Here is a 144179-nt window from a genome sequence, read left to right as displayed (position 1 = left end):
GGCGCAGGCCTGGTCGAGTGTGCAGCCATGAGATTCATGGTGAGGACCGGCGGGATTGTGCCTCGTGCCAGGAATAGTATTCCAGCTGCAATAAGTAGTGAAATATAAAGCTGTGATTAAACTTGTAACTTTTTGTTTGATTGTGGAAGGGTTTCGGGAGATGTGGATGAGAATTATGCTTCGTGCTTGTGGCATTAGATCTGGGAAGTTGGAATCGTGCATGTTTGTCACATGATGACATACAGCTTTCTGCAAGCGAGCAACCGACTTTCAGAAGCCGGCACTGCCTGCCCGCAGAGCTGGTCAAATTGATGGTCATCTGACCATCTCATTGGCCACAGGACACTTGACCAGACATCTCATTTTGGATTTACCATTTCATTTTCTAGTACTTTTTTTTTTTTTGCAGTGTCAAATATCTTCAACACAAAGATGCATTTTCATCATTATTTTTTTACTACATTTATTTTTGTGTCTCATTGATTTTCTTCATCAGACAATGGGACCAGTTTAATGTTTTCATTTGAATTATGTTTCTCATAGAACTCTGGGATTGTTACAAATGTCTTCTTGTAGAAGTTCAGACATTGGACAGTGGACACTTGCTTTATCAGATGGGGACCAGAATTGTTTCCATAATGCATGTTTGGTGGAGTTACTGACTTCTTGCTCTCAACAGGTAGCTAAGTTGAACATTGATCACATTATTTATGGATGTCATCAGTGCAAAAATGTAAGATGTCAGTAATCCTCTATTGTGGCACATTCCCACATTATCATCATCTTGTGTGTCCATTGTTGAGGTGCATGTGTGTATTTTCATGTAATGTCGTTAAAGTGCAAGTCAGGTGTATGGAAGGTAATTCATGAGTTGGAGCCAGTAGCTTCAACTGTGTACTGCAGCTCATCTTTAGACAGCGCTGGACATTCAAAAGGTGTGTGTCAAACTTTTTAGCCCGTTGAAGACTAGTCCCGAGTAAACTCGAGCAGGTGTTTCGGGGAAACATGCATTACAGCAAAATCAGCTCGCCCTCAACAGGTTTATGCCCAACTACGGAGCCCTTGTCATAGTGAGAACGTACAGTAATTAGTCCCATTTGATTTTTGTCGCCTGAAATGTTTTTCAAATGTGTTCTCTGAACGCGAAGGTGCTTGATGCTTCATTTATCGGGGTATCTGCATCTCATTAAACCTTTCTCTGCCGATGAGTGCAATGCACACAGATTTTACGTGTAAACCTATGGACAGGTACATGTAATTGATGGGGCATGCAAAGGTCATTTGTCATTGAATAGCTAGTAATGCTCCCTGATGTCCTGTTCAACAGGCTGATAACAACTTGCAAGCAAAACAGCATACAGACGGAGAAATGACTACGATTAGCAAGTGGATGATTTTAAAGCATTTTATGCTCAAAAGACACCCAGTCTGTGTCAGATGGCAGTGTAGATTCCAATATTAGGATATTTGTCAAGCATAAAATCATTTGAAAGTAGGTACGCTGTAGAACCAGAAATGTTTGCTTGCATTTTAATTTCACAAGTTTCGTGAGAGCAAAGATTCTCCAAATTCAAGTGCACGTGAAAGTTCTTGTTTACACTGTATGAATTAAATACAAGTGGCAATTCGGAAAAATGTCATGCCTCAAAAAAGGCCGTTGGCTCCAATTTGTGAATATTTCATGCTGCGAATGTTTCTGGTTTTACAGTAACACTGCAAGTAAAAGTTGCACAGGCTCTAGTTCATAAGATGGATCAGAATCTTGAATTCCACAGACCTGCCAACTCTCTGATTCAACAGGAGGGTCCCTTTGAAAAAAAAAGAAGAAACAAAAACAAAACAAAAATTTATCACATCTTGACATAACGATATTAACCCTAATGAGTTGAATGTGCACAAATTTTACACACAAACCTAAAGTCAGGAAATAAATATGGCATGCAGAGGGTTAAGGGGCCTTCCTGTGTTGAAAACAATCTCTGGTCATTGAGACGCGTGCAACACAAAGTTGGCAGATTGCCCTGTGGAATTTCCCCGATATTGTCATGTGAATGTTGGCAGCCTGAAGCAGGCGTTAAAATGCCAGTGTTAAAGACCTGGTAGCGTGGCGGAGAGAGAGAAAGTTTGTCAGATGGAGTAGGTCTTCGTTCTCTGCCCACTGGGTTACCATGACTAGTGCAGGCCTGCTAGAATGGAATTGCCCATCAGGGAATATGTGCACCAAAGCGCACGCTCATCAGTAACCTTCGACTCCATTTGAGATTCTTTGACTCTGTGTGTGTGTGCTTTGTATAAAGCTGTGCACAATTTGTAACGGGGATTTCCAAATTTATCCAAGTCGGACAAGCTTTCCCATTGCATGCTATCCTTATGCTAGCAGGTCTTAAAGTTGGCTCTGAGGAGTGGGGAGTATAAATTTATTTCAGTGTTTTATACTCACATGTTGTTTGATTACTTAGAAGTGTGAAAGCTCTGAATTGGAAAAGAGGAATGTCTGTGATATAAGGTTAAATTATTTCTGGGTCTGATGCTAAAGATGGTCCATCACATTTGCTATTAAAGGTCAACAACCATATGGAATGAACGTGCTTGCATTAAATCTGTACGGGACAAAATGTGTGATGAATTTAGAACCAAACTGGGCATGAATGCATTGTAAAATGTAAAGGATTTATGACTTTGTTCTCAGTGGGCAGTAACCACCTTTTTGAATCACATATCATGTCACTGATGCAATCATCAACATTGGTTTGTTGCAGTGGAATAAAAGATCTTAGGAGATGAATGATGATAAAAGACTGGTTATGAGTAATGATATAAGGACAAGTTCAGATAAATGTAAGTTGATGTTCGTTACTTGTGGACTTGCGTCTCCTGTAACTCTCTCCCTACTTGCCATGAACAGCTTTGGCGGTTTCAGCTTGACTGAAACCAGGAAGAGTAATTAGGGTTGAGGGGAGAAAGAGACCTGAACGACCTGGAGTGACTAGAAGGAGGGAAAGATTGTTTCTGATGTTAAATATAAACAAAAAAGATTCTATCAAACTTTAAAAATATTAGTCTTGGTTACAGTGTAAAGTCTCGTGTGATACCAATACAGAACTTATATTCATATTCATAATTTCATGTGATTTAACACAAGAGTTTGCTTGATATGTATGTTGTTTTTATAACACTCACTGCTATCGTCCCTAATCCAATGACAAGAAATTGTATCTTGAGGAATCTTGAAGATTAATATGTTCAAATCTTCTAGATAAAATATATGGATCAATCTCACCTCCATTCTCCTTGATTGTAAGGTGATGTGAGCTTCAGAAAAACTTGGTCTGTCCTTCTTCTAGGATTTATTGACCCAAAAAATGAAATTAACAGTAAAAGCAAATTCATTGCAACTGATTGACAAATTGCCCTACATCGACGTAAATAAGCACTGAATTAATCGGTGTTGTAATGGCTACTACTAAAACGCTGATCAATTCAGTGCTTATTTACATCGATGTAGGGCAATTTGTCAATCAGTTGCAATGAAAACATCTCGACGGAAGAATTTCATGAATTTGAAAGGCAAATTCCTTGTCACTTTCCTCATGACACTCCTAATTCAAGAAATGATATCACCCCAGAATTTGCATCAGAATATATATACAGTCAAACCTGCCTTAGCGGCCACCTGTCTATAGCGGCCACCTGTCTACAGCGGCCACTGAAAAATCCCCCCGAGAGAAAAGCCCTGTTAAAGACCCTGTGTATAGCGGCCACCTGTCTAACGCGGCCAGCGGCCACAAATTTTGTTTCCCGCGGTAGATTTTAACCTGTCTATAGCGGCCACAGAGCCGGTAATTCAGCATGTTTTTCTGATTTGTGGCCGTGCCAGACATTCATGGGCAACGTTCAGTGATCGCCACCGCTGCATTCATCACTTATTCAGTCATAATAATGCATTAGTGTAAAGCTTTCTTCACGACTGTACACATGCTACTGTGCAACAATTTTATAAACACCGGCATTGTTCAATGCATGAAATACACGCGTGTATACTTACGCATGGTACATTATGTACATTAAATTCTTATCGACGTATCCAACGATGATATATGTACATGTATAGGCAATGCACATTAAGTTGGGTAACCTGTCTATAGCAGCCACCTGTCTATAACGGCCACTTTTTTCGTTTCCCTTGGGTGGCCGCTATAGACAGGTTTGACTGTATATATATATATATATATATATATATATATATGTATGTGTGTGTGTGTGTGTGTGTGTATTTTTTTAAATACAAAACATTGAATATGGATAAACTTTGTAGAACTGTAGAAGGCATGCAATTTGAGACACTTCCTGGAAGAAATTGGCATATTCTGGCCCAAAAAACTTGGGGATATTAGTCTCTCACCCATGCTCTGAGAGTTACTATTTTGATAGTCACTCGTGGCTGTGCATTACAGAATTATCATTCCATTCCATAGTCCCATGTCTATTATTACCAGTGTGTAGATTTACTGCATTCAGTGACATCTTCGATTTCATTTCTTTGTTCTGTCATTGATGAAAACAGTACATTTCAATGTTATTTCAAGATGCTTATTCATGTGTTATCAAAACTTTTTTTTTTACACAATATGTTACATTGTATCGTCAAGTTACTTACTTCAAATAAAGCAAACTTATGAGTTTCAATTGAGTGAAGAGCTTGGAGATTACTTTGCGTGTGCATTGCTTATTTATCAGCCAGAAAATACCGCAATGAAATGATTTGTGTATGAGGGATAATGCATTTGTTTCATGTTGTGAGTTTAAGGGAGAATGCAACCCTGATATTTATGTGGATTTAATGAATGCAGCAAAATCAGTAGAACACATCAGTGAAAGTTTAAGGCAAATCAGACAATCCATTCAAAATTTATTACTTTTTATATCAAGTTTTGGTGTCGCAGTCGCTGTATGAGAAGACTACCATATTTTGTGACATCACATACGGACAGTGATACAAACAATTCAACATATTTTCACTTGTCTAGCATTACAAAAGAGCACTTACAGTACTTGCCTCTTTCAAAAAGCAGGGGGAATAATATAACCCATACCATTATGTCAGTAACAAGTCAAAGGAATGTGTACTTTTCATAAGAAATGCAACTTTGTGGAATTCTCTGTATATTTTCTTCATATCATTTTCTATACATTATGTCACGAACTGTAGTAGCCTTCTCGTCTCTTGATAGCTGCACTGAAACTTAAAAAAGCATAACTTTTGTCCTGATTTTACAATTTCGTCAAACTTTCACTTATGTTTTCTACTAATATTACTATACGTTGACTTAATGCACATGTTTACCTTGGTTTCATTTCCCTTTAACTTAGAAGCGCAGTTACAGATTTTGGACAGGAAATACAATGTCTGTAATTTTTTTTTTTTCTTTAGCACACAAATATCATGTATACTCCTTTACACAAGCATTTGAAAATATCGTACTACATACACCAAATATCTAAAATTCTTATCGCAGCCTAAGGGTTTTTGTCATTGGTATGGGTATGAGGGAAACCCTTGGTGTCTAACAATTTCTCTTTTTTTTTTGGGGGGGGGGGATTTATATTTCATTAGACTACTATATGATAAGTTCATGAAGAATCATATCAGTTTTCCATTGTGCAATGGTTTTGCCTGATATTTGATATATCCACGCACAAGTTTTTATCCTGTGTATGTTTGATTTACGAAAATGAAATTTTGCAATAGTTTTTCATTGGGTTAGCAAAGCTAAACACAGGCCTTGACAAAATTTTAAAAGAAAAATCATGTTTAAGTAGTGGTTCGTTTGGAAGTTTCCACAGAGGGTGAAATAGATTATCATGAATGAGAAAGTGTGCTTGCAGATGACTCAAAATTTTAATGTACTTTCATACGCACTGAAATTTTGAGCATATGCACGTGTTTATGTGTTTGTGTGTTTGTATGTGTATGTTTGTTGAAAGTGATACATGATGAAATGCATATGCATGTATCATTATGCCTATGTTCTGAAGGATGCTGCCTTTATGTTTTGTGGTTGTCCGTCCCGTACGGAAGGTTTTATGTGCCACCGAGAACACAAGATTATTCTCGACCTTTTCGGGTCCGAGAAGGCGAGGTCGGCGATCTCGTCTTCTCAACCTCTCGGGTTCGAGAAGACAAGATCTCACATCATGTCTTCCCGCCATCTGGGACCCCAAGAAGTCGAGAAGGGGAAATCTCGGATCTCGCCCTATCGGACACATAAAAGTCGAGAAGGAGTAAGAGCAAGAGACGTAGTATCGGGGAAAACAGTTTCTGGCACGGGACTTGGGACAAAACCCGGAAGGAGACAGGTGAGTCTAAAGGCATGCAATTAACATGAGCGGATCCAGGAATTCCGTAAAGAAGGGGGCGCAAAGCGAGGGAGCGTAACGACCGAGCCCGAGCGAACGGAGCTAGTGAGGGGGGTTGTTAGAGGGGGTGGTCCCCCCCCCCCCCCCCCCATTGTAAGGAGAAGTTTTTATACAATGTATTTTTGTTGGTCATCGTGTGATTCCATGCATACTTTTGGTACGAAAAATAATTAAAATAAAGGGGGAGGGCGCCCCGGTGCGTCCCCCACCCCCCCCCCCCCCCCCGATCCGCCACTGATTAAGAATTGGCACTGCACGCCACTGTTTTAACGGAATCCAGTTATGCGGTTGTCTTGCTGAAACAAGATGGCACAACTGAATTAATGAGAGAAAACAGTGCCTTTGACAAATCTCGGACAATTCTGTTGAGGTGATGTCCATGCCTTTGTCATAGGCAGCATACTATGGCTTAAATTTACTCGCCGTCGGAACAGTTTCGGGCCGTTTCGCGAGCTTGGGTGCATCTCATTCGAGATGACAAGTCGATGCTAATGTGGGATTCTCATTGGCTTGTGGACTAGGTGGCGACTTTGTTGAAACTCGAGTCTCGCTGTTCGTGGAGACATCTCCGCGACGTCTCCGCGACGTCTCCTGAAGACTAGCGTGGTCTCCGGGGAGTCGCGAGAGAATCGAACATGTTTGTGTGGTTTGTTTGTTTGTTTTTTGTTTTTTGTTTTTTCCGGAGACTTTTCCCAGCCTCCAGTTGCATGGTCTCCACTGGCGTAGCCAGGGGGGGGGGGGGGGGGGGGGGGGGCGATGGGGGCGGTCGCCCCCCTAAGATTTGGACCGGGGATTTGGGAGGCGGAAAAAAAAATGCGTGTATACTGTATGCATGCACATGAAGCGGGTCTCCTTTGCAACCTTTCATCAAATAAGATATTTTTTTGAATATTTCACTCAAATTGTGCACCAGATCGTTGAATTTCAATTCAAAATATGCAAAATCTCTCGTGCTTGGGAGGGGGAAACCCCCTCCCAAACCCTCCCCCTCTGTGCCTCTTTCCCTAGCTTAGTACACTTTTTAGATTTGCACAAAAATTATGAATAATTCTGAGTGCACAAGACTTATCACTTATATTCCGAAAACTCAAGGTTCCCTCATGTATAAGGGGAGTTTCCCCTTTTAATCGACCCTTTCCTCCCTCAGTCCCCCCCTCCCCATCAGTTGGTTTTTTTTTTTTTTGTGATTTCCCAAATGTTGATTCCATCAAATATGCGTATACGAGATATCTCAATTTCAACCTCAAAAAGGCAAAAGCTCCATCGGAAGGGAAGGGTGGAGATAACACTCGCCCACGCCTTCTCCCTGCTCGCCCGCCCCTCCCCCCCCCCCCCCTTCCGCCATGCATAGAAGTAGACTGTGGCTATACCCAGATCGCTTTATTTCAATTCTAAAAACGCAAAAGCTCCGCGAGCGGGAGGGGAAATCCCCCTTCCCCTAAGCTCTACCTCACTAGACTTTATACATACACACAGATGGTGCACATTCGGAATAAGAGCTAAATTCCGTGATTTTAACACTTCGATGAAAAAGTATTGCACCAAAAATTTGCACCAGATCGCTGAATTTCAGGTCTGAAAACGCAAAATCACGTTCGTGTGGGAGGGGATATGCCCCTATCATCTACACCCTCGTGTGCATGCTTTTTCTGTTTGATTGCTGAACAGACAGCGTTCATGATATTCAGTGTAAGAATTAATACAAGAAGATTATTTAAATGATACCATTTTATAGGCATATTGTTCAATAATAATCTACACTAAAATATACTGCAACCTTAAACAAGTGGGACTGTTTCAACTCGTTAAAACACGCAAAAACATGCATCAAATTGCACCACTTGCAACACCAAAATGCAAAAAGTTCTCCCACACCTTCCCCTCCCCCCTCGCTCGCTCCGCTCGTTCGGGTTCAGTCGCGTTCATGATATTCAGAGAAAAAAATTAATACAAGAAGTGTATTTAAATCATTCCATATTACAGGCTAATTGTTCAATGATAATCTACATCAAGATATACTGCAACCTTAAACAAGTGGGACTGTTTCAACTCGTTAAAACACGCAAAAACATGCATCAAATTGCACCATTTGCAACATCAAAATGCAAAAAGTTCTTACCGTGGGAGGGGGGACACCCCCTCTCACATCCTCCCCTCCCCCTTCGTTCGCTCCGCTCGCTCGGGTTCAGTCGCGTTCATGATATTCAGTGAAAAGAATTGATACTAGAAGTGTATTTAAATGATACCATTTTATAGGCAAATTGTTCAATAATAATCTACACTAAAATATACTGCTACCTTAAACAAGTGGGACTGTTTCACGTCGATAAAACGCGCAAAAACAAGCATCAAATTGCACTATGTGCAACATCAAAATGCAAAAAGTTCTCACCGTGGGAGGGGGGACACCCCCCTCCCACACCCTCCCCTCCCCCTCACTCGCTCCGTTCGCTCGGGTTCAGTCGCGTTCATGATTCAGTGAAAAGAATTGATACAAGAAGTGTATTTAAATTATACAATTTTACAGGCAAATTGTTCAATAATAATCGACATCAAAATAAACTGCTACCTTAAACAAGTGGGACTGTTTCATGTCGATAAAACGCGCAAAAACATGCATCAAATTGCACCATTTACAACATCAAAATGCAAAAAGTTCTTACCGTGGGAGGGGGGACACCCCCCTCCCACACCCTCCCCTCCCCCTCGCTCGCTCCGCTCGCTCGGGTTCAGTCGCGTTCATGATATTCATGAAAAAATTAATACAAGAAGTGTATTTAAATCATTCCATATTACAGGCAAATTGTTCAATGATAATCTACATCAAGATATACTGCAACCTTAAACAAGTGGGACTGTTTCAACTCGTTAAAACATGCAAAAACATGCATCAAATTGAACCATTTACAACATCAAAATGCAAAAAGTTCTTACCGTGGGAGGGGGACACCCCCTCCCACACTCTCCCCTCCCCCTTCGCTCGCTCCGTTCGCTCGCGTTCAGTCGCGTTCATGATATTCAGTGAAAAGAATTGATACTAGAAGTGTATTTAAATGATACCATTTTATAGGCAAATTGTTCAATAATAATCTACACTAAAATATACTGCTACCTTAAACAAGTGGGACTGTTTCACGTCGATAAAACGCGCAAAAACAAGCATCAAATTGCACTATTTGCAACATCAAAATGCAAAAAGTTCTCACCGTGGGAGGGGGGACACCCCCCTCCCACACCCTCCCCTCCCCCTCGCTCGCTCCGCTCGCTCGGGTTCAGTCGCGTTCATGATTCAGTGAAAAGAATTGATACAAGAAGTGTATTCAAATTATACAATTTTACAGGCAAATTGTTCAATAATAATCGACATCAAAATAAACTGCTACCTTAAACAAGTGGGACTGTTTCATGTCGATAAAACGCGCAAAAACATGCGTCAAATTGCACCATTTAGTACAACATCAAAATGCAAAAAGTTCTTACCAAGGGAGGGGGGACACCCCCCTCCCACACCCTCCCCCCCTCGCTCGCTCCGCTCGCTCGGGCTCGGTCGCTTCGCTCCCTCGCAGACTAACCGCCCCCCCTAAGATGAAATCCTGGCTACGCCGTTGATGGTCTCGGACGTCTCCGCGACTTGGACTTCACGGACACTTATTTTGTCCGTGAGCTCTCCGCAGACGTATCCGCTACCTTTGTGGAGACCCACTGGCAACTAATAGGAGACGTCTTGGAGACGTCGAGGCGACATCTCCGCGACTTCTCGGTGAATAAGTTATCACCTTGTTTAGAGACGTCTCGGGATACAACTTGTAGTCGCCTTCTTGGTGAGAGCGCAAGTCGCATAAGTCGCGGCAGTCGCGGTGAAGACTCCTGCAGTGAAAGGCCCGTATAATTTTCAAGCACAGTCTGAAATCCATGCTTGTTGAGACGTACCTAGCTTTGAGATCGGTGAAAAAATAAAAACACATTAAAAAGTTCAGTATTCATTACACACGTATTAAATAAACGCAACCTTTAATAAGATACACGCTGGACAAGAGGTGGTTTTAGCGCGCGTTTCACTTTGTATTTTGTTGTTGTTGTTGTTGTTGACACGTCTGGTCGTCAAAATGGAAATACCTTTCTCCATCACAAAATGTTGATTTCCGAAACAGGTGAATAGAAGGAAAATAGAGGTGTTCAATGATTTCATGCAAAAATTATAGTGCACGAGAAATTAGTCGGTTTTTAAGGGTACCGGCGCTCATGTTCATAAATCCACCTGTACCCACCTACTCACCCCCAAACCGGAAACGATCACGCTATTCAGTTCTATGTTACTTATACTGTACAATATTACATAATCGGAATCCGGATTGCATGCATTAGTCGTTGTTATGTTAGGCAAGAATAGGGGGAGAGTTTAACGATTGTCAAGAACATTCTTTGTGCGTGAAATTTGAATAGTTTTGTAAACAGGTCCTTTGGAAGGTGTGGAATGTCTCTGGAGTCCACGATACAATATTAGTGATAGTTTGACTGTTGAAAAGGTGTTGCCGTGGAACGTTCGTCACATATTGGCCTCCTCCATGGTTCTTCGCGACTATAGGAAATGCAGCTAGATCCAGTGTTGTCAAGCGTGCCGTCTGAGCACACATGATTTCTGACGTGGTCCTCTCCAAGAAGTTTACAGAATCCTGCTTTTTAGGTATGTTATATTACGGGGTATGCGCTGATTTTACCAGTTTCTCGTCTTCCAGTTTGCGTCTTCGTCGTCTTCCAAAACATTCTCTGCTGTCAGGCTTCACTAAATTTCATATGTAGTGGGATATTTCGTTCTGCGATACCAAAGATATTCTACTTGGGAGGAGCATAGTGAAGAGGAAGTGTTTAGTGTTTGTAAGTTTAGCCCCCGTTCCACTATGCCGTTCTCGCTACGATTTGACAATTTTCTCAGGTCGGGAAGGATCGGGTAAAACCTGAGCCGATCTGGACACAGTACGATGTTAGAACGCTCTAAGTACGCTGCAGTTACGACTACCAAGTGCTTGCTACGCTCTTACTACGATGATCGGGAATTAGACATTGCGATCTATGCCGCTGCCGGTACGCTTTAGAACGATGTAGCTACGCTGTTAGTACGATGTTGCCGATGTTATCCGATCAATGCACGCTGTATCTACGCTCTGAACGATCTATACGACCTTATCACGCTCTTTCCCCGTTCAGAGAGCTGAAAAGTGCCCGATGTGCCCCGATGTACCCCGATTCGACTGTGGGTCAGCAGTCAGTCAACTTATTAGCATGCAGAACCGAAGAAATATACTGTGGACCTCGAAGATTCATTCTTCTTTTTTTACTTTTGATTTTCAAAGTTGTTGTTGCTTCGTTATTCTCACTACTCTTTCTTCATCAGCGAGCCCGTGCTTCTGTGCCTCCAGTGCCCTGGTTATGACCCACCATTTCCCTCTCCTCTCCCCTCCCCCCTCCCCCCCCCCCCCTTGTCCACCTCGGACTTACTACCTTCTTCACTACTATATCTTTCTATCCTCTCATCAATTTTTTCCTTACAAGAGAGCCGCCATGTGTTTGTTAATGTGCGTCCGTATGTGTGCATGTATGTGTGTATTACTCTGTCTGTCTTTTTTTTTTTTGCTACCACTTAGGGAAATTTGTTGTTGTTGTTTTTTGCAATTATATATTTTTCTCTATGAGGGGACTGCATTCTGATACTACAAGCTCTGCTTTCTAGCAGTCCCCTCCATTTCCAGCAATATTGTGTATGCATTTACCACAGTGACGTAACTGTTATTTGTATCTCTGTTGATGATTTGCCTGTATCTCTTTTACAATGTTATTCTGTTCATCGCATTGTGGTACTGATTTCATGACGTCTGTGTATATGAGTGTTTCTTTGTATTTTTTATTATTTGTTTGTTGGAAGACGTGAAGTGAAATAAATCAACTTGAACTTGAACTTGAAGAGCCTCCTCAACTCACGGTTCTTTTGCAGCAATGCATTGTATAAACAAAGACGTGCTGATTTTTCGAAGGATTTTTCTTGATGTCCTTGCTTTTATAGTCCGTCTTCCTCCAGTTGTAGATAATTTCATATTCTTCAAAATTCTGCTATGTCCTCTTCCTCCTCTTTCAGCATCACGTGCAGTCTCTCTTTCTTCGCCTTTTGGGTAGCTGCTTCGCTGCTTTCTTCTCTTCTTTTTCTTCATCTCTTCTTCTTCTTCGAAAATTACAGCTAAAATTGCTTCCCGTTCTTGTGCCGATGTTACTACGCTCAGAAAGACCTTGTTACGCTCTTCCCGCTGCGTTTACGTCGTCATTACGCTCTCCCCGCTGCGTTTACGCTGTCACTACGCTCTCCCCGCTTGCCGTACGATTAAAAATATGTCAATTTTGATCGGGGAGATCGGGAAGAAATTTTGAACCGGTTCAAAATTTCTTCCCGATCTGAAAAACTGCCCGCTCCAACCCCGACCTCCACACGCTGCTGCTACGATGCTTCCGATCCCCGTACGCTTTTGCCGCTCTCTCCCGATCTGCTAGATCGGGACAGATCGGGGTCCAAATCGTGATAGTGGAACGGGGGCTTTAGTGCGTTTGGGGATGTTAAAAAAAGCATAATGAATAAAATGTGTTTCATGCGTGTTCCTTTTTAATTGCTTGATATCTAATTATCCTTAGAGCATGTAGACCTTACTCAGCATAAAAGCTCAGGCGAACAGAAAATTTAATTAAACTGATTGTTGAATATGAATTTGTTTATGTTAGGAAACTACAAAATCGATTGTCGACCAAGCTATGATGATAATAATAATTAAAGCACCTTGCCTGAAGGGAGCACACCACCGAGGGACTAGGATCGAGGACCTTCAGGATTGATATACCTTTGTCTGAACTACTGAGCCACATTAACTCCTCAAATTGTGTAATATCATATTTTTAAAAAAAAAGTTATATTACATTTCTTTATTTTTTCTTAGCATGTAATTAGATGATTATATTACATAGTTTGTTGAAGTTATGAAGCCTTTATTCAATACAAAGAGTGAACAGTAATGTCTGCTAAAGACTACATGTATACAAGATGAAGATGAAGATGAAAACTATTTTATGAACCAATAACATTCAAACATTCCTTCCCGTGTTTTAATGAAACATGGCCGAGAGAGAAAAAAGGGGGAACGACAAAATCCTGCTGGCCTTTCCCGTCCAGTGATGGACAGGCTGGACAAGCCTCTGGTCGTGCTTGGTTGCACACTGTTCGGTGGTCTGGACATCATCTCGGCCATCGGACTCATCACGGTGGGAGTCTACGCGACACTGGAAGAAGAGATCGTCTTCTCAATCAAGACGCCACTATGGATTGGAGGAGCGGTAAGTTTCATATTTACTCTGACATGCATCGTATAGACTAGACTAGATGATACCAAATGTATTGCCAAAATTGGAATGATTATAATCTATATCACTTAACCAAACAAAAAATTACAAGAACATAACGAAACGAAAGATGATGATGGTGATGATGGTGGTGCCGACGGTGATGGTGGCGATGATGGTGGTAATAATTGTGATGATGATGATGGTGATGATGATGATGATGATGGTGATGGTGATGATGATGATGATGGTGATGGTGATGATGATGATGATGGTGATGGTGATGATGATGGTGATGGTGATGATGATGATGGTGATGATGGTGGTGTTGATGATGATGATGGTTTCGTGTATGTATCGCCAGTATCCGCCATTGAAGGACTCTCATGATGCTTGATCTAGAATGTCTCAACTTTAACTGTTCAGTCAATATAATGTTCGGATATTCAATTTAAGGAAATAAAAACATAGATTTTCAAGTATATACGTAGGTGATTACATTTTAATCCAGTATCTAAATAACGTTATGCTACAGCAGACAAAACTACTCATAAAATCCTTTCAAACATAAAAGTATACCGTGCAACTTCTGAATTTAAGTACGTTGTACTATGGGTTTAAATCATTTTATTCGGCCTTTTAATATTCTGTAATAGAACTTGATTTTGCGGGGAAAAATATTGGAAATAATGTGCCAATGCATTTTGCGATTCTACCGTCACATGTTATGCAAGGCTTTAGTTTTAGAACTTGATTTTACTGATGCAAACTTGATTTAAGGTTAATCAAGGAGTCCTTTCAAACTCTTAAGAGTATGTGTATTAATTCATTTAAGTTATTTCATTAGATTACATATTTGGAAATCATCCGACAAACATGACGACATCTCGCATAATCAAAATATAATATACCGAACAAGTCAGTATTTCAAAATGGAGAAATTTGAAACTGTGAAACGTAATGGGGGATACGGGACATGTTTTCTTTTATTACACCTCTGTGTGTGAAATTTGAAATTTCTGTGCAGCTCAGTGTCAATTTTACTAAAGGGTGATTATGGAACTAGCCTGGCAGTGTTTGAAGTTTGAAGTTTGATTTATTACTCAACGACCCTCATGGGGTATGGGAGTACAATGTCAATTGAAAATACACAAAATAGAAAAATTCAAATAAGAATTAACATATATACATGTATAATACAAATATATACAAGATATCAACATACTTTTCAAATATAATTTGCATAAAAGTATGTTATAAATAATATACTATACAAATGTAAATCTATCACATGAATTACGAACGATGCAGGCACTGCCTGATGCAAATAATCATGCAAAGGGTATATAAAATAAACTAAATCAAACGAAATAATAAAGTGCAGTAACTATCTAAAAGAGGACATTATTACCTTACAAAACCTCGAAATGTTTGACAAAGTCTTTTTCTTAGTGGAATTGAACAATTGATCATATTTAAATGTGTTAGGATACTTCCTATAATATTTTTCGAGAAATCTTTTACGTTCTGTCGTAAAGAAGGGACATACAAACAAATAATGAAATTCATCACCAATATCATTTTGAGAACAATAGGTACACAAACGTTCAATTCTTGGAATGTCTTTGTAACGCCCAGACACTATTGGAAGCTTATGATTAAGGCAACGAAAACGTGTTAAAGATTTCCTATCATTTTCATTAAGACGAATCAGATACTTTTCAAAGCATAATTGCTGCTTAAAAATTCTATAAACAGTGCATTGATTGTTTAACTCAACATCACTGTGCCACTCCTGTTGACTCATATCTTTATTTTTTGTATTTATCATTCTTTTGAATGAAGATAAAGATAGATTACTTGCTTGACTCTTCCACACGTCAGAAAGGCCTAAGCTATCAAGAGTATTCTTTACTTTGAAAATCCAACCCATCTGATTTTTCCCCTTCAAAAAGGAGAAAAATTCAAAGCTATAAATGATGCTTGATAATTTAGCTGATTTCCCGTTTACAAGACGGTACCAGAACATTAGCATTCGACTAGTGACAATTTTTTCCAATTTGTAGTGCCCAAGTTCACCGTAAGTCATGCTATTGGGAGTTCTCTTGTTCAGACCAAGCAATTCTTTACAGAACTTCAAATAAAACGTTTCAATTTGAATTACATTTTCAAAACCCCAAACCTCACATCCATATAGCAGAATTGGTAATATCAATTGATTAATTAGCTCAAGTTGAATATCAACAGGTAGACAAAGAGATGCAATTTTGCTCTTCATGGAGTACATATCTCTTTGTGCTTGAGTTACTTGTTTATTTATAGCTTTTTTGAAGCTATTGTTATAGTTGAAAATTGTTCCTAAATACACATACTCATCAATTACACTTAAAAGTTCATTGGCAAAATAAAACTTTGGAATATTTCTAACTTTTCCTCTAGAAAAAATAACAACCTTCGTCTTTGTGGTATTAACAGTAAGATGCCACAATTGGCAATAATCAGAAAGAGCGTTAAGAGCATCTTGTAAATCATTCGCACTTTCAGCAAGTACAATAGTGTGTGTGTGTGTGTCTGTGTGTGTGTTGCGCGCAAGTTGCGTGATTATGATTGTTGTGGCGTGTGTGTGTGTGTGTGTTGTGCGCGCGCGCGCGCGCGCGAGCTGTGTGATGGAGGCACCGCTGGGTACCATGGTTGAGGGGTTTCGCAGTGCCATGCCAAGTCTGTTCATGGCGCCGCTGCCAAAAAATATATAATAAAATCTATATATAAAAGATGATTTCAGAGTTGGTGGTTTCCCCAGCCAGCCCCCATCTTAATTATGACTCTAGAGTAGAAAGTGACCCAGAGCGCATTCACTTTCAGATATTAAAATGACTGTCAAAGTGAGAGAGAGAGAGGGAGAGAGGGGGGGGGGGGGCAGACAGACAGACAGACAGACAGAGTGTTAAACCATCTAATCCCAAAAGCCACACTTTTTTGCAGCTTGGTGTTGTTTCTTTCTTTCTTTCTTTTTTTTTTTTTTTGTCAAAGTAAGTGCTTTAGAAGGCGCAGAAAATTGTTTCTTTCTGAACCCTGTGTCGTTTGTATAATGTTTTGCGGTTGCAAAATCTTAAGATGCTCTTTATTGGTAAATCATAAATGAGTCTTAAACAGGTCACAGATAACGAAGACTAAACTCTGTTTGTGTTTCAAATAAACTTTATAGGTGGTACTGATTGATAGCGTTTGTGACTGATTTTTTTTTTAACTTGTCCACTTTGTCATTAGATTTTCGTTGGTGGCGCACTCATCGTTGGCATAGCACTGTGTGGGACCCATTCGTACAAGAAGGTAAATGACCCAAACAATAATTGATGTTGGGACTATAAATGAAATATAATGAGGTGTAGATTGGACAGAATCATTGTTCATATCATGCCCTAGAAAGACTGTAACATTCATTGATTACAATTATTGTGACGCATTTCTCTATCAGGCCATATCAATCTGCGCCCTATAAGACCGGCCGTAGAATCTAACGCGAAACCATTGCGTTTTGCGCTAATATACATAAATATATTTAGAGTAGGCCTATAATTTCAATAATACACAGAAATATTCGCCACACACTTTGCTATATAAACGTATATCTCTATGTTTGATTTGTTGCTAATGAAACGAAATCACATTTGACTTTTGTTAAACACACGTATACTTCATCTAATCTGTAACATCCTAGATTACTGGGTTTTGTTTGTTTGTGAATTGCTAGTAATAACTGTAAGACTTGTACATTGCTGCTCTGAAAATCCCTTGACATTTCATAATATTTTGCCGGAATTTAGACAAGACTACACTGCAAAAACATTAGTGTTAGATTTAACACCATGGGTGTTAAATCTAGCACCGATCAAGTGTCAATAGAGGACCATACCCACAGGTGTAGAAAGTATGTTGTGGTAGTGTTGAAAAATGTTCACCTGGCACTTCGTGGTGTTAATTTGACACTATAGCTGGTGATATTTTTGACACTGCGCCGGTGCTAATTCAACAGTGGCACCGCATGGTGTTGATTTGATATTGCTGGTGTTAATGTCAATGGTATAACACCCGCCCAGCTTCAATAGGAGACCACACCAACTGGTGTATATGGTGTAAATGTGTTCACACCTTTTTTTTCAAAAATCAAGTACTTTATCAGAAAATTCTTGATCGTCTTGTTGAAGTTCAAAATCAACAAGAAGAATAGCAACTCAGAAACTATTCAAAAAACAATTTTATATTTTTAAATGACACCTGGAGGTGTTAATCTAACACCATAAATGAGCACGGTGTTTCATATTCAACACCATATTTTTTGCAGTGTAGCATCTCATAACGAAATAACGGAAAGTGGAAGTGGTATGTTTCAGTCTCTCGTTGTGAGATAATCAACCTGGAAGCCTTGTCAGAAGGCGTGTCAAAAAAAAAAAAGAGTAATGTGGTGGTGGTGGTGGGGGGGGGGGGTGAATAACCATGAAGAGAGAGTAGAACCCCCACCATTGTACTATTAATGCTTGTCTGCTGCATAAAAATTCTTCTTACCGACAGAACTTGACGATGCTGGTCGTGAGTGGTGCTGTTTCCGTTCTCTGTAGTTCTGGCGTGTTGATGCTCGAATTCGCCGAGAAAGCCGTGATCTTTGAGTCCTCCGGTCCGAGTCTGATCGGAGACCGAGACTTTGAAGCAAAGGAGATTGTTTGGCCTTCCTTTTATATCAGTGAGTCAATGTCCTTTGGTATTTTGATATCAGCCTTGCCGACATTATAAGTGAATCTTGTAAAACAAAGTGCATTTTACCGTGTAAGGTTTTAAAGAGAAATTCAAGACCAATTACAGTTGGTCTGACAAGGGAAAGTATTGTACATATATATATATATATATATATATATATATATATATATATATATATATATTCACAACAGTAGGTCAATATAAACTCCGTTGGAGACGTAAATTTGACGAATTTTCGCCCATAGGGCGAAAATTCGTCAAATTTACGTCTCCAACGGAGTTTATATTGACCTACTGTTGTGAATCTATACTTTCTTAGGACTCCGAGCAGAAACTATTTATTGCTGTTATTTATATATATATATATATATATATATATATTGTGAGCGCAACGGTGAAAATTTTATCAAAGTGGGATATAAATCAAGGAAGTCATAAAACAGTGAACGTTTGCTAATTTTCACAAAGCAGTTCTTGATCAGTCAACATGAATATACAAACGAGTGCTTGATTATGTCATTGCCTCGCAGCTTTTGCCATATAGTTCGTCGAAATTCTGGAAATTTTTAGTCTTTTTTGTTTGTTAGTGTTTTTCAAGCGCAATTTTGATCCACTCTCATATCCTAATTACACCTGACTGCTATTATGTTGAAATCATTCCCCACCGTAAAAAAAAAAAAAAGTTTTACAGCAGTTTTTGTAAACGATCAGTGGTCAAACAATGAGGCGATGACATCAGCACACTCATTAGCATTTTCGCATGATCTGTTCGAAAATTGTCTTGCAAAATTAAGCGAAACTTCACGATTTATGACTTCCTGAAGTTATGTCGAATTTTGATTAAATTTGCAGTTTGCAGTTTCTTTTCAGAGCAACTCTTAACTGGTCCATAATTTCCTTATTATAGGGTTCATGATATATTTCCAAATACATGTGTGACTAATTTTTCTCTCACAGCTTATCATAATGTGAGTGATCTTAAACATGAATGGACGTTTCACTTCTTGGTCTCGTTTCATAAAAGGTGTTATATGATAGGAGAGCAGTTCTTGTTAGAATGGCAACCTCTTGCAGCAACAGCAGCCAATAGGGAAGCAGGATTCTTGTCAATACCATCATATGCTATCATTTCAGCAAGAGTTGATAATCAAAGCTACTATCTATGAAATTGAAGCCAGATGCGTGGGCCCGCGCGCGTCAGAAATTTCTTCACTTTCTGCAATGACCATTTTCACTCATCTCGATTTCACGTCTCTAGTTTATCTCGTGTGTTTGGTGTCTAACGTCATCGGTCTCGTGTCATCGGTTCTCGGCTTCCTCTACATCTACTGCCTCCTGGTGGCGCCCTTCAGACGTCAGGAATGGAAAGCCTACCAACTCCCTGACAAAGACGACGAGCTCGCCAAGCCAGCAAAAACCAGGTATTCCTTTAAGGTAAGTGTAAAAAGCCTATCTGCTTTATAACAAAGCAGTTTATATATGTGATAGTCTGCGGGCCCGATCTGTTACAGATCGTTATTCCGAAGGTTCGTTATGCCGGATGTTTGTAATTCGATCCGAAAGTGAAATAAGAATCGGTAATTCCGAAAGTGAAATAAGAATCGTTAATCCGAAAATGAAAATTTCCAAAGATTCCTTTATTCGGAAAAAAAAATATTCTGAAGGTTCGTGAATGCGAGAACTTAACATTTTTTGTAATTCTGAAAATTTTATTCATTATAGTGCACCTGTTTGTTTGCTTTCTTTTTTTTTTTGTTTGCTTTCTTTTTTTTTTGTTTGCTTTCTTTTTTTGTTTGCTTTCTTTTTTTGTTTGCTTTCTTTATTTGTTTGCTTATTTTGTTGTTTGTTGTTGTTGTTGTTGTTGTTGTTGTTGTTGTTGTTAATTGTTGCTGCGTCGTCGCTGCGTCCTCGACGTCGTTGTTGTTGCCTTTCAATTTCGGATTAAAATGTCTTGCGGTGATTACTAGCATATCGCAACAGTACATGTATATCATTATCTCCGCCGAGAAACGCAATTACGGTGTATGTTCTTGTCGGCATTTGTTTTATTGTCTGTCAGCAGTGTAACTCATAATTGGGAGTTGACGGATTTTTTTTTCTTTTTTGCTTTTTGCCTTTTATTGGAGGGGATGACATGATTACTTACAATATTTTTCAGCTAGAGTCAGTTGCATTATTTTGATTGCAAGGCAGACGCGCTACCGCATGAGCCTCGTCACCACCCTTAGAATGATAGAATAACGAATCTTATGTATTATGATGATAGTGGTTCTATTTCATCACATAAAAATCTGAAGTTATCGGACAAAGCATTAGACGGAAGATTCTGAGCAATCACATCTAGAGTGCGCTTATGGTCATGATTTACATTTCACTTCATCTGAGTGCGCAAATATTTGTACGAGATGCATTCGATGTGAGCTATATCACCGTAAAAGAAAAAAGAAGTAAATTAAAACACAATGAGAAATGGAAGACTTACTTTTGGATTCTAAGTGCTCTCTGTTCATTACCTCAGAAAAGTCTCCGTCTCAACGTCTGTTTGTAAATGCACTCAGCTTATTATAATACGCAGAAAAGTCGTGGGTAATTTGTGCCTAGTGACACCATGTATTGCGAAATTAGTGTAGATAGAAAGGGAGAAATTCAAAGGGGAAAAGGTTAAAACCCCGTTGTTAAAGGAACGCAAAGAGAAAGAACGTGTAAGCATAATACATCGAACCCACATGAGGAAAGAAAGAAAGGAGGAAGAGGAGAAAGATATGACGACGAAGAAGGAAGATTATGAAGAGGAGAATAACGAAGGTAGCACAAGAGTAATTAATGCAGATGAAAACTATATCACGCTGGTATGATTACCTCCATTTTCCAGCATTCGAAATCGCTGCAGAAGGACGGCAGGGAGATGCGCTGTGTCGAAGAAGAGAGCGAGATTCCCCAGACGAGTTGGATCTACGATACGGACGTCACCGAACCCCCGCCCAGACCACCTCTAGTGAGACAGAAAACACAGCTTGATAAGGTGTGTGATTTGATGATGATTAAGATGATAGTACAACAACTGTATTTTTATCTAGATCATATTTGCCCAGAGTATATAGCTTCTTCAGCGTTGGAATACCATTCGTTAAAACGGCCTCATCATTACATTACTCAAGATTATTGCCAAGTAGGCCCTACCAATTTCATTCACTATGGTCTTCATCTCTTCCCCAATAGAGAAAAAAAAGGGTAGGGATAAATATTTCTCATGAGTAGACGAAGACGCTCCTACGTCCGCGAGACTGCAACGACTCTCCCGCCCGCTTTGAGGCCACTTTATTCTCCATGATCTCCCGTTTTCCCGATTGAGTTTGAACGTTCTCCCGCTCTAGCCGTGTGTTTCTCGCTTAACATGTATTTTGTCTCCCTTGTAAGTTTTAGCCTTCTCCCTTCCACCATTATTCTGCCAGTAATGTTAAAAAGAAGGCTAAGATAACTCTACAGAGAGCATATAACCCTAGAGATTAGAACATTGGATCCCGGCCACAAGAGACGTCGCGCATCGCTCTCATGATGTGCGCTACACGATCAGATTCTCCAGTTTTCTAGGGGCTCCAGGCAGGATGATCTCCAGTTTGATGTTTGGGGTTGAAGATTCAGCTACGTTGTTTGCATTGTCAGCGTGTGTTATGTCAGTGAATGTCTAATCATACATTTTTTTTTTACACTTACAACATTGTTTCACAGGCCGTTGTGGAAGAACTCCAGCATCACAGCACGTTTGTAGAACATCAGCACCAAACCCATGCACTATCAACTCCGCCTCCACCTGCCACTCCGCCCGCGCCTCCACCGCCGCCGCTCCTGCGGTCCAGTCTCACCTCACACGACGGATCCGGCAATGACCTGGAGAGGAACAACCAACGGCGGTCGACCGCTCGAAGTCTGGAACGCTACCCCATACCTCGGAAGTACAGCGGGAGGAGACAGGGGAATCTCCGGCGCTCACTGAGCGGCAGAGCTTCGAAGAATGGTCATCACGTGGACCCTGGACAGTATCACCACCCTACCCTTACCACTGAGACCGATGGACAACACCCCCAGTACATCGCGGCTACCACTGAAAACCGAATGGACTCTGCTCATCGCGGTGACCACGGTAACGTTGATGCCAGCAGCCAACCCATGAGTCGCGTCCATCACCGTCGCAGCGGTAGAGACCAGTCCACTTTCTACTGCCATCCCATGCAACATAGTCCTAGCATCCACGGCGCTAGTGATACACGCTCACATGCTGTTTCAGTTTCCCATTCCAAGGATGACGAAGGAGTCGACATCGAGACGCCGACATCGTCATCGAGAGAGCACTTTGAAAAGAGATGCGCGACGTATCCCGCACGGCCAGCGGAGCTGACTCAGTGCCACACCACTCCAGCCACCAAATCACAATCGTTCCCCAACACAGCACCGCAGCATCAAATCGGATCTGACAGCCATGACGGACCAAGGTTTTCACATCAACACACCCCTCAGGCCAGCGTCAAATGTGGTGATCATCATCCTCCGACACCGACGCAGCGAAAGTACACCGGCAAGGAGCCAGCTGTTCCCAAGCCCCTGCGCCACCCTCCCCCTGATGGTGAACTGGTTCCACAGCACACACCCGAGTCCAGTAAACGGAATCACGGTATCGTAAGAATGTTTTCGGCAACTCCTGTTACTCACGGAGGAAACGGAAGAAGCGTAGTTGGTGGAGAGGGAGGTCAGTGCCATCACCATCGTGACCGTGGCAGTTCGGAGGATCGCTGCCGGGATGCCCCCAGCACATCAACTCAACAAAGAGACCCCACCTGGCACCAGCAGAAGAGTTTCCAGGCCAGAGAATTAGCTACCATAGTAACTCCTCCAGCTCATCATCATGGTCACCACGACAACGGAAGACACCAAGCACTGCATCAACTCTACCGCCAGGAAGCCACATATCTAGACGACGAGGAGCACTGCCCGCTGGAGGCAAGACGAAGTGTAAATGCAAGCGGAGATGATAAAGTCGGGAGGATCCACCGTGAGATGCACGAAGTTCCACAAGAGAGGTATCACATGGATGAATGTTTCCATGGGAACATGAATCCGCCGGAACACCCGGCAGTGGTTGAACAGGATGATGTCGATCACCTACGACCACGTCTCGCACTGAGCAACACGCAAGTCCATGTGAATCCCTCGCAGGAATACTACGTGACCTCTACAAGGTTGTAGATGTTGATTTGCGTTCAGGAATACGAGACAAATGATTTTTTTTTTCAATTGTATTTCATCGAGTCAATCAAACAAGGACTTTTATCACCTAGTGGAGGTTCATTATGTTAATGATACAAGGACGTACCTTTATTTAAAGCGAGCCAACAGGGGTCATTTCCCACCCCGTTCCCTCACATAAAAATATAAAAACAAAAGCAAACCTATGAATATCCGATGGTTTGACCCAAAGACTTTCTCGAGGAAGGGGGGAGAAGCATTGACCATATCACAAGTTTTTTCCCTGATGATTCTCTGGCTGGACCCCCTAAATGTTCTATGATCCCTGGCTTTAAAATATCAATAGCAATAATAGTCAAAAACATGAACTACACAAATATGTGTTGTATGTGAGAAATCGGATCTACAAGAAATGGGTGTGTATGACTACACTACATTTACAGTTTCATCAGAGTAAAGAAAATATTTGTATATAAAATCTGTTTTGTATTTCTTCACCAACAAATATATCAAATACAAGTGTGATTCTGCTTTAGAACTGTCCATTATAAGCTTTTGTGTTATTTTCATAAATTGAGATTTACAGCTTGGTTATTTTCCTGTAAAATGTGCTGTAATAACTTACCTTAAGATAATATTAAAATTCTGAAAAGAAAATTTGAGGACAGAATATGCTTCATCTAAAACGTGGAATGTTGTGTCCCTGTTGATTGAAGACAGTGTATATGATCTACATTGACCAAAGCCGGTACAATGAACATGGTTCAAAGTCGGGCGATTCTCACCCGCTCAGAAACCACTGATGATTATCATATGCAGGGGCGGATCCAGGAATTCTGTAAAGGGGGGGCGTAACTATTATTTTTGGTGCCACTTCCGGGTTTCATTTATTTTTTTTCTTTTTATTTCTATTGTTTTTAACAATAAATAAAGGGGGGGCGTGCGCCTCTTGCGCCCCCCTCTGGATCCGCCACTGATATGTATGCATGCTTGTGTGAGAGAGTGTCATCAATTATTTTGAATGAGAAAGGGATGTACATATAAAATCTTTATTTCACATGAGCAGATGGTTAGTGTGTAATTCAGAATTTTCTCTTTGTACTTGTTCAAGCCAATAAACACAAAATACGACATGAAAATTGTGTGAAACTGAACTATGAAATGATTAACTAAGCAGCATCCCTCAACTACATTCTCAAAATAACACTAAGAGAAAGAAAGTGAATTTATTCATATATATTTCTTTTCTTTATTTTCAGACAATGAAATAAAACAAAGTTGAAAAAAGTAAGTGTCAACGACTGCGTTCTTTTACATGTCATGATTGAATATCTGTTCCAACACACGTCTATTGTAATTAAGACACAAATGAATTATGTTATGTACACACACCTCAATATACAAATACTTCATTGCAGTTTTAGAAATAATGTTAAAAATCTGTTGGCTTTGTCTGCAACACTTTAATTCTATACTTAACATTATCACATTCTTCTGTTTCCATTGGTAGACAATGAAAAAACAGAAAATATCAAGGAATGCCCTCCTATGAAGCAGTGCTCCCTGAAATTAGATTATTTTTTTCCCAAACACACATTAATTGCACATCATAAAGTTGTATGTATCATCTGTAAATCATCCAGGATATTAAAGGACAAGTTCACCTTCATATACATGTGGATTGAGTGAAGACAACAATATTAGTAGAACACATCAGTGAAAGTTTGGGGAAAATCCGACAATCCGTTCAAAAGTTATGAATTTTTAAAGTATCTGTGCAATCACAGCTGGAGGAGAAGACTACTACAGTGTATGATGTCACATGCGTACAACAATATAAAGAAAATAAAAAGAGAATTTCACAGAACTTGACTTTTTGAATAAAGTGCACATTTCTTCGACATGTTACTGACTTATGTTAGGGGTAATATTATTTCCCCTGACATCTGAAAGAGAGAAGTCGAGTGTTCTTTTATTATGTGAGCAAAGTGAGAATATCTTGAATTTTCTTTATACTTTCTTTATATAGTTGTACTCATATGACGTCATAAGCTACATTAGTCTTCTCATCCAGCCGTGACTGAGCAGAAACTTCAAAAATTTATAACTTTTGAACGGATTGTCCGATTTTCCTCAAACTCTCATTGATGTGTTCTACTAATATTGCTGCATTCACTCAACCCGCATATCTATGAAGGTGAACTTGTCCTTTAAGTATACCATATAAATAGATAATGGAGTGGACAGAAGACTAGCAACTTCACACCTTACATAGCCAGGTATAGAAGTTGATGTCTGGTCCTCCACAGCCATTTACCCATACAGAATGACAATAATTTGAAACAAAAACAAAAAATCCTTGATACTCCCCCAACCACTCATCTGTTTTGTATCCTCAAGAAGCACATTTGTCATATCTATTATCATCATCTTTACACTATGTGTAGATGATTTCTTTTTGTCCATAATAAAGAAGAATTCAGTTGAGATAGAAAATCAGACTGCATTTAAAAGCTTGTTCAACACTGCTAAAGGTAATTTAGAGAGAGATTCAATTAAGTAAAATGGGATATACTTCTACAGAGCAAAGGGTCATGGTTTAAAAGTCACTGAAGTGCACTAAAATGGAAGGGTTTTTCATTGATAATGAGGATTATGCTTGCTGTACTTGACAAATTTGATTTTACTAGGAAGAATCACTTTGCATGTAATTCTGATTGATTTATATAAGAGCGATTGTCACATTCTTTGTGAACACACAAGTACAGCACAGGCGACCAGTTAGATAGTTAGATAACCACAACCAACATATCGCAAAAATACACCAGATGCCATTTTATTCAGAACATGGTCACAAAGATTTTATCTCAGTTTTCTCAATATTTTTGTTCTTTCATTGAAAGACCAAACAATGAATTAATCTTTGATCTCCGAAACATTGTGTGGAGAGCTACCCATAATAAGCTGGAGTCACACAGCATTTGGCCACTCGTCGCACAACACAGTTTTGTTACAGTTGTGCAGAAAAGCAGATAGTGAGATATATGAAAAGCCGGTATGGATGAGACACAAAATTGCTACAAACAAATTGCGCATGTGCCAATGGGCTCTCATAAATTCTTGACCGAGAATTGCATAATAAAATTTGTATCGACTACATATTAAAGATGATCAAGTGACTTTCATCATCTACAAAAAGTACATTTTGACAAACACAGAGTAAAAACCATCACACATGACTGTAATTGTATGTCACCAGTTTTCAAGACACACAAAACAAACGGCAGCATCAGAGTCATTCCAATCATCACAGCATAATACATTTTTTTTTTAACTTTCATGCAGCAGATTCTTCCCACTCCCACAAGCTCAAAGACGCACTAATGAAATAATGATGCAGGCAATGCTTTCTTTTGCATATTTTGTTGCAAAAATTCCACTTTCTGTGGATAAAAACTTGTATCAAAATATATCTACCCAATACAAGTTGTAATTGAGAAAGACAACTTCAATGCAAGCTGTCAAAAAGAGATATTGAACCTGCACCTACTGTTTCCCAGTGCAAAACAACAAATCTTGGATTGGTGTGTTAAAACTATGCTCTGGATCATAACCAGGTTTACAAAAACTGAGGTATAGTTCAATATCAGGGAATTGATACTGCTGCATATATATATGCAATACTGTATTCGTCAGTACCATGGAAGCAGCAAGCGACAGACAGCAGGCTGTTGGCAATTCAGTCCTAGTAAAGGTACCTGAAAGTTACAGCATCATATGCTAATTTTATGCTATGTCTTTTCTGTTTTCCTTCACCTGCCAATTCATGAGTTTTGTGTTGTGCCAAGGGGCAGTAGATCCAAAATAACGTGCTGTGGTTCTGTTTTTTCTTGTACACCACATTTAGATTATAAAAAAAAAAACAACCCCAAACCACGCTTTATTTTTCCCCACAGGTTGCCACTGTAAACATACAAGTTGCACACTTTATGAGCACCATCTCCCACTGTCGTCTGCTGATGCCTGTCGAGCACGAATTGACAACATCGGTTTCTACTTGCTGTTGGTTGGAGAGAGGTATGGTGTCAGACCATAGATGCAAATGCCATTGTCAGCTGAGACTTAAGACCCATAACTAGCAGTGGCAAGTAAGTCACTTTCATGTAAAGACCATGTCACACAGACACATCAAACATTAATTTATCTGTTGCCGGCGTAAAGAGAAGGTCATGTTCAATGACTGATGGCAGTACTGTTTGTGATTTCATGCAAGCATCATTGATTTTATGCTAGACCAAATCGCATAACCAGTCATACTAAATACCAGTAGGAGGAGCTACCAAATTGTTGTTCTCTGCCCTTTCTTGGGCAACCCTTTTATACCCTCCCCTCCCCCCCCCCCCCCCCCCCCCCGCAAAAAAAAGAAGGAAATCTGAAAATTATGTAGTAAGCTTCATGCATGTGATGAAGTGTAAATGTGTTTACTTGAAGATACATCTAATTTATAACTTAACATGTCTTAATGGTTGAGTGCTACATGGTTTAAGGATAAAAGACCAACAAGTTTACTGTATGCCTTTAATTATCAAACACATTCTTTGATAAGCATGAATATCTTTTTTCATACTGACTGTAAATAATGAATGCAGCGCATCATATGGAAATATGCGCGCCTTATTTCAGTCTTGACACACAATGAAGGAGTTAGGACTAGATAAAAACTTTTGGGAAATTCAATGTATGCAAGAGGGCACAAGACTATACATTTGGTTTGACAAAGAATATGCATCTTTCCCTCTTCTGAATCCAGGTTCAACACACTGCATCATGCTATGAATATTCAAGTTCAGAGAATACATGGTTCCTTTTTACATTCTTACTGAAATAATTTCATCAAATGCGACTAGTACCCCATTCCACAGACATTTTTTTCTCATTGGTCACTCACTGGAAGCAAAGTTTATCGCTTCCAGACACCAACCGAAGTGTATTGGATCGCAGTCCGATGAATCCGACTTGTCTTGGTCGACTATCAGGTCAGTGTCAGACGTCAGGCGATGATCCCATGAGGCAAGATCGTCCGATGAGGATCATGGGCGACATGCCTGACACTCACCCGATAGTCGACCAACCAAGTCGGATTCATCAGACTGCGATCCAATACACTTTGGTGGGTGGTCGGAAGCAAGAAACTTTCCTTCCGATTAGTGATTGATGAGAAAAAATATCTGTGGAATGGGGGTATAAGTTTCAAGTTTCACATATATTTTCCCCTTCACATAAAGAAAATGAAACCAATGTGATTTTAGTATAGCGCTACGCACAGAATAAAACAATTACTGACATAATAATGTGCATAAATATTAAAGTGTGTGACTAAGGATGAGAATAAGTGTGGGAGGGAACAGCAATAGGACATGCATAAAAACACGGTGCTACTAACACATCTTACAGATAAACAAAATCAAAGTCTGATGGCAAGAATGTATCATTCCAAATCAATTTTCATCACACACAAGTCTTAAATCGGTAACTCTTCTCATTATTCGTACGTTGAAATTTGTCCACCTCCCATTACCTACTTCCACAAGACAATATTTCAGAAAGAACAACATGCTCCACTTTGCAAAGTACTTGCTCAGAGGATCTAAGTCAAACACAGAAATGTCTGCAGAAAACACTAAGTATATGAAAAATTTTCCTAGAAAAACAGAAATTATGATCACTATTTTTGCTCCATGTTTCTCAACATATAAATGGGTGTGGTCTGCATCACATAATGGAGGAAAACATTCCAATACTATCACGGGGAAAGTATGGAAAGCTTCACAAAGCGTGTGCATGTTCTGGTCGAGCAATAACGCACCAAGACAGACTTTATTGTTCAATTTCATGTCAATTTGATGAACAATCTTCCTTGGAGATGGTGAGTTCTAGTTACCTCTGTGAAAAAATGAACACAATACAAATAATAGAACTCTCCAACTGAATTATATATTGATGTATTTATGTAATATGTACAAACATCATTACTCTTATGACTGTATACGCCATACATTTAGCAAGTCTAATTTTGGGGGAATGGGGACTTTCTGACAATTTCGCGAAAGGCTAAAATTGCGATCGTGGAATACAGCAATTACAATGGATGAGGAAATTGTACAGTGCCTGCATCCATTCACACAGTCCGCACACTTGGGACTTGGGCCTACTAAACTGTATCACCATGCACCTTGTGCATATAGTGTGTACTGCCTGTATGATGGTCACATTCGTGTTGGTATCAGAGTTGATATTTTTGTGTGCTGTTGAATTTGCCCATAGCACCCGACTTGCGAACATAAAAGCCTTGTGAAATATATGGCGTATACAGCGGCGGTTCTCATTCTCTTACTGTTAGATTTAGCAGAAGAAGAAAAACACAGGATTGGATTTCCAAATTTTCCTGCTGTATTGCATAGAAAGTTTGTTTGGCTTTCAGAGCCTGGCAGCCGGAGGGGCTTTGAGCAAGAGCTCCTGTAATTCCAGTAGGTTGTCGGTGAGGGTGGCGGCGAATCGGTCAGAGTCCGTCTCGGGGCTGGTATTGTATGCTGTGATGGAGATGTTGAAGTGGTTGGGGTGGGGATTGTAGCAGATGCCGTAGCCGTCCGGTACCACGGGTCCAAACAGCATGAGCAGGTCTTCCTTGCCCGGTACCTAGGGTGGAACCGACAGTTGACATAATCACTAATATCAGCATGGGTGATTGATTCATCATTTAGTTTCAATACGACCTCAAGGTATTAATACATAAGAATAACATCAGCTAGAGTTTTCTTTCTACTAGATGCCTAGTGTACAATTACATACAGCAGCAAACCAGTGCTGTAGTACCTTTTAATATTGTCATCTGAATTCAACATGGTGAAGAAGTGAGATTTGTACATCAAAACAAATACCACTATAGGTTTTACAAATCACTGTAAGGTACCACGGGTTTGAAAGCAACAACTTTGATTTTCGAAGTATACCAAATTAATATGGCAGAAAAAGATTTTCTTTCATGTTTGTTGGTTTGCTCGTTTTTGTCTACAACGTCCTTATTTTGGTCTCACCTGACTTGTGGACAGTCTGAAGTGGAAGCTGGATGTGAAGGCCGTGTCCATGAAGAGGTCAGGGACGTTGAGACCCTTCTCGATGGCGGTCAACTTCAGGCCGAGCAGGTGTCTGTCGATACCATCTCCATTGATGACCTGCACGGTGGGGCAAGAGATGACGTCATACAATCACTAGAGTGTAGATATGAAACAGTGGGTTGTTTTGAAGTGGGCTGTATTGGGGTGATTTGTATTATGTCCAGGGTTGCAAATTGTGTAAGCTGTGTTGCACTGGTTCACATTGCAGCCAACTGACTTGTACAGAGCTATTTTGAGGGTGGCCATGTTGTAGTCTGAGTTCCATGTTGCAGGAAGCAATGTCACGGTGAACTGTGTTGTTGTGAGTTGTGTAGGAGTGGCTTATATTGTGGTAAGGTGTGTTATGACGGATTTTGTTGCAGAGGGCTTTACTGCAGTTGGTTGCATTATGACGTGTTGTGTTGCACGTGGAAGTGTTACAGGTGCCTGTATATATGAGTTGAATCAATATCATTGCATTGGTAATCCCACAGCAGCAACCATGTGCAACTGATTGCTTGGGGTTGCTGCAACTGTGATACTCACATCTGTTTGTGGCACAATTGAGCTCTTGTTTGTTTGTTTCTTTCTTTTTTGTGATGAATCACATTGAGCAAAGAACTCTACAGTGTACTTTAATATTTGGAGGGCAGAGACGGTTTTAGTTTAATTTTCTGCCTTGCTTCACACGATCTGTAGCAACTTCCCTGAGCTCCAGTATCTTCTCACCATTGTGATACGAGAATATCAACTTCTTTTAACCCATGATCCTGCCAGGACAAAATACCTGCATTCCTCCAAGAAACAAAAAGTGTAATTCCGATAACAAACTGAATTAATTTTGTCACATTCGAAATTATCATTGAGGTTTGTTTCAAGGTTACAGGAAGAGAAACAAAGAAGAATCTGTTCAGAACTATTCTTAATGCCACCATAGTGGGCAATGAAGATGAATAGTAATACAGGAAGTTTGTATGGCCATTTAAAGCAACCTGAAATAAAATATGCACTCTTTTTTAATCAGTTAAAAGAATTGCCCTGCAATGAAAGATATTGTAAAACGAGGAATGTTTGTGTGTATCTTAATTTTGCAAATTTCGCAAGAGCCATGATTTGCAAAATCAAAATGCTCGCAATAGTTCTTTTTTGCACTATATGCATTGAATGCCAGTGGCAGTTTGCAAAAAATTTCATGCCACGAAAAAGGCCGTAGGTTCCAATTTGTGAAAATTTCATGCAAAAATATAATATTTTACAGGATACGAGAGAGAATTTGCAACAGACAGCAGTTGGGCACTGGCCCAGTCAGCCTGACTCACATCATTGGTGTATTGCTTGTGTGCCTCTATCGCCTTTCTGAAGAGCATGACCCGCTCACTGGGCTGCAAAAGAGAGGAGAGGTGCAAGGTGTAAACGGCACAGTATTTAATTTTGAATCAAAGAAAAGAATAAGACAGATGAAACACAAGTAAAATATCACATGTATAACACAGAGGCAGAATATGGCCTAAATTCACAACGGTCATTCAGTTAATCTGATTTGATTAATTCAAATCATGTTCATGCTTAAAATAGAAGTCCATAGATTAGATAAAGCCACATAATAGGTGCACCTTGCACAGGTACACGCCACTGTGCATTTATCATTAGAAGACATACATCGAAGGAGTCAGAAATTGGCCTAAGCCATGGACTAGATTTAAACTACCTCTATGAACTCCAACCACATAGTTTACATCAAATGAATTTAAATCATATCCCATCGTAGAACATGCACAAATATTTGGTCAAGAAGTTTGAAAATTGTGCAAACATACAGAATTTCAAAAACCATATTTCACTTTATTTAGTTGAGAGTCAAAAAGCAATTAGACTATGCAAAGTTAATAGCACACCCTTGTGCTCTAGAAAAGGAAGGTGAAAAATTTTAGAAAAAAAAAAGTCCTCACAAAATTTTTGCTTAAATGTGAAAAAACAAACTCAATTTGATATGTTTCAATATTTTCCCTCCTTAGTGCAGCAAAAGAAATTCATCAACGAAAGGGAAAAAAGGCACATCTGAAAATGAAATAATGATCATATTCTAAACATTTACCTTTTTGGCCGGATCAAGCATAGCACGAGCAAAGTTGTCTGAGTCAATGGAAGCGCTGCGTATCGTGTCGGTACGACCATACTTGTATTTCCTCAGTGATCCACTCTCATATGTGGCTGTCGAGTGTCCGTACAATCTAGAAAATGGGATGCAGGATGCAAATGCCACAAGAATCGGTGAGCTTGTCTTATGATAGTTGCCTTAATGGAAGCAGATGGAACTACAACCAGTTCACAACATTATCAAGTTTGGTCTAACACTGATTACTTCATTAGAATCTATTTTGAAGCATAGTCCAGCACATGTTTATCATTGATCAGGATTTTGTGATACATTGTGCAAAATCATGTTTTCTAGACGAGACGGTTGAAAATTTGTCAAATCCGTCTAATTCTGTCCCTTGCCCCTGCAAAGTCTGTTTCTTAAGTGGCATTTTTAATGGTCTGTTGGCTGATATTTATTGCCATTCTCTTCACTTTCCTTCAGACATGTCCAATTCAAAAAGAAATGTAGCTCTGAAATCATTTCTGGTACAACACCTAAGCACAGAAACTACAATGCAACATCCATGTGTTTTCTTCTTGCTTTTTATTTCCATTCAAATAATAGGCCTTCCTAAGACAGTCATTCAAACTAACATTCCTGCATAAAGTAATAAAATTGCATTATATGGTCACAATAAGTAAAAATACTTCCATTTCTGTGTCCTAGTTGTGCACAGTTAAAGGAAAAAAAATAAGTTGATAATTGAAATACATAACATTTCATCATTAATTTACTTGAATGCAGACACACACACACACACACACACACACACACACACACTCCACAGAGATTCTCAAATCAACATCCCAAAGAACTGGTAACTCCGCAGTGAAGTCCACACTGCAATGACAATATGTAAAATGAGGTCACCTAGTTCAAGCTTACTTGAAGAATGTATACTGGATGGCAATTTGGAAGAAGGCATCTGGACTGAGGCGCTGGGACTTTGGGAAGTCCTTGCCGTAGCTAGAGAACTGGAAGCAGGTCACCTGCAGTTCGTCATGAGCTCTGAAGATAACACAGAACATGCAACAGACAAAATGTGTTAAACAATTTGATGTAGTGAATTCATAAGGAGAGGGCCACTACAGTGTACAAATAATGAATGGTCACGAGTGTGAAATCTTATTCCATTGCACGATTAAAGATCATACAATATTTGTTCTATACGACGACTGGGACATTAAAGGACAAGTCCACCTTCATATACATAAGGATTGAGAGAATGCAGCAATATTAGTAGAACACATCAGTAAAGGTTTGAGGAAAATTGGACAATCCGTTCAATAGTTATGAATATTTTAAGTATCTGCGCAGTCACTGCTGGAAGAGATGACTACTACAGTGTATGATGTCACATGCGTACAACTATACAAGGAAAATAAAAAGAGAATTTCACAAAACTTTACTTTTTGAATAAAGTGCACAGTTCTTTGACTTGCTACTGACGTATAGTAAGGGTAATATTATTCCCCCTGCCTTCTGAAAGAGAGAAGTCGAGTGTTCTTTTGTTATGCTAGAAAAGTGGAAATATGTTGAATTTTTTTTTATTCTTTCTTTATATCGTTGACTCATGTGACATCACAAGCTATAGTAGTCTTTTCATCCAGCCATGACTGAGCAGAAACTTCAAAAATTCATAACTTTTTAACGGATTGTCCGATTTTGCTCAAACTCTCACTGATGTGTTTTACTAATATTGCTGCATTCACTCAACCCACATGTCTACGAAGGTGAACTTGTCCTTTAACAGATTGTGGTCCACACCAATTCTTGAATTTAGAGCTTTCTCCCTTGAGTTGTGTGTCATGAATGCATCATCACTACCAGCATATCTTGTTCTTCTTTCCAACTTATGGTAATGTCAATGATGAACAAAACTGAATCCACAAAACCACAGAAGTCAAAATATTATATGCAATTGTTTCTCATTTTACAAGCCAAGGCTAAGTAAAACCTGCAATTCAATAACCACTGCAAGATATGCAGGCATATCTAAGTGACCATTGCTCAGCCTCACACCAGGATGTGGCTAGGAATATAAGGAAACTATACAATAATAACAACAAATTGTGATGACCTTTGATTTCTACTGAAGGTACGTGGTGAAGATAGATAAAAGAGGAGAGACTGTTCTGGACAAAGCACTCACACAGATGCCAAAATTCAATGACTCAAGGAAAAAAGTGACGACTGAAGTGGCATCCTCAGGCGATGGTCTTTACTTGCAAAAAGGCATTGCTGCAGACCTGGGAATGATTTCATGGATATACATTCATCCTTTGAAAGACCTAGCAGCATGGAGAGAAGTGGGTGGTCCTATTGAATCAATCTTCATTCACTGCCCACCAGGGTACATTCCAAAACGACAAACAGAACCCATAAGCTAATAATATGTGCATTGAAGCGTACACTCATACAGAGACTCCAACTCTCCCGCTTTCGACGGGAGATCTCCCGGCGAAAGCCCATTTTTGCACAATCTCCCGTCCTCCCGCTTGAGAGTTGATTTCTCCCGCCCTGGCCCTGTGTCTCCCGTTGGAAAGGATTTCTTACTTATTGCTATATCGTATGTTGAAATATAAGCCTTAGATAGCATGAGAGAGCATCTAGAACCCTAGACTGGACCCCGGCCGCACGGAATTTCGCGCTTCGCGCACATCAACTTGGAGTCTCCTGTTTGCTAGGGGTTTCAGGCAGGAGAATCTCCAAATCAGAAGGTGCTTGGGGTTTGAGTCTCTGCTCATAGGCATGGCTCGACACTAACTTTTTTGTTTGGTGGCCCGATGGGGACACCAAAATTCTAAATTTCAAATTTTTGGTGGCCCGAGAGAAAAATTTGGTGTCCCGAAAAAAACAAACAATAAAAAACATTAAAAGTCCTGGGTTTTTTTAATGAGTCAAATATTTAAGGTTTATGATAGTAAGAATTAAAAGTTGGACATATCTACTCATAAATAAAACTTCAACAAACTTGCAACACTCACTCTCAGGCACTCATTCAGTCCTTTTCATCTATCGTTTAAACAAATTTAACTGCTAATTTCCGGCGCAAAAAGTTACGCATTTATTGAGAAACTTTTCAAAAAATTGTGGTGGCCTGAGGCGGGCCACCAAATTTGCCCTTTTAAAAAATTTGGTGGCCCGACTTTCATTTTTGGTGGCCCCGGGCCACCGGGCCACCGTTAGAGTCGAGCCCTGTCATAGGTAATGGTCACCTCCAGACAAGATTCTTTGACTTTGTGCATACTTACATACAATGTAGGGATCAGTGTTAAATCCGTACCCAACTTGGGATGGGGATTGTTGTATATATCCATGGACCTAATATACATGGACTGTTCACAGCAGTCTTTCTTTGATGTAATCATTGTCACCGACACATGATTATGTGCATCTTAATGAGTACGTTCAGGTGTCTGGACAATAACGATTGTGTGATCATGTATCGTCACTAACAAAAGAATCTTCTCCCTCATTTCAGTCTTGTTTCGCACATGTGCCTTTTTCAGATGGAAATGTCTTTGAATAAATACAGATGATGAGGAGCAGCAAAACCTGAGAACATGACAAATTTTGTGTCAAAAGATTGGTCTTTGCTGATTTGCACATTTTCGCACATACATAAGACCTTGCCTAATGGCAAGATATACCTGTTCTCTACCATTAATGTCCCTTCTTGCTCTGGAATAAGCTGCGGAAAAGTGAAATATTGAGATCACAAATGACAATCATTCTGCCGAATTGTTAGCTTTCTTTTAAAAACTGCCTGCTTCTCCCACGCGAAATTGTTTTGAGGCATGATTTCCTAACATACACCACAACTGCACATTCACTTTACTTGATTTTTGTGAGTTATTTTCTTCTGCGCATATAGTTTTAGATTTCTCGAATCTCCATCTTGTTCTTCTCCCGGCTTGCTAGCAGCAACGATGATGGGATCAAAGCAGTGAAGCATGCTAAAAATGTCTTTGTGGGGCTTTTGAGATGTATAGGTGCATGGAACGATACGATGAATGTCCTTGTATATTAGGTCCATGATATATCCAAGCCAGGGCAGCCTTCATGGTATCCCCAAGTTACCGGGTCTTTGATTATCTCACAAAATGGAGCACTGGTTTTCTCCCATTCCCGACCCCATCCCGTTATCTGTTGACATTCAATCATTGTCATGAGATCATCGATTCGGGCAAGAAACATGGAGACGCTCACATATCAATGTTCTGCTTGGCCTCATCGATGGTGTCTAGGATCTCGGGGTCGATGTTGAACTCTAGCCGCTCGGGTCTTGTCACGCCCGGCGTCGATTCACCAATCCCTTCAACAATATTGTTCCTGTTGTGAGATTAACAAATTTTTTTAAAAATCAGGAAATGATTATTGATCCTGTTAGAATGTATGACATAACAGTTTTGTGCACACTAATGCTACCTCATAGTTTGGATGTCTTTTCATTTTAATTTTTTACTACTTGTGATAAAGCTTTTTTACATCCCTATTTGACTGCAGAAAGTACACCAAACCACTCATACCAAACCATACTGTAAAAGTGGAAATTTTCGTGTAAATAATTTTTCGGCATCAGCTGGGTAAAATGAATGTTCACCTGTTCTTAATCAAATGGAATCAGAGAGATGAAATATCATTACATATTAGAATTGAAAATTTTTGCCTGTTCTAATTTGGGGGCTAGTTTCATGTTGCACAAAATGTGCATACCATGAAAACTTCCACATGTACAGTATTATACCATGTAAATTATTGCCACTTTAGAGGAACTTCTCATTGCAATGCTGTGAAAAGGTCAGCAAAATGTCAGGGTTGAATGTGAACTACACATCATATAGACTGACATTACTGCATGAACACATTGTATAAACTTTTTGTCATTACCAGGTGACTTTTTAAAAAGAAATTGGCCAATAACCATCCAGAATTGCGATTGATGTCCAAACCTTCAAATCCTTTTTTTTTTTTTGAAAAAAAAAAGATTTTCTACGGCAAGTCAACCACATCACACAATCCATTGAATGAATAGAGGCATTTAACACATCAAAAATGAACAAGGAAAAGTAGAAATTACGCGGTGCGTAACATATGTCCCCGCCGGAAGTAGCATTTTGTAACAAAATGTGCAATATAGGTAAAAAATCAAGGTCAAAGGTCAAAGAAGTCAAAGGTCAAAATTCTGTGTAGAAGTTTTGAAGCCCTCACCTAGTGCCATCACATAAAGCAAATGGAATCGAAATTGGGTTAGAAATGGCGAAGGAGTAGCATTTTGTAGCCAATGTACAATATAGGTCAAAAATCAAGGTCAAAGGTCAAAGAAGACAAAGGTCAAAATTCTGTGTAGAAGTTTTGAAGCCCTCACCTAGTGCTATCACATAAAGCAAACGGAATCGAAATCGGGTTAGAAATGGCGAAGGAGTAGCATTCTGTAGCAAAATGCACAATATAGGTCAAAAATCAAGGTCAAAGGTCAAAGAAGTCAAAGGTCAAAATTCTGTGTATAAGTTTTGAAGCCCTCAACTAGTGCCATCATATAAAGCAAACGGAATCGAAATCGGGTTAAAAATGGCGAAGGAGTAGCATTTCGTAGCAAAATGTACAATATAGGTCAAAAATCAAGGTCAAAGGTCAAAGAAGTCAAAGGTCAAAATTCTGTGTAGAAGTTTTGAAGCCCTCACCTAGTGCCATCACATAAAGCAAACGGAATCGAAATCGGGTTAGAAATGGCGAAGGAGTAGCATTTTGTAGCAAAATGTACAATATAGGTCAAAAAATCAAGGTCAAAGGTCAAAGAAGTCAAAGGTCAAAATTCTGTGTAGAAGTTTTAAAGCCCTCACCTAGTGCCATCACATAAAGCAAACGGAATCGAAATCGGGTTAGAAATGGCGAAGGAGTAGCATTTTGTAGCAAAATGTACAATATAGGTCAAAGGTCAAGGTCAAAGGTCACGACTGAAATTCTGTGTAGAAGTTTCAAAGCTCCCATGTAGTGCTATCATATAAAGCAAACAGAATCAAAATTGGCTCATAAATGACAGAGAAGTAGCAAATTGAAGATTTTGATCACACACGGACGCACACACGGACACACGGACACACGGACACACGGACGGACGGACGGACAGACGGACGGACACACGGACACACACACGTACGGAGCCCGTTTCATAGTCCCCTGCTCGAACTCGTTCGGCGGGGACAATGAGCAGAAAAGACTGGTGAAAGAGACTACTTACATGTACTTCAGACTGTGATCAACGAGAGCCACTATTGGTGGCCCCTCTGCTGTACAGTGCTCATATGTCATTCCCATGTAGCCAGACCTTCCCACCCAGAACTGTGGTATATGATCGAGATGAATACATACAGAGACAGACAGAGAGATATAGACTCTGAAAGATAGATGAATAAGTACACTTTTACGTGACAAGGAACTAAATAATTGTGTTTCATAGTCATATTACCTGGTTCTTACTCTTGACTTGTTCTTTGATGCCACTAAAGTAACAGAAGACCTTGCCCAAATATATAATAAGAAGCAAATATTTGAACACAGAGACCCTTTCCCAAAGAATCTTGAGGGCAAGGAATCTTTATATCATAATTGTTTAAAATTAATAACCGCAGAGGTCCACTGCCATGCAACAAGGATCACACACTGCCAAACACTAGTTGCGTTAACTGTAAACGTCTCACCTGCAGCGTTTTGTCGAACCATCGGTTGCCACTGCTGATGTGGCTGCCACCCCCGTACAATGACTGGCGCCCTCTAAAGGCCAGCGCATTGACGTCAACACCTGGCTTGTCATCCTGGTCGAGGGACACAAGGAACAGGCCGCGCTTGATCTTCTCAAAGCTGGCCTTGTTGATTCGATCTGAACATGCACAACAAGGAAAAATAAACGGAATGTGCTCTTTTTGTTTTCAGCAACAGCTGCTCATTTGGAAGATGCATGGTATATCAGTTCTTAATTAGGATACCTCCCAGATTTTACACTAATAAACCACAGCTAAAGTCATAAGGTTTCTCATTACTCTTCACAAAGCTTTTGCAGGTTCCTAGAAAATGTTTAGCATAAAATGAAGAAATAAAAAAGAAGCAAAAAAACTTACACCCAAAAGGTCTTGGGTGTAACATTGTAGCATCTACATTGTATCACTGTTGTCTGGCTTAATATAGGAGAGTATAAACAGACATAAACCCTCCAATGATCAATGTAAAGGATTAAAAACAACAACAACAAAAAACTCACAAACAAACATGAAAACATCTGTTTAAAGTTTTGAAACCATAAACATTGAGTATCAATTCAAAAACAGTGATATAATGTCATATAAATACATTGACAATATTCAAATATCAATTCATAAGAATGATTGTAAAAGCATGTACTGTAAAACATGATATATTCACGGCATGAATTTTTCGCGAATTGGAGCCGACGGCCTTTTTAGCGGCATGAAATTTTCGCGAACTGGAACTGGTATTCAATGCATATAGTGTAGAAAAGAACTTTCGCGTGCATTTTAATTTCGCGAATCTTCGCGCTCGCGAAATTCGCGAAATTACAATGCACGCGAACATTTCTCGTTTTACAGTACTTTATTTGCATGATAAATGAATTTCATGACTAGCTAGACTCAATGCAAGGGGTGTGTTGAACAATTACAAGACAAAAAAAGACAGGGAAAAGCTTCAAACGTGACTGTAAGGCATACCTTTCTTCATCTTCTTGTAGATTTTGCCCCATGTGTTTCGGTGTTCTGACGTCAGGATACCGACAGGGACGGCGGGAATAGGCGTGGCATCCACAATGTGTTTGAGCCCGGCGTACAGATCGCTAAGACTGTGTGGCTTGCCATCCGCCCTTAGCACATCAAGGGTGTACAGCTGAGAGAGCAAGTAGTACATTATCACTTTACTGAAGTTAATCAAACAACAACAAAGGAAAACATTGAAAGATGTGACAATACAATAGCGATAACAATATCATTACAGCAATATATTATGCCCTGGACAAGACATATAAATGAGCATGCACAGGAGATGGGAATTAGACATAGAATAGACATAAAGGCCTTTTGTCGCTGGGTTAACAAGACCTTGTATCTCAAATTTTGCTGAAAATGATCAGTTAAGTGATGTCCTGTCCAAATCCTAGGTATTTTACCCCAAAAATGAAGCTACCACGGCATATCAAAGGAAAGGCTATCCTATTTGATTTAGTGCTTTGGCAGCCACATATTTTTGCTCTCCTGAACATATGACATTTTGAAGATATGAGGTCTTGTCGGCCCAGCGACGCATTGGCATGTCACCGACTAATGTACATGAACCTTGTACTGCCACCCATAACCCTGACCCATAATATATCAATTTGCCTCTTCCTAAATTCATGTGTTTCATCCTAGCCAATCACAAGATGATTGACTACCGACCTGATTGTTGTACATCACCACGATGTGCTTGGGTGCATCAGCCATGTTGGGTGGATACGTCACCACCCCGTCAATCTTAGGTCCTGGTACTCTGCAGGAGGCCAGGATCTTGTAGTACTGGTCCATGCACAGGGGCTGGCCTCCCATCTTGTCGACTGGCACAGATTGCCTGAGGTTAAAGGGCAAAGGTAAAAGGTCAACTCAACATATTCTGTGATAATGTGTTGTTTAATATGGTTGATACCGTTACATTTCATGCACAGAATTTGCATCACAGCATGCAAATGGACATTCACTGAAATACTTTAAGATGTTATAAACATAAAGATCCCTCAATTCATCTATAATTGGCTAAAGCCTTGCTTTTAACCCATTGAAGACAAGTTTGCAGAATACTTGGGCAGGTGTCTATGAGAAATGTGTGTTATAGCAAAATCAGTCCGTCCTCAACATGTTAACAGACCTCACCCTGACAATGTTACGACAACATCTGGAGAACAATATTCCTCCCCTCAGGAAACAAAACTACAGGAGAGAGCAAGGGGTACTGTTTTAACAGACATACACCTTTTCTGGGCAGATTTCTGTAACAACCCATGCATTCATGTGCGAAGGTGGTGCCGCTACAGTCCATGCACATGATCGGTGAGCAGTGTGCCATTATGTTGCATGAGAGCATTTTAATAGAAGAGTTGTCAGGGTGTTGTTGGGGTAATTACCCTTGTTCTTCAGGGTAGAATTTGACAAAAGTCACGCAACAACGTTTTGAAGGGATCGTTTTGATATGCAGGATAAAAAAAGATTGCCCAGACGTTGTCACAGTAACTCTGGTTTGAAAGGTTTTGTTAAAACAGGGCTTACGTTGGCAATCCTACTAGTTGCACAATGTAAAGCTCACACTAAAAGTTATTGCACAAACATTCTGCATGCATGCTCACATGACAGGAACTCAAGAAATGTCAATCAAATCCTTGCTTGGCAGAGGGTCAGCTTCCAGAGTCTCAAAATTAATTGAGATTTCAAAGACAAATCATAATGAGCTTGATCTACAATGTATGAGGGGACTTTAAATACCGACAATGCACTGCAAGAAATGATTTGAATTCAAGTGAATTCCGTGGTATGGCATACAGTATAACGCATAAATGCAGGGAAGACTGGCATTACACACTCACGTGTCAATCATGTACTTGAAGTCCATAATGCCTGTGATGAGTTTTGCAGCCTGTTGCAATTGACCATCTTGACCTCCGACCTCTGAACTCTCCGATCTGGGGAAGATGACACCTGGCGATACGTTGACCACGACCGGCGACCGGAATTCCAGGTAGGCCACTCTCAGCCACCAGTCCGACAGCTGTAATGATGTGACACAGACACTCGTTACAAGCTACTGACCTCATAAAATATTGAAATTTGCTTGACATACAAGTACCAGCCAATCACACTGAAGCTGATGTAGCACAACAAAATCACACATAAACATGGCAGTTTACAAATAATCAATTCTTGCATATTTGGTGGTCTTGTAGTCGACTATTAACAACAATGTTTCTCCTGAAACAATATTCTTTATGACTGCTGTAAATAATCATTAAACTGTTTCTACATAATTATCAATGAATGGATATCAGCATTAAGTTTCTATTTAAACCCATGAAGGACATCTTAAGATAGCGGTATTTTCTAGGACATTCTCAAACTCACCCAATTTTCAAACTTTTTCGATCTGTTGATTAATCCCATCTGGAGCTCCTGCCCAATGCCTCCTGGTCTTCCAAAGTCATCTACAATCTGCAAACAAAATAGGCATTTGTGGCATGAAAGCAAGATTCCAGCCATGTTCTCCTCTGAGTTCTTACAATCAAGCAACATTGAAAAATTATTAGAATGGTCCAAAAACTGATATTTGTAAATACATGAAAAAAACAAACAAACAAACACACATTTTCTTTTTCCCTCATTCCATGTTCATATCAAATCATAGCATCAAAACAAAGCTACAAATGTAGCTACTGTGCATGAATATATGATTAGAACAGCAATATCCTGTTTGGCCTGGAATTTCATATTCTCTCTGGTACATCTAAGCCTCATTTTGGAAAATTCAAAATAAAACGAGCCCCCAAAACTCTTCATAAAATATTTCCAATGATGAGCTAACTTTATCACAGCATGTCAAAGACACAACAAGGTCAAACTTTCCCCGATGCCCTGATTGTAATTCTAACAGAAGTGTGATTTCCTGAAGTACACATCATAGCACAACGTCACAAGTACATGTAACCTTGTACTCTATCAACAGGTCACTGATGGTAGTCTCAAGCTCACTGTGATGTCAACAAACTGTCATTCAAAGTATCATAAGTAACAGAATGACCATATCAAAATAATATAATCTACAAAAGAGTACATTGAACATGCAATAATATAAAAATGTCCATCCAACAGACTCAGAATCCATTGCCAACATCTACTCCTCAATTAATGGAATAGTGTACAATGTAAATTGGAACAGCTTTTATTATTGTATGATAATGATATGATACATGTACATATAACAGAAGAATGAAATGTCAACCGCCTGAGAGGAATATTGAGGATAAGTCTGGAGTTTTGTCTTCTTGGAATACTAACAGGTAACATTTGATTTTTTGGAATATGTACTAAAAGAAGGTAATAATAAAAAAAATGCATTACCAGCCCATATGGTGTACATCATTTACACCATTAAAACGTACAGTTGTACATGCACATGTACATCATTTACATGATTTTTTCAATACGACAATAGTGCATGAATCTAGGGAGTAGTGCAGTATGCTATTTTGATCTCCTTCAGATCAAAGTACAAGTGGGTGTACAGTGTGTGTTATTGTCTCATTCTATATATTTTGTGTTTGAACAGAATAACTCTGTCAGTGATTTAGTGAGAGAAATCTTTATGTAGAGATCGCATTGCAGGTACTGTGCACTGTGTACACATTGTATACTACTTTATGCAGTCATCAATATTTACAGTACAAAACAAAAGTTATTCTGACTCTCTGATAGTCCTCCTAATGATTATCAAGGAGGCATGAATTGGGCAGGAAAAGGGAGGGGCCTTCTTCAATAATCTGACTGGTCATGTGATTGATCACATGATTAGAACTGTACCCCAATGTTGTCACATGAGTGTTTAAACTTTTAGAGAAAACAAACTTAACAAATCCATGTTCATACAGACAATTGTCATAACCTACAGTATAACTGTAAAAGGATTTTTTTTCTTGTGCTTTAGTTCGTTTGTGGATGAACTTCACATAAGTGAATTCTGCAGAAATGGGCACTTTTGTGACCCCCTAGGCCTGACTTGGCTTACAACATCCATAGTATACGCCCCTGTACAGAGTAATTAATCAAATACAACTTGTCAAGAGAACTTCAGAACATTCCAATGCAATACTGCAATTAGAAAACAACAATCAACAGTTTGTTGCTTCATCCTTCATTCAAAACAGCTTATTTTTGGAGTTGGTTTTCATGAAGAGTAAAATCAGGTGAAATGACTAGAACGGTACAACTTTCATGAAAAAAAAAAAATCATGTGCATGTAAATAGAGAAATTTCTTTAACTGCATGAAGAAATTCATAGTGTCATTAGCTTACACCTTTTCCATTGGATTGTAAGCAAAAATGAAAGGAGACACATCAAAGCTAATTGAACAAAGTATGGAAATGAACTTAGGTAACCCCCCCCCCCTCCCCGAAAAAAAAAGCAAAAAAAGCAAAAAAAAAGCACTGACCCCTTGCCCCAGTACTTCCTCCATCACTCCTTCGTAGACTACCTGTACTACACTTTCTTAGCTTTCTTCTAGGATTGGACAGATGTCTAGGAAGTAATATTGGCAATGAATAGAGATTACACTGTACCTGTTAAATCGCTCTGACCCCAATTGTATCACCATAGCCTTCCTGTTGGATCAAGGCACATGAATTTCCTACACCTGAATGAACTTGCCATTTCACAGAGCTCTACAAACTTGTAGGTCAAGTTTGGACGTGTTACTGAACACCGTATCCGGGCAATTACCCCCCAGAGGGCAATTACCCCCCCCCCCCCCTAAATACTGGTTAGTGGTAAGGTTTTTAAGAAAAAAGATTAGGGTTAGGGCTAGGTTTAGGGTTAGGAGTTTGGGTTAAGGTTAGGATTAAGTTCAGGATTAGGATTAGGATTAGGGCTAGGGGAAGGGTCTGGGGTAATTGCCCAGGGGGTAATTGCCCTAGACACCTGAACAGAATGCTTTGCAAGTTAAAGGGATGATATTGTATTGGTTGAGGTGAGGATGCAGCTTTGAACATTTTGTGAGATACTTAGAAACCATGTTAAGGAATGTTAAAAAGCATACAATTCTAAGAGGAATTCAAAGTTTATCTGATGAAAATCAGTTTTGAAATGGCTGAGATATCCAAAAACAAAGTTTTAAAAAAGTGATCCTAATAAAAGGTGGGTCCCATCTTTGATTAGGATTGCTTTGTTTTGGGTATCTCAGTCATTTCAAAAACCAATTATCATTATCAAATAAACGGTGAATTCCTATTAGAATTACCAGGTACCGGTATACGTTCTTTTACATTTCATGGGAGATTTCTCATTATCTCAAAAAAATCGTCCATCTAAAATCACTGGAAACCAGCAGCCCCATCTCAGCCAAAACTGTACTATCCCTTTAAAGTAAAGTGCCAAGGAACAGAGTTAAAGTACACTCTGCCCTGGCACAGATTCCATTGTTGATATCAAAATAATAGCAGTGGACTCTTCACAGGTATCAAAGTTCTGGCTGGTACCACGAGGAAATTACGGACGATTGAGAATAAAATTCCACCAAGTACTGGTATCTGAAGTGTACCTGTACTCCAAATCGAGAGTTCAAGAGGTTGTCACACAATCATTATCCATCACAAGCTTCATATCTATTGACATGGCTGTTTGTGATACTGCTGGGATGAGACGGGGGGGGGGGGGGGGGGGGGGAGGGGGAGGATTATATCAAGATTGGAGTCATGAAGGGTCGAAGGCAAAATGTGGTATGAGCTTAGAATCATTAATTTTTTTGTCAATACACAAGTATGTCAATTGGCTTTCATTGTACATTAAAGCGTTGCCTGTAAGCAGCAGATAAGTATACAAAAAATCAACTTGTCTTATCAAAGTGTTAATTTCGAGTTTCTTTGATTAGCTCTGATATGAAAGGAATAATGCAATTCTGTCCCGGTAATATTACAATGTCTCCAATTCTAGTCAAACTTTTTTTTTTTACAAAATCATAGGCCATTGTTGTTGTTGTTGTTGTTATTGTTGTTGTTGTTGCCAGCTATTAAACATTTAAAACATCTCATTCTGGACATGAATTAATGTTGTTGATTTGGATGAATTGAATCTGAACACTTTCTAGGTACCGGTATGTAAAAGAATTTTAACTGAAGAAACAGGTAAGTGTACATACTGAAGAGTAAACACATAAGTCTTAGCACAATCACCAAAGAAACTTATAAAAATCTTACCAAAACTAAAGGGCTATCCTTTTTCCCATGTAGTGTCAGGAACACAAAATATTTCAAGGTATTGTAGTCCTATTTCACGGATCTTCTCTCATTTTCTTTCCAAATACTTTCTCCTGATAGGTGTCTAGGCCCACAGTGACTGTGACAGTGATCTCTATATACCACAAAGCACACTTCTTTGCAGAGATGCATTCGGCAAAGAACTGTGCATCATGATAAGATGTTATCATGGAAATCATACCTTTTTCGTCGTCTCGTAGTCCTCTGGACTAAGAAGGGGCTTGCAGGTCATGAGGTACTTGTAGAGGGTCTGCTGGAGGGGCGGGACGGGGAGACGGGCCAGCGAGTCCTGGTGGGCAAACATCCTCCCTGCGTGTACGTTGCCCCTTGCCAGGCGCCCTGGCACAGGTGCGCCGTCTTTACCAGTGATTCCCATCACTTGCCTCAACTGTGGGAGAGAAAAAAAAAAAAGGTTGAGCTTTTTTGTTTTGTTCTAATTCAATCCAATTCATCCATTTTCTTGGTATAAAATAGAATTAAAAATTCTACATGATTGTATAGTACGTAGAAACATCGTTAACAACTTCCCATACTTTGATAAAATACTTATTATACTGAGGATAGACTACATACAAATAAAATATCACAAAGAAAAAATTGAGAATGACTGCCATGTACATATGTATGCTGTTACTTTTTATCAGTTCAGTCTTTTTGTTGAAAAAAGGATCTGGACTGAATTAAATCAAACTCTTCAGCTGATAAACTGAAGTAGCAAATATTATGCTAAATCAAAAATTAATTAATAGCAGGCTATTTGTTGACTTTTAATTTCTGCAACACTCTGAAAATGTATTGAATTTCAGACTGAAAAGAGAGATGGATTTGAATATGACTGCTTCCAAAATCATTCATTGGCATTCAACACTGCACTGATCTCATCTTGCATAGATCACATTGGCAATGATATTACAATGTTTTACAGAAAACAATCAAATAACTATGGCGTGCAAAACAAAACCAAACACAAGCAGATTCAGTGCCACCATCTTACGTGCCTTACTGAGAAGCCAGCCCTTAACTGTCATTCTTCTGTGACAGCTTACTTCAGACTACCCTCAAAAGTGATCAGACATCAAATGAAATGCTTACTACAGTGAGTCTGCACCTGATGTTATGCAATAATCCACATGTGCTTGTAGTTGTACATTCTGATACAGTCTACATGAGTTCTCATTCATGTCATGGCTATTGGTATCACTTACCCCTTTGCCTCTAAGGGACTGTCAGACAAGGAAACTACGTAAGCACTTGTATGTGGTCCTCGAGTATAATGCCCATTTGGAAAAGTTAGAGAAACATTCTTTTTTGTGACGCTTTTATCAACTTACCTTAATACAAGCACAAACACACACATACACATCCACACACACACACACGCACACATTTACAACGTACATCATATTTCATATTACACTGCAATATGCACATTATGAAATTGCCTATCTTACATACAATGTAGCTCAAGTGCAGTTCTATTTCAAATTGCATGAGGGCTAATTATGCATAATTGGAGAGTAGGTCTACATAGTATATTGGTTAGAAGAGTGAACATTTAAGAGCATGCACCATTTATAAAGTGTATAATAATTCCTGTAATGTGAACATCAATTTTTGGGGAATTTAATATAAATGTATACTATGTGTTTAACATGGGCTTCCCCTTGCAAGAATTAAAAAGTATAGTTCACGACTGTGAACTATATCTTGCATATTGAACAGAATCAATAAAGTCACATGGTACCAATAGACCAATTACAAATCTTCTTATGAATGCACTATTTACAATGGTTATACATGTATGACATGAAATGTTTGGGTGAGTACTAAGCAATGTATCAGTTCAAATAACAAACCACATGGTATGGAACTTTCAAATGAAATCACAGATGTATCAAAGAAGAAAATCCTGCTGCTATTTGAACACCAAAGGGTTATCTACACCCTATGATGATAAAACACAAGCACTCTCTAAACACCATACACTTTAGGTATAAGCCTACAATGAATAAGATGTGACAGACACCATGATATGTGAATACTCACAGGAAGAATTTACAGGTAGACCAGCATGCATGAAAACAGAAGGACCACTGGCTAGTAGTAGATACCAGCAACCATGTAAATAAGAATCGCAGGCCACTGGAGTGATATACCATGTACTTATCTTCACCTTTAACACAGATCTACTCCTCGCTAATCACAGAGTAAATATCATCATACCCACAACTTACACAGAACCGTTTGAGCGAGTCTAGCAGTGGTACAGGAATGCAACTGTCCACGTTAGATTGGGATAGATAGAAAGAAAGAGAGATTAGGAGAGAGGGAGAGAGATATAGTACTTCACACAGTCAGACAAAAGTGCGCTGGTTTTACATTCATCCCATGTTCCTTGGGAAGTTCATTTCCATGCACAGAAAGAGCAGAACACTGCAACTGCAGTTGTACTATGCATGGGTATGTGTGTGTATGTGTGCATGTGTGAGAACAATTCACAAAGCAGGACAAGTGAGAGAAGAGAAGGTGACTTTCAGCTCTTTTCTCCCTCTCTCCCTCTTTCTGTTTTTGTTTTTGTTTTCTCTCTCCCTCTTTTGATGCTTTCCCTGGTATCCAGTAGACTACAATGTACGTAATTCTTCTCACGTGAGTTCACTAATGACAAACAATGGCAAGGACAATTTGTGGTATAAACTGTACATGAATGAATGGATGAATGGGAGAGGATGGCATGTTTTATGCACTATATGTCTTGACATACTAGTAGGTCATATGGGTCAACAACTGGGTCATATTTTGGTCATATCGAGGGTTCAACAAACTTCTTCAGCAATAACAACAGGCCCATGAAAGGGAGTCTATATCAAAGTTTCAGACGGGTTCTAATGTAATGACATTTGAAGTAAAGTTTTGAGTGAAGATACATGTAATGTGACCTGTGCTATTCATGAAAAAGGGAGGGGGGGGGTGTGAGATTCCATTATTTATTTGAAGACTCAATGCGTTTCTTGAGCTCTCTAAAGAGTAAAAAGGGCGCAGGGAACTTTGTGATTGTTTCTGTGGAGAGGCATTTCCTGAAGTGAAAATACACTCAATGCTCAAGGCTTAAAAAAGAAAGAAGAGTTGATAACAATCCAAAAAAAAAAAAAAAAAGAAGAAGAAAAAAGAAAAAAGTTTGTTGACACTAGACATGTAAATCTGTTATCTAACCTTTTTAGGAATTCAGCACAAGTGCCTTTGCAGTGTTTACATACATAGCATTAGTTCTGTTTGCCATTTCATATATAGACCAACAGGATCATTTGCAGTCTGATTTGCAGTCTGGTTGGACTGGATAGAAGTTCATTTTGCCACAATCAGTTGTGATTTACCTGTTTGATGAGACTTTCACCAACTGGATCTGTTTATAGGCTTCTTCAGACCTGGGAAAATATTCGCCTTCTTCAATACACAATCCCATTCTCTCAGATCAGTGTGTGCCAGCTACATCTTTTTATTTCTTTTGTTATTTGTTTTCTTTTGTTTTATTATTCTTTTGTTATTTGTTTTCCCACTAGCAGTGGGAAAACAACTCTCTCACAGCAGCGATCGATCTGACGAAGCCTGTACATATCCAGTCGGTGAAAGTCTCATCAAACAGGTAAATTACAACTGATTGTGGCAAAATGAACTTTTATCCAGATCACATTCCAATCAGATGACTCTTTTCAGCAGCAGCAGTCTGAAGGTTGTTTGCCCCCCCCCCCCCCCCCCCTTGGAACTTTGTGTATAAGCTTGCACAATAGAGAGGAACATATTAACCTTAGATTTAAACTTCAGGAAAAGCCTCCTCTTTCAAAACTCTGGCTGTTGCACATGTTGGTTTAGCCTTTGGCTCTGATGGGGTAAAGGCCAAGATGGGGTGAAAACAACGTCAGACAAAAAGCAGTGGCGGATCCAGAGGGGGGCATACTGGGCGCGCCCTCCCCTTTATTTTTTATTTTTTGGGTAAAACAAAAGAAATAAAAAGGAAAAAAATGAAATGACACCCGGAAGTGGCACTATAAATATTTCTGTGCCCCCCCCCCCCCTTTATGGAATTCCTGGATGTTAAGGATGCCCCTTATAAAGACCCTCATAAAGTTATTACCACAGTCTTGAGGCCTTTAGACATCCTGTCTGTGGGTGCATTGGTGTGAGTCAGTATGAACCAGTGACTCTTTATACTGACTCAAATACCAGTACTAAGGAGTGTTCAGGGAAGCTAAAAGTGCATTGACATGTCATGAGATAAATGAACACATGATAACTTTAATGAAAGGAGAATATTCAGAAAGGCAGGCATGACACAAGGAAAAACATACCACAACATTACAACAAGTGAGCTGGTAGTTATAAGCAGACATTATTCAAATTTGCCATCTAAGAGTGAAATATTGATGGTCATAATTAGTAATATTTGCAGGTTTCATGTCATGTACAAATGTAATGTATCTGTTGTTCCTGTTGTTATTTTTTGCATAAGATTTATTTCATGTGGCCACCAAGTAAGCAATGAATGCCTGAAAGCAAGGAACCACAAGAGGGAAAGCTTTAAGGCTGGCTTTATCAAACTAGAGAGAGAGAATCATGCTTCAAAATGTGTTTCCCATGGCGTTTATGAACGTGGTTTGAAATACGATTTTCGAGGTGCCGCGTTTATCCAAACATCATATACCTTATCTCGATTCAAGTGTTATCACCGCGGAACTGAGGTGCATGCTTTTTTGTAACTAATTGCGTGTATACTAGAAGTTGACCTTGGTAGCTCGGAGATATACAAATGCATTTCAAAACGGCATTGTGTTTCTCGACTTGAAGAAAGGCTTTCTTGGTCTCAACACAAATCAAATCACCCTTTTTGAATCATAATGGTGTTTTAAATCAGCATTTCTGAACACCTTTGAAAACATGGTTGTGTTTATCTATCGCCCAAAAATGCCTCAAACACGTTTACGATTGCGATTCTACCTCAGAAAATTTTGCAATAAACACACCCTTTAGTTCATTCCAAAAGACAAGGCAACAAGGATAAACTGCCTTGCCTAGGGGCATAACATCTGCTTTCAGGGCACTTGAACCAGAGACCTCGTGATTGATAGTCTGTGGTCTCATTCAGTGAACCACAAAAGCTCCTCAAAGTACATGCAGACAACATCATTCACATATCAGCCATTGGGGATCATGTTGCTATCAATAACCATTCCATCCAATGGAATGAGAGTTGTTTTCTTGCCGGAGAAGATCATTGCCCATCAAGATGGATAAGGGAGGCAATTCACATCAGGAAAACCCGTAACACAATTAATGAACAATGACTCGAGCCAATATATTCTCTCGCATGTACGATACATGATACCATTCTCTCACATCCAGTGTCATACCGCCATCTACAACGCAGTCTGAAGAAGCCACCAGTAGGAGGCGAAAGTATTCACTAGGGTACAAAATAATTTTTGTGATTGTGAAAAAAGAACTTATTTCTACATTTACACATAAAATCTACTTCGAAGTGAGCATATTTTCAAAGATTTTCTTTTTCACTGACATAAGTCATAACCAAACCCTCTCTCTTTCTCTCTCGAACCATTTAACCCCCATTTAAAGAATTTAGGTCAATTCCATTGTGACTTATGGGACAAAGTGACAATTTTCAGCAATTCCAAACCAGTATTTTGAGAAAATTGTTGCATCAAATGCATTTTTCTCAGTTCATGGTTAGATCCATCATATCAGAGTTTATGAAAACACCATACTTAGTTTGAAAAGTATCATTGCATTACGTACAGCAACAAAAATTGCTGTCGTGACTTATGGGACATTTGAGGACCACCGTTTTTCACATGGGAAAGTAAGTTCTGGAATATTCTTACACACAGAGTCTCTGGAAAGATATTTTATTTCCTGAATGTAGCAAAGGGTTGGTGCTTACCCTGAGCCAAGTGGTATGAATATCTACTCATTGGTACAGTAGCAGGATAAGGAAAACCAGTGTGACTGATGGGACACAAAAACGTGACTTATGGGACGCTATCAACTACCACATTTTGAGATTGAGAGAATAATATTTACTGATGCCGGAACAAGTTCTAGAACATCATAAAACCAATCTATGACCAAAGAACATTCAGAAAATAAGCCATCTGAGAATTACACAAGCTGTATTATGGTCATAATAGTGTATCAAAAATGATACATAAATTCTGCAAAAATTGGCAATTTTCATGAAAAATGAAGGTTTTTCAGACATAACTCCACTCCACGTTCACCGATGTTCACAAATGAGGTATCAAAATATCCGTTGTGAAAGGCTGCTTTGAGTAAACAGTACCAGATCATCTAATTAAGCTTCATTAATCATCTATACTCAATAGTTTGATTTTCATAAAATGCAACCTTTCCGTGGAATTGACCTTTACAGAATTATTCCTGAATCAACGTTTATTCTGTCTTAGCAATGCAAACTTGCCTCTTAATCAATTATTGAGATGCACTGACATAAATACACTGAAACCAGCCAAAGTTTCTACTCTATTTCCTCCTCCCCCCCCCCCCCCCCCCCAAAAAAAACAACAACAACAACAAGAAGCTCAAGATCATGAATCCATCAAATGAATGAGATTTCACATGACTCCTGACATGCACAGTACAGTGTAAAGCCAGGGGGGGGGGGGGAGACTGTTCTACCTCCCAGGTAAAGACAAGCTAGTGATTCCTGTGGGATTTTGGCCAACTTACTAAAATGTGTAGACGTGTGAAGCCCTGTGGCTATGATCAGATATTTGCTAATGAGCTTATCTTCAAGTGTGTATCAGCTTTATGATTCATTTTCTCTGGGTAGCCTCTTCAGCGGTAAGTGGTGATAATGTCACTTGAGAAAACAGTGAGGTATATATCCACTGTTCAAAGTCTATAGAGTGAGCATACTCCTCGCGCTACACTTTACATTGCTCAGAGTGAATACATGGTTTTATGTGATTTACCCATAGTAGTTTGTCACAGACTGCAAGGCCAAAGGTTTGGATTTAATACTTAATGCACATTGTTTTATGGCCTAAGTCTTTATACACATTTTAAGAAGTGCTGCAATGATTACAGTACTCATACACATGTGACTTCCATATTAAGCTGCTGGCTTCAATGACAACTACTGGTAAATGACAATTAAAAATACAGAATGTGTAGCATATTCACAGTACACTGCATACTGCATCTATACTGCATCAAGGCACCAGAAATATACCGGTAGCTGGTGAAATGACAGGTCATATCAATTCAAAGTCATTGTGACTAGCTGTATGCACATACAAAGGACACCACAATAAACACACAGAACTATCCACCAGAACTTAAGTCTCGAGATATAAAGGTCTAAAAACGTTACTTTATAAATAGCCATTAAGCACTCTGATTCCCCTAGATGTGAATATCAAACGTAAAGGTTGTTATGAATATTTGTAAAGTGGAAACATCTCAAACTTTTGATCAAAATCAAATGATTTTTAGAGCATAAAACATTTTATAGATTTTCAAAAGAATCAAGTAAATCTGGATATTTCAGAGGAGGCTTTGAAAATTGAATTCCTAACACCTGATAAATTGTTCATGCCAAAACCTACATCATGTAATTCCCACACTTTCAAAGATACATAATATCAGAAGAATACAAGTCTATTGACTGTATATACCTACACGTAGACTACAAAAAAGCTTTGACAGCGTCCCACACCAAAGACTTCAATCCAAAATCTACGCCTACGGTATCAGAGGAAAACTAGGGAATTGGATCAAATCATATTAGCAGAATCATCAACAACAAGTAGTAATTGATGGAACTTCATCTAAACCAACTTTATACCACAGGGCAGCATTCTTGGACCGGAGTTATTCCTCATTTACATTAATGATCTGCCCGACATTATTGGTTTGCCAACAACGACAGTTAAACTCTTTGCCGATGACACCAAACTCTACTCTGTGGTAAACAACAGCAGTGACCACACAGCCCTGCAAAGAGATCTTGAAAACCTGAACAAATGGGCAGACACATGGAAGCTACCTTTCAATACAGACAAATGCAATGTGGTGCATTATGGGAGGAATAACCCATGCTTCAACTGCAGTCTTACATCTCAAGGTCCCTTCATCTCATCTTCTACCACTGAGAAGGATTTAAGTGTCACGTTCGACAACCAGCTGAAATTCTCAACTCATGTAGACAACATCACAGCAAGTTCAAATCGTAATCGGAATCATCAAACGATCATTTTCTTCACTTGAGTATTGCTCCCAGATATGGCACCCTTGGCCTTGCTTGAAAAGGGATACACAGTGTCACAGTCACAGAAGATAGAGAAAGTCCAAAGACGAGCAACCAAGTCAATACCTAAACTCAGGAATCTCACATATCCGCAGAGACTAGCAGAACTGAAATTACCTACATTAAGTTACTGCAGACACAGAGCAGATCTTTATCCAACCGTTCAAGATTATGAATGGGCTGGAAGACATTAGACTAAGCAAGTTTTTTAACTTGAGAACTGACAACATCAACAGGACTAGATCTAGAGGACATAAGTACGGTACAAGGTGATGAAGAACAGATGCAAAACTCAAAAGCGATCAAATGTCTTCTCACAGCGCATTATCACGGAATGGAATAATCTCCCCGATTACGTAGTAAACAGCACATCACACAACTCTTTCAAATCCAACTTGGAGAAAGCATGGAAGTCAAAAAAGGACAAATATGGAGGTGTATCCTATTACCGAACGATTTTTGTTTTATTGCTCCAAACGGGCAACATTATGCAATAATTCCGCCAAAAATATCCTTACAGATAATTGAAATGCTGATGACTTTAGCTGTAACGAAAATACTTGAAAGATAAGCCAACTTCTAGAAAAAATCCGTATTTCAAATAACCCTTCCACAAAAGTTGTCTCTTTTTATCAACGCAAATCGTATTGTATTACCGAACGTGCGCCCTCTGTATGGGGAAATTTGTACATTGTATTTTCGGTCAATGTTTATTAACGCAGGACAACGAACATCGAAATTAGCAATTATTACGTAAATTTGAGGTAAATTACGTTTTGTTTTGTTTTTTTGCTGCAGTTTAGCAATTTTCGGCACTGGCTTCCCCTGTGAGATGACAGCGCGTAGTGTAATAAATGCGTATTCGAGTTGTTGTACGCGCTCCATTGACAAAGTACGCGTTCGGTAATAGGATACCGTTCGGTAATAGGATACCTGACTATACAACCCTGAACAACAATTTTTTAATTCATGTCCATGTTCTCACTAAACGGCCGCACAGCACAGAAAAAAAGTTTGTTAGTCACCGTATCCAGATGTTGGAGCAGCAGAGGGGCAAATAAGTTTTGTATAACTGTAATGCCCACAACCAGGACCAGGTAGGCCTATGTAAGCATGTTTGTTATTGTTAACCAGCTAGAATATGTAAAACGTCCCTGTCAAAAACTGCAATGAAACCATACGGACGGGACTGAAGACGCAAGCTAAATCCGTTTTTCGAACTGATTTAGATCTACTGAGCGCTTACACGGAACATAACAATAATTCCAGCATAATTTTCATGACATCACAACATTCAAGACTCACCACATGTCTTGGAACTCGGGTAAACATTATCCGCCTTGTTCTTGCTTAACGAAAGTTGAAAGTATGATCGTGTTCAGCGTCTTCCAACAGTCAGAACATGACAGTTGTGTATGATGAACCACAGAAATATATACCATGATACGGCGACCTGGGAGTCTGGAGCTGTTACGTGTATGGTGACGGCCACGGCTCGTCGTCGCGCTTGCGCCATATTGACCGATTCGGGTTCGTTGAGGGCAGCAGACATTTTACGGCACAGGGCGCAGCCATGGTGTGTATCAGCCGACCCCCCCTGCTCTCCCCCACCCCCGGGCAACATGTTTATCACGCACTTGTAACAAAGGTTCGCGCACTAGCAAGCATTCGCGCACTCAGTACGAGACGCCCATTGGCTAAAGCAGTTTTTCATTCTGCGCGCGTGCTAATGTAGGGAGAGGGGTGGGGGAGTGTGGAGGGGGGGTCGGATGATACACCCAGTATGGCTGCGCGCATGCCAAAAATACACATAGCGCGTCACAGAATCGGTCAATACCCAGGCCAGCAGGCAGGGTGGATCGAGGTTGAATCGGGGCCTTGCACGACTCGGGAGATCGGCGGATCGCGGACGCTGAAGTCTACAGCAAAGAGTATGTGTGTATGTATGTATGTATGTATCTTTCTATCTATCTATCTATCTATCTATCTATATATCTATCTACAGTATCTATCTATCTATCTATCTATCTATCCATCTATCCATCTATCCATCTATCTCTCTTTCTTTCTTTCTTTCTTTCTTGTTTTTTCTTTCTTTCTTTCTTTCTTTCTTTCTTTCTTTATTCCTTCCTTCCTTCCTTCCTTCCTTTGTTTCATTTGTTTGTTTGTTTCTTTCTTTCTTTCTGTATCTATATGAAACGTATATACAATGCATGTATTAAGTTATAAACATATAAATAAATTGGGCATACATGTACATGTACAGTACATTTTGTGATTTCAAACGCTATACACCTACCAATCACAAACGTAACTGTTATTCTCATACAAGGGATTATGGCAAGCCATCCAGGAAAAAAATATTCCACCATTTGTCTATTTAAAAACCATATTTATTCACTTTCACATCTCAAGGTGGGTTCCCAATTCCCCCCTCTTTTGGGCTATCCAGTACTCTGTTTGTTTGTTTGTTTGTTTGTTTTGCTTACATTTTACCAAGGCCAAGAAACGTTCAAAAGCTAAATTTACTTCTTGGAATTTACACCTGTAAATATAAAATTTCAAGCAAAGAAATAAAAAAGTTTATACATGCATCTAGCCTCTGATTTTTATTTGCTCCCTAGAAACATAAACATTGAAAACGTATTTGTTTTCTTTGTCTTTTATTCATCAATAAAATTACATAACTTGCCATAGGGGTAAAACCTTTGGGCACTGACAAAATGAATGGAGAGTTGTTTCTGGGCTTTGGTGACATAATGAGCCGTTAGGATTGTCCTTTTCTTAATTTTGTGTAAAAAGGCATTCAAATATATTGTCTCATGAAAAATGGAAAAATGAAAAGTATAATATTGAGTCTCGATTGTACGATTGAAACTTTTTAAATGAACAGAGGACAAAGTTAACATCTTGTTATCTACTTCCAATATTTCATTCCATTTCCCTACTTTTTTCTCACATGTGCATTCCTGAGAACTTCTCAACATTGTATAAGCATACTTAGAAATTTTCCTTTTTCTCAACGCCAACTCAGAAACAGAAAACTCAGAAAACTCTAAAATGCAGACATGAAGCAAAGCTGTCATTACTTCGTCCCTATCCTGAAATTCTCTCTTTTGTCTTGTTTGCTAAAATTGAATGCAAGATATTGCTAAGTGAGGAAAAAATTGTAAATCAGTAGTTTCTTCTATTCAGATTAGCCAATTTCAGTCTGAATTCAGATTTATGTGAAAATATTATTCTCTTTCTTTGATAAGGCCTAATACCACATACACAACATCCAACAACACTTCTAATAACCAACAGAAGAGTGCGTAGACACTATTTGGTGCAATCTACTAGATTTAGTTCCAAAATTACGTTGGAATCTTGCTTTTATAACTTCCCTTGTAAAGTAAGTACATGTATGAGATTAATCACTAAGAGTGAAAGTTTGTCTTGGAGTCCTCGAGTATTGTGGCCAAACATTGGGTGCCATTAATTAACTGAAATATTATACAACGCCTAAAGAGATCCTTGTCATTTGATTGGTTGTTTGACATTGATCATTCGGCCCATTTCACTGTGACGTCACCATCCGTGCAATTGTGACTCCATTTACCATACAATTTTGGATCCAAACGATTTGCTCCATTGCACACTCGCTGAGAGCCCGGAACACTACGCGGGTTAAATGCTTGCGTTTGCAGTGTGTGTATGCGACAGCGCGCTAGCGTAAAGCGCTCGGTGAGCACTCTCGCCATCTCAGATTCTCTCCCATATCTAAATTAATAAAGCATCATATGACAAGGATCTATTTTAGGCGTTATATATAACAAATAATAAATGTTTTTCATTCGTGCAATGGACAGAATATTTCATAAGGTGAAAGATGAAATGATCCATTCAACGAGGAGCAGACGAGTTGAATGGATCAAACATTTCATCTTTCACCGAATGAAATATTCTGTCCATTGCACTCATAAACATTCATTATTAGTATACTATGTATCTTGCTTGTATGTGAGTTTTTCAGTATAAAATGCTACAAGAATACAAAGTTGTGATGAAAGAACAAGAAAAAAATCAAAATATGCTCACTAGCCATTACTACTTTTTTAGTGTATCCATTTGAAGCTTCACTGCGTATGCACTTCCTTAATGTACCAATAATGACTTTATTTTGGTGAATTTGAAGACGTGATTGGCATATGAGAAATAATCTGAGCATAAAAGGCTTTTCATAATAATACATTAAAAAAAAACATTGTTTTGATTAAAGTCAACAATCAAATGTGACTCCATGAAATATAGTCCATTAACTGCTTATGTACAATGGTATGGATCGACATCAAGGTCTTCTGTCATGTATTTGTAAAAATATTTATTCTGACTCAAGAACAAAACAAAAGACAAACAGCAAGGATTTACTGCACATTACATAATGATTTATTCTAACACTGTTGAAAGTGTTACCACAATGAATATACTTTTTTTTTCAACATAAATAATCATATATCTTTTCCACAACCTTTATTGCTCAGCTCACGTTAAAGTATCTCATCACTATACAGCTGTTACCACGAATATTAATAGGGGACACCATTTATTATCGGAATGCACTCTTTGGGGGGAGGGGGCAATTATACATTAAACCTACATCCTTCTTTACTGCTGTCCCACCAGAAAGGAAATAATGAATAAATAAGAAGAACATCTTGAGACTAAATGAGCTACATAGCGGCAGTTGGGTTTAACAGGGGGAAGCACATTACATTCTTCGCTGATAATAAACATACACTGCTGTTGCGCATACTCTAACTTCAGTACCATGATGCGAGCAAAATAGGCCTACATGTACACACTGCCATGTTGTGTGTTTTTTTCACACAAAGATGATGGTTGCCACTTATATCACAGACCATGATTTAATTCATTCATATAAAAATCACAAACTCGACCTACTTTGATTAGCTAGCAATGATACTTGTTTGCATGTGTTGATAATTAAGTTTTCACTTCATTTGCTTGTCCAACTGATATTTGGCTCTCTTTCCCTCTCTTAAGATCTATTTTCATGGACTTTTCTGTCTCTTAGATTGTGTTTATACTGGATACCTTCTTTAACTCTCATTACCACAAATTTTTGTCACCTGCATCATCTCGGATTTTACTACTACCCAAACTGTTTCTCCTGAGCAATGAAATACCGTCAACCTTGCTTACGTCGAACTCGCCTAAGTCGAAGATCTTTGCCAGTCCTCTTCTTTTTATATTCTATTGATTTTTTTATCCCTCATAAGTTGAATTTTCTCTAAGTCGAAGCTTGTATTTCCTCAGTCCAAATAAATTCGACTCAGGCAAGGTTGACTGTACACAGTGATGCTGAGTAATGCAGGGTGATAACGAAAAAACTTGCAAAATGTAGTGAACCAGGAGAGTCGCGTATTACAAGGTCACTGATCAGATCAAGTGTGCACTGCCTCATAATCAATTGAATAACACGCGGAGTCTCCTGGTAAGAATTCAAGACTTCCAGCAGATCAAAAATTTTGTTACCTGCTCTGTTTCTACTGAAAATCTTCCCACACCTTGCTTCCCACAACTTGCATCAACCACCTAAGATGTGGACAACAGATCACCTTGCATCGCCAATTACCCGATTTGTTCCTAGTGAGGAAAAATCTGAGGTGTTACCAGCATTAGCTCACATTACCTTGCATCAACGCGCATTACCTCACATCGTCCCAATTTTTTATGGTCAAATAAACACACTCTTAGTGATATGGTGAGATATAATGCTCAGAATGAAAGAGAGAGAGAGAACAAAAAAACAAAAAACAAAGAAAATGCATCAGTACATAAACAAATGAGAATCAAGTGAGCATCTCAAAGACATTATTTTTCACTTCATCTTGAGGAGAATGAGAGAAGTCATGTGAAAACATGACCAAACTGTCCCACTCCAACAAAGCAAATATCCTCTCTCCTAGAAAAAAATTAGAATCAAACTTGAAAAGTAAAAACTAGAAAATTGAGGTGCCTCATCTTCCGTAATTTCTACCAGCCCTACGTGTGCCAAGTTCATGCTCAATTGCACTGCTGAATGCATATTCTTGAATACTCATACATGTGGGGAGTGCCAATTTCACATAACGATGCCTTTCTTACATAAAGTCTACCCTCATAAAGACAAGTCTACAAAAATTCCCTTTCAAAGAAAGCGCTCGCCTTTGTACAAATACATTGAGTGAAGTCATGAAAGATCAGTAAAAATAAACAAACAAACATGTTGGTCACCCTAGTCATTCATAAGTGGTATCAAATAAGGAGAATGAAACCAACAGAGAGGATTTTAACGCCGAGCACTCTTGGTTTCAAAATGGCTGAAACATCCAAAAATGAAGAGGTCCTAATAAAAGGTAGGACCCACCTTTTATTAGGACTTGTTTTACTTTGGGGGTGGTTTTTTTTTTTTTGGGGGGGGGGGATATCTCAACCATCTTAAAAACCAATTTTCATAAAACAAACTTTGAATTCCTCTAGAACTTTATGCTCTAACATTTTGTATGTGGTTTCTAATTATCTTGCCTAAAATCAAAATCTGAATTCTCGATCTCAACCAAAACTATACCATCCCTTTAGGAATTGACCCTTTCTCTCATCAATGTTGCAGGAGTGCACACTTTTGGTTTTCCAATCAGGCAACTGAGAGGTCACATGTGCAAACTAGAAGCTACCCAAGCACATTTTGTTGTTGTTTAATCATTATAACCCTAGACCAGCAGGCAAACAGCAATTCCAAACCCTGTGGGCAGTAAACACGTTGTCATTCATTCCTGGACAGAGAGCAAATTGTCAAGCACTGAATTTTCTGCAGTACATCATGGATGATGAAACATGCTCGTCTTTTCTACTTTACATGGGAGCCATAGATAATCATAATATAAGCTGCCCTACACAGCACAATGTGATACTAACTTGCGCTCAAACACAGAATTTGTATTCCAAACATGGACTAATGGAATGGGCAAAGAAAGAAGTGAAAATTTACAAGTGGAAGGCTTCATTTGGTACAAACTCAAGAGGTACGCCAATGTGAAAGCAAAGTTCAGGCCCGTTCACGCATACACCAAATGCATGGTTTCAACCACGGTTCAAATATTACTATTTAAACATACGCATTCAAGCATCCTACTGATTTCACGAGAGGTGGAGTTGCAAACTCCTTCTGAGCATAGATGCTTTGTGTGTACACACTGCAGACAGTGATGATGAGTGCAAACACAGACAACTACCTTCTTTCCAAATGAAAAATAAAACAAAAGTTATGATCAAAAAGTAACCTATATGTAAAGGAAAGAATTTAAAAGATCGCTAACAATGTTTTCCAATGCACCAAAAGTCTACATGCACAGGTACAAACTACGACACTATTTTTCACTGGGTAGCCACAAAGGTAAGTCAAATGGGGAGGGGAATTGCACATGGAGTGAAAGCTATAGCCAGACCATTCACCGATGGGCACAAGAATGCAGGGGAAACACCGACACGGGCTACAAAATGGCTACGAAAAATGTGCTATAAATACATACACATTCATCACACTAGATTTGACAATATCCCACAACACTTCTTCTACAAAATAAGTCATTATAGATATTATAAGTAAATTGGAGGCTGAAGATGCGATAACATGGCATAATCCAGCCAAGCTGGCGTCTTTTCAGCTCCGAACTCGCTACAAGGGGATCTCAGGCTTACTTCAGGAGTCGCACTCATTTAAATGCTCCGTTCTCTGCTTTTAATAACAACTAACAAAAACTGTATCATATACCCCTACTTTAAGGACTATGGGTTACATCTGTGGTGCAGAAAAAAATTCATCCTTGTTCCTATGCAGATACTAATATCAGGAATAAGATTAAAATTAGATATCCCAATTAAACATAGATGAAGGGAATCATCAGCACTGGACATTTTACTTTACTATGGTTACTATTTTCTCAAGTCCTCTCTTCTCTATCTACCTTGCAGTTGCTATCCCCAAGACAATATCACTCTATCACCACATGGGGGAACCTGGAATGAGTTTTATAGTCATCACATATTATATCTCTTGTGTATCTTGACATACACATAGCTCTCTCTCCCGCCACATTCACATTACTTCGACACTGTAAATTCGCCCTCCCCGGACAAGCACAATCTATTACTTTGATCTCCACTCCAATCACACTCACTGATCTTACACTGCTTCTCCATACCTCACAACCAATCAAGTATTATAGTCTTACACCCACAAAAGAGTTAAACAAATGTGCGTTACGAGCCTCATATATCACTACAATTACAGGACATTCTGCTCTTTATGAAAAAAATCAAAAATGACATGCCTAATACAGCATATACCACCTTAATAACTCTGTATATCAATAATATCAAAGTATGAATATGGAGAAGTATGAATTGCTGAGAACAGGAAAGCAGACACTATTCCAACACACAGACCCTGACTACTACTGCTTGGAAAGATGAAAGCAAAGGGCTCATACTTCCCACAAACATCCTCGCCACCCTACGATGCACACAATCCAACACAAACAAACTCCCAAAGTTACCACTGATAAAAGTTTGCCAAAACCACAAAGGATAGTGAGTTACATGAGTCTTTGTAAAATTTTCAATGATAAATTCTCCAGAATGGGCATTGACAATATGACCTGTATATAAATTTTTCAATGTAAAAGGGAATATGTACATCGTTAACATGGCTGGGTTCACTACATATAAACAACTCCCATTAATCATTGATTTCATTTTCAGTTAGAACAGTGTCTCAGTACATTAAACATTCAACGCATCAAATCTTACACACTACTTGGCTACTGTACTGTCCTACATATAGACATTGACAAATGTAACTGTTTTCAGGGATGAATGATAAAAAGCATTTATGAAACAAACTTTACAACCCATGAATAGTTATCTGATATTTACAATTGACAATGATATCACATAACATTTTCATTTGCATACAGCAGGTTTACCTGGGACACTTCCATTATGCCACGTTTTTCATTTGAACAAAAATCTTAGAGACCCTACATTGATCTAAAACCAGAGGGCAAAAAGTACTAGCAGATGTGCTTCACTATATCACCTGGACTTTTGCTGTTATTCTCAAGTTCGTGAAGTCTGGCAAGCAACTTACAGACTATTTGACTTCTCTCCAAATGAAACTATCGAGCTCTAGAACTCTTTGAGGAAAGACAACAGGAAAAAACAAAACTGACTTGATAGCGCTCATCCCCATCCATTCAAGCAAAAAATTGTTGCATGGTGCTTTTGTACAAAGTCCCAAAAATTTCTTGGAGTCATACACTTGGAAAAACAGTGTGAGTGTATATACACATGGAGTATTCTTGGGGAAACACAGGTTAAGTATATAATGCCTCACTTTGGTTTCGTACTACGCTTTTGTGAGCCTCATGAGGTGATATGGCTGCTCCTGAAAATATGAAAACGAAAAGAAAAAACAGTTGCAAGACACTTGTGACTTCTTCAACCTGACAGCAACTATTTCTCCCAATAAATCGATTGAGCTTCTACAGAATTCACAGACATTTTGGACATCAGAGGTTCTTTTCAGTTCTCGGCATTTCAATCCAGATGTTGCCACTCCTTGAATTTCTGCCGACTTACACCAATGTCATCGCTGAGGGTTTAACTCTTGCTAGCGGTCATACTGTTAAACTGTAAAGGAAGGCGATCAACTTGTAGTGAATGTTTCAATTGATGTTCCAGCTCTAACAGGCCTGCCTCTCATCCGTATGACCTGATCGCGAGAAAATACAGTGTTAAAACTTGCAGCCGACGCATCTACGTTGATCACATGACTACGGTGTAAAGACAAGAGTTGAATCATCATGTCGACTTCTGGTGGATGGGGTGAGGGTGGCATGCAAAAACTGGGTTATCGGTGGCTTGTTTGTGGCTCCATGGGATGGAAGTGTGGCGTGGAAGTGTTATCGCAGCAGAAGCGGAGCGAGACGGGGATTGCATGTCTACATCAGTTCCTGCCAGGCTCACCTTCCTAACAGAATTGGTGGTGCACTTCCACTGCAGGCCAGCTGCACATACTCTTTGAGGGATGGTCCTCCCGTTGCCATGGAAATGTCAGGACGATGCCCTCTTTGCAAAAGCATCTGGTCTGCAGTGCTGTGCGACTCTCCCCCGTCCTATCGGTGGCTGTCTGCATGGCAGCCTAGTATGGTCTGGATGGAACCGCGGGTCTGTCGGGGATTGGGGGAGTTGGCCGGGATGGAGCTTCCGGACGTCTGTGCAACACAAACACACACAAAAAAAATAATAATTGGAGGACTGTGTCAAACAGTGGCAATAAAAATAACTTGAGGAAAGAAATCATTCATTTGAATAAATATGCAGTGCCCACATCTATAATGGATACGAGCCAACTATGGCTGTTGGGCAGAGGCTTGGTACTCTAGTGGATACAACGCCTGTCTAGTAATCAGGAGGTCAAGCAAAATGGGGAAATTTCTCTGACCCAGAGAGAGTGAAAACCTCCCGTAAGACCCTCCCCTAACAATTCCATGCCCTAAAAACCAGAACAAGACTAGCTAACAAATTTACCCCCTGGAGTCAGAGATGTTGCGCTGAGCTTCTAAAGACATTCTAATACATATCGAAAGGACAAGACGTGTCTGACAGATTTGGCCAGTTTGTGAGAGAGACAGAGGATGCCGACAACATGAGTGCTCACCGTGGAACAGACGGGGCTGGTCTAGATGGCATGTCAGGTCTACCTGGTATACTGGGTTGGGCGGGTCTGGATCCCACTGAGGGTGCAGGGGCATGGTTACCTGCCGGTCGGGGGTTTGGTCTGCGCGGCATGTTCCCAGATGATGGGGCAGTTGAGGATCTGTAAGCACAAATGTTGGTGTTACAAAAACAGAAATATATAAATTAAAGAGGAAACATTACAAGTGGTTTGAATTCTTGGTGGCATAACTAACTTTGATTAAACATTCAGCAAATATTTGGTTATATGCCGAGATCCTGGTAAAAGGTGAGACACATAATTCTGGTGAGAAGGGGATTTGCCTGGTGGTGCATCTTTGTATGTTGGTAAGAGTGAGATGACATGAACACAGGAGCACACATTGAGTTGTGAAATGATGCCAAGTGCCAAAGACTTCAAAGTCTACATAATTTTGGAATAAGATCATTCAGTATATAATTCAAATTCTTATCACTCCCCCCCCCCCCCCACCCCCCAAAAAAGGGAAGGGATTGTTTATTTCAATGATTATCGTTTTCAATACAGCAAGATGAGAAAATACCATGGAGTATAATAGCATCTTTATACAGTCCTGTATGAGCACAAATTCTTTCCTGAGCTCATTAAGGGGTATTATACAAATCCACAAAGATGAAAGATATTTGGTAGTTCCAAGAAGCCATCCCAAACAGCAAGCAATCAAAAGCATTTGTGAAATGTACTGTAAACCAAGCACATGTGCCTATGTCAGCAGTCTATGCTGTATACTCTTCCCATACAATGTAACTGTCTACAACCACTTCTGCATTTACACACTAGCTATGTTACATAAAATGAAAATAAAATGTGTGTATGAAATGCAGTTGTTTCTTTTGTTTACTTTGTGAACAAGCATAGTACAGTGGTATTTCAGCTGGATTAAAGAATGTTATATACATTTGTAGATGTATGAAAACACTGAGGAGGTTTTGGTGTTCCGTATTCCTGCGCAAGGTCATCACAGCTTGCGCAGTTTAGAAGAATTCTTGGCTCTGAATTGAGGATAACTTTCAAATGCACAGTGACTTAATGTTTTCAATTAGCAAGACATACTACTTACATGATAAGATAAACCCATAAGAAGAACTTTCAAATATTCATTCTTAATATCTACCTTTCCAGGATGATTGGAATGCATAACTTACTACAAAGAGACCCATGGTCAAGTTTTCTTCTCTAGCCTACTCATGCTACAGTTCTAATTTCTCATCATTAGGTAAATTTGCCATTTAGGTTGCAGGGCAGAATAACTCAAAGACACAACTCATTACAAGTGATCAAAGATTATTCCAATAACTACGTTTGCTGATAGATTAACTACATAGAATAACTCAGACAGATAGTGTATGGCTGTCTTTGACTTCAAAGACACTGTTAATTCCCCACACATTCTTCCCCAGTACCATTTACAGTGCACAACAATCATTCTAAAGTATGTAAGGGAGCGTTCGAGCGTTCTCCTAAAGCGAACTGTACCTTACCGTACCCACGCCAGAGGAGCGCTCGAATGCTCCTAAAGTGTACCGTACCGTACTGTACCGAGCCAAAAGCAGACCACTTCCCGATGTGCTCCAAAAGCGTACCAAAGCGTACCAAAAGTTCGTTGTAAAGCATGCGCGTATCATGCGCATACGTCACAATGCAAAGACATTATTCTCTTTGTTCGGGACAGCTGTAAGAAGTTCAAGCGCCAGGTGAATGGCATTTTTGCTACAAACAAGCGTGACCTTTTCTAAAAATAACTTGTGAGGTACGCTTTCTCCACTTAGCGCTCAAACGCTCCAAAACTGGCAAGTTCGGTACGGTGCGCTTTGGTTCAGTTTGGTTCAGTTCGCTTTGGTTCGCTTTAGAGCGCTCGAACGCACCCTTTGTGACATATATTATACACTAAGTGGATCTAAATCTTTCTAATTATAAACTGTTCAACACCTTTAAATTGAGTAATGCCTCACAAATCAATTTTCATATTCCTGACAGGAATCAATTCCTCTTGCTTACAATGGTCAGAAATGATACACTGATTTAAGAGGATTATAATATTCAACATGCTCTAAAGGATGAATGTAAAAAAAAAAAAAAAAAAAAAAAAAAAAAAAAAAATATATATATATATATATATATATATATATATATATATATATATATATACATATATATATATATATATATATATATATATATATAAAGTGGTACCTTCCACTCACTCAAACATTAATAGAAAGACACAAGCAATTTTACTCCAGTTAGACTCAACAGGTGCACAATTATCTTGATGTGATCAATGTTATGAGGCAGGATTACTCCTACCGATGAATTCACGAATGCCTGTGATGATGCAAATGATTCAAAATCCACATCAATCCATTAAAGGCCCTTGCAGGAACTCAGTGTTTGATGGTCAAGACCATGTAAACATACAATGTGACTTCACTTGAAGTTGTATTGCAATGCAGTCTAGTATACAGAGTCAGAATGAGAAATGTGAAAAACAGAAAGCTTTCTTGAATGGTGAATGCAGTAACACCTTGGTGATTTTATAAAACTTTCCACAATATCTTCACAAGATGAGATGAACAAAGAATGCAACAGAATGAGAATCTATGATCCATTTGTGGTGTCATAAATTTTTTTAAGGTAACATTTATGCTCCTACCCCATTGACTTTCTCATTTACCTGCCCCATCCCCTCCCCCTAAAAAAAAGAAAAATAATAATGATGATAATTGATCAAAAGGAAAAGAGTTCTTCCATTCATTCTTGTTTGGGGGGAAAATGAAGAAAAAACACCTCATTTAAGAAATATTTAAACTCTGAAAATTGATTCGGCCGATTCTAAGTGTGCATGTTTGTGGAAGACAGAATCAAACCCAACTACAGGGAAAGCTCATTATAATGGGGTCGCCAAGACTACTAATTTTACCTTGTTATAACTGGTACCTCGTTGCAAATGTACTAAAGAAAAAATCTAGCAAAAAATAGTAATCATGCATACATGCATTTCATACTTGTTACTAGCAATTTGGCCACTAATATGAGGTAAAATTTGCATCAAGATTTGGACATAATTTAGAAAGTAAAGTATGAAATATTCTTCTAAAAATTGTGAAACTACGAGGGCACTTTCAGGGCATCGCCCTCTGGTACCTTCAGAAGAGAGGCGCGAGTTGGAAACTTTAATCGAAACTTCAAACTACTGCACTGACATCTAACTTTCTGGCCTACATGAAACATTATGAAGCTGGTGGTAGCAGATTTTGCAGGAAAGGACGCATATTTTGAGATATTTGTTGGTTACCGACAGGGCTTCTCTTGCTACCGAGATGAGAACAAGGTGAGGGTGAAAAAAAAGCTTAGCTCTAACGAGAGTTAGATGCTGGCAGGCACAATCAGAACACAGCACACAATTAGTGTACAGCAAAAAGTGGCTATACTATGAGAGTGGATATTTATCTACATTTGAAGTAACTGGTACATTTGGTGAGAGTGAGTGACACAAGATGAAGCGTGACTGAGTGAGAAAGGATATCAGTCTCGAATCTGTACAGGAGGATGTAATAACAGAGCTTATCGACAATAGATGTGTGAGGACAGATGAAGAGGAAGGACTTTTTGGACTTTTTCTTTACCTCTTTGACGGTGTCGGGTAGCTGGGACTAGATAGACAAAACGGCACATGTATCAAAGAGTGGTCTGTAGGATGCTCTGTCTCTTAAAGCGAGAGACAATACGTGTCATATATGGGCATAAAAACAGCAATGCATCGTGTACATTTAATGCGCTCCCGAGGCTCATCTTTCAACCCTACCTGATGCACCATGTTTTACTTTGTGCACTTAAAGGGAAGTGTACATACAATTGTAGGATAGTAATAGGACCAGCTCTATCGACACGCTTTATTTGGTGTCGCCATGGTCCACTGTGGCGGTGCAACTTTCGAGCATTAATGCGTGCTGTGGCCATGCAACACATGCTATGCAAGCCATATGAACACACAACTGCAATCTTTCAGTGCAGAGTCCACGGTCTCTATGCTTGCATGCTATCTTAAGAGGGAGAAATCATATACGTATCATTGGAAAGCTTGGTGGCTGGAGAATGTTAAAATCTACAAATCGGGTGATCGATATTTGGCGGTCTCATCAAGATTTACATACCACGTGATTACCAACACATCCGGGTATGACTGCTCTCTTTTTTCACCCATAGAATCCCCTATGCTACTATGTGGAGTTATGTAATCCTCTACCATGCAGTTATAGTCTAAAATATAAGATTGTTAGTAAGTGTCATTATCAAAATGGCTGTTATGACCTTATGCTGCTTTCATCTACCTTGCTGATGATAACATGACTTGTTAGATGACAGCATCATGTCATAGCATAATGTGCTAAATCCCTTTTAGTTAATAAACTGTCCTTCTCTCATTTCACCCTCACCACATGCTGAATATATTTTCATTGATGATATTGCCAAGTTAAAGGACAAGTTCACATTCATAGACATGAGGGTTGAGTGAATGCAGCAATATTAATAGAACACATCAGTGAGAGTTTGAGGAAAATTGGACAATCCGTTCAAATGTTACAATTTTTTTTAAGGTTCTGCTCAGTCACGGCTGGATGAGAAGACTACCATAGCTTGTGATGTCACATGAGTACAACGATATAAAGAAAGTATAAAGAAAATTCAACATATTTTCACTTTTCTCGCATAACCAAAGGTTACTCGACTTCTCTTTTTAGAAGGCCGGGGTAATAATATTACCCTTAATATACGTCAGTAACAAGTTGAAGAAATGTGCACTTTCTTCAAAAAGTAAAGTTTTGTGAAATTCTCTTTTTATTTTCCTTATATTGTTGTACGCATCTGACATCATACGCTGTAGTAGTCTTCTCATCCAGCAGTGTTTGCGCAGACACTTTAAAAATTAATAACTTTTGAACAGATTGTTGGATTTCCCCCAAACTTTCACTGATGTGTTCTACTAATATTGCTGCATTCACTCAACCCACATGTCTATGAAGGTGAACTTGTCCTTTAACTCAAAAATCAACAGTAACTTATTCATTCATTTATTAAAGCATATGGCACAATGTGCCTGGTTGATACTGTTTGCTGCCTATTGCTAGTCACCTGGGGTACAGTAACTTATGTATGTACCACAGCACAGTTATCATATGCCCCTAAAACAGTATTTGGCAAACAGACAATTTGTTTTACAAATTCAGTATTACATTATGAGATAATCCTAGCCACAACAAATTTAATCTGTCATTGACTACACTAGAACTGTCCTGGGAACAACGTATGAATGATCCTCAATCAATCTAAGCAATAAAGAAAGAAAAATACATCCAAACTAGCAGATTTCCCTGACAACTTCCTTAATACTTATCCGAATGAATACCATCTAATTCTCTCCAACATATGACTGACCTTCACCTCATATATATGTATATAAACAGAGACTCTACCATAACAAAGTCTAGCCTATCATGTCACATCATCGTCCCAAAAAGACTTGACTCACGGGACGTTTTGTATCACCACATTCATTCTCTGGCTGTACTCACCCGTTGAACGGCTTGATGAGGTCATCGTTCTGCACGGGCGGGGGCAGTGGAGTGGACTTGGTAGACATGTTGATGTCGCCGATGATGCGCAGGGCCTCCTTGGTGGCCTGGTACATGCGCAGCATCTCCTCTCGCCGCTGCGCTTCGTCCGCGCTTTCCTCCATGAGGGACGCCTGAAACGGACATCATAAAATCATAACAACATGCCTCAAAATACAATGGGTGATTTCAAGTTCGGTGCTAGTGCACTGCTAGTGCTAGCCGCCGTATAACAGCGCTAAATCGAGCTCCAACACCGACGGTCAGATTAACGAGGCGATACCGATCAAAATTATCGATCACCAGCACTAGGTGTTGGAATCACAGCACCGCGAGCTCTGCGGGAATTGCGCGATGAAAAAAAGTGATTGTGCATGATTACAGTAAAATATCAAAAAATGTAGACAAAATTGCTTAGATTTAGAGACATAGTGAGGAAGACAGATTAAAATGCCACAAATTTTACCCTCTCCCCAAAATACAACTATCTTAATTTTGCTCCCAGGCTCGGATTTATAAAGCCGTGTCGAGAGTTTTCGTGTACATTACGTGGGCGACCACTGCATTAGCACAGACTTTGCACGTAAAACGTGCATCTATTATGGACGTGAATATGAGTCTCGCACGGCAACGCTAACACCAGCACCGAACTTGAAATGACGAAAATGTTACTCCCTAGGGGCTAGTGTTAGTCAATGGCGAAAAAGCATGTAAATCGCTAACACAATCGGCGGAGCTCGGTTCAGCAGACGACATTCAACACCGAGCCCAGCACCAGCAACCGGAAATACGTCATAATTATGAGGTCAACCCCCAACACCGACGTGATTTCAAGTTCGGTTTTATCGCCTATGCTAGTGCTGAGATAGCACTAGCAATAGCACTAGCACCAAACTTGAAATCACCAAATGTTTCTCGCTCAGACGCAATATTCCCTGCAATATCCAGAGGCAGGAGAAGCACTGCCGCAGGGTAAGCAACAGTCTGCCTATCATTACATAATATTGTCATGTGGCAAACACTTTAAAAAGTAAAGGGGGAGAGATAACCAAACTGACCTCTTATTCAATTTTCTTCTATCTGCAAATCCATTAAAGGACAAGTTCACCTTTATAAACATAAGGATTGAGAGAATGTAGCAATATTAGTAGAACACATCATTTAAAGTTTGAGGAAAATCAGACAATCCGTTCAAAAGTTATGAATTTTTAAAATTTTTGTGCAGCAACCGCTGGATGAGAAGACTACTGCAGTGTATGAATAACTTGCGTACAACAATATAAGGAAAATATAAAGAGAATTTCACAAAATTCCATCTTTTGAAAAAAGTACACATTCCCCTGACTCGTTACCGACAAATGTTATGGGCAATATTATTCCCCCTGCCTTTAGAAAGAGGCAAGTCAAGAGCTCTTTTATTATGCGAAAAAAGTGAAAATATGTTGAATTTTCTTTTACATTTTCTTTATACTGTTGTACGCATATGACTCACAAGCTGTAGTAGTCTCCTCATCCAGCGGTTCCAACACAAAAGTTTTAAAAATTCATAACTTTTGCATCGATTGTCCAATTTTCCTCAAACTTTCACTGATGTGTTCTACTAATATTGTTGCATTCTCTCAATCCTTATGTTTATGAAGGTGAACTTGTCCTTTAAGCAATACATGCTTTTCTTACAGTATTTTTTTTTCTAGAAATCATATGATGCCATGCATTTGTAGTGATTGATTGAAAGTGAAAAGTTTGCTGTATTGAATGTCTTGCCAAAGTGCTAACATCCCACAAAAAAAAAATAAACATGAAAAAAAGAATTAAAACATTTACAGTATGATGCACAAAGGAATTCCCCTCAATGAAGTACAACCACATCCTATAGGTTATTTTGTTACGTAAAGTTGTCCTAAATTGAGGCATCCGAAGACTAAAATGACCAGGGCGTCGTTGCCTCCAAGCCTTACTCTGGGGGTAATTTTCATTAATAAAATGAATATAAACACAGTCACTTACAAATAAATGCAAGAAATTACATGTGATGGTGTAGTACTTGTTCTTGTGTTATCTAGCAATCATGGTAAGTTCTTTGATCCCTGCACTCTGGTTTTGTTACCTGATCTCCTGTCGAGTACAGATGAGCGAGCATTTCTGAAAGGATGAAGTCTTTGGTCTGGAAATAAAAACAGAATGAGAGAACATGTTTGAGTGAATCAAAGGTGATAAAGATGTTACAGAATAAGTACATTAAAATCAATTTATCAAATTAATCAGTATGTTTACCTCTAAAAACAATACAAGAAGATGTAATGATGAGCTAGTACACTAGAGTCAGACAAAATTTCACATCACTTATAATTTTCTGACAAAATTTTAAAATGGCTGCATGCATTGTCTAACCTTTCAAAGAATTTTGGAATTTCAATCAGAATCATTCCAAATCATAGCATGAATGGTATCTCATAATATTCTTCACTGCTGATGTGAAATGTCTGTTTTCTCATAATTTCTGTTCAAATCAAAATATTCTTAGGTCATTCACAATGGGCAATAAGTACTTAATTGTCTATATTCAGGTACTGCATTAAACTTCATTATCGTAAGAAAAAAAAAAATCCTCAATATAGTAACACCCTATTTCAGTGAACTACTAATCTCATTTCAAAAGAAGAAATTTTGCTTGTTTTGTCCTGTGAGCAGTAGGAGAGAAGACATATTTCTCTTTATACAACACCTCAGAATGATGTCGAATTCTGATTGGCTAAGAACATGCCACATGACATTCAATAGAAAATACCTATCAAACTCATTGAGAGTGACAGCCATACAATAGGCCCCTGGCATGGGCCTATTGCACGGCTCGAAGGTACTATAGCACGGCTTCGCGGGGGGCTACTAATGCATGGCCGCTCACAGAGTTCTGTGGCTCACACCCGTAGCAAAGCGCCAGCAAACTACATTGTACAGTGTACGTGCTGGCCGGCTGCGCTGCGCTTCCGGTAAGTCTCACAGACCAGGCGCGGCGGAGTACTGCAACGTTAACGTGTACGCGCAGTTACTTTACCTAGCTTGTTGCATGTATCGCAGCCTTTACACCTACTGCTGTGTTTTTACTTTTGACTCTGATCTGCCACGTGGACCACAGTGATCCCAAAATCAAGACTTCATTTCAAGTTGAGAAACCGTAATTTGATTATTTTTCTGTGTTTTTATACAAAATCATTTTCGGAAATAGACAAAGTCTAGACCTACTACTAGATCTACCGACATCTCAGATCGGCTTAACAGTCAGGCCTAACTCGATCTAACGTTAGCGTAGAATGGGTATAGACCCTGCGGAGTTTGTGATTCCTGTGACTGTGTGGTCGAATCATGACGAGTGTTTGAAAGCAGTACACAGGGTGGTTTACAATTCTCTGCCTAATTGTTACATTTATTTTTGGGCCTTCCTGAGTTGGCGGTCGCTAATTTTGTATTGTGATTGTGGACAAGGTGTTGTATAAAACGAATAATTTATGATTTTGTTCGTGCATTGGGGCACGTAATACCGCACTCGGCGCGGGATTCGCCACTGGTCTATTCAACGCGGCGCTACGCGCCTTGTTGAATAGACCAGTGGCTCATCTCGCGCCTCGTGCGATATTCGTGCCCTATGCACTCACAACTCATAAATTATTCGTATAATATTTCCTCATCTTTAGTGGAGCTTTACTGCACACACAAAAAAGAACTAGCATGTTTGCCATATACAATGCAAGTGCAATGAGCCCATTTTCTTCAAAGTCTTGGTTGTCAACAGATATTCCGGTGAGACAACTTACGTCATTGATCATGAGGCACATGCAGGTCTTTGGGACCAGGTCCCGGATCTGCTTGCTGATGATGCTCATGTAGGAGTCAACCAGGTTACGGATGGTCTCTACCTGCCTTTCCAGCTGTGGATCCATGGACGTCAGGTTGTCACTCCCTTTCTGTAGTAAAACACCACCAAAACACATTGGACACCTTGGATTTACTTCGGACGTAAATTTAGACGCTTATTTGCATCTCATTGACTTCAAAATGGAAAAGTAGAACTGAAGCTATTTTTTATTTTTTCTTACGCTATGCAGTGGTGGATGGACAAGAACATGCAAAGCACTCATCCAGATTGAACTTAACTCTTCTTGAAGACAAGAACTTTTGAAGATTTGACTATATAGGAAGACACAAGTCACTTTTATTGTGTCTAGTTTGTAAATCAGTATTAGCAGGTACTATAGCAGCAGTAAGCTGGGTGATCACTGTGGCCGTCAAGTCTACAGACATGCTACACATTCCCTCTGAGTCTGACTTGACCTTAGCTAATGACCATGTACCTGGTGACAATGAGGTAATGTTAATAATATACGAGCCTTCTCAGAGAACAAGGGTTACACTACATAGGCCACCCCAGACAAATGGGACCATATCATTGAGAAATCTTATCATCTCCTCTGCCTTTTTCTCATTCCACTGCAAGATCGGAAACAGTTCAAAATCATTTAGCGAAACTAAATCACTTGTATCAATGAATGAAGTGTGCTATTAAACAGTCATTTAAAGCCAGAAAAGCAGTGACTCTCGAAACTATACGCATCTCACATGCTCATTTATGCAAACAACTTCACTTAGAGATGAAAAAAATAAGATACAAACCACTTCATCTTCGTCATCATTTTCCTTGTTCCGCTCCGGGTAGACACCAGCTCTGAGGAAGGATGCCTTCCAACTGTCCACCTCCTCCGATGTCTGGCAGGACAACTCAAGGGTCTTGTAATCTTTGTAGATGTTCCTATAGAAGGAAAGTGGTTGATTGCCGAGTAACGTCTACGAGAACAGCGACTCATAATAAGACAATTTAATATCATACTGCCTAAGGTAAATGAAGAAACAGTTCTTGAGGATGTTGGTTGATAGCTGATATGACTGCTGCAAGAAATGCCCCACACAGCACAATAGCACCAAAACCAGTACAGAAATCGTTGCCTACCCGGCAGAAGGGCCTTATGGCTCGCACGAACTAAACTTGCTAGAGCCCCCTTTTTTTTTCTTTTTTTCTTTTTTCTTTTTTTTTTTTTTTTTTTGGGGGGGGGGGGGGGGGTCGGGTCAAGATGACAGTAAAGTGCACTTTTGCAAATAGTCCCCCCCCCCCCTTATGAAACCATGGGATTGTCTCTTACCTTTGGTCTGGGTTAAAGATTGAGAAAGCATTCTTCCTGGACATGAAGCCTCCCTCGGCATCCCTCAGCTTGAGTCCATCCAGCTGCATCAAGAATTTTAATTCCTTCTCCTAAAAGAGCCACAAAGAGTTGAGAGAAAGAAGGAACTTGTGTGAGTAACAGAAGCCTGATGGGCCTATCTCACTAGAGGAGACATCGCCACGACTGTCGTGACTTGTGCGACTCAGGAAGATGTAAAATGGCTTACTCTCTCAACGAGACGGCAACTCAAGGGCAACTTCCAAGACGTCTCCAAAGAAGGTGTTAATTTTTTATTTTTTTATTTTTCGCCCGTAGGTCACAGAGACCGCAATGCAACGTTACGACATCTATGGTTGGTCACCAATGTGCCTCCAAAAGGTCATGGAGATGTCTCGAGACCTCAGAGACAATATCAATCTCCGTGACTTGGCCATGACTTAGGAGATGTCTCAGAGACCAGCTGGAGACAAAAAAAAACCTCCACAAAAAGCATACATGTTCAATCTGGAAACCATGCTAGTCTCTAAGAAACATCTCCGTGACCATTCCGCCATCAGCAAGACTCGAGTCCCGACCAGGTCCCCATCTAGTCTCACAGCCAATGAGATACTCACTTTAAGCAAAAAGACATTCCCCGAGTCAGAGAGACATTTTTTTATACTTTCTTGTCAAGACATGTGTGGGAGCGCTGTGGCACAGTGAATAAAACTTGCGACTCCCGATCGGAGGACCCAAGTTCAATTCCCGTCCAGTGCTTACATCCTTGGACAAGATGTTTTTACCCACTATGTCCCTCTCGACCCAGGTGTATAAATGGGTACCTGGCAATGCTAGGGTAATTATAATGGCAGGGCCCTCTGGTAGAGCAGTGGCAACACTGAAGAGGCTACCCTGGATAAATAAGACCTTATCATTATTATCATGAAGTTGTTCTATTTCTTTTCTATTTCTTTTTTTTTTTTTTTTGCCCAGAGTGACTCCTGCAGAAATCAGGAAGACCGGTCAGCCACGAGGAAACTCACCTCATCATCCTTGTACCAGGCCAGTGACTCGGCGGTCAGCACAAACCAGTAGTCTCTGGACCCGCCCTTCATGAAGCTGATGTTGTGTAGATTTATCCAGCCCTTTCTGATGACCTGCGCAGCAGCCAATCGGAAGAGAGTGCATCATTTCAAAATGTCACACAGGGGATCTATTCTGTATCTCTGGTTGAGGGGTATTATGGGGCATCGGGAAGCGGAGGGGGGTTGGTGTGGGATGGAGGTGGGTGGGGCAAGGGGTGTTCCAAATTGTAATTATCAATTCCGCATTCCCTGTTCAGAGTGAGCATGCATTTTGAGCTTCATTCAGAGGATTTGTTGGGACGTTATCAAAAATGCAAAATAATTATAATGCCGCCCACAACAATTTCATGGGAAAAGGCAACTTAAAGATAACCAATATCGACGGAACTGGAATTTGCAAACAGATATTAGAAACAGTTCTGATATGATATGCACACACAGACATACAGTATTCATTGGTTTGAGTTAGGAGGTTCACTCTGAAATGTTACATATTAGTTTACAGTCTGCCCCACGGCAAAGATTAGGCTATAGTTTACTAGACCTTCCATCTTCTATCAAACAACTACAGAAACTGAAGTTGACTGCATGAATCATGAGCATCTTCTTCACAATTATTTTCTTTAATTGACAGCCAAAATATCTATGACGAGTTTTGGGATATCACAGCAACTAGGCAAGACCAAGGGACTCGATGGCCAGAAGAAATGGACTAATTCAGAGGTGGCCATGTATATCTGATTCTGGTTTTTTTTCTTTCTGTAATATTGACTGAGAGATGACACCCTGCCCCTTTCAATGTGACCATTCTTTAATATATTTCCTTCTTCACGAAGGTCATAACCTTCACATGCTCCTATACTACAGCAAGGTTCCGTGACGTCAAATGATGCGTTGCCCGAGGGGCAAACAACAAATCATGTGTGTAATAAGTGCAAAGCTCTAGCACACAATATGCGCACCGCATACCAGCCGGCCAGGCTGGCCTGATAAAAATCACACACAATAATGCCACATGGGGTGTAATGCTTACACACTTGCCCATGGGTATGGGGGACCCCGTACACAGTTTTTGCCCCTCAGCACGGCCTGGTGACGTCATTGGAACCTTGTCTATTCTACATCTATCCTGAACTTCTTTACCTCTCAACATCTGGGTCCCGTTTCAGAAAACTTTTCATCAGTGACAACTACCACATTTCTATGACAAATTTGCTCTTAGCCAATCAGATGCAAGGATTTCAGTAGCTTATAACAACTATGACAACTTGCCACTGATAATAAGTTTTATGAAACGGGGCCCTGCAAGGCATTCTTGGCATTGTTCCGCAGGTTTGATTATTATTATCATTATTGTTATTATTACTGTCATTATTATTATTATTATTATTATCATTATTATTATTATTATCATTATCCTTTATTAATCTATTTTTCTATTTATTTTATTTATTCATTTATTTATTTTGCCATGTTTCATCATCTTCTTGAGGTTTACCATGTTAAATCTCAGATAAAGTGGGTATATGGGGGTGGGGGTCATTTTCTAACTTACTGGGTTTATATCCTGGAGTCACAGCCCAGTCACATGGTTCGTCATATCATGATCACAGTTTCGATGAAAATGCAAGGAAAACCTTTAGGTTGTGATTGCTGTGTGTGTCTTTGCAAAAGAGGCTTGCTCTCATATTGACTTTGTGCACATAAATGCTTTTGTGAGCTAACAAAGTAATTTTGAGAAAAGCATTCTGACAATACTAAAATGATTCTAGACTATCAAAAATGGTGATAGTTTTGCTCCATACCTTCGAGGTGCTCACATTTTCTTCTCTTTCAAAAAAAAAAAAATCAGGAAGTTAGTACAATGTGCTTATAAGGGTGATTCAGAGATAGCTTTCTTACTATTATTAAAGTTGTTTTTTTTTGGGGGGGGGAATACAAATATGGATGATTTGGTGAATTTGGTAATTTGGAATATTTAACAGTTGTTGAGTCTTAGGAATGAAACAGGTGAGGACAAAAGGAACAAATATCTACAGTATGATTTTTTGCTGTTGCAGGAAATCAAAGAAATATTTTGAAATCAATAAGATGTTTTAAAATTGTGGAAAAAAGAAAGTGTATAATTTTCATCCACTTTTGACTACTTATATTGAGACGTGTTCTGAAAGAATGACTGCACCACTAACACACATGATCTCTACTTTTCTGAAAGTATTCTACTTTTAAATAAATGTCTGTACATGAGAAAGGAAAAGAGAAATAAAACAATTTCCCTCTTTCTACGTACATGAGATACGCTTAGGTGCACTGATGTACTCAGCCATTTATTAACCTTTTTCTTTTTTAAAGAATATTATGCCTTTTAGCATGAAACTCAGCAGCAACCAAGGGTGAAAGCCTTCTAGGCTTTGGTGGGTATCTGAGTCTCCTGGACCTATTTGTGTTGTCTGTGTTAGTAGGCAGTATGCGGTGCACAATATTGGAAAGCATTTTTTACACTCAGTTTAGAATGGCTCTTGATATGTCTCTGGGCCACAGTGGTACCTGTTCTTCCCACCAAGTTCAAAAAGATGAGAAACAAAAGAAACTTAAAAAATGAGATTTAAAGAAGAAACTCATAAACTAACAGCTTGCATAGGGATTACCTTCATGCCATATTCCTTCATCCAGATTAAAAAAGAGAGAGAAGAACAGATATGATTGTAAGGTAGAAGTGAATTACGTTTCTTCACATCTGTTACTTGCAGAATCAGCTTTGAATATTTGCGGAGCACTATAAAGGGGCAGGTGTCATTTCTAAGGCATATTTCAAATTAAACTACTTTCAAATTTAAATGCCTGTGGGAAATGTTGGGGGATAGATAATGGAAGTTGTGTTAGGAATCAATTTGGGGCAACTCTAATTTACCACTACGTTATTTGAGACAAGTCACACACAAAGACAGCAAAGGGGAATTCCAGACCATTTGTAGGTTAGTTTAAAAAGAAAGAGTAAAATTTTACAGGCACAACTGTGACAATTTGATCAACATTTGAGAAAAATAAGGGGCTATAAAATTGTGAAGTTTCACTCCTTTTTCAGGACACTGTACTTTAACAGTCAATATGAATATGCAAATGAAGTGAGTTGTTGCTGTCATCACCTCGGAACTTGCCATATAACTTGTCAATAAAATCTTAAAGTTTCATGTTTTTTGCTCAAACACAATTATACGCCAGTTTCAAATCCTCATATAACTGACTGATCAATATTTGGATTTTATTCAGCCAAGAATGTTTTACACTTTTAAATCAGAAGAACTGAATTTACAATTATATTCTTTTTTTTTTAAATATGATCAATGAAAAATTGCTAGGTGGTATCGCCATCAGCTCACTAACTTGCATATTCATATCAACTGTTTGAGAGATGTTTTGTAAATGTTTACAATTTCTTAACTTCCTTATTTTATATCCAAACTTTCACCCTTATGCTTATTTAAATTTCACTCTTTCTTTTCAGACTAACTTCTTACTGGTGTGGAACTCTCCTTTAAAGGGGCGGTTAAGCTGCTTTCTATGTGCAAGAAAGCACCGCCCACCCCTCTTGAGAATACAATTCACAATAAAGCAGTTAGTAGGCTTAAAATTAACAATACAACAGAAGAATAACTCATCTGCATTTTTTTTTTTCACCATGGTTCAAAAGATGGCCATCTCGGTTCAATTTTTCTATTTGTATGTGGGTTTAGTACACAAGCCAAGCGACAGTCATGCCCCGCAAATCATTGAGTATCCCATTATACAGCTGTAGGTTTGGTTGGGGAAAAAAAATGAATAAACAGAGTAATTCAAACTGACGACAAGCATGTCTGTTATTGTGCAAAATTATGACTCTTGTCTTCAAGCAATTTTGACAACTCAATAAAGCATTTTTCAACAACATGAATCTGTTTGTGATGTAATGGGTGTCCTCTTGTTTCAGCCGAAAGTATTTCCCCAGTCGGGGAGAAGTAGAGATGGTCATCTTTCTTCCACTGGGAAAAAAAAAATGCATAAACTGATGACAAGACGCACACTGTCAATCCTTAAAATCATGCACTAACTTTTTAACTTTTGGTGTTGGTCTGACCCATCAGCTCTTGGTGAATTTAAGCGACAAAATGCACTGTAAGGAGCTTAGCTGCACTGTGAATGAGTCCTATTGATATCATTTAGGCTGCATCGATATCATCTAGGCTGCAAAATGCACAGGGGGGACTTTAAAGGGGGAATTCCGGACCAGGTATTTTATTCATTTGAAAAGAAAGAGTAAAATCTCATGAGCACAGTAGTGACAATTTGATAAAACTTTGATAAAAATTAGGGAAGTTCTAAAATTGTGAAGTTTAGCTAATTTTTGCGAAACAGTTCTCGAACAGTAAATTCGAATATGCAAATGAGTGAGTTGATGATGTCATCATGTCACAATTTTCCATTAATCTTGCAAAAAAAAAAAGTGATGATAACTCAGTTTTTCTGCTTCAAAAGTGTAAAATAGAAATGTTACACCTTGCTAAATAACTGCAAAATTATGATCAGTCAGATACATTACAATTCAAGACGGGAGCATAATTGTGTTTGAACAAAAAACTGGAAATTTCAAGATTTTGTGTACAAACTTTATATTATGGCAAGTTGTGAGGTGATGACATGAACAACTCACTCATGGCATATTCATACAGAAGTCACTCATGGCATATTCATACAGACTGTTCAAGAACTGATTTGTGAAAATTTGTGAAACATCATAATTCTTTAACTTTTATAATCTTTATCAAATTTTCACTGTTGTGCTAAAAAAATTATACTCTTTCTGATCAGAATAAAATTTTACTGGTCTGGAATTCCCCTTAAACTGTTGTTATATCCAGTAAGTGTGCAATGTATCATCATGATTAACTCTACTGGGGGCAGTCACGGTACCTGATTTGGAACTTTTTTCTGCTGATCACGGCCCGTCCTCTTTGCTTTAGCCGCACTGGAAAAACATGCAGAGGGATATAGCAAGGGAGATTACACGGGAGGTCACAGCAAAACACTAGGATGGGACTAAGTTGCTGTTCAGTATGTATGTATGTATGGATTCAAGTTTGTGAACTCAAGACCTAGAGAGTGAATGCAGAGTGCAGCTGACAGAGAAATGGCGCCCCCATGGTCAAGCTTGAGCATACACATGGCACAGTCATCTCACGGGCGTGATTGTGTTAAAAATCAAGACGTGACAGATATCCAGAGAGAGAGAGAGAGAGAGATGAACGTGAAACATGAACTCATACAAGTAAGCTCTCCCTTGTTAATGGCACAGCACAGTGATGGATGGTTATGACAAAGCAATGGCATACAGAATCGGCTGAAGCATGACAGGATGGAGGCGGATGTGAGAAAACTGAGAGAGTGAGGACCTACAACCGCAATACGTGGATGGTAGTAGAAGATACTGTGAAGCTTTGAAGCTTTAGGGCAACTTGATTTAGAACTTTTTAGAAAAGATTGAAAAGTAAAAGCAAAAACAACAGGAAAAAAAAAATACAGCACAGAATATTAGGCAAAATAACAAAAACAGCAAAGGACAAAGCAGACATCACGTAGGCCAACAACACTGTGACAAAACTTGGCGAGAGCCACTGCACTTGTGAATTGTGAACAGGTACATATCATAACACGATGGTTTGGCAAACATTTAATACTGTTAGCTTTTACCTGGTTTCCTAGTTTCTTTTTCTGATGACCATCACTTTTATTCTGTGCACTGATGTAACATCAACAGAAAAATGAGATGAAAATAGCAACAAAAAATTCAAAAAGAATACACATATACATTTACACAGTGCTCCTGAAATTGGAACAAAGTGACACGATTGTGAGATGTCATTTTTGCTGTACACACTCAAATATGAATGGATGAATAAGAAGAAAAAATAATCAACTTATGACTGAACATATGTAATAATCAATAAATATTGATATTATCACTGGAATACCACTGAAGTCAACATGAATAGTGCATTTGTGCCTTTCGAATAAAGTTTGTTAACTAAATGTCGGAAATTGTGCACCAGAAGACAAGAGAAAATGTAATAGGAGACATGAATTTGTGCTTTCTGCAATTAAATTTTGCAATACACCAATATAGCGTAAGGAATTTGTTTGTTTGCTTTTCTTTCAGTCTGCTGCTAAAGAAAGAAACATGTGCAAGAGTCTACGCAAATTACTATATTTATTTACAAAATTCCATATTTCTATGTTATCATCTGTTTTCTCTACTTTTTGACAACAAAATGTAATACCTAAACTACAGTTCATTCAACTTATGTGAGGAATGAAAGGAGTAGTTCATCTTCTTTTTATTCTTTAGAGGTTTTCTCCCCAAATAAAGAGGATAAAGTCTCGTAATATTGCACAGTTGTGAATGAAATGTACAATGCATTGCACATTACAAACCGTTGACAGGAATGAAATCCACAAAGAGAAAGTACAAAGTGTGGAACGTGAATGTGCAACAAAAACAAAAACAAAACAAAAAACAAAATAAAACAAAAAACAGAGAACACATACTCTGTTCTGATCATATCTGCAGTCACACAGAATTGACACCTTCAGCGATCACGCTTCACATTTGCATTCAGAATATTGGAATTAAATTGCTGGCAGAAGAAATTTTGGGGGTAGACATAAGCTAAATGAATGCTATAAGCCGACCACGCATACAGTGTATGTCAGTTCAGTTTAGTACAGAACTGAAGAAAGTACTTCTGAAGATATTGCTAAGAGCATAAAAGAATTCACATAAAGTCTGGCCACAGCTGGAATAACAAAATTATAAAAAGAAAGGGAAAAAAATTCCTTTCATAAGGTTGGGGAAATTATATATTGAAACATAAAAATGACGATGTGACTCAGAAACATAATAACAGAAGTGTTGTAGTACTGATGAGTAAAAGTAATAGCAGATGTAGAAGCAGAAGAAGTAACGGAAGTACATATAGTAGTATAGTAGCAGAAGCAGTAGTAACAGTAGTAGCAGGAGCAGTAGTAGTAGCAGTAGCAGAGTCTCCAACTCTCCCGTTTTTGACGGGAGATCTCCCGCCGAAAACCCATTTTTGCAAAATCTCCCGTTCTCCCGCTTGAGATTTAATTTCTCCCGCCCTGGCTCTTTGTCTCCCGTTGGAAAGGATTTCTTATTCATTTCTATCGTATGTTGAAAAAAATAAGCCTTAAATAGCATCAGAGAGCATCTAGAACCGTCGGAACTTCGCGCTTCGCACACATCAAGTTGGAGTCTCCCGTTTGCTAGGGGTTTCAGGCAGGAGAATCTCCAGATCAGAAGGTGCTTTGGGTTGGAGTCTCTGCAGTAGTAGTAGCAGTAGTAGTGGTAGTAGGAGGAGGAGCAGTAGTAGCAGTACGATAAGTAGCAAGCAAACGGAACAGTTGCAGTAATAGCAGTAATAGAAATGGTTGAAGTATCAGCAGCAGGGGTAGTAGTAGTAGTAGTAGTAGTAGTAGTAGAACTAGTAGTTGAATTGGTAGCAGAAGTATTAACAGAAATAGTACTAGGAGTTGCAGTAGTAATACTAGTAGTGGCTAAGCACTACCAGTAACATCAAACTACTCATAGTAATTTCTACTTTTACAGTATGAAAAATGACAGTATTTACAGTTCTGGTCGAGGTGTAGATTTAGCTTTTAACATTTTGCGAGATATTCAGAAACCACTCTATGAGATGTCAAAGAGCATGCAGTTCTAAGGGGTATCAAAAGTTTATTCGATGAAAATCGGTTTTGAAATGGCTGAGATATCCAAAAACAAGGTGAAACAAAGAGATCCTAATAAAGTTGTGGCATGTCGCCTTTTATTATAAGCACTTTTTTGGATATCTCAGTCATTTGAAAACCAATTTTCATCAAATGAATGTTGAATCCTTCTTAAAATTACATGCTCTTTCAAATTTCATAAGAGGCTTCTCATTATCTCACTTAGGAATGTTCAAAACATGAATCCCTACCTAAACCAGTACTGTACAGTCCCTTTAAACAGCGTTAGAAGGAGCAGTAAGAAGTGATAAGCTATATACCATGTCTGCTACTTATCAAATTCTTGAAAAGATTTTTTTTTTTTTTTAATAACTGAGAAGCAAAACCTCAGCTTAGCTTCAGGGCAAATACAACTTTGGTGCAATTTCATAGTAGTGCCCTATGATAGTACTGTATACCCCACATATTTTGCGAATTAAGATTTTCTAAAATTGGGACACGTGAGACAATACCGCAAGTGGATGAATTTGCAATCAAAAAGTCTAGTGATGGAATGAGTAATATCCCCTTCATGAGAAGAGTTTAGTGATTTCTCATCTTCGAGATTTTACACAGGGCACGTGTCACAGCAAGCAGCATTTTAGCAGGCCGTCAATTTCGCAGACATCGGCTGATTCGAGGAATCCAAACAATGAAAATGCCTCAAAATATACCGGGTATACAGTAGCCCATCTACTGCATTTTTGGCTACCTTTTCAGGGACCTCAGGAAAAAAAAAATGGCAATAGAAAAGTATATCCTTCTATTAAAAAGGCTATCTCTACATGAAGCAATTTATTTTATCTACCAGAATGGATGGAGAGGTAAATGATCGAAATAGAGTGTTTTGACTCCACGGAGTCTTGTCTTACGGCTAATATGTTAACCATATGTGCCTTTTAAATAACCCTGCATTCCCAGCCCCTATGGATAATTCGAGTGCCATGTGTGATCAGCGCATATCCTGAAGAAAAAAATAAATAAGTTTATAACCTCTGGGAATAAAGTGAAGGTTGCTGTCCTTTCACTAAAAGTCAATCTGCATATAACAACCTGGAGATATTCTGCATGATCCTGAAGGAAGACTTTACCTACCGCCAGTGCTTTGAATCTTTGGAGCGTTGTTTTGCAACTCCACTTCTGAGCAAAACTGTGGGATACACACATGTAAGTTTGCATACCCAGCACATTCATGATCCCTTCTGAAAACCAATCATGAAAGGTTTTTTTTTTGTGTGTCTTTTGTTTTATTGCTGTGGATAAAATTGTTCCTTCATGGATTGCCTTTTTCAAACATATTATCCTCTAAGGGAGCCCAAGTGGGTCACCTCTGTTACGGTCACAACTGACTAATCTACCTCTAAAGTACTAAAATATAGTACCACTTCCGGAGTTAAAGAATAGGGGATGTTTGAAATTCACACAGATTTGGTTTTGGGGCCCTCTATACCAAGGCTCCTACATAGTAGGGTCAACTGTAAAATTTTATCACTTCTGTATCAACCTGCCCAAAGGAACAAGTCAAGCTAAGCTTGGTGAAAACCTGATCATGCGCTTTAAATGAAAGTTTGAAATTAGCTAAAAGCCCGTTATTTTCTTCTTTTGCATAATGAACAAAATATACTAATCATGGTAAAAACATACGAGTTGGAGTTGGAAGCTCTGTGAATGTATAGGCAGAGATGAAGACGAAAAGAAAATATAAAGAATAAAAGTAGTAGAAGCAGTGTTAGTAGAGGAAGAAGATGAAAAAGAGAAGAAAAGAATAATATTTACATTATTGATAATTATCACATGGATGATGAAGAACATAAAATGAATTAATGTATCCAATGCCAGACGCAATTCTACTTAATATATACAGCAGCATATTTTGTGATTACTGGTTGGATTTGTACACACATTTCAAACACTGCTCAAAACAGACTGCAATATCATCACCTACAGTTTAGAGTTATTCAATTATCGATATGCACAAGCCGCTATTTCTGTTTGAATAAATACACTTTTTCAAAATGCTATCATTTATTTTGTTTCCACTGACTGTAATTAGGGGTGTCCACTCGTCATCATGCAAAATTTTGATCTACTAATCATGAAAACAAAGTTAAATGATTGACCACGATGAGGTAAGATGATAACTAATGACAATGAACAAAGAATGCCACTGCCCATGATTTAGATCCTCCACTCTTCCATGACAAAGAAACATTTGACTTATCGTCTGATGTTACGTTTGAAATGGGAATGTTGTTTTCCATTGATTGTGTTAAAAGACATTACCCAGGGTTATGGACCCTTTAGTCATGACAGAAAATGGATGAATGACATTAGAGGAGTATCATTATTACAATGTTCACAACAAGAGGTCCCTGAAGATTTCACCAAAATGGAATGCATGTAATTAAGCCTCTATTCCCACAGCAAGAATTTCTTTGCGTTAGACAGATTGCAATGATTAATTGGGTATTTCAAAGCAACAGACAAACAAAGAGAAAAACTTTACATAAAGATCAACAATCACAACAATGACAAACATGTATGGACTCATAAGGATTACGAGGGGAAGAGTGCTCACAAGGAGCTACTGTATAACAGATAACAGAAATAACAGATGTGTAAAAAGTTCAACATGACTACACAATTCAAGAGATACAATTGTAGCTCCAAATATTTGAAACTATTCAAAAACCTGAGGCAGAAAAATAAAAATACTTTACATCCCATTTTTGAAAATTCATAGCCAATGTCTCTGTCACATAACAGCAACGTCTTATAATATGAAAGATCATTTTTTTCTTTTCTTTTGTTTTTTGAATAAATGCAATATCATAACATAAATTGTCCAAAACTTGCATAACAGGATGAACACATCCTGTTTGCAGGATCTACTACACTTGACACATCCTCAAGGAGGATCATGGGAAAGGTCTTGAGGAGGTCCCTCTAAAATATCTTCCAGAATATGGCATCTCAAAGAAGAAACATATCAAATATGGAATCAAAACATCGTAAGAGGTCATTTTGTTGTCCTCGATATCCTATTTCGTTTTGCTTTTGGGGGTTTTTCAGTCACATGTTAATATCCACTGAGCCACTTATGGATGAGCTTTTTTATCATATCAAAGTTTTCTGTTTTTTTCATACTGTCAAAATATGGATATGGAGCTGCATCTATTCTATTCCCACGAAGATCATCCTTACTTTGAACTCGCTGGTTAGCACAACACATATTGAAATATACGCTGTGTGGGAAGTTGCTATCATGCAGACTTGTCGCTCTGTATAAATCATCCGTCTATTAAGTGGTCTGGTAATAGAATGAGTCAAAGCAAGAGCTGCCCAGAAATTTGGAAAAGAATAATGAGGACATTTCTCGCATTTCCTCTAGGTTTTTGCATCCTTTTGAAACTTGACTTGAGGTGAGCGAAATACGTATATATTTTATGCGTCCATAAAAGTGTGGAAATCATTTGATTCTGAACTGTCCTTTGGAGCTACTTATGAGCCAACTATAGTTTGAGACCTACCCATAATGTTTTGCATCGACAGCTACTTCCTGCTATGGCCATCCCTCTATGATGTACATTAGATTGAGTTTAAGAAATCAGGTATTGCTTCTTATCATGACTATCTATCACGGCTAGACACAGGACAAAGGTTGAGGAACTACCCCCACCCGAAATGTGTCGCCAGAAAGGAAACCAAAGGGCAAAAAGCAACATCAAGAATGAGGGCTAAGATACTGACTTGGCGAATCCGATGAAGTCGTCGTGGTTGGTGTTCATGTATGCCAGCTGGATGTCAATCAACATCAGAACCTGGTCCTTGGTCTTGGCCTCACGCTCACGAATATGTGTGCAGACGATGCGCTCAGTCTCCTCACGTAGTCGTGGATACCTGCTCATCTGGGGTACGAACAATGAAAACAAAGGTACAGATGCTATTAAAGGGAGTTATTCCCATCACACTGGTACAGATGCTATTACAGGGAGTTATTCCCATTACACTGGCACTCTTTCTTTCATACATAGGACATGTCTCCTGGAATAGATGAGATATAGGGCAGAAATATTCAATGTCAGCAAATACTTTTCAGTGTTTTCTGTGCAGGGAATCCAGTCCATACATGACAAGCATCCTAGTATCTGGAATATTATCATACTCGCAACAAACTATGCTTTTAATCCACTGCGGCTATACTTCACCAAAGCATCAGTCATAAACCTGGCAAAGTGTATAACAGCTGCCAGAATCACTAACTTTGCACAGTGTTTTGAACACACTTACTCAGGTGTATCGGACCTTTGCAAAAGCAGCATGGCATTTGATTCAAACATCAAACTCTCCCTCAGAGAGTTGTGGGTTCAAGTCTCTTTAAATCTACATCAATTTTGTCCCTGTGCACGATAGTGACTCTACATTGCTGCTCTTTAAGGAAGAAGTATACATGCTTTACTGCACAGATGTAAATACTGTTGCATTGGGCAATTACTCAAGGAACACTCACGATGAGGGACATTGCTCTCTTTCAGTGCAGCATTAAGAATGAATACAATGACCACAAAAGTGCTACGAAATATGGTAGATGATGCAATAGATTTAAAACATATAATGTTTCATTTTCTATAATGTTTCATTTTCCCTCTGATTACACTCCATCATAGACATTCGAAAACAGAGACACATTCTCTGGCAGATGTTGATGACCACCAGCAAAAGGAAGCACTCACCCCTTCACCAGAGTGCCTGACGACGTTGTTGAGTTCATTGACGACCATGTCCACGCACTTGAGAGATGGTTCCTTCAGGCGGTTGATTTGCTTCTTGGTGATGGCCTCAAACGCCATGTCTGGTGTAAACAGACCAACCCTGTTATGACAGAGAAGTGAAAGTACTTGGATGAAATCAGAGTGCAGTCACGGGGCTCGGACACCACCCTTCATCATTCAAGTTGACCTGCACAGTTTCTAAGGGGCAAGAGTTTGTGCACCACTCTTTAGATTTTACTGGACCCTGATGATATACTCTAAGAGCCCATCAAAGACTTGTCGACAAACATTCAGATCCCTTGCTCTGAGCAAAATTCTGGCATTGTTGGTTAAAATAATAGTGGACATCAAGAAAGCACAACGAACAATTCAACATTCATTAATTACACATCATTTCACAGACATTACTGATCGATTACTGAGTAGTAGGTAGCGTCTGTTAACCCTAACTGCACTGGGGGGGGGGGGGGGGGGGCGGGGAGGCCCCCCCCCCCCCTGCATACTTTTGGCGATTGCATCCCGACCGCTTGGAATTTCGGATTCTCACTTCATGACTTTTTCCCCTGAAGTCTTGCGCACATTTTGATACCACATTTGTCCATATCAGACCTACCTAGGGGGTGTTATGGGCCAATTAGTATGTGCATGTCATTAAAACGGCTAATCGCTGCATATATTTGTGTACAGTTATATACTGTCAATAGTCCATGGCTTGCATTACTTTATAAAGTTTGCTCAGGAATTGGTTTTCCACTTGGTTCATGCTTCTATATTGAAATAAATTGGGCAAAGTTTAGAAACAATGATATACATAAGGAATAGAAAACAATAGAAAACAGAAGAAATAAAAACAATACAAAACATAACAAAAAATTTGTTTTTTTCTCGTTTTTTTTTTTTCTCTCTCTGATTTATTTCACATTTGGGAAACATTATTCTTCATTATTACAGTTTTCATGTAATTTTGTACTTGTTTAGGCTGAAATTATGAAAATATCCCCCAAATGCATAAAATACGCATTATGAATAATTAATTAGCTAATTATGCAAAAAATTGCATAATTGATTAAAATAAATTACACCATCAGATTCACGCGAAGATCTATCAGCATGCACATTTTCAAGTTCATCGGACATTGCGTTTCCGAGATCAATGCCCCCCCTCCCCGAGTACAGTAAGGGTTAACATCCTTGTGTTGTTGGAATTAGCGTACACATTTCTCAGGACGATTCCGCTGTCTTTCTTTCCCCAGCAACTAGTCCTGGTGATATGGGTTTTACTGAAAATACTGTACTTGGTAAAATCGAGGTATTTTATTATACATGTTTTATTGACTTGTTTCTGTGGGTTTATTGCCACTTGGTCTACTATCAGATGGTCTACTTCCCAATTCGTCTAACACCATTGTGGCCAAACTCATTTAGTCTACTATCAATTTTGTCTAATTCCCGTTTGGTCCAATTCTCACTTGGTCTAAAGCCCAGTCTGGCTAAACATCACTTCGTCTAATGACCAATCTGGGTAATCTGGGTACTAGATGAAATGGGCATAGCCCATCTGAAACTAGACCAACTGGTAATGAGCCTAAGTGGCAACTGGACTAAACAGTCATTAGACGAATTGGTTGTAGACGAAACGGGATTAGACCATGTGGGTTGAGACTAAATGGCTATTGGACGGAGTGGGAGTAGACCAAGTGATAGATCACCAATAAACTGCAGAAAGTGGTCAGTGAAATATAGCTACATCTAGTCATTACAAGAGTGCCCCATTCACACTCGGCACCAATAAACTGCAGAAAGTGGTCAGTGAAACACAGTTACATCTAGTCATTACAAGAGTGGCCCATTCACACTCGGCACCAATGAACTGCAGAAAGTGGTCAGTGAAACACAGTTGCATCTGGTCATTCCAAGAGTGCCCCACTCACACTCGGCACCACTCACCTGACACCATGAATGTTCTTGATAGCGAAGCTGATTTCTCTCCTCAGCTCCTTCTCGTCATACTCCATCTTGACGACCTCGAAGGGGTACCGCTCGTGGAAGATGCGGTTGATCTTAGCCCCGCCCGACAGCTCGTTGGTGTTGATCTCGTCGCCCGACCCCTCGATGCGCTTCTCAAAGCTCACTCCGAAGTGCTGGACCATCCTGGAAGAAGAGGGTGCAAGTCTCATTATGGGGGCGTTTCACATCATACGCATTGCTATGACTTTACTTGCAGCATTAAAGGTACTGTTTACCATTGGGAGCAGTGATTTAAAAAAATGTTCGAGTTATCACATTTGATGCACATGTGTAGGTCCATTGTATCACAAAACATCCTACCATATAAGAATTATTTTCCCAATAAAGCCTAAAATATAAGGAGGTATCACTATTTTTCTCAATAAACCATGACTGTAGACGGTTTACTCGAGAAACAAGTTTATTATAACTATTGTTCACATTTTGTAAATTTAGCAATACGTAACACTGATTATACTGATTAACATTTCTACATGGATTGTTTCTATCTTTAACTCACATTTTAGAACTATTTTGAAGCTCTAAAGCTGGGTTTTGGTTTAATCTGCAAATGGTAAATAATGCCGTTTATGTTCATGCTTCAAATATGTGTGTACAAATTATCACTTGCATTCTGATAGACATTTTGGTAATCCTAATGCACTTTCGATAAAGTCCTGCGACAGACACAAGAAGGAGATTGTATGTTGTGTACAGAACTTCCTTATATCGGTCTCCCTCCACTGACAAAATGACTCTTAAATTCCCAGTGGATTTCCCAACTCACTGCAGCATTGCCTTGGTCTTCCTGGTGGGGTCATCAGCGCTGAAGTTCTTGTACTCGCCCACCTCTTTCTCCAGCGACAGCTCCTGGGCCTGCAGCTTGTTACGCAGGGCTGGCAGCGTGTCTCGAATGTGGTTAGTCAGTTGCTGTAGGAGGGAAAAGCAGAAGTATGAGAGTCCAAAAGGAAGGGGGTGGCTTGGTGCTCAGTGAAATGTTCTTGAGCTTGATTATAAAATCCTCTATTTTAAAATGTGACATGACTTGGAAGCATTACTTCTGAATCTGATAGAGAAACAGCCAACTCTGATTTGGAAAATGACAGCAACAAAACAAAGCAAGAAAATATAAATATGGTCTGTTTCTGGACTATCAGGGAAAGTCATCTTGTCTTTGGTAATTTCACAAGATTGACATTGCATCTTGTCTGTTGATTCTAAACTAGGGTTGACGTAGATTTGGGATTTGAAACTTGCTCTCCACATCTTCATTTCAAGTGCACACAATTTTCAACCGACTACCTCTATTTCTTGTGTCGGATATTACATTTCTTGTTCATAGATGTAAAAGCAAGCAGAAATTTTTGTGCTGATCATTTCCTTGTATACCCACTTCTACTGCATGATTTCCTGCGAGGTTTTCAGTTGTATTTTTGGTCGCCCACCTAAGAAAGCAGCATACATTATTTTGCATCTTAAACATCCGCCTAAAACTGAAAAGCGACAACAAACGTACCTGGTTGAGGACTTTCTGGAGGTAGGGTGTGCCCATCTTGTCAGCGATGTGTCTGTAGGAGGGATGGCTGAGGAAGAATTTACGCTCTGCCGCCAGGGCAGCTTTAATGTCCTTCTTGCCCTCAATGTCACGCTGACTTCTGTTGACGACACCAACATAACCTATCGGATGGAATGCAATATAAGCATTGAGAGACATACACTACGTGTCAACATCAGCATGCCAGAATTCATTGCAAGACTATGGCAGTTTCACGATGATGTGTGTCAGAGACACCAGCAAACAATACAAATGATCATGTAAAAAGACGCCACTGTACATAGTAAACAAATATACCATGCACTTCCAGGATCTAGCAGAGATTATCGACTCCTGCGGTAGCAGGAATAGCACTATTTTCTGAGGGGTACATTGGCGTAGAAGATAGCGAAACTTCTGTCCCCGGAATTTCACTTGTGGCTAAGTAACAGCACAAGATATATTTGTTTTATATCCCTTTAAAGAAAAATACCTGCTGGTAAAATAGTTCAAACAAAAGTGTTAAATCACCTAAGTGTAGACAAACAGGAAGTAGTGAGCATAATGTACAGAGTGGTTTATGAGGCCGTTACCAATAGCATGTTACACATACCTATAATGAAAAGCATTGATTTATTGCCTATATACAGTATGATGAAATTCATGGTACAGTGCACTATACCATGAATGTCAGTCTATGGCACATTTCATGCAGATCTGCTCACTTCCACTACACAATCCAACTGGCATCAACTGGGGGGAATAGCTAATACCTTGTTAACCTTTTATTGATCAACATACATGACGGTATATGACCTTTAAATGTTCACTTTTAGTCACATGAGCTTTCTTTACCCATTTAAACTTGAACACTTTGTAAACTTTCACTACGGTACTGTAAAACGAGGAATGTAGGCGTGTATTTTAATTTCGCACATTTCGCACATTTCGCACATTTCGCAAAAGCGAAATTAAAATGCATGCGAAAGTTCTTGTTTACACTGTATGTATTCAATGCCAGTGGTAACTTGCAAAAATTCTATGATGTGAAACAGGCCTTTGGTTCCAATTTGCAAAAATTTCATGCTGCGAAAACATCTTGCTTTACAGTATGCAGTCTGTGTGTTTAATACTACATTCATACTGTTACAGAAAGACCGATAACAATTTAAAAAGACTGTGCACTGATTGACTGCGAACCAATTTTATTTCTCAGCCTGCTGTGATACGAGATACCACAGTCCTTTAAATGTCAATCTCAACTGCACTTGATTTATTACCCTTTCAAATGACACGTTTGCAGCATTCTACCGTGACTCACAGGTGCCATTAAGTATGACACTACTTCAAGAGGTTTATTAGCTTGCAATATCGAACTTGCCCATAAACATTAAAGGGACTGCAAACCACATATACGTATGCATACATGTGGATTGAGTGAATGCAGCAACACTAGAACGCATCTGTAAAATTTGAAGAAGTGGGACAATACAATCAACAGTAATGAATTTTTAGAGTAACCTCCAGGTACGGTACCCTCAGTTTACGGCATGCCTGATCAAATACTGTATAGGCCATATATCTAGCGAGTCTAATTTTTCACGAATCAGGACTTCCCAACGATTTCGCGAGTGGTTAAATTCACAATTATGGAGTACGGCACTAAATGGAGAAATCGCTTAAAATGTATGCATGCACATTACATTCATGTCAGGATCAGAGCCAATATTTTTGTGTGTCTTTGAATTCATGAATAGCACTTGACCGAAAGATCGGTCTGTATATGTCCGTCGGGGAATGTTCCGCGGAAACTGCGTCTGGCTTCACGGATCCCCTCCGTATACAGACCGAAGTCAATGATCCCAGCTCTTGTGTGGAGCAACGCGCACAGATCAAACGTTACGATAAACCAAATTTCAGACAGCTTTTTTACATTCAAACAAGTTTGACATGACATGACACATTATGCAGCAATATTTGGGGTTAATTTCTCACATTGTGCAATCGAAATACTCACAGTAACTCGGTTATAATGCAGAAATTTTATCCATATCGCAACATGGCCGTTCGCTAGTAGTAAGTCGCCATTTTGAATCTGTAAACCAATCACATGCGAGGTACGTGTTTAGTAAAAAAGACATGTAGAAACTACCTCGCATGTGATTGGCTAATAGATTCATACTGTATGTTTCTACAGTTTGAACGTGACGACGCGACGGGCTGGTTTATGTGTGTTTTACGTTGAAAATTCTACCGCAATGTTGGATTATTCATTGATCTGGTGAGTGTAGTCTATTCTTGAATAGTTGATTTAACTATTCAAGCTTAAATTTGCTGACCTAGGGCCGTGAATTAGACACAATCGAGAAGGGTGAGGTACCTCACCCAATTTTCCATAGAGACAGTGGTTAAGAATATCCACACTGCAATGGGTACTGGTACCTTCCGTCTGTCTACGGAGGACAGCGTTAATGGCAAAATATAAAAGAGTCCTCCGGACAGACGGATCTTTCTGTCTAGAATAGCACCTGACTCGAGAAATTTGCGAAAATAAAAACCTCACAAAAATATTTGGCGTAAATATTACTCACCTCTCCTCAGTGGGAGGAGCTTGTTCTCTAGGATGTCCTTAGCATCTGTTCCATCATCCATCAGATCCAGCTTGGTGATGACTCCTATTGTACGCACACCTGTTGCATAGGAGTCAATCATTTTACACAGTTTAAACAATCCCAAGAAGACCACATGCAGAGCTTTGAATGTTTCACTTTTGTAAAACACAATCACCATCAACATAATGTGCAAAGGAATATACTGTACTAGCTTTATAGGGTCAATTTGCAGTTGAATGTGGTAATAAAAAAATCCTGTCACACGCTTAAACAGAGTAAATTATTTTCTGCATGACCATATAAGACCCTGAATACACAACTGAATTTCTAAGAAGAGCTATTTACATTGACAATACCCAAACAGCAATGGCAACAGTGATTCCAGGTAGAATCCACACTTATCTAACACACCAATAACTACAATTGTACAACACTTGTATATCAAGCTCTAAACGACAGGTACAGACTTCATTATACCTCTCTGGATGTACATCATTTCCATACACACAGAACAGGAATGGACAATTATCGCACCATGATTGGATATGGCATCATTCAGTGTGAGTCTGCTATAAATTTTATACTTTCAAAGAGAAATACCTATGATCACTGTGGAAAACATACACTTATGTAGAATGAAAAAACATTTGCCAATGAATACTGTATCCGCCATATATTTCCCGAGTCTAAATTTTCGCGAATTGGGAATTCCCGACGATTTCGCGAGTGGTTAAATTCGCGATAGTGGAGTCATGCACTGAACGGAGAAATGTACACAAATACGTCACATCCACATCGGGATCAGAGTCAATATTTTTGCGTGTTTTTAATTTCGCGAATAGCACGGCCGACTCGCAAAATTCGCAAAAAATAAAAACCTCGCGAATTATTCGGCATATACAGTAATTCAAAAAGTCAGATTCAAATTTTTCCTGAAGCACGAAGCAACAACACTGTACTCGAATACTTTAAACTTCAATCAAGGCCCTCTTGTTACAACTTTTGCTATTCACTGCTATTGCATAAGCAACATTTGAGTCAATGTATGTACAATGCAAGAATATGGATGATTAATAACTAAAGACACCTATACGGTGCTTCGTTTACTTCAGATATATGATCAGATTGTCTTTCTGTTTGTTTGTTTGTTTCATTTCGTTCAGTTGCAACTTTGCTTGACAGAGGAAAAAGGCTTTAAGAGATCATGTCTTGACATTACACCATGACTGCCTACCTTTTGGGTCAACTTCCTTGGCGATCTTGAGAGCGTCAGAGTTGGCCAGATCGGCGTTGGCCGGGGAAACGGCCAGGATGAGCGTGTTCTCGTTGGTAACAAACTCCATGAGCATGTTGCGGATCTGTATCTCAATGTCTGGGGGCTGGTCTCCCACCGGGACCTTGGTCATTCCCGGCAAGTCGATCAGGGTCAGGTTCAGGACTGCAAAAAGAGGGTCAACGAAACACAGAACATTTAGAAAAGCGTTCGAATTCGCAATGGATCCTGAATTTGAATAATGCGAGACTGACACTGGAATGCCTTTCCACACTGAAAGGACGTTGAACCCCACATATGCAGGTGGATTTTGTTTTCAGAAGACCTGGTGTTGGATGTGACCACACAGCCTAAAATGAAGACGGGATGCGAGTGTGCACACAATTCATCTCACATTTATCAGTTGCAGATAATACCTTTTTGGTAGTCAGATACGCTTACAAGTCAGTGTGTAACATGTTGCCAATGTCAATACAGTAAACAATTCTGCTTGCACTAATTGATCCCATACTATGCCATGGTTGTAATAGGCCTAAAATGTACTGTACAAGCTGAAATTTTCGCGGTGGTTTTATTTTCGCGAATTTCACGAATCGTCTTTCAAGCGCGAAAATAACAACACGCGAAAATAATAACGCGTGAATAACTAAGTTCAGTTAGACCCTTGCAACCGTGAAATTAACAACACGTGAAAATGTCCTCCAAGTAGCAATTCGCGAAAATATCTGTACGCGAAAATTTCAGCTCGTACAGTATATCTGAGTACAGGTAATGATAAAACTAGAAATGTCGCCACAGCGACTGGTTATACCCCCGCCAAACAACATTTCATAAGCTTTGGTCAAAACAACATTTCATAAGCTTTGGTCAAAAAACTGAGGAAGTAGTTAAATTCGCAAGATCTTTCCTTGATCTTCTGCCATTAATATGCCGTTACCATGGCAACGTACTTTCGGGTACTGTCGAAAAATGCGTCTTGCACATCTACAACCAAAGGCACACATCTGTACCAAGTTTCATGGAAATTGGGCAAAAACTGAGGAAATAGATTGCAACACAAAATTTTCCATCATTTTGGCTCATAATATGTGAGCTGTTACCATGGCAACATACTTTTTGTCACTGTCAAGAAATGTGTCATGCTGACCTATATCCTAAGACAAACATTCAATATGAATTCCATGAGAATTGGAAGAACACTGATGAAGCAGTTTTGCCATGAAGCATTTTGCCCTATATTTTACCAATAACATGCCGTTACCATGGCAACGCACTTTTTGCCACTGCGGAAATATGTGTCTTGCACATTAACATATTCAGATGAACATCTGTACCTAATTTCATAAAAATTGATCAAAAACTGTGGGAGGAGTTCGCGACGCAAGATTTGTACCCATTTTTGCCCATAATATGCCGTTACCATGGCAACATACTTTTGGGTACTGTCAAAAAATACGTCTTGCACATCTACAACCCAAGGCACACATCTGTGCCAAGTTTTATGGGAATCGGTTGAAAACTGAGGAAGTAGTTCGCGACGCAAGATTTGCAACGGACCGACCGCCCGACCGCCCGACCGACCGCCCGACCGCCCGACCGCCCGACCGCCCGACCGCCCGACCGCCCGACCGCCCGACCGACCGCCCGACCGACCGTCCGCTGATTCCTATATACCCCCTTCAAACTTCGTTTGGCGGGGGTATAAATATAAATTGTAAATGTCAATGATGCCATCAGCCATTAACTTTGCATACAGTGTTTATAGGTGTATGCAACCGACTGATCATTGTTTCATAGAAATCTTAAAGTTTCATAATTTGCATGACTTCCTGTCAATATTAAATGACTGTGCAGAAATGTGCAAAATCCTTCACTTGAACTGAAGCTCATCTGCTGTAGATGCAATGGCCTCCAAGTAAGAAGTGAAAATGACAGTTTCAAAAATTATTACTACACACGGTCCCCATCAACAAAAAAAAAAAAAAGAATATTAAAGCAATTAAATTGCTGCTCTGTCGGCTGTGATACCTCCACTTCTCACACAATCACTATCTGTCATAAAACATGACCCTCCATTACATTTTGATAAAGTTAATTGGCCTATAATCTTTGCTGCAGAAAGGAAATACCCACTGTATACTTAATGACACTATCATCAGACTTTAATCTCAGAGGAAAATTCATACAGAAAATGACATTAAGGCAAAAATCTGGTAACCTGTGGCCCTGACTTTCAACCTTTTACTCTGTCACTTCATGCAATAATAGTTAAATCAATTCTATCCATACCACACACTATTTTCAATTTATTCCTGGTTGAAGTTATGGTGCAAAAATAACATTTGATACCAAATGTAGTGATCTTGACCTTTCAATACTATCATGTTCAAGCAAATGATTGTAAAACATTTCCAGCTGAAGTAATGCATGGAAATAACTTCTTTGTTTTGTTTTGTTTTTTGCAAAAAGTGCAGTAACTATGACCTTTGACCCCTAATCTTTTCAAGGGACTTATTGTCTACTCATTTTTCCTTTTCCCATCAACTTGAAATCCCACTGGATATTCCTAGATGAAGTTTCAGCAGAAAAAAAAAAATGCAATTTTGGGGGAAGTTCAGTGACCTTTGACCTTGAAGGATTTCACTCCAAATCTACTTTCAGAGCAATTACACAATAAGTAGCATACCTTGGCCAAATACCAAAACAAAAACAAAAACAAAAATCCATCAAGTGTTTCTTTTTCTAAAATCACTGTATCTATTGGGATGTGGGGTATACAAATGCATGGATACTAGTACCGAGGGACGGACGCACAGACAACCCAAAATCATTCATAATGACCATGGCACCCTTCTGGGCGGAGGCATAAATAAAAACAAATTGGCCCAATTTAGGAACAGGATCTTGACATTGCAGTTCTCGGAAGAAGGGCAAATTTGCATTCTGCTGCTTTTACCGGGGTTGGCCTTTAGTGGAGGCAGGTGGCACAATGAAACATGAATGCACAATTCATGGCAAACAGGATATTAGCAATAGGAAAGCAGAGACTGAGAGTGATCACTACGAAATGGAAAGCTGACTCTAGCCACAATACGACACAATGATTTTACCTGGCCGTTCCCCGAGCAGACTCTATGCACGCCTGCTTGCACAGGCATTATGCAGGATATCGCATTTGCGTACAGTTCAATGTGATGTTGGCATCGATTTGTAATATGATATAATGGGCAACGGTTATGCTTTTATCATGGGAAGTCACAGCCAAAATATTATTCTACGGAAATGACTTTGCCTCTGGCCAATAAAAAAAAAATGATAATAATCAATACTACATGACCTAAACCCGTTAAGGATGAGTCCCAAGTATACTCGGGCAAGTGTCTATGGGAAATGCATGTTGTAGCAAAATCAGACTGTCCTCAACGAGTTAATTTGTAATGAACGCATAATGCACATTAAACAGTATATGACTACACGTGTACATTTTACAATTGAATATGATCAAATCATAATTCATGTAGGATTTGAGGCTTTGATTCTGGACACGACTTCAACTCTTGCCATCTTCATTTTTTGTTTTTGTTTTTTGTGAGGAAAAAAAAAACAATATAAAGCTGGTGTTTACACTACATTAATCATCTAAGATCCCGTTTACAGTGCGGGGCTGGGCTGAGCCGCGGCCGAGCCCAGCCTCAATTTGCGGGGCCAAGCCCCGCAATTTTGTCCGTTTACACTGCCGGGCTCGGCCGCGCTTTTAATTCAAACCTTTCAATATTTTGTCGTAGTGGCGCTCTGCTTGTAAACAAACGCAATTTGGTATAGTCTGGTTTACAGACCCTTTGCCAACTGGATTCCGTGGCGACAAAGTCGCCGTTCGGGCAAAGGCCTTTGCCGAAGGAAAAATCCTTTGCAGGACAAAACCACCTTAAACTATCCTAGCTTTCGACGTTGAGGGGGTTAATATCCTGTATAGCGAAATAGTACGGGCAGAGGGTTTGGAAGCCAGACTAAAATTGGCCGCGCATTTGGCCCAGTTTGCGTTTACACTGAGAAAAGGCCGGGCTCAGCCGCAGCTCGGCCGCGGCTGAGAGACCACCTCCAGAGCGAGGCCAAATGCGAGGCCAATTTTGGCCCCGCATTTGGCCTTTTGCGCGTTCACACTGAAGCGGGGCTGGGCCGAGCCTCGCACTGTAAACGGGGTCTAGCGTATCACATGCCACAGCTGAAATACACTTGTAGGCTCTACATACGACTATACGCCAGATCTGAATTGCTTAGGACTCATGTAAACTATGGGCTGTTGTCTTTTAGACACAAAGTTTGCTGTGTGTCTGATACAGTGCATTATATTTAATTCATATTTTTTTCCCACAATTACTTCTCATTCCTTGTGTGAGTCATGACTGGGGCTGGGTGTGAACGAGTTATCTGCACTTGGCATCAACATGTGTGGACACTTGATACAAACTGGGAACTGACTTGTCATGATATGTGGGGAGGATTTAATTACTCTTGCCCTTAAAGAACGAGGAAGCAAAGTTCACACAGGAACATATATGTACAAGTAAACAAAATCAACACACATATTCTAACGCAGTGTTGTGGCATTACACTCCTTTTCTGTGGTTTCGAAATAAGGCAAAAACAAAAACATTTACACACATACAATGTTTGATTTCTGATCAAATCTCACTTTTCACATTTTCAAACCATGTCATCAAGCTTTTCCAATTTTGATACCTGCTGGTTTAGATTGTACTGTTGTTTTCATTGCAGAGAACATCCTTTTTGCTGAAAAATTTAGTCCAATCCCTATCAAGCTTTCTTATGTTAGTACACAATTTACAATTATATTTACGCTTATAAACTTTTATCTGTTCGAAGTTCAGCTTGTGGCACACTGCACAGTGTACAAATATGGTAATTTCATTTACATGTCGTGAGCTACAGCGGGATTGAGAAAGTCAAACTAGGCAGTGGCCCAATTGCTCAGTGTAAATGAACAAAAGTGGTTCTATACACTGGGTCTTCCTCTGCACTATACCTACAGTTTTGTAAATGTTTAGCCTGAGAGTTTGTGACTCTCGGAGTGCTGCTTGGAAAGATTGGTTTTACATCCATACCTACATGTAGATCATTACGTACAAGGTGTGCATCTGTAATGCTTGCATATGTGCTGCAGGGTGCTTTCCAACACAACTGCCCAACATTTCAGCCAGGCAATCCACACAACGATAAGACTGTAGGCAAACTGCAAGGTATGTAGTCTACAAAGATGCCTGCCTTGTGTGGATCTTGTACTGCAGGTGGCTTCCTGGAAGAGGTTTTGAGGTAAACCCGTACGCACAGTTTGAGGACAACGCCCCCACATACAGCTGTACTCCTGAATTACAGATATTAGATAGAGCTCAGAACTACTGACAAAACTCTTTGCTGATCAGTTTCACATGATTTTTAAAAAGTCCATTTGATAATATACCACTAGCCAAATATGGTAGATTACAAGTCAGTGATCTAACCCTAGAATTACATCATTCTGTTACTATAAAAAGAATCAAAGTCTGGGAGACTTTAACCTTTACTCAAGAGGTTGGGATATTTTTACAATAATGCACTTTCAGCCAGCCACCCCATTAAGGAGGAGGCGACCACAAATAATCAATCATAACACTAATTGGAGGACTGACAACAGTGGAAGCATCTGGCAGGGAAAGAACAATGCAAGTGACCAGAATATAACTGTGAATATTTTAAAATATCTACTCTGTACTTTCATTACTGTGTTGTGCTTAAAACACTAAAAATATCAGCTTCGGAAAGTTAACAAATACAAAGTACATTCATATTCTTCTCTTTACATGTCCTTCCACAGAGATATCACAATTTTTAATTAGAGAAAAAGAGGCTTTGCAGAGTATACCAGCCCATCCACACAATTACATGAAGCTGAGATGTGCATGTGGAATGCAGCAGGAGCAACTTCTTTTCAAGAAATGCTGCATGAAATATTTACGCGCTGTTAGGATGGCAGGTGCCGCAGAAATAATGAGACCAGCATATAAGCCAACGTATCATCAGTTTTATCTGGGGAGCTCAGCTGGGGCAATGCTGGGGCAAAGCGTGTGCCTTAGACAGCTGGTGGCAGACATTTTTCTGGAATATCCTCTGTACTACATACAAATTTCTCTAAGGATAATTAAAGGGATGGTACAGTTTCAGTTGAGATGGGGCTTCAGGTTTCCAAAATTTTTTTATTTTTTTTTTAAAGATAATGAAGAACCTCTTCCAAAATATGAAAAGGCACATAATTCTAAGAGGAATTCAAAATTTAATGAACGAAAACTGGTTTTGAAATGGCAGAGATATCCAAAACAGAGCAATCCTAATAAAAGGTGGGACCCACCTTTTATTAGAATTGCTGTGTTTTACTTTGTTTTTGGATATCTCAGCCATTTCAAAACCGATTTTTATCAAATGAACTTTGAATTCCTCTAGAATTGTATACTCTTTAACATTTTATACAGTGGTTCCTACAACCTGTAAATATCCTGCAAAAAGTTAAAGGCTGAATCCTCACCTCAACCAATACTATACCCATCCCTTTAATGTGAACGATGACGATGTTGATGTATACATGTACTGCAATATACGACTGGTGGCAAGTTTCTAGTGTCTCCAAACAACCCTCAGAGCCTCCATGGCTTGAGAAAGGAATCTTAAATGAGCTCTCCTAAATACACAGCGTATATGTGACTCCCTACAACAAAAGGATCCTACAGTCGCTGACGGCTGAGCCGAGAAAATCGAGTTTGAAGTCATATCATCAAAATCGGTCAAAACGATAAGATTTCTGTTTTGGGCATAATTTTGTAGTCTAATGTATCGTCTATTATCTGCCAAAATTTCGTAGCTAAATGATCACAGGAAAGACAAAAAAATAATGTTTTTCTGGGCCATGATTTTTCTGATTTTCCACAGAACACAAACGTGTCCGAAGATTTGGATTTAGCGCTGCAGCTAGACCCCGCCCCTAGCAAAGAATGAGTGATCTTATTAGTCAGTGCGTAGCATCCTGGTTACTGATTGGTCATACGTAGACTGCTGGTGCTACATGTAAGCTTGAATGAACATCGCCGAGGTTGCTTGAAGCATACATTCTATCGTCGAGCGGTGAAAACTGTCTTGCCTCTCCTTGATCATAATAGCGTCGAAAGGAAAACTTTGAATGTGGTTTTCTCGAAATGCTGATTTCCAAAACCACTCGACATGTACTTATAAAATCATGGATATCCCCGCAACTGAGTACTTTTGTGAGTCATGTTAGTATGAAATTAAAGTGGAAGAGAAAGGGAAGAATATCATGTCATTTTCTGAAAATTGTCCTCCCCCGACTTTCAGATCCTTTTGTTGTAGCAGGTCACATATACATGTAGTCTTCAAACCATGTACACTGTATATGCTTAGATAGAAGGCAGCAGGAATTCATTCACTGCACTTCAGAACCATGTTTGCCATCACATACAATCTCTACAAGGAATAATTCAACCATTTTGGGGGTGATAGTACAGCCAGTTATCATTTAAAGGCATAATTTATCATTTGCAGATGAAACAAAAACCCAGTGCTAGTGCTTCGAAATAGTTCTAAAATGTGAGTTAGGGATAGAAATAACCAATGTAAAAATTTGAACCAGTACATGTATAATCGATGTTAAAGATAATAAAAAGTTTTGGTACCTCAAAAGCTTCCCTGAATTTCCTTGTCTTGGTTTGTGTTTCAGGTTAAAGTACGTTGTCTGTGAGAATTACTCGCCCCAAAGTGCTCTCATGTCTTAGTAATCATGCAATAATGGTTTCGTACCAGAGCCAACGCTGTACAGCGTCGATAAATATTGTACGAAACCACTGACTGCGACCAGCAGCGTGCAGCCCATTGTACGCATAGCTAACTGCGACCAGCAGCCCCATACGCGTAGCGTAATGGGGCTTCGCATTGTAGCATTCAGGATCATGACAGAATTAGTATCGCGGGTAAATGTCAACTGAAAATCCAAAAATTTCTTCGATTTGAAGACTTACCAATTAAGTTGAAGTATTGAAAACAGGCTTCGAATAACGTTTGGTTCTGCCAATAGCCCCGTTCTGTTCGAATTGATGACTGAATGTGACTCGGTCAAGAGGACCTTGGGAGAGCTACTAGTACATACACTGGATACCATGGCCAGCGCATGCGCACACAAACATCTTATCCGTTCATGGATTTGAAATTTGTGTGCATGTGATGTGTTCGCATGCACTGGCTGTAGTATTCAGTGTACTGTATGTAGCTCTCCTAAGGTCCTGTCGACCGAGTCACATTCAGTCATCAATTCGAACAGAAAGGGACTATAGGTAGAACCAAACATTGCCCGAAGCCTGTTTTCAATACTTCAACTTAATTGGTAAGTCTTCAAATTGAAGAATTTATGGGATTTTAAGTTGACATTTACCCTGCGATACTAAATCTGTCATGATCCTGAATGCTACAATGCGAAGCCCGATTACGCTATGCGTATGGGGCTGCTGGTCGCAGTTAATTGCATGATTACTAAGACATGAGAGCACTTTGGGGCGAGTAAGTCTCACAGTGTTAGTTATATGAAAGGTACTTTAACCTGAAACACAAACTAAGACAAGGAAATTCAAGGACACTTTCAAGGTACCAAAACTTTTTATTATCTTTAAGTATTGTTAAATATACAAAATGTGAACAATAGTTATAATAAAAGTGTTTCTAGACTAAACCATTTACAGTTACGGTTTAATAAGAGATATACAATATCTCCTTAGTAGGTTTTATTGCAAAAATGTTATAATGGTAGGATGTTTTGTGAATCAACTGACCTATAAATGTGCATCAAAAGCGATATCTTGATCATTTTTTTAATCACTATTCCCAAAGGTAAACAGGATCTTTAAGAGGGCATTCCAGGCCTTGAAATAGGATTTTGGAGGGGCAAGGCCATTTAGAAAAGGGCACTTTTACCATGAGGCCAGCCATGATAGGGCACTTAGGTCAGTCAGAGGGGCACCAAGGCCACATTAAAAAGGGCATGTTGGGTGTTTTTTTAAAGGGTGATTTTTGCGACGTTGCAAGAATTTTATTTATTTTTTTCATATTCTAACAACCCCCCCCCCCCAATACATAATAGCATACAGTAGACCTTGCCGAAGTCGACTTCGCATAAGTCGACAACTTGCTTAGGTCGACACAATAAAAAAGTCCCGATTTTTGCCTTTGTTATTCCTTGAAAATTTCCTCGTCTTAGTCGACAGTTATAAGTCGACAACTCGCGTAAGTCGACCTGATTTTTCAGTGCCAACTGAGCTGAAATACGTATTAATTCCCTCGTCTAAGTCGACATAATTTTTTGCTCAAAATCTTATCGCCATTCTCTGAAAAAGAATTGTTTTCCCGCTCCGATTCGCTGCGTTTCTACTCGGTAATTCGCTAGTGAACGGCGCGGTAGCGTTCGCGCCATGCGTCTATTGTCTTGTATGCCAGAATATAGAAAGGACATACACTCATTTACACTGGAGCATTACATGTAGTACCCAAGACAGTTCACTTTACCCCTTTTCTCCCTCTCGTTTTTCTCAAAACGCACAAATTTTGCACACTTCTATGTCCCAGTAGGTACATGTATTCACTATCCGAACATGAAATAGGTGTTTTTGTAAATCCGAATAGAAACATTGATTATTCCGAAGCGGTATCAAAACCAGGGCCCTTTCTAAAAAGATTTATTACAATGCAACTAATGATGCAACTAAAAAAAAATCAAATGCAGGTGATATCAAATCACACGCAACTTTTGCATTTAAACGCAATTGCGTTGCTGAAAAGACTTGCGTTTGATAATCATATGAAACTAGAAAATAATTGTTACGAACCTGAAACTCAATTGCGTTTAAACGCAACTCTAAAAATCAAATGCAAGTCCATCAAATCACACGCAATGATGTATTTAAACGCAAGAGCGTTTCAGAGAAGACTTGCGGTTTTTGTACGAAATTAGAAACTGCGTTTAAATAAATCTCTATACATCTACGGAAATGACGGAAGTGCGTTATTGTTGAAAAGACTTGCATTACTTTTTTCATTTCGTAAGCAAAATCAAAAATTAAACGCAACTCTGAAAATCAAATGCAAGTCCATCAAAACACATGGCACGCTGAAAGACTTGTGTTTGATAATCACACAATACTAGAAAATTGTAGTGAACTTTTTTAAACTCAATTGCGTTTAAACGCAACTCTAAAAATCAAATGCAAGTCCATCATATCACACATAACGCTGTATTTAAACGCAAGTGTGTTGCAGAGAAGACTTGCGTTTTTTGTACGAAACTATAAGAAACTGTGTTTAAACGCATCTCTAAACATCTACGGAAGTGTGTTATTGTTTAAAAGCACTTCAAGGTCAAGGGTATAGCATTCATGATCAAATTGACACAAAATCTGAAAGAAGAGCACAAATACTTTAGAACCTTAATGTGGTAGGCTGTCAGCTTTCATAATTCTTGAAATATTGCTGTGTGAAAAGTGTTACAAAACACGTATTACATAATATTGTATGCAGTGCAATGAGGAAAATGGGGCAATTTATTGTTTTTATCAAAATTTGGATTAAATTTCAAGGTCATTATTATGTAATGAAAGTGTTTTGTGGTCTATATTACTAAAATATGTATAACAGACTATCCCTACTGCAAATATCACAGGGCTAGGCCTTTTTATCTTGAAAGCCTGGACATTTGAAATGTCCTCTAAACCCAATGTGTGATATTACATGGGAATTTGGCCATTTACGACCATTTTCGGTAGGGTAAATTTGCCATTGAACATTTCGGGAGCAAAATTTCTTTGGTAACCCAAGATAATATAGGTAAATGTCTATCAATACACAAAAATTGGTGCCATTCCTAGGTGGGACGAAGGGTGATCCGTGACCTTGAATTTGGCACATTTTTCATTTTTGTCAACTTTGAGGGCGCTCTCCGTAAAAACGGTGTGCATGAATGCGCCGATTTTTTTTCAAAATAACTGAGCAAGTCAAAGCCTTCAACAGCATCATATATTAGAACCTAAGGTGATGAAATGTGGAAGATATTAGCCTCTAAATATGCATCAAAATTTGGGAAATTAACATTTAACATCATTTTCGGTGACCTCGTGCACGTTAACGAAAAGTCAATTTCGCGTCACAGTCAGTTTTTCTTGCAAAGACTATAAAGTTCTCTCAATTTCCTGAAAATGAACACTTTTGCATAAATATCCATGCCACCACAATCAATCAAAAATGCCTAATTTTCTTTTAACTAATTTTTCTGAATGCGCACCGGTTGCTATGTGAGGCTGTATCTTAGCAACCAATTGACCTTGGGGCAAAATATTTTGGGATTTTCCGTCAGACACTTTGGGGAACATTTGGTGCGATTTTAAAGAAAATCGGAGGGGGTCGGGTGACAACTTTTCTGAAAATTGGATGATTTGACGTGGATTGACCCAATTACAAATTAAATGCAACTGTATGCAAATTGTAGGGAACTTTTTTTAAACTCGCGTTTAAACGTAACTCTGAAAATCAAATGCAAGTCCATCAAAACACATGGCACGCTGAAAAGACTTGCGTTTGATAATCACACGAAACTAGAAAATTGTAGGAAACTTAAACTCAGTTGCGTTTAAACGCAACACTAAAAATAAAATGCAAGTCCATCAAATCACACGGAACGCTGAAAGACTTGCGTTTGATAATCACACAATACTAGAAAATTGTAGGGAACTTTTTTAACTCAATTGCGTTTAAACGCAACTCTAAAAATCAAATGTAAGTCCATCAAATCACGTAACGCTGTATTCAAACGTAAGAGCATTGCAGAGAAGGGTCTTCCGGTTTTTGTACGAAACTATAAGAAATTGCGTTTAAACGCATCTCTAAACATCTACGGAAGTGTGTTATTGTTTAAAAGACTTATCGTAAGCAAAATTAAAAATTAAACGCAATTCTGAAAATCAAATACAAGTCCATCAAATCACACGGAACGCTGAAAAGACTTGCGTTTGATAATAACACAAAACTAGAAAATTGTATGAAATTTAAACTCAATTGCGTTTAAACGCAACTCTAAAAATCAAATGCAAATCTGTTTTTAAAACGCAAGAGCGTTGCAGAAAAGACTTGCGGTTCTTGTCCGAAACTAGAAACTGCGTTCAAACGCATAAAAATGTACGGAAGTGCGTTATTTTTGAAAAGGCTCGCATTATTTTTTATTTCGTAACGGAACTTTCGCCGTGACCGAACTTAGTCTGCACTTGCAGGGGAAAGACATCGCAACATTTACACGTTTCAAACTACCGAAACGCATGCTGCTTCACAAAATGTCAATGAAAAAAAATGATTACGAATTATTGTTAAAGTTTGCTATGCCGAAGTTTTAAATCTCAGTCCAAAGTTAAATTAGTCCGACAATGGTATAAAAAGGGCCTGGAAGGAGCACAGGGGCAGGGGTACACAGTGCCCCTCCACCTTTTGGAGGATCAACTAAATGTGCCCTTTTTTCTTTGAAGGTGCCCCTCTTTTCCTGTAAAGGGGGCACACTTTTTCCTAAGGGGCAGTTTTAAGAACAAAAAGGGCACTTTGAGGAACAAAAAGGGCACTTTGAGGAACAAAAAAGGCACTTTGAGGAACAAAAAGGGCACTTTGAGGAACGAAAAGGGCACTTTGAGGAACAAAAAGGGCACTTTGAGGAACGAAAGGGGCACTTTGAGGAACAAAAAGGGCACTTTGAGGAACAAAAAGGGCACTTTGAGGAACAAAAAGGGCACTTTGAGGAACAAAAAGGGCACTTTGAGGAACAACAAGAGACCCGCGGGTCTAGCGCTCACCTGAGTATCGCAAGTTCACCTTTCACACAGTCACTAATCTAAATCATTCACAGCTCTACCAAAATTTGACCAGGCATTCTCAAGTAGAAGATGAAAATGTACAATATCAAGGGCCCATTTTTTTAAGATTCCTTAATTTGGGGGGATTGGGGCCCCCTGGGGCCCTCTGGGTGGGGCATGGTGCCCATTTTGATAAATTGAGATATTGACCCCTAGGGATGCTACCTGCCAAGTTTGACAAAAATCCATCATGAGGTTTTCAGGAAGAAGATGAAAATGTACAATTCAGGCCCCCATTTGGACCCTTCCAACCACCCCCCCCCCCCTCCCCCCCCCCCTACCCAAGAGGGGCACCCCTGGATCTCCTATGAACAAACTTGTAGTATTATCTCAGCTCTATAACTTTTGATTCTAGAGAAGATTTATAAAGATTCCTTCATTTGGGGGGTTTGGGACCCCTGGGGGCCCCCTGGGTGTGGCATGGTGCCCATTTTAACAAATTGAGATCCTAACCCCCTAGGGATGCTACCTGCCAAGTTTGGTGAAAATGGGTCATGGGGTTCTCAAGAAGAAGATAAAAATGTACAATTTAGGCCCCATTAGGACCCCTTCTCACCCCCTCCCCTGGGTCCCAAGGGGGCACCCCTGATTCTGCCATGAACAAACTTGAAACTACAGTCACCAATGTACTAACTCATAGTATTAACTTAGCTCTATCACTTCTGGTTCTAGAGAAGAAGATTTTTGCGGATTCCTTCATTTTGGGGGGGTTTGGGCCCCCCTGGGGCCCCCTGGGTGGGGCATGGTGCCCATTTTAACAAATTGAGTTCCTAACCCCCTAGGGATGCTACCTGCCAAGTTTGGTGAAAATGGGTCATGGGGTTCTCAAGAAGAAGATGAAAATGTACAATTTAGGCCCCATTAGAACCCTTCCCCACCCCCCTCCCCTGGGTCCCAAAGGGGGGCACCCCTGATTCTGCCATGAACAAACTTGAAACTACAGTCATCAATGTACTAACTCATAGTATTAACTTAGCTCTATCACTTCTGGTTCTAGAGAAGAAGATTTTTACAGATTCCTTAATTTTGGGGGGTTTGGGCCCCCCCCCCCTGGGGGCCCCCTGGGTGGGGCATGGTGCCCATTTTAACAAATTGAGTTCCTAACCCCCTAGGGATGCTACCTGCCAAGTTTGATGAAAATCGGTCCTGGGGTTTTCAAGAAGAAGATGAAAATGTAAAAAGTTTACGCACGACGCACGACGGACGACGGACGACGCACGACGGACGACGCACGACGGACGACGGACGACGCACGACGGACGACGCACGAAGGGCGATCGCAATAGCTCACTTGAGCCTTTGGCTCAGGTGAGCTAAAAAGGGCACTTTGAGGAATAAAAGGGCACTTTTAACTTTCAACTAACCAGCCAACCCGTGTTCACATACAGTGTTACGGGGGTCGGGGATCTGCACAATTTTTTTTTTTACATTTTATTTCACTTTTTTTCGCATGCGTGCCCTCGATCAAAATTACTTTGAGCATGCGGGCATGAATGCAGAGCGAGAGAGATGGCAACGCTCGCAGCCGTCCGACATGCCTGGCACATGGCTTACGACCACTTGCTCCAGACGCATTCCCCACAGTAACACACGCATGCACATAGCACCCACCCAACGCGCTCAACCGCTGATTGCGACACTCGACGTACAGACACCATCAACGTACTTCCGTACGTACGCGCAGGCACACTACGAATACAGTCCGGGAAGTGGACTACATAAATTATACTACCTACAGTAGCTAGTAACTCTATGGCCGCTGCGCTGCGGAGGCAGTCGACGGAACGGTCAAAGCCGGTCGGCCGTACGTACATGAGTACAAGTGTACGTCGTCTCATTGAGTTTGAATCAGATACGGGACGCGAGTGAACTAAACAGAAGGTATGATATTTGAGATGAGGAAATTTGTTCAAGCTTATTGAAGTGTAGACTTTGAGAAAGGGCATATTATACGTCATAAACAAGGACTTTCATTCTAAAAGGGCACCACGGCCACAGGAAAAAGGGCACTTTTTTTTTGGCCATAACTTTGATCACGGAAGAAAGGGCATTGCGGCCAACGAGAGGGGCACCGACGGCCATGGCCGTCGGTGGCCGTCGGTTAATTCGAGGCCTGGCATTCCTTATGCACTTTTAAATCACCTGAAATGTTTTTCAGTTTGAATGATATACTGAGCAGGAAATTCACACCTGTAACTTGTATCTTCAGATAAACAAAAAGGGATGAAAAAAAGAATGAAGAAAATCATGTTCCTTTCCTATATGTAGGTTACTCATACAATTTCCTGCACTGTAAAGGCCAAGGTTTGTGGAATTTGATCTGTATCAATTCAGGGCATCAGAGCTGGAAGTATAGCATTTCACTTTACATTATAACCTCTGACGGGATAAGGAATGAAAGATGCAACCTTTCTTAGCATTTTAAATTCCTTTGAACAAAATTATACACTAGCACTCCCCCCCCCCCCCCCCCCCAGGCTGCTCCAAACTACATATATGTAGATTAAATGGGTCCCACTGGTCATGTGTGCTCATCGCTTAAATGTCATAGAATGAATTAGAAGCAAACATGGTACTCATGTAAAAGTGTATCTCAGAGTGATTTCTCATGAGTTGTTCATCCCCGGCTAAGTGTCAAGTTTTTTTAGCGTTTTTTTTTTTTTTTTTAACTTACACAAAGTCAAAGTTGTTATTAAATGGAAAGTAATGGCCTACATACAATGCAATCGTGAGAACCTTACATCACTGTATTATTTATTTATTCAGTCTACAGATAACATACACTGGACTTTGTGCACTTTTCAATTTCTTCAGCCAGCATCACATTCTTGTTTAATGAATTGTTTGTTTGTTCATTTTCCATCTGAGAAGATGGCTGGATAGCAAGGAGGAAGAAAAAGGAGAGTGGGGAGAACAATCAAACTTCTAATTCAGAGATCATTACTTTTATACAACAGTGCAGCAATGATTAATAAGTACACTTTGTATAATGATGAACAAGATGTCTGGGGTTCAAAAGTATCCTCTGCACCTTCTGCAAGCATATTAACCCCTTGAGGACGAATCCCGAGTATACTCGGACAAGTGCCTATGGGAAATGTGTGTTACAGCAAAATCAGCCCATCCAGAACGGGTTAAAGAAGCAAGCGTCACAAGAGGAGATCCCGCATGTAGCTAATGCATTCAGAATTTAACATGCAAGTACAACTTGAGACTGTTCATTTGACAGGATTTGAAGGATGAGGGGGCAATCTCTCTAGGATAAAACTTTTCTCTCCTCTTATGAAGAGGGTGGTTGGAAGATCGTGATTGATTGTGAGTAAGAAGTGATCAAGACAGGCTTATTACTCTACTTTCCCTCAAGTTCACTTTACCATCATGGGTAATACAGCACTGTTCACACAGGCCATTGAAACCAGGGTAAATAGGTTTACAATTAGAAAAGTATGGTTTATTAGAAGCTAAGGAGATGGAGAACTTTCCAGTCAAAATGAAAGGAACGTCTCTTATCTTTGTGAGTTTGAAACTAGTGATTAACTATCTATCAAAAGGAGACATCATTTGCACATGCTGGACCTTACCTGTAGAATCAGCTGCCTAAAGCTATCCGTTACATTTCGAATGTTGACTCCTTTAACGTTGCCCTCAAGACTCATTTGTTTGTAACCGTTTTCCAGTAGAATTGTATATTACAATTTTTTTCCATCATCATTATTGTGTCATTCATCTTCATGTGCATGTCTGTGTAATGATTTTTGTACTTCAGGTTTACAATTAGAAAAGTATGGTTTATTAGAAGCTAAGGAGATGGAGAACTTTCCAGTCAAAATGAAAGGAACGTCTCTTATCTTTGTGAGTTTGAAACTAGTGATTAACTATCTATCAAAAGGAGACATCATTTGCACATGCTGGACCTTACCTGTAGAATCAGCTGCCTAAAGCTATCCGTTACATTTCGAATGTTGACTCCTTTAACGTTGCCCTCAAGACTCATTTGTTTGTAACCGTTTTCCAGTAGAATTGTATATTACAATTTTTTTCCATCATCATTATTGTGTCATTCATCTTCATGTGCATGTCTGTGTAATGATTTTTGTACTTCATAACTTCATAACTCACTTTTTTCTACTGCGCCTTGAGCATGTTAGTTATGTGGAACTGGCGCATTATAAGTACCCTGTATTATTATTACTATTATCCCAAAAGGCATGATGAATGGAAAGCCTCAGGTCAACGATCATAGAAAATAAAACATGTCTTATTTTCTCTCCTTTCCACAACTTAACCCCCCCCCCCCCAACCTGTACATGCACAATGTATGAAGAGATCTACATCGAACATGTTTCCAGTACATGTTTACATCAAGTTTATAGTTTGCAGGGCCTCTAGGAAGCAAAGAAATGCTGGCAAGCAGAAATACTGGGCAATGAGAATTACGTGTCATTCCAAAGGGCACTATACTGGACTACAACTGCTGCTAACAGCCTTGAGTCTGGAACCTCAAGATTGAGAACCCATGGTCATATTCGTTAACTACAAGAACTCTCTCTGTATGACATCTACACTGTGTCTTTCTGCCATATTCTTTTTTTTTAAATTTACAACACCTTAAATTACCTGTACACTTTCCTGCCTCTTTTTTTTTAATCCATATTTTGCAACGTGATGTCGAAGCTGCCGAGCATGAGGGGACCAAATATTTTCTAGTAACCCAAATTATGCACATTCCAATTTGTAGCTCTGCTTGATGGGAATCTCTATATTTTTTTGTCATCTATTGCCATAGATTAGCACATTATTTTGGAATGATTAAGACAGGATTAACCTCTGCCTCTACATTTATGATCAAAGATGAAGTGTAGGTTGCTACATACTGTACTTTGTGAATTATGAGTGTCTCAATCATGGCAGAGCGTGTGTACCTCCTGTTTCCCAGGTAGGTTTCCTATACAATATGCATTCTTTGGTAATTTCAGTGTCTTGCATGGAGTACCTGTACTGTTTGGACTGTAAAGTACGTACCAGTCAGGGCATTCGCAGCCATCAGACAGCTCTACCCTCAAGTATAACGCGGCATACTTTTTGAAAATAATACATACAAACGCAACTGGTAAATGCAAGCAGAAAATAGGTGAATAATCTTGATGAAAGATCCACAATAGAAAGAGATACGGGCAAACAATTGAGCCAAATTGCCAGCACTACTTAAAGTTAAAGGCCACAGACATATCACTTACTATTTATCATAAATGTACTACCATCATTAGAGTACGTCGTATTCTCTGCATGGCTTATGTAGTGTTTATTTCAGGCACTTGAGGTCCCCACACTGCCTGGTGGTAATAGTGTGCTTGTGTGTGCATATGTGTGTATGTGTGTGTTGTGTGTGTATGTTTGTGTGTGTGTGTGTGTACTGCTTGAATATATGTGAGCACAGGTCGGGGCAGTGCCTACGGTATACTGTGTATGTGGTCTTGTAGGGGAGTTTATCAAACACTCTACACCATTTGCCATTGAATAAAAACAAAACAAAAACCAGACTAGTCGCAGCTCCAATTACAATCATTTGTTGTGTGAAAGTCTGAATCTACTTGCCTTCCTACTGCCTGCCTGCATATACTTTTTGCAATAAAAGTTGCGGTGGCATGCCAGAGAATACTCGATGAATAACAGTGAAACTGAAAGAAACACCACTTTGGCACTTTTCCTGAATATTACTCATGCATGCATCGTAAATTCATGGACATCCTATGTTAAAAAAAAACCAACAAGTACAACGATACCAGTACTTGTTTAGATCAGCCTGGTGAAGTAAATGTTTTCCTAGAAAAGGTCAAATCTTGCAGTCACCACCCCCCCCCCCAAAAAAAAGTCCTACAGACTGTATATACTGATTAATCCATGCGCCCCTAGATACATGTATACACAGACCTTTAGTCTTGATGACAGATCCACCACTCATACACATAATTATATTGAGATTAGAGTTATCAATTTGTGTATCCACACACAAGCAAAAACAGTTATTATCAGGGGTGCGTGTGATCAGGACTTCACAGCAACACTTGGGGGAGGAATTGAGCATTACCAATCCCATGGTATAATAGAAGCAAAGTAGGTTTCAATTTGAGAGCAATGTAAAATATACTGGAGGGGGGTGAACAGTGAATACTAGTGTATACGCTATATATTCGGTGAGTCTCATTTTTCAAGAATCGTGACTTCCCGACGATTTCGCGAGTGTTTAAATTCGCGATCACGGAACTCAGTACTGAATAGAGAAATGTACGCATGCACTTCACATTCAAGTCAGGATCAGAGTCAATATTCTTGCGTGTTTTTGAATTCACTAATAGCACCTGACTTGCAATATTCACAAAAATAAAAACCTCCCGAAATATTCAGAGTACTGTAAAACGAGGAATTTTCGCGTGCACTTTAATTTCGCGAATTTCGCGAGCACCAAAATTCGCGAAATTAAAATGCACGCAAAAGCTTTTTTCTACACTACATGCATTGAATGCCAGTAGCAATTCGCGAAAATTTCATGCCACGAAAAAGGCTGTCGGCTCCAATTCGCGAAAATTTCATGCCGCGAATATATCATGTTTTACAGTATACAGTAGTCATGCAAGGCCTTGAAATCTAGAATAAACTTACCATTTGGGGAGTACACTCGCAGGTTGATTGGCACAGATGAGATGCCTTTGTTACTTCCAGTCAACCGGTCCGTCTCCGCTTCAATCTCTTTCCGAATCTCTTCAAAGTCTGTGAACTTCTTCCCCTTGCAATGCAAGAATTCTCCATATTCTGGCAGAGCGAACAATTACAAAGGTAGACATGTAATGTGACTGAAAAATTCCTTGCTTGCTTTAAAGAATTAGTTTTACCCATTTATGTTATTGGTAGGCGGTAGTAACCTGGCAATAGTGATGTGCTTTTAAAAATCCTTAATTTGGCAACACAAGACATGTATGCATGTCTTTGCTGCTTCTAATGCATGTTACATTTTGTACCTTGTACGGCACTTACCATCTACATGTTTATTTACCATTGCTAGGAGTCATCCAAATAATCAGTGCACTGATATGAGTACTTAAATCATTGCTATTTTCTCAAACGCTCTGGTTCTGGTTCTGATTCACATCATAATTCTGATTATCATAACAATCAACCTCATAGAAAGTGATTGAATGAGCTGAATTACTCATAAAACAGTAGTTCTGAGCTTGTTGAGTGTAATTGAGCATGAAAGTACAAACATGTGCAATCAATTATCTACACTGTATGAATAGTCCTACGGTTGACATGCATACAATCATGTACACCTGTCAGTTTTAACACCACAAAAGTTGAAACACTTGTAATGTCTTGAAATAGTTTGCACTGCCGGAGTCCTGTGCATCCTCTAGCTTTGTCACACAAGAGTGCAATTATTTCTGTGCTTGGTGCTGACATTTCAGTGTGCTCTGCACAACTTTGCATACATTGTACATTGATGTGCTCATACGAAGACAACAGCTTCGTCTGAACAACTACCCTCAAGTCAACTACACTGTACCCCTTAGGACAAGTAACCCTCTGGACAATTACACCTCAGGACAACTACAATTGTATTCCCAGGACAATTACCTCCCCCCCCCCCCCATGAGATTAATTACCTGATTGAATGAGAAATTATACATTAAATAAAAACATTTTCAAATGCGATACATAGGACAGGACCACAGAGAATATTCAGTCTTACTTCGTAACATTTTAGTTGCATTATTAATCGCGTACAAACAAAATTTGGTTGTTTGTTTAGCGAACACTTCAGACGGTTGAATAGCATTTAATACAACATGCCTTCGAACACCAAGTACTGTCAAACTAAAGGCTGTAAAAGAATACATCCGAGGGGAACTGAAATACAAACATGCCAACTGTCACAGGAACACCCTTGAAATTTGACTCTGACACATTCTCTCAGGCATATATCTTTTTAACATTTGATTCTCTGACTCAACTCTTCTGTCATGTAAAAGCAAGACAAACCCCAAAATAAGACCAATGACAAGAGCAAAGACATCTCAGTCCGTCAAACAGGGAAGGGGCAAAAAAGGAAGAAGAAGAAGAAGACGAAACAATAAATGTGCTCACTGAAATGATACTGTACATGAGCATGAAGATATTCATTTTACCTGCTTTGGCATTATTAAGCTGAAGAACCAGAGGTCTCCTTGTGACGATTCCTGACCCACGAGGAAGGAAATCCCTGCAACAACGAGACAAGAGGAAGTGAAAACTAGCTGAGCTTACAATGCATTCAACCCGTTGAGGATGGACTGATTTTGCTACAACACACATTTCCCATTGACACTTGCCCGAGCGTACTTGGGGACTCGTCCTCGACGGGTTAAAGGCGCTATCTGTGACAGCATGGCAAAAGTGACATTCAAAAGTCAAAATCAACACTATCCTATTGACAGGTACCAGAGATCTTTTTACTATACTATCATTACTATACAAGTTCTTTTTTCCCCTCCTTTCTCCTTATTTATTTTTATTATTTATTTGGAGAGGGCTATGTTTATATTTGCTTCGATACACAAAAGAATAATGCAGTGTGGCAATATACTGTAGACGATGTGTTATCATTCCATTCTTCTTTTCTAGGGTCTGTCAAATAAAGGGAATGGATATGACTCAAATTACAATGCATACTGTAAGTGTAATCAGATACAAAATATGTGACCTACATGGTACAGTCGTATGTTGTATTTAATGCTGACAACAGGTTGTGTTACCTCACATGGAATCCAATCGCTACTTACAGGTTGCATGATTTTACATAGCATAGCTCACTGCATGGCTTCTCAGTTTACGTGGGAATGAAAAAACAAATGCCCGGAAATACCACAACTTTTTTTTCTTGGATCTTTGAGGCAGACGTGAATTTGCTCAGTCTTTAATACAGAGAACTGACAGAAACTTACTGCATGTAAAAGAGGTTTAGGGCAGAATCACGAGTTACTGTAAATGTTTCGTTTAGGGAAAAAACAAATTCATTTGTAATGAATATCAGCAGAAGCCACAAGCAGAGAAATCATATTGTACAAAGTACATACAGCAGTACAAGCATGTCTCCCATATGAAATTAAAGCATGATTTCTTCAAATGTCATACAAACAAATCACACTTGTGACTATTTTTTTTTCAAGCAGGATTTTCAATGTACAATATGGTATGTTCATGCATGTTTAACAAGGATTTCAAAGTCTCCATTACTGTGTGACTGTGTCTTCTTGGTTGGGTGGACAGATTTTAAGGCCTGAATTCACGAAGGTGGTACAAATGAAACCATGGTTTAAACCATGGACAAAAACCATGGAGCGCCAAGTGTCGCACAGAATATTTCGTTACGAAATCAGTCATTTCGTCGATGAAATGATTATTTTTTAACGAAATGACAACATTTTGTAACTGAATGAACATTTCGTCCACGAAATTATAATTTCGTTAACGAAACGGTCATTTTTTCCACGAAATTATAATTTCGTTAACGAAATGGTCATTTTTTCCACGAAATGACCAATTTCATAACGAAATATTCCGTACGACACTTGGAGCTCCATGGTTTTTGTCCATGGTTTAAACCATGGTTTCATTTGTACCACCTTCATGAATCCGGGCCTAAGTGTTTAATTGTAAAAACAGTAAAATCGATTTTACAAATTGTGAGCATAAGCAGATCTTATCTATCCTATCTTTTCCGTCATGCAAATAATGTAAACAGTGCTTGTTGAATGACTGTAACTTTACTGCTTGTTAACAGCTGCTCTAGCCAATGCTATTTTGAGGGATTACATGTTCATGTATCCCTGTGACTATGGTCAAATGACTCATGCTTGATACGCAAAGTGCAATACTAATCAATGGACATTGACCTGATTTGCTTAGTTATCGCATACTCAATGTGCACTGAAGTCAGGTTACAGTTAACACCATGCATTGAGCATGAATTTAAAGGAAACCAAAGTCCAAATATCAATGTGAACTGAGTAAAAGCAATGTCATTGGAACACACCAGTGAACATTTGAGAAAAATCAGGCAATCAATTTAAAAGTTATGAATTTCTAAAATTTTGGTACTGGCATTGCTGGATTAAGGAGACTACAATGTACATACATTGTACAAGCACACTTCATGATGTCATTTTGGACAACAATATAAAGAAAATGTAAGAAGTAAAATCAAACATACATCATGTATCAGCCAATCAGAATTGAGTATTTGGAGACATACATATGTACAGTTGTACAGTACATCCCATATTCTAATTGTTTAATCTTTTTACTTGTTTGTGTCATTGTATGCACAATTAATTCAATTGCTACACTGTAGGCGTCCAACATTAACATTACTATCTTGCTGCATGCACAGCAAAAGATACTGATTCAATTAGGGTGACTGCAGGGAGTTTGGAGGAAAAGCTTTGACACAACTTTGTAATCGTCATGGCACTGGCAAATCACATGCGTGATTGTTAGGCAGCATGCTCTGAAGCTTAATTTCTGGACAACCCTACAAAATTGGGCACTACACAGTACTTGTGTAGACGAGGATGAAACTTCAAGTGGCATGTCAGATGACAGAACAGTAACCTAGTGACCTAAAAATCAATGGCATGGTTTTGCTTGATGAAAAACTTACTTTAGGAAACTGAGTGGCTTTGGTTCTGAATGGTTGATCCCCCCCCCCCCCCCCATCTGCTTCTCATGCAAACCTCACTCTGCTACGTTCAGTACTACAACGATATACATTTAATATTGCATGCTGTATTAAGTGAATACCCTGTGTAGTGTTGCCAAATATCAGTTGGCAAGCTTTTTAGAAGCTGCACTGACCTTGCTACTACATGAAAGCCTACCTTACATTACAACATATGAAAAAAGGTTTGGTTAACTTTGGAATTTGCTCTTCCACCCACAACATGATACACATAAATTCTGTATAAGAAACCATAAAACACTAACCATCTATAGAAGTTGCTAATCAGAAAAACAAAATAATCAAAAACTTTCCTTAAAATTGTATGATAAAATTACATGAGCTAAGTCAAGTTTTGCCATTCTTACACATCAGGTACTATTAAGCAAGATATTTTCGCAGCATGTAATTTTCACGAATTGTCACTGACACTTGATGCACCAGGCCCGTAGCCAGGGGGGGGGGGGGGGGGGGGGGGGGGTGCGTCGGGTGCGTACGCACCCCCCCAAATTCTGAAAGGTCCACTTTTTCATAATAACGGTTTTTAGCAATTCTCAAGATAACAATCCAAATAAATATAAAGACACATTATATGCTACGTAAATGTGGAAGAGTACGTTTAACAATGTTAAAAATAATTGTACGAAACCCTTTTGTTGTATGAACCATCGGATCGTCCCCATGCACACAAACACAAATGTTACGTATCAATTTGTGCGAGCTATTACATATTGAAAACTTTCGGTCATCTGCGAAGCCGCGCTTCCGCGCGAACGCTACAACACATAAAACGGGTCAAAAATCGATGCATTTTTTCCACAAAATCTGCCATAACTTTTAAACTGTTTAAGAAGCAAACTTGGGGCGCCCGGATTCTGAAAGTGGACACTTTAGGGATTATTTATGTGTATATATCTTTATTGTAACATTTGTAGCAGTGACGCAAATTAGATCAGAAAAGTACCTTATGAGTAGAATTGTCTATGGCGAACAGTCCAAATTTGACGAATTTGAGCATATTTTGCCCTCTTGCAATTCTTCCAGACGGGATATCTCAAGAACGGAAGATCGCACAAACTTGGGGCGCACGGTTTCAGAAAGTAGAGGTTCTGCCCATTTTTGTGACATAAGAATCTTGTCCATTGGTTGAGCAGTCCTGACACAAATTTGCAGTAAAGCTAGACTACCCATTCACAATTGCTGTCATAGGGAACGTGTACAATCCATACAGAACTATCACGTGACGAGACTACCAACGAAAATTTGAGCCGTTGACCTTCACTGTCTGCCGTTGTCAGCAGTGTGAATTCCTGTGATTTCAAGCTTTTGTTTCTCGCCAAATATCATTTTCAACGCAATATCCAGATACAGTTGTATGTGAGACATTATCTAGATACGTAGCAGCCTTATTGACAACATAACTGTTAAGTTTGGGAGCAAAAACGACCAAATACATTCCACATTCCATCTCATTTTTCGATGATGGCTGTAGTCGGACTGGTGCATTTCCTTCGGAGGTGGTATAGTAATGTACCTGGTAAGTAGTTGCAACGGTCACCTTACAACCTGCTGTCTGCAATCAGGCGCTTATATACACGTGTTGTACACAGGTAATCAACTGAAATAATGTTGTAAAGGAATGATAAGGTCATAGACTATATCATTTCAACTGTAGATTTAACCCGATTTCTGTCGCCTACACACACATTATGCCATCAGCGGAAGTGTTTCCGCAGGAGTTGTTCCGATGGAAGCACAAGTACCAAACAAAACCCCCCAATGAACGTCCGTCTACTGCAGCGGAAACAATAAAACAGTGTGATGCAGACATGTTTCCAAATGTTTTTACATTGCTAAAAATATGCTGCACCATCCCCACAACCAGCTGCGAATGCGAGAGAAGCGCCAGTGCCTAACGCAGACTGCACACCTATCTGAGGGCCAGCATGACACAAGACAGGCTGTCTGCTTTGGCACTCATGCATATCCATTACAACTTTGACGTTGATAACGAGAGGGTGGTGAAATTGTTCGCCAGAAAGCATCCCAGAAGACTGGAACTTCAAACAATGCTTAAAGACTAGAAAAAGACTAAGCGAAGATCACACTACACAAGTGCACATTCAAAGGACCGGCAAATGCTCCCCTCTAACTCCTGTTATGTAATCATCATTTTCTATTTTGGATGATTACTTGCCTGTCTCAATATATTGTTGATTATTAGTTATACATTTTCTCATGTTGTGACAGTTCGATTGGTTCTCATTTTGAAGTGAGCCAAAACCTAAGAACATTCTCACTTATAATTTCCAAAGAGTATTATGCAGGCACGCAAACTCAATTTAGTTGTATTTCATTTAAATGTAATGGGTAAGAGGGTATGAGAGAGAATGCTGAGCTATGAAGTAAAAGGGTAAAGTAAAAAGTTTGTCAGATAGTATTACAAAAGCCTGAATATTGCAAGAGCTCCGGAGTAAAAACAGTCAGGGAAAAACCCTATGTATGATAACATTGTGAGAGCGTATAGACTGCATTGTGACGCGTCGTTATTTAATTTACATTCTTTATTCATATTTTTCATAAAAAACACAGGTAATGAGCCGGATTGGGTTAAAGTTCTCACTTACAGCTTTGTAGAAGTCTGAGTCAACAGTATCACACAGTACTTCAAGACGTATTAGTACAATCGATTTCTTGAGCCTGCACCGTTTCAGGCTCTGTTCTGGATACGGCGGTAGAAACTCATTCTTTTTTGTTGTTTATTTTATCATTATTTACTAATCTCTTTTCTAACTTACAGGTAGCGGATTTCTTTGCAGGCCAAATTCGGAAATGTACTGTTGATTATTACTTATACATTTTCTCATGTTGTGATAGTTCTATTGGTTCTCATTTTAAAGTGAGCCAAAACCTAAGAACATTCTCACTTGACCCGATAATTTCCAAAGAGTATTATGCAGGCACGCAAACTCATTTTAGTTGTATTTCATTTAAATATAATGGGTAAGAGGGTATGAGAGAGAATGGAAAGTGCTGAGCTATGAAGTAAAATGGTAAAGTAAAAAGTTTGTCAGATAGTATTACAAAAGCCTGAATATTGCAAGAGCTCCGGAGTAAAAACAGTCAGTGAAAAACCCTATGTATGATAGCATTGTGAGAGCGTTAGACTGTATTGTGACGCATCGTTATTTAATTTACATTCTTTATTGATATATTTTCATAAATATCTCAGGTAATGAGTCGGATTGGATTACAATTCTCACTTACAGCTTTGTAGAAGTCTGAGTCAACAGTATCACACAGTACTTCAAGACGTATTATAGTACAAACGATTTCTTGAGCCTACACCGTTTCAGGCTCTGTTCTGGATACGGTGGTAGAAACTCATTCTTTTCTGTTGTTTATTTTATCATTATCTCTTTTCTAACTTACAGGTGGCGGATTTCTTTGCAGGCCAAATTCGGAAATGTACTGTTGATTATTACTTATACATTTTCTCATGTTGTGACAGTTCTATTGGTTCTCATTTTGAAGTGAGCCAAAACCTAAGAACATTTTCACTTATGATTTCCAAAGAGTATTATGCAGGCACGCAAACTCATTTTAGTTGTATTTCATTTAAATGTAATGGGTAAGAGGGTATGAGAGAGAATGGAAAGTGCTGAGCTATGAAGTAAAATGGTAAAGTAAAAAGTTTGTCAGATAGTATTACAAAAGAAACTCATTCTTTTTTGTTTGTTTATTTTATCATTATTTACTAATCTCTCTTCTAACTTAAAGGTAGTGGATCTCTTTGCAGCCCAAATTCGAAAATGCCTAGAGACAGCTAGTAACCAAATATGCTAAACATAATTTAATAAATAAGAAATAACCATTCCAGTATGTATCTTAGTGTGCACAGTAAGACAGATCAAATCAAATAGGAAAACATCTGAGCACTAAGCCTGAGGTCTGAATTTGCACTCAACTTCTTCCAATGGCTAACGGACGTTTAATTTTTGAATTTCACTGACCTCCAAATTTCACAAAGAAAACCTTCTTAGCATGATGGTTAATATGACATTTGATTGATATTGGAGATGTTTGCGAATCGGATCTACTACCTTTAATATTATTAAATCTAAAATGATTATTTGAAAGTTCGGAAATGCTGGAAATATCCTACCACAAGGAGGCAAAATATAAATGGTTCATCACATTTACAATTCATTTTGTTTTAAAAATTTTCTTATTTATTTTCGTTTTTGACAAACTCGCATACCAACGGCTGATATACTGTATAGTAAAGTGAATGTTTCATCTTCCAAACAGCATCCAATGGGATGGAAAACTCCAACTGAAAGGTGGACACCGTGACCATACTCGCTAAAGAAAACGCGTAATAGGGGTCGTTTTTTCTCACGGATTAGATGGAAAGTGTGATGTACGAGCGTATATAATCAAAGGGTATCAAAAAGGCCGAAATTTGGGAAAATGGTATACTGTTCAATCATGATGAAGTACTTCTTTAGGGTGCAGGAAACATTTAAGGAATACTTGTTTTTAAGGCCCGAAAAAATCATATGATCATTACTCGTTTAGGGGCCATTTTGAAAGTCCATGTATGAGCATGGTGTCCACCTTATTGTCGCTACCCCTCCCGGGACAGTATCCAAGGACCGTTTTGTTAATTAACGCAATCCCCCCTTCCTTTAAAAATCCTGGCTTCAGGCCTGCTAACGCGGGTATACAATAGAAAAAATAAAAGTTAAAACAACACCAGGAAAATCACTATTCTCAATTTTGCGGCGCGCTACGCGCGCAGAGTCTCGAACACAATTAAACCTTGCAACTTCCTAGCAGAATGAGTTTTTACTATTTCCTAGATGAAATACCGTAACGCGATTGCATGCAACAGACAAAAATACAAATTTCCTCGAGACTTTAAAACGTCATTAAAACAGTCAAAATTCACAATTTGCGGCGCGCTTCGCACGCAAATTCTTATACAACTTTTGTAGTTCGGTCGTCCAAAGAATTATATATATATATATATATATATATATATATATATATAATTGTGTGTGTGTGTGTGTGTGTGTGTGTATGTGTGTCATCATTGGTATTGGTACCGAAGGTCCGTTTTTTTAGTGACCGCACCCCCCCTTGAAAAATCCTGGCTACGGGCCTGTGCACATATTTGGTAGTGTAGACAAGAACTTTCGTGTGCACTTAAATTTCATGCATCTTGTCTCTCGCGAAATTCGCAAAATTAAAGTGTACACAAACCTTCCTTGTTTTACATTAGTACGGTCAAAGTGGATATTTTCGTGCAAGACATTTTTCATTGGGCAAGGTAAGATGATTTTCGCACATCTTTAATTCCACAAAATCAAGACATCAACTACTGGAACATATGGCAAGCAAAAATACTTGCATGCTTTTATTTTTGCGCTATTTTTTACTTGCACGAAATGTACGAAAATTTCAACACCACAAAAATTTCTACTTTTAGAGTATACCCCTATCGGCTATCCTACTAGTGAGTGAGGCAATAAAAGTTCAAACTTGTATATTTTCACAGCTCACAAACCAGTTAGCGAGGTACCTTCTACAATGCATTGCATTGTTTGCAGGCTAATTGTGAGTCCTATTGAGCAGTGAAGCTACAGCTGTACTCTCATTGTCAGACATCCCTTATTCAGTGGCGATTGGAACAAAAAAAAAAATCTGAATTTCAGGGACGAAATTAACTACTTTTCTTTCAAAATTGCATTCGTAATTCCTTGGAACTGTCAGATATGGCCATTCTTGATATTGTCTGATAGTCGCAAGAAATGTTATTGGTATTACCTAACTAAAAAGGTAGCTTTTATAAAATACCACGAATGAATGAATGGTCAACAGACTAAAAAGTGCAAAATAGGCATGTCAAGGTAACTGTTACTCACGACTATCAGTGCACTGTAATTCTTGGATGTCTGTTAAATAGCATTTATGTGATCTGTCACACAAATTTACGCAGAAGAAATTCGCATAAACCACGGACTAAATTCAAACTACCCTTGTGAATTCCTGCCTTTATCTACAACATAATCAAACTGTCCAAAAACAAATTACAAGGCATTAATAATTCCTTTATGCATTCACTGTGACACATTTTTCCAGCGCTAACATTGTTCTGCATATAATATCCCACTGAGGTGGACTAAATGACCCACAACTCGGTTTGACTTCTAGGGTCTTATTTCACATTCACATCTCATGAGACATTAAAAGAGCATTAGAACTCTGTCATTAGACCTCTCCGTGTAAATTAATATCCACATTGACCTCATGATCAAGAGATTTTACGCTTTCTTAAATTACCTGGTATACTATTTTCCTCAGTTTAAAATGGGAAAAAAACTACAACAAATCAGTCGATTTTAGACCTACTCTTTTACATTAAGAATACAGTGTACATTGTAGGTACAATCATGATCTGCAGTTTAAGCTAGTACATGTGTATTCTTCACTCCTTTTTACACAAGATTTTGTGTGTGTGTATTTTTCCTGCATGCATGCAAATGTCTCCAGTATTTGTTGCTATGACAAGTAGGAAGAAATCCAAGAAAGACGTACACAAGTACTTATTCTTCCACAGGACGGCACTGCATAGGAACCTACTTGGTAAAGAAAACAGTCACGTCTACCTCCAGTGCAGTCTTCAAACAGAGACTTCAAAATTTAAAACATCTCTTCTGCCTCGCACATAAACTCAATCATACTATTTGTAAACACATTGGTGGAGTTCAGCTATTTCTGAGTATACCAACGGAACAGAAACAGAAAGTCCACGCACCAAGCACTTGCAGAATTCTTTTCCTGATTGCAGAATACTTGTAAAATAATCAGCCATTGGAAGTCTACATTTCATATTCAGTAAAGGCCAAGTAGAAAAAGGAAAGTAGTTTTTCCTTCAGACTTTATGTGGGAGGTCCTTTTATACTACTGTACAATTGTATTTGCTATGGCCATTCTTACAAATTTTTTCTGATTTTGACATTTTTAATTTTACACATTTTGGAATAATCTCATTTTTTCTCCTAATTTTCTTATCAACAGCTTTTAGTATTTAGCTTCATCATCATACATGTATTATTAGGGCATAGTAGAGAAAATGGTGTTACACATTAAGGCTACAGACTGTGTCTGTGTAGACCCTGGTAGGCTGAGCTGAGGGGCCGGAGCTGCACTTTTGTGGGCTGCACTGTGCACTGCCACTGTACATATTGTAGGCCTACATACAAATACTGGAACATAGAATAAGAACTTCTTTACAGAGAACAGAAAAGTTGTTTCCTGGTTTTAAGGTTTGCTTCAAATTCCTCTGTCATCCAACCTTTGCCTCAAAACTACAAATAATCTTTACAAATCATCTACGCTACGCCGGGATAACTGCGCTTAAATAAGGGTTTACTAATCCCGGAAGCCGGAAGTAATACGCTAGGGAAGAATGCTGCATGTCACACGCCGATCAATATGTAGCTTCGTTGTTTGCACCCCGAGACCGCCCCGTACGACACACGTCACTACACGGTTACACCGCACTGGCACGGCGGCCTTACATCAAATGGAGGAAGGATCACTGTCTGGAACATAACATGACTTTACCCGTTCAGAAATGAATTTCACCTCGTACAATACATATCTACCTTACGTATTCATTTACATAATATACTTGATATCAATATCGAAACATTTGTCAAGTCATTGGGTCCCAAAATCTCTTCGAAAATCACACATTCAAACATTGTCCGATCAACGAAAGCAGTGGTGTTTGGTAAACTGAGAGTAAACGATACTCACCGTCCAACAAAATTTTCGAGAACACTACTTTTGCCAGCACTTTGTCCACCAACGACGGCGATTTGTGGCAGATCTAGTAATCCACCTACTCCAATAGCGGCGAATGCATCTTGTAACCGATTTACAACCGGAATAAGATCTTCCATTCCCCTATTTCCAGACATTTTGTCTAGCTGTATCCTCCCTGTTCATCAAAATTGCAATGAGTTCCTATGCAATTTGGTCGTTCGATCTGAATGTACTGTGTGTGTGTGTGTATTATGTACGGTGTGGGTTCGGCCATAAGACGAGCCCATGTAAATATGGCCGCCTCCCCCTGCGCATGCGCGTTTGAGTTAATAACATCTCTCGATTCTTCCACAGCATACAACCACAAGTTAGCACAGTTCTAAATTTACTCCAAATAAGTATGTGTATTATAGAAAATTACGTCAAAATAGGCGGATCACTTTCATAGCTTCTGTGCTATGCTATCAACTTTGCTCAGTTAGTCCGACCTGTAGTCATAGCTTTTGATTTCACTTCTGTTTTCTTTTCATTCCATGCACAGGGATGTCTCCATTTGGGACATGTCCTGCATTTAACAATGCAGAGGCAGATTGCTGTGAAAATGAAATCTTCAAGAATGGCAATTCTGTTATTTTGCGGACACACTACAGAAGAGTGAAATTCAATTTCCTCCATCAATCATGATAACAACCAAATCTAAGTAACTTCTAATTTTATTATATAGTTATTCAGTCATGATTAACGATTTTCCATTTTAACTTCTCGCATCACCGCCAAAATGTTGACGAGAACTCATTATTATATACCACTGCTACAAAATAATATGCAGTACGATTGTCCTCAATCGTCGTATACCGTTGTCTTCTTTCCATTAGAGTAGGCCTATACAGTATTCTGATCGCCATTAATCATTGCAGAGTTTAAGACAAAAAAAAAAGAAAATGTCATTTAGGTGATGATGATAATGATGATTGTCAACATTAAACCGTAATCTTATATACTTTTTTTTTAGTTTTATGTTTTTTGTTATCGACAACAGGAAATAGAGTATCATGAAGTAGATTTGAATGAGTCGTTTGCATGAAAGCGAGGGGAAACGCCCAAACGATAAAACGACACTCAAATGAAGACACACAATATTCTTTTTTCGTTTTCAGTTCTTTAAACAAAGTTCGTGTTGATAATGTTAGAGGACAGGTTCACCGTCAGATACATTTATGTGGATTGAGTGAATGCAGCAATATAAGTAAAACGCATGATTAGTTAAAGTTCTATGAAAATCGGACAATGCGTTCAAAAATTATGAAGTGTTAAAGTTTTTGGTGCAGCCATCGCTAGATGAGAAGACTACAACAGCTCTTTCGGATGTCACTATGTACAAGTGACGATATAACTTGAAAATATAGAAAACAGATTTAATATTCACATTTTCTCTGAAATGAAAGAGAATTTCAATCACCTCTTTCAGAAAGCAGGGGGAATGATATAACAAGTACTCTCTAAAAAAAATCGAGTGAAAATTTTCACTCTTGAAGGATTGAATACAAAAAAAGAGTGAAATTGGAGTGAATTTTGAGTGAAAATGTTCATTTTCACTCATTTTAGAGTGACGTCAGGGATCACTCCAAAATCTTCGAGTGATCCCTGAGGTCACTCCAAAATGAGTGAAAATGAACATTTTCACTCAAAATTCACTCCAATTTCACTCTAATTTCACTCTTTTTTGCATTCACTCCTTCAAGAGTGAATATTTTCACTCAATTTTTTGAAGAGAGTATATAGAGAGAATGTTCTTTCTTTTTAAATTATTAATTGAATTTTGATGATTTTTTCTATTTGCTTTGTAGCGTTGTTACTATGTGACGAAGTGTAATATAATTTAGATAAGTACGGAATTGATCCTCCAATTTTCTTCAAACTTCACTGATACCATCCACTATTTGCTGCATTTATTTTAGTCAATTCACACACATAACTGGGTGACGTTGAGTAGACAAACCATCATCACGTAACTTAATCGTCATTCCACAACATGGTCAAACTTATTTTGAAAAGGCGTAAACTTGAGTATAAGTATACATTTAAACAGCAAAATAATGTTTGTCCCGACGAGCTAATCTATAAGCAATCTCAAGAAGTTTAGATTTTCCTGGGGATATTGGTAATCACATCCGTAACCACAAAATTATGTTAATGATAATGATCACGTGTCATTTTACATAATACTTTCGTATACAGTGTAGAGATGGTTTCATATTGAAAACTTATACCTGTGATCGCATTACTTCACTCAATGTATAGGCCTACAGCCAATTAAGTCGACAAGAAGTGATTTGATTTGATTTGATTTGATTTGATTTATTTCTGCATTTTTCGCAAAGTATATACACCTGGACAACATAACAATTTTCCAATACTATTCACCCACAATATCCAACACAAAATGAATATAATCATAGTCATGTATAACGTACCAATAATGAAATATTGTATAGGTGAATTATAATCATATAAAAACAATCGGAAAATCATTGATTATTCAGTCGAAGTGTACATACAAAATGCAGGTGCCGCCGTCATCTTAAGCTGAAGCTTGAGTGTATAATGGCCGCCTCTGGAAAAGCATATGGCTTATATTTCTTTACAAATCATTTGATACACATTAAATTGTGTAACCGAATAGGGTATAGCTACAAAATGCATAAGTGCAAGGGTAAGCTAGGGTGCAAGTGCATAAGTGCAGTTTTGTTGTTTTAGTATTGTTAATGCTATCTTTTTAATCTGTGTATAGATTAATTTTCATATAGAAAAATTATATACATAATATTTATGTATACATATTCTGTATTGACACGAGTCATAGGTAACATTGTGGTGGAAAGAGTAAAGTATATCTTGGCAATTATAACTGTGTCCGCACACTGTGTTTTGTTAGACATGGGTCCCTTCAGAAGGCTTCACATATCAATCCAGGACTAATTCATGAATAAATTTCAAATCAAAGTGATATAACGCATCAGAAAATAAAAACAACCCAGTAGAGAAAAGCAGGAGACTGTCAAACTTGATAACTGTCATGGAATAACAAAGAGAATCGGCATTAACCCTACGTTATACAACGATAACAAAATAATGTCGTTTCATATTCTTTTTTGCCTTGACTGAGAATTGACTAGAAAATATTTCAATACCATTAGGAAGACTCTTCCACAGGTCAGGCCCAAAATGTCGTTATACCTAACAATTTTGGATTTGTATAAGATGAAAATTTCTGGCATTGCGAGTTGGATATGAATGTGAATATGAATATGAAAGTGAGTTAGTCTTTGAGTGATTACCTAAATTGAAATTTAAAAAAAAAAATCTGAATATGGTGTTAAAATAGCTCTGTTATGCGCATAAATGCAAAAAGACGAGGTCACTTTTTTTTAATAATGATGATGATGATGATGATTCCTAAAAGGACTAAATAGAATAAAGAAATTATAAGTGTTCTTTATCCCTCCTCTCTATCTATCTATCTATCTGTCTATCTATCTATCTATCCATCTATCTAGCTATTTATTTATTTATCTATCTATCTATCTATTTGTCTATCTATCTATCCATCTATCTAGCTATTTATCTATCTATCTATCTATCTATCTATCTATCTATCTATCTATCTATCTATCTATCTTTATCCTCTTCCTCCAGACCTTTGTAAACTCTTGTTTATAATGAACCTAAACTACATGAATATTCAAGAAAAGTACGACTAAAATCAAACTATGGTTTTTAAAATCCAAACCATGGTCAAAATTTAGTTGACCTTTGTGAATTTGTGCGATCTAAAATAAAGCATAATGTGTAAATATTGTAATGATAACCGCTTTCAACACCTGGTGATGGATTATTAATTTTCGTGATGTAAATTTGCCAAAAAAATAAGAACAAAAAGAGAGAACAAATAATCCATTGGTTTGTTATGCACTGTTTCACCAGAGACTAATTATTGAGACTGATATCGTTAATAGCCTATGTGATATTGGTTGACATGATTGTTATGGCGTAAAAACAAACAAGAAGAACGCTATTCGCAGGTCCACGTAGAGTGACTTCCTCCTCTGTAATCAATGGCTCAACAATTGCCTGAGATGGCGCCCTTTTCCACCATGTGAAAGTTTTCATCGATTTGTGGTTGTCGAGAGACTGAAGTGTTGCTTGCAGGGGAGCAAGCCCCTGGGAGCCGGGGGTGCTGGGGGTGCTGCAGCACCCCTGACTTTTTGAGCAGGGGGGCATAGCACCCCTGTGAAAAATAAAAGTTGGGGGTGCTTCTGCACCCCCAACTTATATCTTTTTACAGGGAAATTTGCTTCTTTTTTTTATAGAAAATTGTCCAAATATCTCACCCAAAAAGTGTGCATCAGATTGCTGAATTTCACTTCTGAAAATGTGAAATCCCCATAGCGTGGGAGGGGTATCCCCCTCCCACGCAGAACAAGCTTAAAGTGCAGACAGCACTATTAAAGCATTTCCATTGTCCCTGGATATTTTGCTTTTCCTACTTTTCTATTGATTTTTTTTTAAATATGCTATACCTGAAGGGCTCACTAGATTGCTGAATTTCAAATCTAAAAATGCAGAAGTTCCCTCATTAGGGGGAGGGTACCCCCTTCAGGAGAGCATCGATGGAGGGGGCAGCATATCATGTTGACCCCCCCCCCCCCCCAGTAATTTCCAAGATGTGGATTTTTTTTTTTATTCGACACTGTCCCAATCTTCATACAACGTGTGCACCTGTCAATTCTGAAATGCGAAATCTCCCTTGTATTGGAGCGAAATACCCCCTCTCACGATATTTTCCTTTCTATTCTAGAGTAATGCAAAAGCTCCCTCGTATGCAAGGGTGCGGGGTAGTTGCCATGATATTACCCCCCTCCAATAATGATTTTCGGGATGTCGGAGATTTTCTTGTTTTTTGTGATGGAAAACTGTCCAAATATTTTACCGAAACTGTGCACGGCATTGTTGCAGTTCAATTCTAAAAAATGGGTTTATACCCCTTCCACATCCTCCCCCTTTGGTCCTTTCCCATAAGATTGGCATATCTCCGAATGATTTCTTTCATCAAAAGATCTCTCATTTCTGTTCAAAAAATGCAAGATAAATTTTTCTCGTGTGGGAATATGATATCCTCCTTTCATTTAGGCCCTAACCATTTCCCTGCTTAGTTCCCCTCCATACGTTCCATAGACGTAGTAGTAGTACACTTCTTGGATTGATTATTTCCCTACTTCCACCAAAAAAATGTGTTTGCGAGACAATGTCAATTGGATTCTAAAAATAACACAGTTTCCTCATACCAAATAGCATTAATCCTGGAATAAAAATATTGGGTGGGAGCTATGCAAAGCTTTGCCCCCACCCTCCCAATCCCCCCCCCCCCAAAAAAAAAAAATTCCCACGATGTGGAATTTTTAATTTAAAAAAAAAAATAGAAACTGTCCAGATATTTCACCAAAAGTGCACAAGATCGTTTAATTTCAATTCTGAAAATGGAAAATGACCCTGGGAGGGATACCCCCTCCCCCCCCCCCTTTATAGGCCAACTTCCATCCACTTAGTAGACTTTTGAGATCGACACTTTTTGAATATTTCATCAAAAAGTGCCCCCCAGATCTGTCACTTCAATTTAAACAAATCCCAAAGTTCTAAAATGTGGGAAGGGGATATTCTCTTTCAGTTTACCCTTATTCCCCTGCTACATTTAGTGGGCTTATGCTTCTTTGTTTGACAGTTTTTCAAATACTCTATCATAAATGACTGTTGTGTAGAGACAAAATATTTTCATTTCAATCCTTAAAATACAAAGGCTCTCTCGAATGGGAGGGGTTAGGGGATGGGGGACGACCCCTTCTAAAATCCTCCACCTTGCTGTATTAGCCTCCACCCCTTGCATTGATTATAGCTACATTACATTACATATTAAATCAAAAATATGCGCCAGAAATTCCACATCTTTGAATCACAGTCAAAAAGATGCAAAAGTTCTCTCTTGTAGGAAGGGGATACATCCTCCCACATCCTTCCCCCGCTTGGTCTCCCTCCATAGATGTCTTAATACACTTGTCTAATACAAACTCCAGGATATTCCACCAAGATTTTGCATCAGATCATTAAACATTGTACAATGTATATTCCAATTCTAAAAATGCAAAAGCTCCGTCGTTTGGGAGGGGGCTACCCCCTCCCAACCCCGCCTTCTCAACTTCCTTACATTTATCACACAGTGATGATGCATACCTAGAACAAGAGCTGATTATACCCCGATTTAATGGTCATTCACATTTCTGTGAATATTTATCTTTCATACTTTTTTTTTTTAATTTCAAAAGTGTGCACCAAATCACTGAATTTCAGGTCTAAATATCCAAAATCTCCCTTGTGTGGGAGGGGGATACCCCCTCCCACACCCTCCCCCTTATGTCCCCTTCCATAGACTTATACAGTACAAAGCAAAGACCAACAAACGATTCTCTGATACATATATGGGGATAGTCCATACCATGATTGTGCATCATATCGTTGTAATTAAATTCTACAAATGCAAAAGCTCCGTCGCATGGTAGCCACCTCCCATCCCCGCCTCATCAACTTCCATACAGTTATTTCACAGTGATGACGCACATGGAACAAGAGTTGATTGTAACCCAATTTATTGGTCATTCACATTTCTGTGAATATTTTATTTTCATACTTTTTAAAAATATTCACCAAAAGTGTGCGTCAGATCCCTGAATTTCAGATATGAAAATTCAGAATCTCTCCAGGGTGGGAGGGGATACCCCTCACAGTGATGACGCGCACACGGAACAAGAGTTGATTGTAACCCGATTTAATGGTCATTCACATTTCTGTGAATATTTTTTAAAATACTTTTTAAGAAATTTCACCAAAAGTGTGCACCAGATCGCTGAATTTCAGGAATGAAAATTCAAAATCTCTCCAGTGTGGGAGGGGGACACCCCCTCCCACACCCTCCCCCGTAGGTCCCCTTCCATGGACTTATACAAAGTGAAGACACACACAAGAATCAAGAGGTGGGGCGTTCAGCAATTCATCCATGAACATAGTCCACGAGTATTCACTTTTTTTTTCTTTGATTGAAGAATTTCAAAATTTACCACATAAAGTGTGTTCAATTTCAATAAGAGTGCAAAAGTTTCCTTGTGTGGTAGACACCTAGATGGCTTTCTCACCCTCGTTTCGATGTCCCCATCCCCTCCCTTCACCTCCCCTGCCCCCCCCCCCCCCCCCCCCCAATATACTAAAACGCTGCTAATATGGTCCGGCAACCAGGGTGGGTCAGGGGTTCAGCACCCTTGTGGAAAAAGTTGCTCCCAGGGGCCTGCAGGGGAGTGCAGTCCCTCGCATTATATAGGGACTCTGAGTAAGTGCTTTCATGCTATATTATAGCTGCTTGAGATAAGACTGTGAAAGAACCAATCCACTGGTGATGATAATGATGATATTCATGATGATGGTGATGGTGGTGGTGATGATGGTGATGATGGAGGTGGCGACATTGATGACGATGAACTGAAGACGACAAATATGGTAATGATGGTGATGTTAAATGTTAGCGGTTTGTTTGTTTTATTTTTCCATCAGACAAGAAGATGGTTGGATAGCAAAGAATTATTCATCTGCACTAGTTGGTCTTCAATGGGGTCCAGCTGCAAAGATGTTAGGCGGGACCATTTCAACGGGTTACAGTATATGCATTCCTGTTCTGCAATTTTTTCGTGTATGTGAGTTGGAGCTCTCTCGCTCTCGGAACCTCCATCTTATGTCCTATCCGCCACAGGGACAGAGTTTTTTTGTCTTTCAAGAGGAGACGGTATTGATTACACACAACATTACACAGTTGGACTCGGAAATAGAACCCGGGATCGAGCCTGGGTCCTTTGTACCTGCAGACAATACACGTACTGAGCCAAATCGACGCACAGCAGTGAAAACTTCCTGAACATAAAACATATTATGTTACGGCACATTTTGGTAAATCGGCACATTTTGGTAAATTACCAAAATGTGCAAGTTACCAAAATGTGCCGTCACTATGTCACGGCACATTTTGGTACCTGCACATTTTGGTAATTTACCAAAATGTGCCGATAGTGCAACTATACCTGACGGGATCAACTGTTACCAAAATGTGCAGTTAAAATTTGCCTGCACATTTTGGACAATCTGCACATTTTGGTAACTGAACTAAAAACCCATGGATGGGCTTGAAACTTGAAATAATACGGTCAAGGAGTTAAGGTGATATGGTCCTGCAGCAAAGACAGGCAAGACACCTATTTAGCTCACGCGAGCTGAAGGCTCGAGTAAGCTATTGCGATTGCTTTTCGTGCGGGTATGCTGTGTGACCTGCGTGTCAGGTGCGTGGGTCTGACAACTCAGTGAAGGAATTCCTCTGAAGGAATGGCAGAAGTACCATAGAATGTCATTAATTTGGCCGCATACGGGGTCTGCGAAATACATGCGTGGGAGTTGCTTGCGAGGTGCTGCCGCTAAGGGCCTCCTACTGGCGTTCTGCGAGTACCTCTGCGGGCAAGTCCCACGACTCACCCGGAAAAAGTTTTGGTCATGCTGTAAACTCCGGGCAAATACAGGCGAGATACGCGCTAGGTACTGTCAGGTGCGGACCAACTGCGGAGAGCTCCGGGTAGCAAATTTGCTTCCTCGCAAGTCAAACTTCCCCAGATACGGTATGACAAGGCCTTGAGCATGTTCAAAATATGTTCCGAGTGAGTTGCGGGAGTACACGCAGAACACCAGTAGGAGACCCTTACCGGCAGCACCTTGCAGACAACTCCAACGCAGGTACTTCCCAGTACCCGTAAGTCGCTCGTAACAGAAAACGGTTTCAAAGTTCTCACGCAGGTCAAACGGAATACACGCAAGTAGAAGGTAAGTAGCACGCGTCTAGCAAATGAGACACAAATGCGAAACTCGTAAACATTCTTGTCAGCCCGCAGAAAATTTTCCTGCGTGCTAAAAAACCTTACTCGCAACAAGCCCGCGTAGTTTGCCCGGACAGGTGTGACACGGCCTTTAGGCTGCCGAACTAATTCGGTGGGGACAAAAAAAAAACAACTGCACTTACAATTTGTTTTTGTGATGATTGTGGAGGAGCAGAAAGTTACCAAAATGTGCAATTTACCAGAATGTGCCGTAACAAACATATCGGCGCCTAGTTGTTATCTCCATGGAAACCACCGTTATCGCGCACTCTCATAGCATCGTAAATGAAAACAATCAGGGTCATTATCACCATTGCAACTACTAGTATACGGAGATTTTCAATTGCGTCCCGTCACAAACGTTGCCCTGGTAAATGTCAATTCCGCAACCATCATCATCACTGCCATCATGCACAGCAAAGAAACCAAAAACAACGTCATCCACAATACAGTGATCGTCATTATTATCACTATGGCCATCTTCCCTCTCATCAACATCATCTTTACCAGTGTAAACGCCGTCACAATAGGCATGACAGAAATTGACATTTCAAGGGGGAATGCGAACAAACAAAACGTAGTACTTCAAAAGATATAATCTGTATATTTCCACAGACTGACAATTACAATAGTGATAATAGTACTTGATTAATAATCACGAAACGAAAAACACCAACAACAGGCAACAAACAAAGGATTGCCACGTTTACGTCTTTTTATGTTCTATATATTTTATCATTATCGTCATCATCATCAATATCATCATCACCATCATCACCATAGTTCCGAAGTTCTACTAGGAAGTACTTTAGGAAGTGATCAAAAGCGCCCTTCCGTCTTGTTTGCATTATATTAAGAACGAAATCAGAACGTTTGAAATGATATTACTGTTTCATAATCTTAGAGGAAATCTTTTGAATGCACTACTTTCTTTCCTTGCTGCAGTATTCAAGTATAAGCAAATACATTAGACAAAATGGCACAGATAACAACATCCATGCTCATACGCGTGTTTAATCGATAGCAAATGCTGTAGAGAGTATTTTGAAGCAAACTTGATTATCCAAAATGAAGTTTGTGGATCTGCTTATAACACAGTGAGTACACAATGTGATTCAGGGCGTCGTTGTATTTTCAGTAATTGAATTTACTCGCACATGTGTATACTTTGGTGTTTGGTATAACATAAGCAAAGACATGTATAGCTCTTTTGAATAAGAGGTAGAACTGCTCAGTTTTGCCGATCCTCCCCACATACTTGCTTGCCAATGTTTAATTTAGTTCCGATCATATTAGTCCCATGTTTTTCCATTGCTTCAATAGCGCTAATCTTCGAGGAGCACGTACTTCTTTTCAATCATCGGGTACTTCTCTGATGCTGACAATGATTTGAACCTCCGGAACCATTATCTCTATAGGGGTAAAATGTACAAACCACTACACCGTGGTACCCTATGTCACCTCGATTCTGTCATCGCGACACCAGTGAGAATAAATCTTCCGTGGTTTTTAGCACACACTTTCACTCCGCTCGGATGGAGCTGTATACTTCGGGATGATCATGATGTTCAGTTAGTCATCTCACTCGTGACTCATATCCCCTTTTTCTCACCTCGATATTTCACGAGACAGGCGAGAAAGATTTATAGAACTATTTAGATCTGACCCTTCACCCCTCCCGAGTAATCAACATACCCCAACCGAAGACCTGTAAAGGGCCGACAGCTTTTCCAGATTTCCTCACGCACTCGAGCTGTATAAGCTCTCATTTTTGGGGACAATATATCCATTTTCTGTGCATTTTAGTTGTTATGATCCATAAATCACCGTCATGCTTTTTGTTTATGATCGACGGTGGACATTTACGGTGTGCGTATTAGCGAAGAATATCATTTTCCTTTGAAGTCACTCACCCAACTTGGTATGTAGGTTGTTGGTCTTTTTTTTTTTTCTTCTCCGCACAAAAAGTAAGACGCATCGTTACATCATGCTCGATCACAATGCATCATTTTGAAATTTACATGCCTTTGATTTTACCAAAAAGAAATCACTCTTGTCGAAATATTTCCCGAAAGACATTTCAATTTATTTTTTTTGTTCCTATCTGTATATCCAATCTATTATATCCATCCATCTATACATCCATCCACAATCCCTGCCTCTATCTCTTCACCATCGTTAACAAAACAGTCGAATAAATAATTTTTCTGAAATTGCAATCACGTCCAAAAGAACACCGAATAAGTAAACTAAACTGAATTAATCGATTAACCAAGTCCACAATTTACTACAAACAAATTCCTCATAAAAAGCAGAAACACTGGAATGTCAAGTCGCTATGTACTATTAATATTATAGTATTTAGAATTATTCTCAATTGGCATTGTGTTTTAAAGTTTGTGTGTCCCTTTTGCAACCATGGACCTACAACCGTTGGAGGTCCATGTTGCAACCCTGCAAATGTAATTTCTTTTATAAGCTGGTATTTTGTAGAGCCTGGTCATTAAGACCTTGCCTCAGAATATGAAAATTGCAAACTTCTTTATGATGGCGGAGCGGGGGGGGGGGGGGGGGGGGGAATATTTAAGATTTCCAAGAAATTCATTCGGACACGGACCCCGAAAAGTTTCCAAAACTTTTTTTTTTCTCGATAGAAAAGGGGAGCATAATAATTTTCGAGTGGCACAAAGTTAGTTATTCATTTCTTTCTTTTTTTTAAAACTATGAGGTGTATTATCGTAAGATTTCATACTCTGTTTCGAGACATACATTATTTTTCAACCTGCCAGAATTCGTGACGTTTGTAAAAGGGATATACGACCTTTAGTTTTATGAAATAGTGAGATTTTTTGTCACACGGACAACGGCATTTGTATCATCCGAGCTCAATTAGGTGGTTATTATGTCATCATCTCATATCTTTTCCAATGGTTTGTACATAATACAAGCATATCGAGTACCATTAGTTCTTACAAGTCTTTGACTCTGTAATCAATAATCACCCTACAAGCAATGCTTCTATGTATAGATTCCTCATATTTCACATGTTAAATCGTCTTAAATGCTTGACAATTCATCTATGCTTTAGTATTGTTATGTTTATGATTTATTCATTTGTTAAAATGTGAAATATGGAACAATAAAAGAAATAACAATAGGCATACATTTTACTTTTACTGTTATTGATTTAATTGATGCATTTATCTATTCATCTATTCATTTTATTCATTCGTTTATCTATCAATTCATGCATTTATATGTTTTTCTATCTTTCTGTCTATTTGTCTACCGATCTATCTGTCTATTGCATTGTATTGTATGTATGTATTATTGTATACTCTTCTCAGTTTGCTTTGTTTTATTATGAAACCTTATTCTCTGTCCTCAAAGAAAGTGAAATGTTTATGTTTTCGTCGAAGAATGAAATAAAAATTGAATTGAATTGAATTGAACTATATGTCTATTTATCAGCTCGGAAATCAAGTCAGGAATCAACCAATTCTTGCAATTTGTGACGACTACCGTTTACTTGTTTCCGCGCTCATCGATGTATTCATCATGACGAACATCATCGGACCACGTCAACGTTTTCATGTCTTCAGTCAGTGTCATTAGAGAGAGGGATGTGACAATCGGAGCAGGCGGTTTGGGATCGCTCCGTCAACAAATTATCACCGCACTGCAAGAAAGCACTCCGCGTGTCTCATGCCTCTTCCCATGGAGCTGAATGAACGAGAACTTGGGCGAAGAATCGTCTCTTTCAGGAGGGAGTTTTCATTAATTTGCCCTCCGAGCTCATGTGTCAAAAAATGCGAGACAAATATCAAGCTGTCACAGAGGGGTGTGAGATCAAGGAGTGTCCCAAGAGGCGAGACTCCGGCGATCGTAAATTCGCGGCTCTCCTCGGCCGAAGATCGATGGAGGCAGTCGGAAAGTCGCCACCCCTGGTGTTTATCTGGTGGAGGTACGGATTCGCATCCAGCGCGGAGGCTAAACATCTTGCTTGGTGTGGGTGAGTGAGTGAGTGAGTAAGTAACGTGAGTGAATGTGTGTGTGTGTGTGTGTGTGTGTGTGTGTGTGTGTGTGTGTGTGTGTGTGTGTGTGTGTGTGTGTGTGTGTAAAATGTGTTAACTAGTACTGGGCCGATGCACCTCATAGGGACTGATGTGTGTGTGATAGCTGATGATGAAAATGACCCAGGGATATAACAACTTCTAAACCAGGGAGGAGCGGATGAGGCGTGGCATAGGAGAGTCAAGATGGATGACGTCATTATAAGAGTAACACATATTCACACACATACACTCACGCACACACAGACACAAGTCATAATGGGTACACACACACACATGAGTATATTATGAAACAAATTTTGGCAAACAACTAAGTAAAGAGTGACATACTAGTAAAGGATATACCAGTTTACTTACGAACCTGAAGTCAATTTAATTCCAATCTTGCTATTCAATTACTTCTTTCCTGGTCCAATCTCTTTGTTTGTTTGTTTGTTTGTTTTTTGTACTAATGAAAATTCTCTCAACCAATCCTAACAATGCGATTGTCCTGGCAACCGGTTTTCCGGAAATTATAGTTTATTTGTCAGTCCTGTAGGATGTCACACAGCTTTCGAGCGATTCACTGCTGTGTGATGAAAACAAAGTTTCGACATTTTTAAATGAAACGAAATGTTGAAATTGTCACAATAGAGTTTCATCAATACAAGTATTGTAACAATAAACAAAGGAGAGCCTACGTATCTTACAATATTACAGCTCTGCTTTCGTGTGTCAATTTTCAAAATCATCGAAACAATATCAACTAATGTTAATGGGTGGTTTAGAGAGATCTCTTTCAAAAAAAAAAATGTATGGGCTTTGACGGGCGATAGCTCTCATTCCATTGGAGAGGAATCTCGCTGCGAGCTCGGTTAAGTGTCAGGGTGACCTTCATGCTAAACTTCTTGACTTCTTGCCCCGTAAATCCTGACAAATTGCCCATCTAGGTGATACCAGGAACGACACACGCCGCCTGGGAGGGACTGGGAGTGATTCGCGGTGCCCAGAAAAGAAGGGAAAAAAAGCGGCAACATTCAACATTCGGCGTCAAATCTGTGCCGAAAATCTCGACGTCTATACACCAACGAGAACAGGAGTACAAACAAACATTATGACTCGTCAGTTAGTGGAGAGGAGGCAGATTCGATATCGTCACTCCTCAAAGCGTCGGAAAGGGAACTTTGCAAATTTGTCGTGAACTGAATCAAAGATTAAACAAACAAAGCCCGTATTGACCACCCTTATTTATTATCATTTTGATGATAAGATCTAATGACAGAGATTAAAGGTGCCGCTACGAAGCTCGTATTGATGGCCATTTAGAAAGTGATTTTT

General features: G+C 39.2%; 2 protein-coding genes across 3 annotated transcripts; both read right to left on the bottom strand.

Moving 5' to 3' along the window:
* Positions 1 to 29550: 29550 nt before the first annotated feature.
* LOC139737526 (carnitine O-acetyltransferase-like) lies at positions 29551 to 56900 on the bottom strand. Of its 2 annotated transcripts, none has more exons than XM_071648197.1 (14): positions 56776 to 56900; positions 47314 to 47520; positions 43233 to 43319; positions 42701 to 42882; positions 41526 to 41694; positions 40806 to 40977; positions 39783 to 39961; positions 39323 to 39423; positions 37291 to 37413; positions 33964 to 34086; positions 33034 to 33169; positions 32258 to 32320; positions 30879 to 31016; positions 29551 to 30480 (listed from the first exon to the last, which is right to left on the bottom strand). In XM_071648197.1, the coding sequence occupies exons 1-14, from the start codon at positions 56800 to 56802 to the stop codon at positions 30262 to 30264; spliced, it is 1926 nt and encodes a 641-aa protein (XP_071504298.1). In that variant the 5' UTR covers positions 56803 to 56900; the 3' UTR covers positions 29551 to 30261. The 2 variants fall into 2 exon arrangements, with proteins under 2 accessions (XP_071504298.1, XP_071504299.1); XM_071648198.1 differs by lacking the exon at positions 56776 to 56900 and adding an exon at positions 49179 to 49267.
* Positions 56901 to 61074: 4174 nt separating this feature from the next.
* On the bottom strand, positions 61075 to 129993 carry LOC139737516 (dynamin-1-like). The gene is made up of 21 exons (XM_071648186.1): positions 129767 to 129993; positions 119367 to 119440; positions 117844 to 117993; positions 98156 to 98359; positions 96901 to 96999; positions 94292 to 94452; positions 93563 to 93705; positions 92716 to 92919; positions 90730 to 90868; positions 89747 to 89904; positions 87641 to 87658; positions 83129 to 83183; positions 79737 to 79748; positions 78140 to 78253; positions 77097 to 77206; positions 76573 to 76708; positions 75717 to 75866; positions 74012 to 74068; positions 71866 to 72038; positions 66236 to 66394; positions 61075 to 65789 (listed from the first exon to the last, which is right to left on the bottom strand). Exons 1-21 carry the CDS (start codon positions 129928 to 129930, stop codon positions 65717 to 65719), a joined length of 2553 nt encoding a protein of 850 aa, XP_071504287.1. The 5' UTR covers positions 129931 to 129993; the 3' UTR covers positions 61075 to 65716.
* Positions 129994 to 144179: the final 14186 nt, after the last annotated feature.

Source organism: Diadema antillarum, unplaced genomic scaffold, assembly GCF_040938485.1.
Source record: "Diadema antillarum isolate AM-2024a unplaced genomic scaffold, OU_Dant_1.0 seq00000694_RagTag, whole genome shotgun sequence".
Classification (NCBI taxonomy): Eukaryota; Metazoa; Echinodermata; class Echinoidea; order Diadematoida; family Diadematidae; genus Diadema; species Diadema antillarum.
This window is presented reverse-complemented; position numbering and strand designations above follow the sequence as displayed.

Bases quoted from the DNA above. Each gene is read 5' to 3' on its own strand.
- LOC139737516 (XM_071648186.1), bottom strand. From the start codon at position 129,930: ATGTCTGGAAATAGGGGAATGGAAGATCTTATTCCGGTTGTAAATCGG. The intron at 94,453-96,900 runs GTGAGTAATATT...TCCATCCGATAG, and splicing joins GCTCCTCCCACTGAGGAGAG to GTTATGTTGGTGTCGTCAAC. The intron at 65,790-66,235 runs GTGAGCACTCAT...TGTGTTGCACAG, and splicing joins CCAGCCCCGTCTGTTCCACG to ACGTCCGGAAGCTCCATCCC.
- LOC139737526 (XM_071648197.1), bottom strand. From the start codon at position 56,802: ATGTTTACCCGAGTTCCAAGACATGTG. The intron at 43,320-47,313 runs GTATGATTTCCA...TTTTGTTTGCAG, and splicing joins ACTACGAGACGACGAAAAAG to ATTGTAGATGACTTTGGAAG. The intron at 32,321-33,033 runs GTAAATGTTTAG...TCTCTTTTGCAG, and splicing joins TGCTTGATCCGGCCAAAAAG to CCCAGTGAGCGGGTCATGCT.